Consider the following 133328-nt stretch of genomic DNA (forward strand, 5'->3'; position numbering starts at 1 on the left):
GTAAGTTGGTCATAAAGAGCATGATTGCAAGAACAAGAACAAGAATGCTAATGTATCCTCAATTAAGCTTGATTCTTTTTATGTGCTTACCAAGGGTACTAACGGTGTGAAGGCTAAATTCATTGGTGCACCATGGATGGGCTCAAAGAAGAAAGCCATTTGGGTGCCAAAGAGCTTAGTAACTAATCTTCAAGGACCCAAGCAAGTTTGGGTACCTAAAATGAATTGATCTTCTTTTATAGGTCAATTATAAAGCCGGAGGAATGCATTGGGTTCTTGATAGTGGGTGCACTCAACACATGACTGGTGATGTAAGAATGTTCAACTCAATCAATACCAATGGCAATGATAGTTATGATAGTATCACATTTGGTGACAATGGCAAAGGCAAAGTCAAAGGGTTTGATAAGATTGCAATATCCAATGACATGAGCATTTCCAGTGTGTTGCTAGTTGAGAGCTTGAACTTTAATTTGCTATCCGTGGCTCAATTATGTGATCTTGGATTCAAATACATATTTAGAGTAGATGATGTAGAGATCATAAGTGTAGATTGCTCTAATTTGATCTTCAAAGGTTTTAGATATGAGAATCTATACTTGGTTGATTTCAATGCTAGTGAAGCTCAATTGTCAACATGCTTGTTCACTAAGTCTAGTATGAGTTGGTTATGGTATAGAAGGCTTGGTCATGTTGGAATAAAGCAATTGAATAGATTGGTTAAGCATGACTTGGTTAGAGGCTTGAAAGATGTTGTATTTGAAAAGGATAAGCTTTGTAGCTCTTGTCAAGCTGGCAAACAAGTTAGAAACACCCATCCTAAGAAAAGCATAATGAGCACTGGTAAAGCATTTGAGTTGTGGCACATGGATTTGTTTGGGCCAACACAATACACTAGCATTGGTGGAAACAAATATGGCTTTGTGATAGTGGATGACTATACCAGATACACTTGGGCATTATTTCTAGTGGACAAGAGTGATGTGTTTGCAACATTCAAATCATTTGTCAAGGGAATACACAATGAGTTAGAAGTGACAATGGTAGTGAGTTCAAGAACACAAGAATTAATGAGTTGTGTGATGACTTTAGAATTAGACATCAATTCTCGACCAAGTACACTCTACAATCAAATGGCCTTATTGAGAGGAAGAATAGAACCTTGATTGACATGGCAAGAACAATGTTGAGTGAGTTCAATATGAGTCAATCCTTTTGGGCCAAAGTTATCAACACGGTTTGCTATTGTAGCAACCGCTTATATTGTCACCCATTGAAAGAGAAGACACCTTATGAGCTCTTGAATGGTAGAAAGCTCAATATTGCATACTTTTGGGTCTTTGGATGCAAATGCTATATCTTGAAGAAAAACACTAGATTGAGCAAGTTTGAGAAGAAGTGTGATGAATGATTCTTACTTGGATACTCAACCACAAGCAAAGCATATAGAGTTTAGAATTTGGTAAGTAGTACTCTTGAGTAAGTACATGATGTGGAATTTGATGAAACCAAGGGTTCCCAAGATGAGATTGAGAATTTGGAAGATGTCAGAGGCATTCAACTTTCAAATGCCATAAAGAACATGGATGTTGGTGAATTAAGGCCTAGGCAAGTGAATGATGATGAAGATGATCAAGTGCAAGTGCTCTCTAACTCAAATGTGCAAGTTGACACTAATCAAGCAAGTTCAAGTGGCTCTCATGACAATGTGCAAGATCAACAAGTGGCTAGTACATCATCTCAATCTAATGAGCAAGCAAGTGCAAGCAATGTTCCAATACTCCAACCAACTCATATTGCAAGATATCATCCATTGGACACCATAATTGGAGATATTTCTAGAGGTGTGCAAACTAGATCAAGATTAGCTTCATTTTATGATCATTTCTTATTTGTGTCATCCATTGAACCAAAGAAGATAGATGAAGCATTGAAGAATATTGATTGGGCAAATGCTATGCATGAAGAATTGAATAACTTCACAAGAAATCAAGTATGGGAATTAGTGGAGAGACTAAAGGGACATAATGTGATTGGAACCAAATGTGTCTTTAGAAAAAAAAGCAAGATCAAGATGGAATAGTAGTGAGGAACAAAGCAAGATTGGTAGCACAAGGTTACACTCAAGTCGAAGGTCTTGACTTTAGAGAAACATATGCCCTAGTTGCTAGATTGGAAGCAATTAGAATCTTACTAGCCTATGCTTGTGCCCACAACATCAAGCTCTATCAAATGGATGTCAAGAGTGCATTTCTCAATGGCTACATCAATGAAGAAGTTTATATTGAGCAACCTCCCGGTTTTGAAGATGACAAGAAGCCCGGCCATGTGTACAAGTTGAAGAAGGCATTGTATGGCTTGAAGTAAGCACCTAGAGCATGGTATGAGAGGTTGAGGGACTTCCTACTCTCAAAGGGATTCATGATGGGCAAGGTCGACACGACTCTTTCCACCAAGAAGATTGGCAAAGACTTGTTTGTGTTACAAATCTATGTTGATGACATCATATTTGAATCAACCAATTAAGACTTTTGTGAAGAGTTTGAAAAGATGATGGCTAATGAGTTTGACATGTTCATGATTGGTGAACTTAGTTACTTCATTAGTCTTCAAATCAAGCAATTGAAGAATGGTATATTTGTGAGTCAAGGCAAGTGCATCAAAGACATGCTCAAGAAGTTTGGCATAAATGAGAGCAAAGCTATTAGCACACCAATGGGAACAAATGGCAATTTGGATAGTGATACAAGTGGTAACATGGTGGATCAAAAATTGTATCTATCTATGATTGGAAGCCTACTCTATGTGACCGCATCAAGGCCATATATCATGTTTAGTGTGTGTATGTGTGCAAGATTTTAAGCCTCAACAAGAGAAAGTCATTTGAAGGCAACAAAGAGAATATTGAGGTACTTAAAGCATACACAAAATATTGGTTTGTGGTATCCCAAAGGAGCAAAGTTTAAGCTAGTTGGTTATTCTAACTCGGATTATGCAGGATGCAAGGTTGAAAGGAAGAGCACCTCAGGCACATATCAATTGTGGGGAAGATCACTTGTTTCATGGTCATCAAAGAAACAAAATAGTGTCGCATTATCAACCGTTGAAGCCAAATACATATTCGTCGGTAGTTGTTGTGCATAAATTCTTTGGATGAAGGCCACCTTGAATGACTTTGGAATCAGGTTCAAGAAATTGCCATTGCTATGTGACAATGAGAGTACAATCAAGCTAACCAATAATCCGGTTCAACATGCAAGAACAAAGCACGTTGATGTCTGTCACCATTTCATAAGAGATCATCAACAAAAAGGGGACATTTCAATTAAGAGTGTGGGCACCAAAGATCAACTTGCCGACATATTCACTAAGCCACTTGATGAGAAGAAGTTTTGCAAGCTAAGGAGTGAGTTGAACATATTAGATTTCTCAAATATGTGTTGATGCACCCCCACTTATATGACATGCCTCTCCTTCGAGCAATCCAAGGTAAAAGTTGGTTGGCATGGCATACATACTTTACTAAGGACTTGTTTAGTGCATCTAGTCATTCCTCATGTCCTATAGGCTCAATCATGAAAATCAAATAAATTTGATGCTTGTACGGTACCACTATTGCTTATATGCTTGACTTGATCTAATGGTAGCATATGACATGTTTGTGGGCTTGTGAACCTAGTGTTTGATCTAGAAAATGAGTTATAAGTGTTTAACTCAACATGGTATAAGATAACCCTTGAAATAAGGTGTGAAGAACCTTGTCCTTGGATCAAACCGAGTTAAATATCTTTGGCAAGTGTTCTAGACTGAACCAAATTTAGGAAAAATGATCCTCTCCCCATTGATTGACATTGATAATTTTAACCTATCTAAAATTGAACCTTTGTGGTCATTGATGACAAAGGGGAAGAAGTAATACACAAAGATAGTGAAAAGATGACAAAGGGAGAGAACTTTGACATAAGAGGAGAAATATGACAAAGGAAATGGATCGATTAAAATTTTGAGCACACTAGTAGGGGGAGCAAGTGAAAGGTCCTAATGGCAAGAGGGGGGTGAATAGCCTATTAAAAAAATTTCTACAACAACACTTAACAAACCGGTTAGACAATTATGAGGTGAAGCAAGTGTTGCGCTAGCCTACTAAAAATGCAAGCCACCTACCACAATTCTAGTTTCTATAGTTTCTTTTCACACAATGGCTGTCACTACACTAAGTTAGTGTGCTCTCAAAGACTAACTAAAGAGCCACACTAACCAAACTAACAAGCTCTCACAATTAGCTAAACTAAAGAGCTTGATAACTAGTTTACGGTAATGTAAAGAGAGAGAGTAAGATGGTTATACCGCCGTATCGAGGAATGAACCAATCAATCATAAGAATCAATATCAATGAAGACCAATCACCTCGGAATCAAATGATGACACAATGATTTTTTACCGAGGTTCACTTGCTTGCCGGCAAGCTAGTCCTCGTTGTGGCGATTCACTAACTTGGAAATTCACGTGCTAATTGACATAACACGCCAAACCCTCAATAGGGTGCCGCACAACCAACACAAGATGAGGATCACACAAGCCACGAGCAATTTACTAGAGTACCTTTTGGCTCACCACCGGGGAAAGGTCAAGAACCCCTTACAATCACCACGATCGGAGCCGGAGACAATCACCAACCTCCGCTGGACGATCCTCGCTGCTCCAAGCCATCTAGGTGGCGGCAACCACCAAGAGTAACAAGTGAATTCCGCAGTGAAACACGAACACCAAGTGCCTCTAGATGCAAACACTCAAGCAATGCACTTGGATTCACTCCCAATCTCATAAAGATGATGAATCAATGATGAAGATGAGTGTGAGGGCTTTGGCTAAGCTCACAAGGTTGCTATGTCAATGCAAATGGCCAAGAGAGTGAGCTTGAGCCGGTCATGGGGCTTAAATAGAAGCCCCCACAAAATAGAGCCATTGTACCCCTTCACTGGGCACTGGTCGGGGTGACCGGACGCTCCGGTCAGATCGACCAAACGCAGGACCCCAGCGTCTAGTCGCCCGATGCTTGCCATGTGTCATCGGCTTCAAATGCTGATCGCCCGATCTCAAAGGTCATCAGTACATTTGAGTAGTGACCGGACGCGCTACTCAAAGTGACCGGACGCAGGACCGGACTCACCCAGCATCCGGTCACTCACTGTCTCCTCTGTGCGCTTCCACGTTAGCAGGACCGGACGTACCTAGCCAGCATCCGATCATGAAGTGACCTAGCATCCGGTCGAAGACTGGTGCCAGCATCTTCACTGCTTCCACTGACCGGACACACCGGTCCAGTTGAGGCCAGCGTCCGGTGCAATCTGTGAAACCCTGTCTTTTCTGTACAGTGCGCCGGTGGCACCATCAGACTATCCACACTCTATGGGCGGACACTCCGCCGGTGAAGTTTCTTACCCTTGCTCAAATGTATCACCTTGTGCACATGTGTGTTAGCATATTTTCATAAACATTTTCAAGGGTGTTAGCACTAGATCCTAAATGCATATGCAATGAGTTAGAGCATCTAGTGGCACTTTGATAACCGTATTTCGATACGAGTTTCACCCCTCTTAATAGTACGGCTATCGAACCTAAATGTGATCACACTCGCTAAGTGTCTTGATCATCGAAACAAAATGGCTCCTACCAGTTATACCTTTACCTTGAGCCTTTTGTTTTTCTCTTTCTTCTTTTCAAGTCCAAGCACTTGATCATCACCATGGCATCACCATCATCATGTCATGATCTTCATTTGCTTCACCACTTGAAATGTGCTACCTATCTCATAATCACTTTGATAAACTAGGTTAGCACTTAGGGTTTCATCAATTCACCAAAACCAAACTTGAGCTTTCAGCAAGCTCATAAACTTGTTTGATGCATTTGAATATGCATTTCATATGTTTGCTTGCATGGCATAAGTTTTAAATTGAAATTCCATGCTTGTTTGGTGTATGCTAGTTGTAGGTTTGAATGATGAAATAAAAAACTAGCATGCATAGGTTGAGTAACTAGACTTGTGTTTATTTTGTGAAAACTAGACCCTTGCTTCTAATATTGATCTCATCGGACACAGAGATGTGCGTCCGATCACATCTTATCATTGCGTCCGGTCACCCCGAGGACAGTAAGGTGTAGGGGGCCAACGACTCTATTTCGTGGGAGCCTCTATTTAAGCCCTTTGGCTGGCTCAAGCTCACACTCTTGACCATTTGTATTGATATAGCAACCTTGTGAGCTTAGCCAAAGCCCTCCCACTCATCTCCATCATGGATTCATCATCTTTGTGAGATTGAGAGTGAATCCAAGTGCATTGCTTGAGTGATTGCATCTAGAGGCACTTGGTGTTTGTGTTTTGCTGCGGGATTCACTTGTTACTCTTAGTGGTTGCCGCCACCTAGATGGCTTGGTGCAGCGAGGATCGTCGAGCGGAGGTTGGTGATTGTCTCCGGCTCCGATCATGGTGATTGTGAGAGGTTCTTGACCTTTCCTCGGCGGAGAGCAAAAAGGTATTCAGTAGATTGCTCATGGCTTGTGTGATCCTTATCTTGTGTTGGTTGTATGGCACCCAATCGCGGTTTAGGCGTGTGATGCCTATTAGCGCGTGAACCTCCAAGTGGGTGAATCGCCACAACGAGGACAAGCTTACCGGCAAGCAAGTGAACCTCGAAAAAAAATCTTGTGTCATCTTGTCCGAGGATTTCATTGGTTATCTTGTGATTGATTGATTGGCTCCATCTTGTGATTGGCTCAATTCCTTGACACGGCGGTATAATTATCACATCTCCTTTCTTGTATTTACATTTCTAGTGTTGCTACGCTCTTTAGTGTAATTAGTTTTGAGAGCTAGCTTGTGTCAGATCTAGTGGTTAGTGAGGCTCTTTAGTTAGCCTTTGAGAGCTCACTAACTTAGTGTAGTCACATAGCCTTTATGTGGATAGAGACTATAGTTACTAGAATTGTGGTAGGTGGCTTACACTTTTAGTAGGCTAGCGCAACACTCGCTTCGCCGTTTAATTGTCTAACATCTTTGCTAAGTGTTGTTGTAGATTTTTTTAATAGGCTATTCTCCCCCCTCTATCCATTAGGACCTTTCACATGACCGGCTAGGCCATCCCGGTTCAGTAATGATGCGAAAAATTATTAATAGTTCATGCGGGCATAAACTGAAGAACGAAAAGATTCTCCAATCGAATGACTTCCCATGCATCGCATGCTCTCAAGGGAAACTAATTGTGCGCTCATCACCGGCTAAAATTGGACATCAGTCCCTCACTTTTCTGGAGTGAATACAAGGAGATATATGTGGACCAATTCATCCACCAAGTGGACCATTATATATTTTATGGTTTTAATTGATGCATCAACTAGATGGTCACACGTCTCCTTACTATCAGCCCGCAATGTAGCGTTAGCGCAGCTGTTGGCTCAAATTATCAAGTTAAGAGCTCAGTTTTCAGATAATCCGATCAAAACTATACGCTTGGATAATGCCAGTGAATTTACATCAAATAGTTTCAATGAATATTGCATGTCGATTGAAATAAATGTTGAACATCCGGTTGCACATGTTCATACACAGAATGGTCTTGCAGAGTTATTTATTAAACGTCTCTAATTAATAGTGAGACTATTACTTATGAAGTCAAAACTCCCAATGTCTGCATGGGGACATGCTATTTTGCATGCAACATCATTAATTCGCATCAGGCCAACAAGTTACCATAGTTCTTCCCCTCTACAGTTGGTTTTTGGCAAAGAGCCAGATATTTTCCATCTAAGAATTTTTGGGTGTGCGGTGTATGTCCCAATTGCTCCATCAAAGCGCACAAAGATGGGACCTCAAAGAAGGTTGGGAATATATGTTGGGTATGGATCCCATCTATAATAAAGTATCTTGTACCATCAACGAGAGACATGTTTACAGCAAGATTTGTTGATTATCATTTTGATGAATCAAATTTCCCAACAATAGGGGGAGAAAATAAACAGCTGAATAGAGAAATAAGCTGGAATAAATTATCATTATCTCATTTTGATCCTCGTACAAAACAATGTGAGCAAGAAGTTTAAAGGATAATTCATTTACAAAGTTTAGCAAATAATATGCCAGATGCTTTTGCAGACTTAAAAAGAGTGACTAAGTCGTATATTCCAGCTGCTAATGCTTCTTAAAAAAATTAATGTCCAAGAGGAACAACCATCTACTGCTAATGAGTCAAAGGCTACTATAAAACATGGTAATCCATTGGGTTCCAAAGATAAAAATCCTCAAAAATGAAAGGGAGCAAAGAATCAAGATGGTCAAATCGAGGAAATAATAAGTCAGGAAAAATCTTCTGAAGAAAATGAAGACATGACTCAAGAGGAGAAAAATGTACCTAACTCTTCAGAAGATGAGATCTCATTAAACTATGTCATGTCGGGAAAATTTTGGAACCGTGACAAAGTCATCATCGATGATGCATTCGCATATAATCTAGCGCTAGAAGTTATGGATAAAAATGAGGATTAAGAACCTCACTCAGTTGAGGAATGTAAAGAAAGAAAAGATTGGCTAAAATGGAATGATGCAATTCAAGCAGAATTGAATTCTCTAGCAAAACGAGAAGTTTTTGGGACTGTAACCCATATACCAAATGGTGTCAAACCCGTTGGTTATAAATGGGTATTTGTTAGAAAGTGAAATGAGAAAGAAAAAAATCACAAGATATAAGGCATGATTGGTTGCCCAAGGATTCTTCCAAAGACCGGGAATTAATTATGAAGAAACATACTCTCCCGTGATGGATGCAACAATTTTTAGATACCTTATAAGTCTGGCAATGAAAGAAAATCTTGATTTGCGTCTAATAGATGTTGTTACAACATATTTATATGGGTCACTTGATAGTGACATATATGTGAAACTACCAGGAGCAGGTTCTCGAGAACAGTACTCAATTAATTTGAACAAATCTCTATATGGATTAAAACAATCTGGGAGAATGTGGTACAATTGTCTTAGGAGTATTTGATAAAATAAGGGTATAAGAATGACTCTATTTATCCATGTATATTCATAAAAAGATATGGATCTGAATTTGTGATCATAGCTGTATATGTTGATGATCTAAACTTAATTGGTACTCCTCAAGGAATCACTAAGGCAAAAGATTGTTTGAAGAAAGAATTTGAAATGAAGGATATGGGGAAAACAAAGTTTTGTCTTGGTTTGCAAATATAACATCTTAAAAATGAGTTCTTTTGCATCAAGCGACTTACACAGAGAAAATACTAAAGCAATTTTACATGGATAAAGCTCATCCATTGAGTACCCCAATGGTTGTTAGATCCCTTGATGTAACCAAAGATCCTTTTCGACCTCCGGAATGTGATAGTAAAATTCTTGGTCCTGAGGTGCCGTATCTAAGTGCTATAGGAGCACTAATGTATCAATCTACTTATACACGACCTGATATTGCATTTGCTATTAATTTATTAGCAAGATATAGCTCCTGTCCTACTAGAAGACATTGAAATGGGATAAAACATATACTTCGTTATTTGCGAGGTACGAAGGACATGTGTCTATATTTTTCTAACAAATGCATGGAGGGGTTAGTTGGTTTTGCAGATGCAGGATATCTATCTGATCCACACAATGGTCGTTCACAAATGGGATATGTATTTATGTGTGGTGGTGCATCTATTTCATGGCGTTCAATGAAGCAAACTATAGCAGCAACTTCATCTAACCATGCAGACATTTTGGCTATCCATGAAGCTAGCAGAGAATGTGTCTGGTTGAGAAATATGACACATCATATTCATAAGGTATGCAATTTATTTTCAGAAAAGGAAGCACCAACGGTTATACATGAAGACAATGCGGCTTGCATAACTCAATTGAAAGATGGGTACATAAAAGGAGATAGAGTGAAACACATCTCGCCAAAGTTTTTCTTCACTCATGATCCTCAAAAGGATGGTATTATAACAGTCCAGCAAATTCGTTCAAGTGAGAATCTAGTAGACTTGTTCACAAAGGCACTCCCTACTTCAGTATTCAAGAAATTGGCACATGGTATTGGATTGCGACGGCTGAAAGACATCAAGTGATGTTGCATAAGGGGGAGTGAATATGTGTGTATTCTTTTTTCCTTGGCATGGTTTTTTTCCACTGGATTTTTCCTTGGCAAGGTTTTTAACGAGGCTTAATGGACATCCAAGGAGGAGTGTTATGAAATATTAATGTGGATGTCCATAACCCCTATACCATCAAAGCTATAACCTTCTACTTCATCAATGGTGTAACTCTCTTAGCATCAATTCTTGTAACTCCATCTCGCATGTATGACTATATATAGGAGGGCTTATGTATTGAAAATAAGACAAGAGAAAAGAGAACAGCTCATTTTCTTCCTCTCTAAATTTGTTCACATTCTTCCATACATATTCTTGATAGTCAAACTAGTTATTATATAACATTAAGAACAATAATACATTGTTGTTGATGGTTCATGATCAATGAATGAAGCTCGGTTGTTTCTTGAAAAGAAAAACAATAGACAGTCTTGAATAGCTAAATGTTTTTAAACTAAGGCCTCGTTCGTTTTGGCCTGGAATGGCCTAGAACGCGGCCTGTTCCGCCCGGATCAATTTTGCCCGATTCAAAGTCAGGTCGGACTAGGAATAGGTGTTCGGTTAGATACGGTCCAAAATGAAAAATGGTCGATCCATGTCTTTCTGTCCCCTTCTAGGCCCGGAATGGAAATGAACCGTCGTATGTCCAGAATGAAGACAGACCAAGTTTGAGTGAAACACCAGGATCCACTTGATCTGGGCCAGGAAGAGAAACATGCCTGTTTTCAACATGAAACAACCGAACGAGGACTAAACGATTTAGTCATTGTGTTACATTGAGGAAATTATGTATATTTTTAAATCAAAGGAGTACATATTACTCTCTCATAAATATTGTTTCTTTCCTAACAAAAATAATTCCAATCATTATCTTACAAGTTCAGGCACGACGGTCTATTTGCCTTGTGCCGTGACAAATTTGCTTGGCATAGGTAGCAATCCTTGTGTGGTGGTGGTGCACCGGTAAGGATGTGTTATTGCTGAGTGAAAATTTTTCCATTTTGATTTCGATTGTAAGTTCCATGCAACTCTATGCTTGTTTTTTTCATATTCCTGTTCTTTGAGAATATTGCATAGTGATAGAAATTTACGGTAGATCCAGTAGTCAAATCTAGAAAAATAAATGCTAGAAAGAATTCTTCTTCATTTTCCACATGTCATGGTCAAATTCATCTTTCTTGTTCCTTGAATTCTTTCTAGCATTTGTGTTGTGCTAGAAAGATTGATTATAAGAGATGTGTTTTTGAATAATCTGTTGTAGCACAACAGTTCTATATATTGAAATTGCATTTTGAGAGATCTCCTATACCCGATTATAGGCGAAAAGGGATATGAAATCTGCCGAAGTTGCTCTAATGCAATTTCAGTAAACTGCAATTTAGTATAGAGGAAATCTCTCGAAAAGAATTTTTTTTAGTGGAAGTTTTTTTTTTAGCAGATTTTTTTTAGTGGAAGTAAAGTGCTTTATTACAGAGGATTATTTTTCTCCAAGTCAATTCTTCGGCCCATGGGCCAAGCTCGCCAGACATAAAAAAGGCTGAGCCTCCTCGAGCCCAACTAGACTCGCAGTCGCCAGTCGCGTCCATGGCGATCTTGGCAGGCCTCGTCGCCGTCCTCTCCGCCCTCCTCGCCGCCGCGCTCCGGCGCCTCCTAATCCCGCGCCGCCGCCCCGCGGACGCCGCCGGGTTCTTCCACCCGTACACCAACGACGGCGGCGGCGGCGAGCGCGTGCTCTGGTGCGCGGTGCGCGCCGTGCAGGAGCTCCTCCCGGACCTCCCCTGCGCCGTCTACACCGGCGATGCCGACGCCGCGCCCGACGCCCTCGCCGCGCGCGCGCTGGAACGGTTTGGTGTCTGTCTCCTCCGCCCGCCGCAGGTACGGCGCCGCCTGATCGGTCGGGGTTTCCACCTTTGTAAAAAAGAGAGAGAGAGAAAAAAAAATGGATCTCGGTGGTTCGAGCTGCTTGACGTCATGCAGAGTTGCTTCGGTTCAGTTGAAATGACTGATGTTAGTGCAGCTGATTAGTCGTGCCCTGTTGATTTTAGTTGAGCATTGTGCCGCTTTGGAAATCCTGTTCATATTATGGCCTGCTTACTTATACTGACTCTCAATTCTGAATAATACTATTCAACTGCCTTGTCTGAATTTTTCTTGCATTATATTACTACATACATAGAATCTGTTGTCCAGCGATGGTCGAACATGCAAACTTTTTTGTGGGGTAGCTCCCTGTCTTCCTTGGCAGCTGCTGTTAGCTCAGCTGTGTTAGGAGTTACGTTCAAGTAGTGAAAATATGCTGTACACTATTCTTACTTCCTACTTGAACCTTTGGGGCTGTATATCATTGCTTGGCTGATTCATAACTGGTTCCCTTGTTGTTATTGCTGGTCTAAATACATTCTATGGTACAAAAATAGACATTGGTAGCTGGCAGTTTCTGAGATGTGCGTGGAACATTTGTGATTACCTCCCTAGTATGAATCCATTGCAGATAAAGTTGGAATCATAGTGAAGAAAATGACAATAATGCCAAATATACTCTGAAAAAGGCTAAATTGAGTGCAGTGCCTGTACTTTATGTAGGGATTTAAATCAATGTCATTATACAACAACAACAAAGCCTTTCAGTACCAAACAAGTTGGGGTAGGCTAGAGTTGAAACCTAGCAGAAGCAATCAAGGTTCAGGCACGTGAATAACTGTCTTCCAAGCACTTCTATCTAAGGCTAAGTCTTTGGGTATATTCCATCCTTTCAAGTCTCCTTTTATGGCCTCTACCCAAGTCAACTTCGGTCTTCCTCTGTCTCTCTTCACGTTACTATCCTGGCTTAGGATTCCACTACGCACCGGTGCCTCTGGAGGTCTCCGTTGGACATGTCCAAACCATCTCAACCGGTGTTGGACAAGCTTTTCTTCAATTGGTGCTACCCCTAATCTATCACATATATCATCGTTCCGAACTCGATCCCTTCTTGTATGACCGCAAATCCAACGCAACATACGTATTTCCGCGACACTTATCTGTTGAACATGTCGTCTTTTCGTAGACCAACATTCTGCACCATACAACATAGCAGGTCTAATCGCCGTCCTATAAAACTTGCCTTTTAGCTTTTGTGGTACCCTTTTGTCACATAGGACACCAGATGCTTGCCGCCACTTCATCCACCCTGCTTTGATTCTATGGCTAACATCTTCATCAATATCCCCGTCTCTCTGTAGCATTGATCCTAAATATCGAAAGGTGTCCTTCCTAGGCACTACTTGACCTTCCAAACTAATATCTTCCTCCTCCCGAGTAGTAGTGCCGAAGTCACATCTCATATACTCAGTTTTAGTTCTACTGAGTCTAAAATCTTTGGACTCCAAAGTCTCCCGTCATAACTCCAGTTTCTGATTCACTCCTGTCCGGCTTTCATCAACTAGCACTACATCGTCCGCGAAAAGCATACCATATTTATAAATCAATGTCATTATAGTATAAACAAAATGTGGCTTTAGTAACTCACTGAGTGAGGCAAATGTTTCTTACCTTTTGTACTACTGCATTTCCCTATCGTGTTTACAAAATTATTTAAAGAATTTCTTTTAGCAGATGTGATATACCAGTACTTATTAATGATTTGTTTGGGCTGCATTTTCAGGTTGTTCACTTGAATAAGAGAAAGTGGATCGAAGCAAGGACCTATGCCCACTTCACAATGATTGGGCAAAGCCTTGGCTCTGTTTATCTTGCATGGGAGGCCCTTACTAATTTTACCCCCCAGTTTTACTTTGATACAAGCGGCTATGCTTTTACATATCCACTGGCTCGGCTATTTGGTTGCAAAGTCATCTGCTATACTCATTACCCTACAATCAGTTCTGATATGGTTGAACGTGTTAAGCACCGCAGTTCTATGTACAATAACAGCTCTCATATCGCAGGAAGGTATGTACAGCACAGAGTGATTAGCTTCAACTCTTTTTTTTGGTACGCCAGTATATGTAATACAGGAAAAAAACATGATGCATTGCTGTATCTGAGAAACCAAAATTGTAAAACATGATAAAATCACCAATAATGTACTAGCTAACCATGCATGTTTATCTTGAGTGCTGTCTTAATCTATCCTACGCTCTTTATTAACACATGTTTCTTCCTTCTTAAGATGTCGCATATAGATTAATAGGATCAAGTAATACTCAGCTAGCAATTATTTTCCCCACTTGTTGGCTTAACATTTAAGGAACATGAGTTACTTGGTTTGGTTTTGGCAATCCAGATGTGTTTTGCTGTTTCCATAGCTATGAATGAGGTCCTGATTTTCTTTGTTTTTGACTTTTTGTATATGTGATCAATTATGATATCTTTCTGTTCTTATGTAAGAATAATGACCATGAAAACTAATTGGGCACCCATCCTACTGTAGCATTTGGCTGTCCCGATGCAAAATCCTCTACTATACCATATTCAGTTGGTTATATGGTCTGGTGGGTTCATGTGCACATCTTGTAATGGTTAATTCCTCATGGACAAGATCCCATATTATAAATATTTGGAAGATCCCAGAGCGTACTAAGAGGGTGTACCCTCCATGCAACACTTCTGCTCTTCAGGCATGTCTAGACTGCAACCGTCTGTGTTGCTAAACTTTTCTTATGAATCCTAATCAATCAATTATGTGCTCATTATCTGAACACATTTTGGAAGCAAATTAACTATATTCTTCCTGATAACTTATTATGTCATTAAATTAAATAAATATGATTTTGTTGGTTTTCATCTGAAACCTTGAGTTTATAACACAGATGCTTCCCCTGGAAAGACCAACAACACCTCCTTTTTTTATTTCAGTTGCACAGTTCCGCCCAGAAAAGGTATATCATGTCAAGATTCAAATATAATAGCTTAACTTACAGTCACCCACTTCAGAGTAACATTTATCTATTTCGCTCTTCCACCAGGCCCATGGTCTTCAGCTGGAGGCATTTGCACTTGCGCTTCAAAGGCTAGATCCTGACTTTCCTAAGCCAAAGCTTCAGTTTGTTGGTAGTTGCCGGAATAAAGAGGATCTGGACAGACTACAAAAGCTTAAGGACAGATCCACTGAACTACACATAGATGAGCTTGTGGAGTTCCACAAGGATATTTCTTACAGGTACTGTATTCCATGTAGTACTTTAAAAAAATCTCACCATGCATGTTCTATTGGTTAACTGGTAGGATCATTTGTTTAACAGAGACCTGGGACAACTTCTTGGGGGTGCCATTGCTGGGCTCCATTCGATGACAGATGAACATTTCGGAATAAGTGTTGTTGAGTATATGGCAGCTGGAGCTATTCCAATTGGTAAGTTAATTGCCTGAGTTTCATATTCCTTCATTATTTGGATTAAATACTAAGGTAATGTGTAAATTTAAAGCTATGTGCGAAATGCCACTGAAGGTGAGATTGGGCATACATATTTTGGATTTTCTGATGGCACCAATTAAAAAGACTGGTGCATAAGTCATTTCTTTGATACACACTTTAATCTTGGAAACATAACACTTGTGTTACACTTTTTGCAGCGCATAAATCGGCAGGACCAATGATGGACATTGTGCTAGATGAGGATGGCCATCAAACGGGATTTCTAGCCTCCGAGAAGGAAGATTACACTGAAGCAATTATCAAGGTCTTGAGGATGCCGGAGTCAGAGAGGCAAGAAATGGCAGCTGTGGCTAGGAAACGTGCACAAAGATTTTCAGATCAGAGATTCCATGAAGATTTCACTGAGGCTGTTGGCCATATTTTGTCAGCAAGGGAAGCCTGATAAACTGCAGTTCCCACCTAACAATCTGAATTATCTAACAAGTTTCACATGATACACTGAAAGACTTGAAAGGCGCATTGAATTGGCAGAGTTTTGTTTTGAGCTGCTCCCTTTTCCCAGACTGCCTGTGTATGTGCATCGTGTAACACTACTGTACAGAAATAGATCACAGATAATAATATGTCAACAGCGCTTGGTGCTATACCACTAACTTTGATCAGCCATATAGAATTCAAAATGGTGATCATGGTGCACGGTTTTGAATCTTTCTTGCGGTATTTTAGTAGCTGTTGAGTTTGTTCTTTCAACTTTCAAGTTCATCTTCGTGTTGTACTGAGCTCTACCTGAACTCTACTGAGCAAAAGCTTCTGTTTGAATTGTGTTGTGCCACTGACTGAGTGGACCCAAGTACACCCAAGGATTTTTATTTTTTTATATTAATAACTCAATTTGTCTTCCACTCTTTACTTTCCAAGATGGAGATGCAAACATTGATGAATTAAAATTTACTAATTCGTTCGATAAAACAAATGGGTAAGCACGTTATCACCAGGCCTTTTTATCTTAGTGATCTGCCATGCATGTAACAAAGTACAAACGAATACCACACACAATCTCTAAGCTGATCAACCGTGTCATTCAGCAGATGGGAGCCAAGTCCAGGGAGCTCCACAGCAGCACATCGCCGTCTCCGTCGCCGTCACCGTCACCGTCGCTCGCCTCAGACGACGAGCTTGTCGCCTCCGGGGCGCCGCCGCCGGGTGAACACTCCTCACGAGACGGCTTGACATCCTCTGCTGTTTCCGTTGACGGTTCTTGCTCGTGCTGCTGCTGCTGTTGAACTGTCTCTCGCTGCTTCTTCCGGCACGCCTCCCTCAGCCCGGAGAGCTGATCACGCACGGCGTGGCCACCACCGGCAGCGGCGGCACCGAGGCGCATCTTGAGGCACTCCGAGACGCCGCTGAGCGCGTAGAGCGACGCCGAGATCTTCCTCTCGTAGTCCATCCTGCTCATCATCAGCTCGTGAACGGCCGTGGCCGGCTCGCCGCCGGCGGCCTCCACCACGCCGCCGAGCTCTGCCGCCACCACCTCGAACGGCGAGCAGAGCCCGCCCTCGCACCCCGCGGCCGGCGAAGCGGTCTGTTGGTCCATGAACTGGAAGTCCAGCTCCTCCTTTTCTTCTTCCTCCTCCTCTTCATCTATTTCTTGCGAGCTGTTCTCGTCGCTGCCGCAGTCGTAGCTCAAGAAGTCGTCGACTTGGAAGGCGCACTCCTCGCCGCCGCCGTTGCCATACGGTTCGGCGCACAACGGCCCCTGTAGCAGCGCGGCCTCCTGCTGCCTCGCCGGGGCAGCGTTGAGGGGCTGGTTGTTGCGAGCCCTGAGCCGCAGGAGCAGGAGGTTGGTGACCTTGGACGGAAGAGCCGGCGCCTGCGTTGGAGACCCCGACGCCGCCGCCGGCGTCGGCGGAGGCGGCGCGGGATGCACGGCCGCGGGGGCTACTGCGACGGAGGAAGCCGGCGAGGGGCGCGGCCAGAAGTTGGTGCGCGTGTTGGCGCCGCGGAGGAGGCACGCGGCCTCGTCGTAGGCGCGGGCGGCCTCCTCGGCCGTGTCGAAGGTGCCGAGCCACACGCGGATCTTCTGGATGGTGTCCTTGATCTCCGCCACCCACCGCCCCGACGGCCGCTGCCGCACGCCCACGAACCGCTTCCTTCCCCGCTGCTGCTGCTGCGCCGCCGCAGCAGCAGTAGCAGCCACCGCGGCCATGCTACCACCGCCCGATGATGCCCATACACACGCGTCTGTTGAAGCCAGCAGTGGTGGCGAGTACTGGAGCACGTCGTAGCCGTCGCCGTCGCCGTCGCCGTCAATGTCCACGGCGGAGTCGGAGGCCTTGCGTTTCCTCGCCATGGATGTAGTGTGATCGAGCTCAGCTTGGTGGAGGGAGGAGATGACGAAGCGCACTGCAATATATAAAGGAGGAGAGGAGGGAGTGGAGACAAGTGAAGAGGAGGCATTTTTTTGAAGGATCAAGTCCACCTTTGGTCCCTCGACTATTCGGTTCGTTTAATTTTGACTTTTAACCACAAAACCGTCTAATACGGGTACCCAAACTGTCAAAATCGTTCATTTTTAACACCTGAGCGCGCGCGAGACTGTTTTGATCGACGTGGAGCGGGTTTGACCACACCACGCTGGCATTAACCGCCACGTAGGACATCCGGCTTCATCTTCGTGATATGTGGGGCCCACATGTCAATCACTCATCCTCCCCCTCTCCTTTTCCTCTTCAGCCACCGCTGCTAATGGCCTCCACCCCGCCGGTGCCCGCCGTGACGCCGTCGCTGGTGGACACCCTCTTCCAACGCTCCCTAAACGACCTCGTCAAGTCCCTCCGCGCCGACCCGTCGGCCGCCGGCGAGGCCACTGCCGTCGCTCGCGTGCTCTCCGAGATCCACTGCGAGATCCGTGCCCCCGACGCCGCCACCAAGTCCGTCGCGCTGCAGAAGCTCGCCTACCTCTCCTCGCTCCACTTCGCCCCCGTCGGCTCCCACTCGCTCGCCTTCGCCGCCATCGAGCTCCTCGCCTCGCCGCACATGCCCCACAAGCGCTTGGCCTACCTCGCCACGTCCCTCTCGCTCCACCCGGCCTCGCTCTCGCTGCTCCAGCTCGCCACGCACCAGCTCCACAAGGACCTCTCCCCCTCCACCTCCCCCTCCGCTGGCGCCGCCCACCAACAGCACGTCTCCGCGCTCGCGCTCCAGCTCCTCGCCTCGCATGCCGCGGCCGCAGCGGCCGACCTCCCCGTCCAACTCGCGCACGACCTCGTGCCGCACCTCGCCAGCGGCAGCCCCCGCGCCATCGCCGCCGCCGCGCGCGTCATAGCCGCCTCGCCGTCTACAGCCGTGCCGGTCCTCTTCAAGCCGCTGGCGGCGTGTCTCGCCTCTCCCGATCCTCGCGCGTCCACGGCAGCTGCTCACTGCACTGCCAGCACATGACGCCGTGGTCTGCCTTGCCATTGGGAAAGCCAAGGCATGCGCCCCCTACGCGGCTTCATGCCGGATGCCTACGCAGGGGACGATGTCGGCGTCACTCGGGCCAGAGGCAGCGTGGGGACGCTGCCGTGAGGATGGAGAGGGAGGGGATGAGAGGGTGATGCGTGGGCCCCACATGTCATTGAGATGGACGTTGACGTCCTACGTGGCGGTCAACGCTAACGTGGCGTGGTCAACCCGCTCCATGTTGGACAAAATAGCCCCGCCCGCGTCCAGGTGCTAAAAGTGAACGGTTTTGACAGTTAGGGTACCGGCATTAGACGGTTTTGTAGTTGAGGGTCAAAATTAGACGAACCCAATAGTTGAGGGGCCAAAAGTGGACTTAATCCTTTTTTGAATTTTGTAGCTTGTGTTAGTGTTCATGGCAGCTCATTTGTGCATTAATTGTTTTTGTTTTGTATATGTGTGTAATCTATGTTGTTTTGTTGCTCTTGTCTTTGTTGTTGAAGATGGATTAACATTGTGCAGCTTTGGTCCCCAACATTTGGATTATGGAGGGAGCGACAAGAAGATCTAGTGAGAGGGATTAGATATTTTAGTTTGTTATAATTTGTTGATGCTCTTATTAATGATATCTCTTTACTATATAGAAGTTTTATTGCTAAGCTAAAGAGGAGGGTTTGGTTGTGTTGGCCTCGTCATTGATAGATGTATATGACATGCATTAGTATTGTAGTAAAAAAAATCAGGCTAATTATATTGTTACCGCATAACATGACCTATGTGATCACATATTCGAGGTTGGAAATTGTGATATTCACATTGATGATATGGAATTAAGGATAATCTATATTCATGCCATTTGGATCACTATTTTGTGATATTTTACTAGCTAATAGATACCATGTAACTAGAAAATTTAGAGTAGAATGACCTATACACGCTGAAGATTAAGAGTTTGGTCGAGATTATAATGTCATGTAACTTAGTGAGGCAGGGAAATTAGTGGTGTTTTCAGCCTTCCTGTTCCCTATAGGCCATGTTCATTGTATATTGAACATTCATCAATATATATGTGTAAAATACTTGAAATTCTAGACCCACATAATTTAAAGAGTACCATAATATAAACTAGAATAAATTCCAATAAACTTTACAAGCAAGGTACCCTACCGGTAAAAAGAACTTCTCACATAGTGTTTGACGAGTATCTTTGACCACTAATTTCTTTTAGAGAATATTCTTAAAATCCCTCAAATTTATAAGATCTTGAAAACATTAAGAGTATTTTTGAAAAGATTTTGCATGGATACATGTGTCATTTAAGTATTCCCTTAAGTTGACTTAAATCTTTTGAAATGGTGGATTTTCTATTGTCTTAGGTTAAACCAGCTTAAGTTTAATCAAGATTGTTGAAAAGAACAAGAATACTTACGATATCAGAGAGACAAATAATGAAGGGAAAATGCATTCAGTAATGTATCTGGAGCTCATTTGATATTGTAAATATTCACATTCTTTTAATAAACTTGATCAGACTTAAGTTGGCTTGACGTATTAGGACAATTACAAATCTACTATATTAAGGACAGCGGGAGTATGTGATTTTAATACCCGTGTTGGTGATGAGCTTTGAAGTTCACAAAGCAACGTAAATGCTGTGGGTAGGGCGTCCGTTCATCCGGACCCTTGCGTTAGTGGGCCTCGATGCCCACCCGAACGGCCTGACACTATCATTGGCATGGTCGCACCCATCTCGCGTTTTGCTAAAAAAACAAAAATCTCCGCTCTCGCTTTCCTCTCGACCACTGCATCGCGACCGCGTTGCCGCGCCCGCACTGCCACGGCGCTCTCCACCACGCCCGGCCAGCCGTCATCCTTCCTCTCCACCGCGCCCGAGCGCCGCCGCCCGCCTTCCTCCCTCTCCAGCGTGCTCACCGTCTTTCACGCGGCTTCCATTTTGCATCATGCCCGCCTGGTCGCTTGTATCCCTCGACGACGGCATCCAGCAATGCGAACGAGATCGGGCAGGGATGTTTGCACTGAAAGAGCATGTTGCAAACGTATGTTTCAAGTGTTTTAGGTGTTCTAGAGATATGTTGCAATTGTTTTATATCGATGTTGTAAAAGTAGATCGAGATGTTGTAAATCTTGCAATGGTTGTACACTATGTTGTAAACGTCTATTCCCAATGTTTCATCTGTATTTTCAAACATATATTGCAAATGTGTTTATCTGAATGCTGCATATGTTTCACACATATATTACAAGTGTTTTATCTAGATGTTGCGTATGTTTGTAATGGTTTTCAAGTGTTTTTAGGTATTTTTGCAAGTGTTTCAGACGCATGTTTTAAGTGTTTCATCTATCTTCAGACGTATATTGCAAGTGTTCTATCTAGATGTTTCAAAAGTAGAAGTGTTGCACATATTGCAATGTGATCCGCCTACTGCAGGTGCTGGAGGGGGTGCGACGGGTCGGCCGAGGCACATACGCCACTTATTGGGGTCGGGCGGGGACGCAGAGGCCACAAGGGGTCGGACGGTATGTGAAGTGCAGGTGCGGGAGCGGGATGCAAGTGCAAGCTGCATCCGGATGCGGGCGTCAATCAGGACGATCCGAGCACTAGCACTACCCCAGTTGTATACTAGAAGATGACCGAGAAGTCCACAAGTAACCATCCAGCCTGTTACGGTCTTAAGCAGATCTGAGGTAGTATTTTTCAACGTACGAATGTGACGTTATCATTTTTAATTTAAGTACCAAGACGTCGGACAAAGAACCAGAAAAGGTACTGAAAGGTACCCCTGCGGCTTATATATGCTTTTGCCTTTGACTTGGTCCTTGACAATCCATATATCACCTTTTGGTGATTAGCTCATGTCTTACGTGCTAATGAGACATTTTAGGTAGATGTAAATTATGGTCTATATTATAATTCCTGAATTGCGTGCTTGAAATGATCAAACACTACACCAAGTAGCTAGTATATTAGTTTAATTTGTTTGTACTAATGTGATCTATCTCGCGCGATTAACTATTGTGTGAACCCGAATGTATGATGGTAACTAGTGCTCGTGGACATGAATTGCGACGAAATTAACAACGTCTAGGGTTGAAAACCATGAGCTCTGTTGCTTTCTTAATCCCCGGATTAAACCGACGCTAAGCCGCTAACTGTAGTTAGCTGTAACTGGTTTCATTCTCCTCCGTTTGTGTTTGTCATGCATGACGATGACGGCGTACCCAATGCTCCTTTACACGTCCTGCTTTCAACTAAAAAATGCTACTTAGTCTTTCTATTCTCTGTGGAAAGATATTGCAAACTGAAGTATCTGTTTGTGGCATATACCTCAATGTCTCTGTCACACGTACGCCTTGGGTTTATGTATCTCAGCCATTTTGTGCATCTTATTGTTGGCCTCACCTTATTTGAGTTATATACTAACTGCATATGAGCTGATTGAGTTGTTATCTATTAGCACACAGTAATACTGAACTATACATGTATTACACTACTAAAAAAAGTGGTACACCAAGAGACCTATGGCCACATACTGCTGCCTCTATAAAAAAAAAGCCAACCGCCTCTAGAAAATTATATTAGCACAGTAGAAAAACTGATTACACAAGGATCTACTAATTATTTGGAAAGAGAAGGAATAGTTACAAATTTTTATTCATATTAAATTAAGGTGTTGTTTGAATTCCACGGGATTTTTTAAGAATCCGGATAAAAAATCACAACAATTTTATTGTATTTTGGGATTCTAAGAATCTATGAGTTAAAATCCCTCTAGAATCTTAGACTGTTTAGGTGGCATACTAGAATTCTAGGATTTTTTTTTATCCGGATTCTTAGAATCCCATGCGGGATTCAAACGGTCCCTAAATCCCAAGCTATATATCCTAAGGATCCAAATTTTGTCTGAGGATATATAATCCCATCTTTTCCAAATCACTCGGCCTAGCTAGCTTGCAACTGACCACATGGTTTCACAAACCACTTTGCCTAGCTTGCTCAGTTAAAACGGACCTAAACAATGAAAAGCTTCTCAATTTAAAAGGTTTACCACACTTTCTAACTGCTCCATCTTTTTCGGTCCTGGTCAAGTCTTCCCCGTGATTATAAGGTGTGAAAAGGTCAAGCTTGTATAACTGCAGATTGTGAGACCCCTGGATCTTGGCCAAGAATATATAGAACTGAGAAACATTCCCTTTAGGTATGCAAGAATATATAGAACTGAGAAACATCACATTAGCTTTTCATGCTTTGTGACCAGGACCAAGAATGCGTCAGCAAATGTCTACAACTTTTAACGAGTAAATGACAGCGACTTAGACTAGAGCAAGTAGTGATGAATTAACCGAGTATTAAAATGACATGATGGTCCATAATTTACGCAATTTGGCAGAAAAACATCATCACAGTATCAAGATGCATTAGGATTTCTGGTTTCTACACTCTTCCCCTGGGCGAAAAAAAACGGCTTAAGACGTTAGGATCACTTATCCTATAGACAAGGAAGACAAATGGCACAAGTGTTGATATGGGACACATCTTACGTGAAAAAGGGTTTCCAATCGCCACTTGCAAGTAACATGAAAGCCAAATGGCGCATGAATGTAGACAAAGATGAATAACACCACCATACCAACTTACCAAGTAATATGTCTCATTAAGATAGATTACCAGAACAATACCTTTGTATTAGCTCCAATTGGCAACCGCTTATACATGGATCCCTGATGGAGCGTACCTTTGAAAAATGCTTTTGGCTGTAGCGGTCTTTACATACTTTTCTACAGTTGATAGATCTCTAGTTTCCTTCTTGATGAATAACGTAATTTTAATATATTATCACCTGTTATCATTCTCAGAGGATCGAGCTATGCAAGCAAATCTTTGTGGATCACATTTAAAACCAGGTAAACAATACCAGTGGGAGACACTTTCAGAGTCAGTGTAACTAGCGCGTCAAATGGTTTCAGCATATATAAAACCAGGTAACAACACAACACAGGCTTCCACACGCCATTTGAGATTTCAGAAAACAAAACTCTTCGACATGACAGCTGTACGATAGTGACCCCCCCCCCCCCCCCCCCAAAAAAAAAAATGGCAAGTAGAACACAAAGAAGACAAATAAATAGAGTAAACCAATCGCTCGTCATCACAGATGCTCCAAATGCCAAACAAGCTCATAGGGTGGATAATGTGAAACCAAAGCAATGTTCACATGCATATCAGTTTAACTCAAATTAAAAATGGAGGTGTTGAAAAATTTGAAGGTACCAACCCATGAACCCCAACACACATGAAGTCTACATTGCCAACACATCATAAAATGAGCAATGCATTATTCAAATCTGAGAAGTGCACAAAATATCATGTACACATATGTACAACAAACTCCCCCACCAGAAGGGTAAAAATTGCACAACAGACAACAATAAAAACTATGTCTGTCAAAAGTTCTACTTTTACAATGTATCATTCAACTACACATGTACGACTTGCGTATCTCATCACCAAAACCAAACCAAAATTTACACAATGGAGTCAGCTGCCATCTACTCCCTCTGTTCCAAATTATAAGTCGCTTTGACTTTTTTTGGTACATCCATTTTGCATAGCAAATTCTACGTAGCAAAAAAGTCAAAGCGACTTATAATTTGGAACGGAGGGAGTACAACTTATCTGGAGCTAGACAGAGGCCAAGAGCGGTGCAGTACGTTCATCAGAGTTAGAAGCACGTTGAATAGGTTTCAGAGCTGGGTCGCGGTAAGCTGTTACAAGATTACTGAAGAACTCTAACATATCTGGTTTACTCTGTTCTTCTCTATCTTTCTTTATCAAAGACTGCATGTACAAAAAAGCAAAAAATGAGGACATTGCTAAGTTACAACCACAGAATAGGAACACAAGGGCATTGTGAGAGAATAGGCATCAGTGTTAGTAAACTTCTATAAACGAACAGGAAATGGTACCTCAGTAGAGTATGCTTCAAAGATAGGCAAAAATCTGTTCCGGCAGAATTCATTGAACAGAAGGGTCAGCAGTGGAAGAGGAAGCAGCAAACTGGATGCAAGAGGAAGTTTCTTTAACCCAAATACTCCAATAGCAATTATATGCAGAACAACCAGAGAGAATATTGTTGTGCTGTGCACAACGGGCCAAAATTTTCCTCCAGTATCATACTTTGGCACATATATATTAAAAAGCTGCATTTGTACCATTTGAAGTAACAGTCAAATATGTGCAGAATACAAAAATCTGTTCAAAATAGCTGGAAAAACAAAGCTAAACCGTTTCTAAAACAAATATACATTTCTTCTGCTAGCACTGATTGATCAACTACGGAGTTAAAAGGAGCATTTCAAATTTTGAAGAATACTGTATTTATCTGGTAAGAGAATATTCCACTCCTAGAGACCTAGAAAGCATGTGTTGCCTTTAGGAGTTTTTAATAGGGGTCTGAACTGCTGACCCTAAGGGTCTCTAACTCTATCACCCCTCTTTAGTTCAACAAATGTAGTAGTTTTCCAATGTGAGCATCATTAATGGAGAAGCTAGTAATTCTATGTATTACACCCATATTATCAGGATTTTGCGAGTAAGTAGTTTTATAATTAGTTCACTAAGAAGAATTAAATTCAGTAAATTCGTAGGCAAACTCAAGCAATTTCCAGTTCTTTTTCAAAAGTATGAAGACATCTTTTACTTTGAGATCTGTCTGCCTTCCAAAACATGAACGCAATTAGATATCATATCACTGACCTTTGAAACTCCATGCAGGTTGCGTGACATTCTGTTAGGATTTATGAAAAGTTTTTAAGAAACTGAGAAAATAAACCGCAATGTTCTCACCTGATTAAGGAATATGAAGTAGCCAAGGCAGAAGTAGACCAATACGAACGGTAGGATAAGGGGGGCCACAATAAAATATGCGAGTCCAAGAAGCCCAAACAAGAGAATCCGTGGAATTTCACTATGATAAGGCATTGATGGAGCTTTGGAGCCATCCCGCTTGCAACACTTTGCACACTTTCCCCACAGATGACAGAAAAGAGCAGTAATTTGAGTGAGTTCAGATGTTATGCTTGTCCACGATGTAACCACATATGCAATGAAGAAAGAGGCCTACACAGCAAACACAAAGCCTGTTAGAGTGGGAAGATCAGATTGGGGGCAAAGGCCACACTGGGCAACAGCCAGGGGCGCCATTATATATAAGCCAATGGGCTGAATTACAGGAGGTGATAGACACCAATAATAGGTAACTATACAAGCCTACCATACATGTGTAACAATATTCCAACAGCCCCCCGCAGTATCAACCGGGAGAGGATCGGACGTTGAGGCTGGATCGGAAGGACTGGAAGACAGCAGTAGGCAGTCCTTTTGTGAAGATGTCCGCATATTGAAGTGTTGTTGGAACATGTAGAACATGAACTTCCCCGAGAGCAACACGATCACGCACAAAGTGCAAATCAATTTCCACGTGCTTGGTGCGCTGATGTTGAACCGGGTTGGTGGAGAGGTATACAGCACTAATGTTGTCGCAGTAAACCACCGTAGCCTTAGACAACGGGCGATGAAGTTCAGCAAGAAGTTGGCGGAGCCAACATGCTTCGGCCACAGCATTAGCAACGCCGCGATATTCAGCTTCAGCGCTCGAACGAGAGACTGTCTGTTGCCGTTTGGAAGACCAGGACACCAGATTATCGCCAATAAAGGCACAGAAGCCGGAGGTAGAGCGCCTAGTATCGGGGCAGCCCGCCCAGTCCGCGTCGGAGTAAATGAGCAGATCATGAGAGGAGCTGCGAGTGATCTGAAGACCATACTTGATAGTGCCTTTGACGTAGCGAAGAATGCGCTTCAGAAGAGAGAAGTGTTCCTCCCTCGGATCATGCATATGCAGGCAGATCTGTTGGACGGCGTGAGCGATGTCAGGCCGTGTAAGAGTAAGGTACTGAAGACCACCAGCTAGACTGCGATAGAGGGAGGCGTCGGCGACTGGAGGACCCGCCTCTGCAGGTAGCTTGGGGCTCACTTCAATGGGAGTGGCACAGGGGTTGCAGTGCTGCATCTTGGCACGAGTAAGAAGCTCCAGGGCATACTTATCTTGAGTCAACAGCAAACCAGAGGTATTCCGGGATGCAGTGACGCCAAGGAAATATTGAAGTTCACCAAGATCGGACATAGCAAATTCCTGTTGAAGGGAGGCAATGATCTGCTGAAGCAGGGCCGAGGAGGAGGCCGTCAGAATGATGTCGTCCACATACAGTAGCAAGTACGCAATGTTATTGCCAGTCTTGCGGATGAACAAGGAGGTGTCACATCTGGAACTGCAAAATCCAGTAGAGAGGATGAAAGACTGGAAGCGAGTATACCAAGCGCGTGGGGCTTGTTTAAGTCCATACAGTGACTTGTTCAACTTGCAAACATGTTGTGGAAAGGTTGGATCAATGAACCCGGATGGCTGCTGAGAGTAAACTGTCTCTTCAAGAGTACCATTTAAGAAGGCATTCTTCACATCCAGTTGATGAATAGACCAGTTGCTGCTGATTGCCAGAGAAAGAACAGTGCGAATCGTAGCAGGTTTTACCACCGGACTAAAAGTCTCCTCAAAATCAACACCTGGTTGCTGAGAGAAACCACGAAGCACCCAACGGGCTTTATAACGATCCAGTGACCCATCAGACTTAAGCTTTTGGCGATAAATCCACTTCCCAGTAACAATGTTGGCATTGGGTGGGGTAGGCACTAGATCCCAAGTCCTGTTAGCCGTGAGAGCATTGAACTCTTCAACCATTGCATTCTTCCAATTAGGATCAGCAAGAGCTTGCTTGTAGGATGTTGGAATGGGCGATGGTCCGGCAACCTGAAAAGTGGCTGGAGTGCGGAACCCACTCTTGGCCCGGGTAACCATTGGATGGTCATTGGAGATAGGTGGAATGGGTACTTTCTGAGCTTCTGAAGACCGCTGAGAGACTGGAATCGGCGCAGGAGCAGATGCACGAGAGTTCTGCTGAGGAGCAGGTGGTGCCGGCGCGGGATCGCGCTGTTCGATGGACAGTTCCACAGGACGTGGACGGCGAGTATAGACAGCTGTTATAGGCGGCCTGGTGCTGTAGTCTGTGGGCACCGATGAAGAGGTGCCCGCACCAGCAGCGCCGTGCGTGGAGGGGCCGCACGTGGCGTGCGACGTTGACGTTGAACCGGGCGCGCCGTGCATCGGGGCTGGCCCGGTCAGCGACGCCGGCACTCTTGCAGAAGCTTGAGACGAGGATGGCGCCGGTTCGGTCGCGTCAGGCGACGGGGCAGGCCCGTGCGCCGTGGATCCAGGTGTGCTAGGCGGTCCTCCTGCCGGCAGTGAGGCGAGCACGCCGGGCAGAGGTGCAGGAGCACTAGGGAGCACCGTATCATCATCTGCAAAGTCATCCAAAAACGAATACGAAGAGGCAAGGGTGCTAGTACGAGCGGCATAAGGAAATGTGAGCTCGTCGAACACGACATGCCGGGATGTGATAATTTTGTTAGACTTGAGATCAAGACAACGGTAGCCCTTGTGATCGGAGGGGTAGCCGAGAAAGATGCACTCGGTGGATCGTGGCGCAAGTTTGTGAGGAGTGGTAGCCGATAGGTTGGGATAGCAGCGACATCCAAAAGCCCGGAGGTGGGAATAGGACGGCTTGGAGTCGAACAAAGCCTGGTGTGGAGTGAGATTTTTTAGGACCTTTGTGGGGTGGAGGTTAAAGAGGTGGGTGGCTGTATGTAAGGCATCAGCCCAGAAGGCGGGAGGAAGACCGGCTTGAATCAACAATGTTCGAAGAATATTGTTGATTGAGCGGATGACACGCTCAGCTTTTCCATTTTGTGGTGAAGTGTGCGGGCAAGAGAGTCGGAACCGAATTCCCTGGGAAAGAAAAAATGAGCGAGCAGCGTGGTTATCAAATTCACGACCATTACCACATTGGACAAAACTGATACGACACTGAAAATGTGTTAACACGTAGGTGTGAAAGTCGCGAATAGTGGAAAAAGTGTCAGATTTCAGTTTCAAGGGAAATGTCCAGAGATAATGAGTGAAATCATCTAAACACGCCAAATAATATTTATTGCCAGACACACTGGGAACCGGAGAAGTCCACAAATCACAATGAATAATCTCAAAAGGGCGCTGAGTGCGCGTTAAAGATGTAGAAAACGGCAAACGAAAATGTTTTCCTAACTGACACTCATGACAAGGAGTGGCAGGTGTTTTATTTGGGGTGACAGAGATGGCGTTGGCTGACTTCAATTGAGAGAGAACTTTGGCGCTGGGATGGCCGAGGCGACGATGCCAAATGTCTTCAGCAAGAGCCAGCAACACTGCGCGAGTGGAGGTGGGTGGCGTGAAGAAAGGGTACAAATCGCCGGAGCTATTGCACCGATAGAGAAGCGCCTTAGTTTTGAGATCCTTCACAGACAAACCAAACGGGTCAAATTCCACAGACACAAGGTTGTCAATGGTAAACTTGCGCACGGAAATAAGATTTGTGACTAATTGAGGAGAAACTAAAACGTTGGATAAAGAAAATTGCCGGGTAGGAGAGGGAAAAGCAACACTGCCACGAGCGGTGATGGGAATGGAAGAGCCGTTGCCGACAAGAATATTTGTGGGTGTGTGGGAAGGAGAAGTGGAGGAGAGAATACCCTGATCGTTGGAGAGATGGGAGGACGCGCCGGAATCCATGAACCAGTCGGGTTGCTGCAGGGTCATGGAGTTCAGCGTGTTGATCAAGGCAGTGGGATCCCAGGTGTTCGTGGCGGACGTCGTTGCAGCTGCTGCAGGCGCGCCGGCAGTTGGGAATCCGGGAGGGGCGCCAGCGAACATGGCCTGATGCGGAATGCCGGGACGTGGACCAAGCACGCCCTGGGTAGGCTGCATTGGCCACATCTGGAAGGTGCCGGTGTAGGGGTTCAGGAACGGACGGAAACCGCCGAAACCGCCGGACGCGCCAGACCGGCCGGAGGATGGCGCACTGGTGCGATTTTTGTTCTTGTACCTGTTCTTGTTGTTGTTCCGCGGCGCAGAGGAGAACTGCTGGGGCGCCGAAGGGGAAGCGGGCGGCTGGGGCGCCGGCGGTTGAGGCGCCATCACCAGCGCCGTTTGTTCGCCAGGCTGCGGGGTCTTGAGATCCGCCTCCTCAAGTTCCAGCATGGAGCACGCAGTGCTGAACGTCGGCAGGGGATCCCGGGATTTGATGAGGGTCCCCATGTGACGAAGAGTCGGACTTAGGCCTCGAATGAGCGTGAGGACCAGAGTCGGCTCGTTGACGGGAAATCCGAGATCGGCGAGCCCGTCGGCGTACGACTTGAGGCGCTCGCTGTAGTCGGAGAAGGAGAGGTTGCCTTGCGCGAGATTGCGGAAGTCCGCTTCCAACGCAAGGGCCCGCGACGACTTGTTGTTCTGGAACTGCGCCTCGATCGCCAGCCAGATGGTGCGGGCGTTTGCGCCGGGCGTCATCACCTTGTTCATCAGCTTCGGAGAGATGGACGAGTAGAGGAGGGATCGGACAGAGAAATCCGTCGTCGTCCACACCGGCGTGACCGGGTCAGGCACCGGCGTACCATCGATGTGGTGACCAGCGCCGAACTTGCCGAGGAGGGTGGTGAAAAGCTCACGCCAGGCACGATAATTGGGCGGGTGAAGTTCCAGGGTGATGGGGAGGTGAGTTTTGATATTGATGGTGGCGAGAGAGGCAGCAGGATTCGAAGGGGCGGCGGCAGGAAGGACTGCGGCGAGGGCTGCAGCGAGAGCCGCGGTGGGATCGGGCACGATCTCGTCGGCCATGGCAAAAGAGAGGAGGGCGGGCCGCCGGGTGGGTGGACGCGGCGTGAGGGGAACACGCGCGGAGAGGGGTGGCGGCGCGAGGAAGAAGAGTCGCGGCCTGGGCGCGCGATCAGCGGAAGCAGAGGATCGGGTATGCGGCTGATACCATGTTAGAGTGGGAAGATCAGATTGGGGGCAAAGGCCACACTGGGCAACAGCCAGGGGCGCCATTATATATAAGCCAATGGGCTGAATTACAGGAGGTGATAGACACCAATAATAGGTAACTATACAAGCCTACCATACATGTGTAACAATATTCCAACAAAGCCAACAACAGTTAAGCAATGCACAGTTCATATGGCGACCAATACCATACTCACGAACAAATAATCATTTTAATGAAGTATATTTCGCATCTAAGGACTCACAATACAAACATGTCTAGAGAGATATCATTTACATAGGCTATGTTTAAGCTTACATGCTGACTACTAAAGGTTCTTATCTTAGGAAACAAAGATCTATATCAATGGAAGTGTATCATATCCAGATGAAAGGAAATGCCAATGCCATGTGAGACATAAAAGGAAGAACATATGTTCCAGAAGTAATTTGTGATAACTTTCTTAAAGAACACTGCAAAAAATGGACCAATGTGTGCTATATTATGGTTCATTAAATAAAACAAGAAAAGCATAAGCTACCTGTGCTGGTACAAGAACTGCAAGTTTTGTAGGTAATTCCTTTGGATCAAGGAAAATCTCGTATTGACTAAAGACTGAACCAGTGAGAACATTGGCAAAGAACACAGTCCATATTGTAAACCAAAGCATCTTATTGCAAGCACTTCGCTCAATCCCACTAACAGAAACAAATCCTTGCATAGTTGAAAATAACTTCATTATTGAGGGCACATAAGATGAAAGAAAATGAAGAATAACACTGGGAAGATATCCTGTAACCAGTTGACTCACAACAGCACTGCAAGGACAAAACACAATAATATTCATAGTGAGGCTACCTGTAGTGTACTAAAGCATTATAAATAACAAGAGACCAAATCTATGAAGGAACTAACATTTCCAGTATGTTCCTCAGAAAAGGCAACCACTGCTCTAGTTGTTCCAAATAGGTGAGTCCTTGAACAAATGCCACAACTAGGAGAAAGACAAGTATCAGGAGAACTGAAGCTACAAATACTACAAACTTGGCGATCCATCTTTCCTTGAAGGATGTAGAAAAGAAAGGCCAATAAACGTCATGAGGATCAGGAGCTAGCTCAGTTTGCCACTCAGTTGGGTTGTCTGACTGCCTAATGTAAACTGCATTTGCAGCGCCATATCGAGATCTGAATGAAACAAAGGCAGCAGCAATTTCCTGAAGAGAGGTGAAATAATAACTATTGATCAGAGAATAGAAGAATTTGTGTGCATGAGTACCAGAGCCTCAAAAACAAAGATCAATTCAGGATAACAATAAGCACATCTAGTCAATTCTCGCAATGCCAAATGAATGCTGAATCTGCACCTGTCTCCTAGTAGCATCTGACTGTTCCATTCTAACATTCTCTTCAAGGTCTTCCAGCCTTTTCTGGTATTTTCCAACAAGATCATTTCTGCTAAATAATCCAAGAAATTTTCTTGGAGGATCTCCAGTTGACCGTCGGACATATTTTAAGTTGGTAAGCTTTGTACAAATACTCTCTGCATCGTTCTGGACAGAAATACAACATGAAGTAAGTGAAACCAGATAGTAAATTCACAAAATCACAATGAAGAAATTATGAGGCTGATTTCATCTTAATGTATGAATGGAATGATTTAGAGTCTACCAGGTAGAACAGCAAACAAGCAGCAATTACAGAAGAATCCAGAATGAAAATGTATTCCATAAAATGAATCCTTAAAGTGTGAAGGAAAAATGATACACAAAACAAAGATAACAACTATAAACAAAATATTTTTTTATGGAATAAACTATCTTCCTTGCACCAACTTAGACCAAAGTGTATTTACATTACATATTTTTGAAAGCATGGATCTAGAGAACACTTCTACCTAACACAATATTCGATAATATCATTTTTTGGGGAAAACACCAATATCCTATTGTGAAACAAAATCAGTACATGGAAACTATGGGATGGGCGCTGCGTATCCGGTGGCTTTGGCAGCAAAAAACTGACCCCTCTAAGCCTTGGGTGGGATTGCCAATTCAAATTCCACGGATCACTCAGGCTCTGTTTGATGTTGCTATTGAGTCTCTGGTTGGCAATGGTGAAGGCACCAAATTTTGGGCTGACCGGTGGCTTCAAGGAAAATCTATCCAGGATTTGGCTCCTAACTTGATTAAGTTCTAAGAGAATTTCCAAGAAGATAACAGTAAAGGTCACGTTGAACAATAGAAGATGGGTATTTTATATCAAAGGTGCCTTAACTGTCCAGGTGATTCTTGAATATTTGACCATTTGGGGTCTGGTGGATGATATGGTCTTTGGATCCTGCTATTTCTGATCAGCACTCTTGGCGCCTCTCTAAGAGTGGCAGCTACAGCAGCAAATCAGCCTATGAGGCCTTCTTCATTGGTACTATCAGGTTTGCTCCTTGGAAGCGAATCTCGAAGAGTTGGGCTCCCCTGAAATGCAAATTCTTCATTTGGCTTGTTCTCAACAACAGATGCTGGATGACCGACCGTCTTGCAAAGCGTGGCCTGCCTCATCCCGCTGCGTGCCCTCTTTGTGATCAGGTCGGGGAGACTGTCCAACATGTTCTGATGTCCTGTGTCTTCTCTAGGCAAGTTTGGGCAGTCATTCTTCAGAAGCTGGGGCTGGTCTCCTTGTCTCCTCAACCGTCTGATACTCATTTCTCTAGCTGGTGGTGTAAGTCCATAAATGGCTTGCCTAAAGATCCTAAGAAGAGCTTAAATAGCCTGATAATTCTGGTGGCCTGGGAGCTTTGGAAGCACAGAAATTTCTGTGTTTTTGAGGGCGGCTCCCCAAGTATCCAGCTGGTTCTCCAAAACGTGAGAGAGTAATGTGGACTATGGTGTTCGGCTGGTGCTCGAAGCCTCCCCAAGTTGGTCTCCTCAGGTTTTCTATTAAGTTGCATGCACTGACCAATTCAACCCAAAAGCTTAAGCTGATGGGGAGAGGTGGGCAATTCACTTATATTCCAACACTCCCCCTCACGTGGAGGCTCCCTCAGACCTCAGACGTGGAATAGGAGCGAGCAGCAATTATTTCATTTAATTGCGCTAACCAGGATTTGAACTCGAGACCTCTGGCTCTGATACCATATTAAGTTGCATGCACCGACCAATTCAACCCAAAAGCTTAAGCTGATGGGGAGAGGTGGGCAATTCACTTATATTCCAACATTTTCCATGCTGAGTCAAGGGGAGTTATTTTTGCTTGACAGTACCTTGTTCTTGTTTAGGTGTGTGTGTGTGTGCGCGCGCGCCCTGTGGGCTGGGATTTATGGCTGGGTCTCTTGACGTTTCCAGTGCAGCCTATTAGCTGTCGTTGGGGTTTATGGTTTTGCTCTCCTGACCTTCCCGTGTAGCTCGCTGTTTCTTCTTCTTAATGAAATGACACGCAGCTCTCATGCATCGTTCGGAAAAAAAAATCAGTACATGTATACATCATCCAACATGCTGGTCATAACGGTACTATGTACAGTAATATTGTTCTAAAATCCTGTGACAACTTTTCTCTTGTTTATTTGAACAATACTCTGTTTTTTTTGTCTGTATGATGTTCCAACCAAAAAATTCCGCCTTCTTCCAATACAACCCTCTGGTCAAAAACTGTCAGGTATTCACGAACAGAGAATAGATTTAGCTTGAACATGAAAAAATATAACAATGCAAACAGGGCGTTGCCCCCCCCCCCCCCCCGGTATCTCTGATGAAGGTAGTAGCTGTGACAGACTGCAGGGCTAGGAAAAGGAGAAACAAGCATGGGAAGCAGTGCCTGCCTGCCAAGGAGAAAAGATGGATCATAGAAATCTGTGCTTTGGATGTTTATATTCTTATCTGTTTTCAGGCCATACAAAAGACGTTTTAATGGCTACAATAATCTCTTAGGAAATTAGCCTGCTTAATTTTCATTCACCCTCCGCCGCTGAATGCAAACAATAGCATTTTGAAGTATACTCTATTGCAATTGTTATATCAAACAAAAGAAAATAAATAGTGAATGAAGTCAGAAGTTAGAGACTAATTACAACTGAAACATGTGAAAGTCTAGTACACATGCACCTGATATTAGTTTTTTCCCCTCATACAATAAATAAGAACAATCAGTAAAAAATGGACAAGGTGTCAATCAACAGACACTCCATATAAGTATTGAGAACCGTGAGTGAAGTAAAGGATAGCAGAGCTATATTCAATAACCCATAACGAAGCAACACAAAGTAGTAAAACAAATTATAAACCTTACCAGAAGACGGCGAAGTTTGCCAGTTTGATGAACAACCGTGTGTGACAAGTACGTGGATGCATGATACTCTTTGAAAAACTTATCAACAGCATCACCCACTGAAACACCATCAGATAATGGAATAGCTCGAACAAGAACTGTGAAATGCTGAGGTAATGGCTTTGAGATCATAAAATACTCTAGCCTCTTCCCAAAGATATATTTGTACTCCTGCAAAGCGACAACAAGGAAAATGTTTACAAAGACATAAGAAACCAGTAAAACATTAAAAAGAATTTGACAGAAATAGCAGTAGATCAAATTCAAATGCGAGGCCTGATGAGTTTGCATTAATTAAAAGAGGGCAATGAGATGAGATGAACTCTAACGATACTCCAACATATACTCTACTGGCAAAAGGGATGCCAAAAACGTCTAGCAAATATAGAAAGTAGGCGATCAAAGAAGCAAAAAAAAAAAAGTTGAATTACTCACATGATACAGTAGGTAGCATGTAATTCCAGTTATGATATACACAGCTGAAAAGTGAAGCCACAATCTGCCAACCACATTACCACAGGTAATCAGTTTATCTCCTGGCTTAAGGATAAATATAATTTGGAATACATATGTACATTTTATACTCAGTCAAACAAATTTGTCAAGATGGAGCATTAAACACTAAGCAGACGCTATGGACTGAATGGAACAATAGCATGTCGCTAGATATCTCAAACAACTTCTTTTTGGACTTAAATGTACATTCTTTGCCTATGAAAACCAACAGATGGCCACATTGTCTCCATATATCTCATTAAACTAGCCACGTAACATAATTTATCATCACATGAGACAATTCGATTATCAACACTATACAAGCAGTGGGGGGTAAACTTGTTATCAAATTGATAACATTGTTTTTTTTCTTTGAGGGAGTTAAAACCTGACCTCAATTTGAACCAGTATTTTTTTTTTTTTGAAAATATTTGAACCAGCAATTAGTCTTTGCTAACCGCAAGCCTTGCACCTTTAATTATACATTCATACTAGCCATTTAGCATGATGCAATTCATCAGATAGGGTAAATCAGATCATTCTTGTTAGCACCAAGAACCAGCACTCGTGCAAAAGTGAACGAAGTTGAGCAACATAATCCATCCTCTAATTGAGCGCTTAAAAAACAAGCACAATTGGAGCACAAAAAACAAGCTCAGTTACAGGTGTCAGCTTAATAGCACAAGCTGGAGTTGCTAACCAACTCTGGTTATATCGGGTTGAAACAGTAACTAACCGGACAAAACCCCCTCTAAAACCCCCCAAATCGGCATCGAATTAAGCAAGAGGAAGTCGGAAGTCCTCACTTGCTGGAGCCGTCCTGGACGTTGGAGACGCTGAATAGATCGATGGACTTGTTGGGCAGGTCGGTGAAGTCGATCTCCTGCAGCTGGTGATCGAGGAAGTTCACCGGCAGGAGCACCCCGACCCCGAGCACCGCGGCGGCCGCGAACACCCTGATGCTGCACCACCCGAAGTAGCACACGCGCACTCCAATGAGCAAGGGAACGGGCCCAATTGGGGGAGACGACAGAAGAGCAGCGAAAGGGGGGAGGACGGAGGGAGGTGTAGTGGGGGTTCGGGAAGCGGGGAGGAGCCAACCTGAACACGAAGATGCGGACGAAGACGACGCCGTCGAGCCCCGCGGCGGCGTGGACGTCATCCTCGGAGCGGCGCCACGCCGCGGCGAGCCAGGGCTCGAGCGGCGCGTAGGGGCGGCGCGGGGCGTACACCTCGACGTACGGCGGCCTGCGGCGGAGCAGCGAGTAGGCCACGGCGAGGAGCACGGTGAGGGCCAGGTTGAGCCCCACCGACGTCGCGAGCGCCGACAGGATCATCGCGGGCGCGGCGAGGCGACGGCAGACGAAAGAAGCTCCTCGAAGCACTATCCCCCGGCGAGGTGGGGCCCGCTGGTCAGCGGTGGAAGAGGCAAAGCGGGTAAAGGCTCGCTCCCGCGGCGCACGGTTCGTGTGACTTTGGTGAGTGAGAAGAAAGACAAGAACCAGATCGCGATTGCGGATGGGAGAAGGTTGGGGTTGGTAGGTGCGTGGGCCCCAGATGTCAGTGATGCACGTGGCAGGCGGGCCGTGAGCCTGTGACGTGGTGGTCGGCACGGGTTTATCGCGAAGCGAGACGTGTGCGGGTGTGGAACCCGTTTTATGTGACATGTATAACGGATATATATACTCCTATATACGTGCGCATTTCTACATGGTCAGACTTTTTTTTAGATAATGGTCAGACTTAGGTATGGCAATGTTTAGACCCTGTTTGGCAAGTCTTCTCTACCAGCTTCAGAAGCTGTTTGAGCCGTTTTCTGTTAAATTGGATAAAGTAAAATGTCTTCACCAGTGAAACCCCTAAAAACATGCTCTCACAATGATTTTGGGATGGGATGGAGAAAAAAAGTGGCTTCTCCTGGCTCCTCCAAGACCTAAAAACATGCTCTCACAGGAATACCGTTTTTACCAAACGGTTTACTAAAATGGCTTCAGCTCCATTGGTGGAGCTGTTCCTGGAGCTGAAGCCAAAAAAAATATAGCTTCACTAGTGAAGTGAAACCCTGCCAAATGAGGCCTTAATGTAGCTACGGAGCCGACAATCAACCACCCGGGCAGGCTTATCGGCGAACTTTTTAAAAAAATCCTTTATATTAAAAAACACTATAGTTTGCAAGATAAATATTTTTATATTATACATAATAAAAAATACTTAGAATCTAAAAATCTTTTGACTTCACTACTATTTCACCTGTTTTCTTCTAAAATTTATGTCAATTTGAGAGAGAGAGAAACAACGCTGATGATTAGATACAAACTTATATGACTGAGGGTGCATATATGGTGCAAAATCTAGATATAAAACCACTGTTTTAAAAAAAGGGGGCATTTGCACCCCTACCTAGCTTTGCCCTAGACTCTAAGGTAGCATTTGGTGGCCCAGCTAGCAAGCGGAGCCCGCGCTCTCTCTCTATCTCCCTCTCTGTTTGGCTGACAAGCTGGTCTAGCATCTCATTCGCCGAGGAGGTGACTCCATTGATCAGCCGCATCCCCTACCTTGCGTCGTTCCTGAGTAGGACTCTGTTCCGGCTCGATCTCCGTCGATCCGCCCGATTTCCTGGGATTTGGCATGGCTTCCACGCCTAGAGCCCTAGTAGGATTCTCTAAGTAAAGGTGCTGCCATGATACTTGCGATGTAGAGGAAGTAGTGGTACGTATCACGAAAGTTGTTGCAGCCGATTGGCAGGACTCTCCTCCATCCCAGGCATCCTTGGATCCATCCGAGCTCGAATCGTCGCTACGAAAATAAAATATCGAGAATGGCTACCAATAAAAAGCAATAAAACCACAACAAAACCTAACTCAACTAAACCAAAGAACCATTGTTTTTTAAAAAGAGAGGAGGCATTTGCACCCCCGACCAACTACCTTCGCCCAGACTATATATAAGAGTACTAAACTACTACTCTCTATCCTAAAATAAGTATGTTAAAGGTTTTGTTGAGAAGATCAATATTACTGATGGTTTCTTTTTAACACTACTGGTTATCAAATCCTTATATGAAGTCTGGAGAAGAGGATATCATAAGTTCATACGACTGTTATAATAACTCCATGAAGTCAATTTGTATTATGGTAGGAGGTGGCAGCTGTTATAGGTGATGGGTGCTTTGGAGCATGAAAACGGAGAGATATATAGAACCAGTTTGGCACCGCTACTGCGTGCTCCGGCTCCGGCACTGTTCACGCACTGTAGCCGGAGCCGCAGGAGCTGCAAAAACGAGCTCCGCCGGCTTCATGAACAGTGACGAGTGAACAGTGAGACGAAAAAGTAGGAGAGAGAAAAACAGCTCCAATGAACAGTGTTGCTACAGTAGAGGAGAGAGAAAAATGGCTTCATGAACAGTACCAGTGTCGATGGAAGCCGGAGCCGTCGGAGCCGAAACAAACGAGTCCATAGTGTGGTGGAATGACTAGGTAGGTACATACTCCATTCTAAATTATTGTTAATTTTAGTTTTATTCTAGGTTAAATTTCTTTAATTTTGACTAATGTTACAGAGCAATATATCGACAACTATAATACTAAATTAGTCTCTTTGAGCGATGATACAGCTCATGCGAAATTTGGTAACTTCATTTGGACCCGAAACATGAATCAAAACTCAAAAGACATTTCTTTTTTTTTCAAAAAAAAAAAGAGTTAAGGACACCATCGTTGTCGTGCTGTTGCGCTTCCAATCAATTAGAGATTAGAGATAATATACTCAGGTTTTTTTTTTTTGAGCAACAGATGTATACTCATGATTAAACTGTACTCTTATATTATTATTAATTATTGTGTAGAGGGGTGGAGCTGGGCCTAGTAGGCCCAGGGCCGTGGCCCTAGTCGTGGAAATTTTGGGCCAACAAAAATAGGTCCAGCAACTAAACAAGGGCCGTGGCTGGCCATCGGCCGCTGGACAGCCAGAGTGGCGGCCGGCCTCCTTGCCGTTCACGAAGTGCTCAAGTCGCCATCCGCTGGCTGCCGGTCCGTCGTCCATGCGTGGGCGGCGTGACCCGAAACATGTTTGCAAGGTGCTTGGCTTGGCTGCTCTACCTGCTCCGCTGCTCGCTGGCGGCACCGCAGCATAGCTGTACAGGCACCACGGCGGCCGCGTTACGGCAGGGCGCAGGCTACAGCTGCCTGTCACAATCCCTCAGGTTCTCTAATCCAATTTTCAGATCCAAAGTCCAAACATTTATAGTTCAAATTTGAAAACTTGTACACTTTTGAATGTAAAAATTATATGGTTCACAATGAAGGGAACCGAAACTTTATTTACTACCTTATTTTCCTTGTGTTGATATCATACAACTAGATACTTTTTTTCTTTATCTTAGCTATTTTTCAATGTGTGGTATTAGTGAGGTGTAAGCAAAAGTGTTCTGGAGAAAGGGAAAAAGATGGAGAAGGAAGGAGAAAGAAAGAGGGGAATATTCAAGGGGCTGCTTTTTTTATTCATATCCTACTTTTGGAAAAGCTGCATTTGTTCCGATCGCATGCACGCAAAAATAATTAAGCATACAATTATAGTTTATAAATAGGAAGTTGATTACCACCAGGTGGCTGGCAAAAAATCTAATTAACCACAATTCTTAACACAACCAGCGTGTCATATCAAGCCGACTATAACAAATAAAGGGAAGCTTTATTATATAGAACTTTTGGAAGACCGAGCTAAGCAGAATTATCTGCAATGTAATGCCATTTCCCCAACCATTATTCTTCAAACATATCATTAACAGTTTCCAACAAAATAGACCGGTCGAATAGCAGACCAACAGAATGGCGGCACTAAATTGAAAACATTCAGGTAGCCCCATTCACGTGACATTTCAGAGGCCCCAATGCTACTGTAATAGGAGAAAGGGTTTGCACCAAATTCTACCAATGTTACTGTAACAGGAGCAAGGGTTTGCACCCAAAGTCAGCAATCTAATCTGTGTACTTCATGTCAGACACCCTGAAGCCAGGCATCTCAAATGAAGTGGCGAACTTCTCAACCTCCGTCCTCAGGTTTTCTATGTCCTTGTTTCCCACCAAGCCCTTTTTGAAGTCCCTGAGAATCTTGCCATGCTCCTCCTGGATGATCAAGCAGATGGTCACAGCTTGGTGAAGGTACTCGGCAATCTGCACGAAGTCCTTCTCAACCAAACCCCTTGAGGTCATAGCAGGTGTACCTGGGAATGAATAGTTTTCAGAAAAGATGTAAACTTGTTGGTTTGCTGTTGGAACATCAATAGATCAGTGCAAAGTCCAGGGATTAGCAGGAAAAACTGCCCTATACTAAATTGTCATGATCCTGACTTGGAAAATATATTCTCTAACAGTAGTAACCCCAAAATCTACTTTACAAAAAAAAAAAAAAAAAAAAAAAAAAAACCCATTCATGATTACTTCAGCATGTTGAATTTCTATCTTCCTGGACAGCAAGTAAAGAACTGCCTAATCTTCCGGTTGTAAACTTTCTCTGGGTGAAAAGAGAATGTGGGCCTTCCAAAAGCATGATTAGTTTTGACCGCTATTATTATTGCCCTTAATGATTAAATAGACCAAAACCACTGATGGTTTTACTTCAAGCCATGACAAGTTCTAGAGGTTTTATGAAGATTTAAAGTGTTGTGTGCTTAACCTGGAAGATTAATCAGTCCAATAGAAAAATGTAAGGAATTAAAATTATTGTATGTAGACCAAAAGAATCTAAAATCACTCATTTTAGACTTAAAAGAGGTCCATAATAACAGGAATCATCACTGAAGGGAAGCAGATGCAGATACCCTACAAGATTTTATATAACATATACAACACTATTTTATTTGTTGGCTCATCTCACACCGTGCTGTACTCCAGGATACCACAGTATATGACAAGTAAAACAATATTAAATTAATTGACCCATAACCTCTTTCCTTCTCAGTGACCCCTAACAGTAACAGAGTAAAAAAAACATGAGATAAAAAAGAGCAACAGAATCCTATTCACGCATTATACATCACACGATAAATCTGTTGGTAAGAAAGAGATACTGACCAATGCGAACACCGCCAGGTGTCATTGCACTGCTGTCACCAAAGACAGCATTTTTGTTCAGTGTAATGTTGCATAGGTCACATAGCAATTCAACTTTATTACCTGCAATTTGGATAAACCAATTTTATAGCAAGTTTGCACAGCCTGCTAAGGGAAAGCCAAAACATGCCATTGAATCCTGCTATGCTCTTCGCCAAAAAAAGAAGAAGAATCCTGCTATGCATACCAGTCAAGCCAAGAGGACGGAGATCCCAGAGAACAAGGTGGTTCTCTGTTCCATCAGTAACCAACTTGTAGCCCTTACTCATCAAATGGTTACCAAGGGCAACTGCGTTTGCCTTGACCTGCTGGATATAGGCCTTGAATCCAGGTGACATGGCCTGTTTCAAGGCTACAGCTAGAGCACCAATCTGGTGATTGTGAGGCCCCCCCTGGAGTGACGGGAACACAGCAAAGTTGATCTTGTCCTCATAGTCATAAAGAGCACCCTCAGGCTGGCCCTTTTTCAGAGGCTTTGGGCCCTTCCTGTAGAAAATCATACCAGACCTTGGTCCTCGAAGACTCTTGTGGGTCGTAGTGGTAACCACATCGGAGTACTCAAAAGGATTCAAAGCCTCCTACAGAAGAGTGAAGGAATTAACATGGATAGTAAAGTAAAAGAAGATACAGAATATGGGAGTTCTGCAGGAACTGTGGAAACTACAAAGTTTAATTCGAAAAATTCAAATTTCTGCATCCATAACTACCCTGGTCGAATAATAGCATCATGTCATCACTTTGTTTGGATTACAGGCATTTGGTGCTCCATTTGTATTTTCATAAGTTAATGGTTAACTATTGATGCAATACACTCTATAAAATACTTGCCTTCCTTTCATGGAGGTATGTTTGCTCCATAGGGAAAACTGTTAGTTTTTCTTCCCTTCTGCTCCAACAAAACTTTTTTGTGTGTGTGCGTGCGAACTCTATCTGGCTAAATGAGTGACACCAGCTGATGGTGCGCAATTAGGATGATCCCTCCCCCACTTACCATGAGACTTGCCTTACACAGAAAAGATACAGCTTCTGTATCAACTACCCAGGTAATCGCAATTCACAATAGAAAGTAAACGTTTATATTCATAAACAATCGGCAAATGAAACCCATATATGATTTAAATGCACAGGAACAAGGGCGATTTGTTACCTGCGCAGCAACGAGACCACTGATATGAGCCATGTCGCAGAGCAACATGGCCCCGCACTTGTCTGCGATGGCCCTGAGCCTTGCATAATCCCACTCCCGAGGGTACGCACTACCGCCGCAGATGATAAGCTTGGGGCGGAAATCCATGGCCTTCTCCTCCAGCCTGTCGTAGTCGACGTACCCGGTGTCGAAGCTCACCTTATACGGCAGGCTCTGGAAGTAGATGGAGGTTGCAGAAATCTTCTTGCCGCCCGCCGTGTAGTACCCGTGGGTGAGGTGGCCCCCGGACGGCAGGTCGAGCCCCATGAGCGTGTCGTGCGGCTGGAGCAGCCCCGTGTAGGCCGCGAAGTTGGCGGGGGACCCCGAGTAGGGCTGCACGTTGACGCCCCATCGGTCCGGGTCGAGGCGGAACGCGGCGAGCGCGCGGGCCCGGCAGAGCTCCTCGACCTCGTCGATGACCTCGTTGCCGCCGTAGTAGCGCGCCCCCGGCATGCCCTCCGAGTACTTGTTGGTGAGCGGGGAGCCCAGCGCCTCCATGACCGCGAGCGAGGTGAAGTTCTCCGACGCGATGAGCTCGATGCCGGACCGCTGCCGCCGCTTCTCGCGCTCGATTAGGTCGTACACCTCCGGGTCGACCTCGGCCAGCGGCCTCAGCCCCCACTCCTCCACGGCGTCCATGGCTGCCGCGGCCGTCGTGGCCGTGGGGGACGCCGTAGTGGAGACCGCGGCTGCGGCGGTGGAGAGGTGCGCGGGCCGGGTGGTGGCGGCGGCGGCGCGGAGGAGCGGGGCGTGGAGAAGGGAGCAAGAGGGTTTAGCGTAGGCATGCTTGAAGAGAGCCCTGGAGACGGTGGTGGCGGAGGCTGCGGCGGCGGCGGCGGCCGGGCTGGCGAGATGGTGCGAGGCCATTGCGGCAGCACGCACGCGAGGTGTTCGGTGGAATGCCCGCCACAGATGGCGGCGCTACGGAGCAGAGCAGAGGAGGTGACGGTGACGGTGACGGCTGTGGGGTACTGGGCTGGGCCGCGGCCCGGAGGGGGCGAGCCGCATTTTGAGGGCTGGTGTCGTGGTCACTCGCGCGCCGCTAGCTTTTCGGCCCCGTTGATTCCGCGGGCGAATAATAACTGTTATTTATTTATTTATACCCGTATATCGCAACAGAGATTATCATGACGATTTTGCGGCTTAAAAAATTTATTCAACAACCAAATCATCTATTTCCATACATGCATTTGAAAATCAATGTCACTATTGCAATAAACGTGCTAGTAATACCTAATTGTGTAAGACAGAAAAAAAACCGTGTGTTTATCTACAGTTAAAAAACCGTGTGTTTCTCGCTGGTAGCGACGTAGAGGAGGGGTGGCGTGTTTCTTATCTCGAACCTATTCCTCTCCTTTTTCTTTTGGGAGAATTATGTATTTGGTACTGAAACAAAACAGTCTTTCATATTTGGTGCTAAAAAATTTAAATTTTTTTATTTGGTATTAAGTTAAAATTTTCTTACCTACATAGCACTGCCCGTCCATTTGAGCCAACAACGACGTCAACTAGCTGATGAAATGATATGAATGCCCTTCCCGCACATACGCATGTGTCGCTGAGCGCCTGAGCCGCCGCGTGCTCAGTGCCCTGCCCAGGTGTTAGATTGATGACGTCATCATGGCGTCGTGCCTATGTTAGATACTTTCCTTTTCCTCTTGAAAATAAAACCAAAAATACATAAATACCTTTACCTATCCTCGTCACCACGGCCAAGAAGGCGAAAGCAAGGAAGCGGAGCACTTGCTAACGCCGGCGAGGAGTACGTGCTGCCCCCGGTCTACTGCGTGGGGCCGCTGGTCATCGGCGGCGACACGAGTGCCTCGCGTGGCTCGACGCGCAGTCGGAGAAGAGCGTCGTGTTCCTCTGCTTCGGAAGCAGATGCGCGCACTCGGCTGAGCAGCTACGAGACATCGCCGCTGCCCTTGATAGGTCTGGGCAGCGGTTCCTGTGGGCTGTGCGGACGCCGCCAGCCGGCACCGACGACGGCGATTCGGAGAGTCTCGACACGCTGTTTCCAGAGGGGTTCTTGGAGTGGAGTGTGGACCAAGGATCGGGGCCTCGTCGTGCGGTCATGGGCGCCGCAGGTTGAAGTGCTGCGCCACCCATCGACGCCTCGACGGGCGCGTTCGTGACGCACTGCGGACGGAACTCGACGCTGGAAGCCATCACGGGGGGGGTCGATGCTGTGCTGGCCATTCTACGTGGAGCAGCTGATGAATAAGGTGTTCGTGACCGAGGGCATGGGCGTTGGGGTGGAGATGGAGGGGTACACAACGAGCTTCGTCAAATCCGAGGAGGTGGAGGCCAAGGTGAGGCTGGCGATGGAATCTGAGGAGGGCAAGAGCATCAGGGTCCGAGCGGCAGCACTCAAGAATGAAGCAAGGGCAAGAGCATCAGGGTCCGAGCGGCAGCACTCAAGAATGAAGCAATAGCAGCGATGCAGGACGACGGCTCATCGCAAACCTCGTTTGCCAGGTTCTTGTTTGATGCAAAGAATCTTCATGAACAGCTTGGCTAGTGAATAGTGATCGGCTCCTCTTGGCATCCTCTTGGCATGAACTCCTTGTCGGCGTCACGGCACTCTGTCGTCTGCTTCTTCTCCATTAGGAAGTGCTCTGCTTCCTTGCTTTCGTCTTCTTGGCTGTGGTGACCAGGACGAGTAAAGGTATTTATGTATTTTTGGTTTTATTTTCAAGAGGAAAAGAGAAGTATATGACATAGACACGACGTCATGATGACGGCATCAAGCTAACAGCTGGCCAGGGCACTAAGCACGCGGCGGCTCAGGCGCTCAGCGACACGTGCGTGCGTGCGGGAAGGGCATTTATGTCATTTCATCAGCTAGTTGACGTCGTTGTTGGCTCACATGGACGGCAGTGCTATCTAGGTAAGAAAATTTCAACTTGGTGTCAAATAAGAAAGTTCAAAATTTTTAGTGCCAAATACATAGTGCCAAATACATAATTCTCTCTTTTCTTTTTTGCGGGCTTCCTGGTCGGTGAGCATTCTGCGACTTGACGGAAGGTGCGGTCCTACCATCCAAAGAATCACCACCCGGCCACTGGATTTGAGCGTCTATATAGTATATACTTTGCCTAGCCTGCCTTTACTAACCAGGACTCTATTTAGATTTATATAGGACTAATAGTTAGTTGACTAATTTTTTTTATCCCTATATAATATAAGTATAAATAGATAGATTAATTGCTACTGATAAGTTTATTAGCCTACTGATGCTACTGATGGACCTGTTTGGATTCTGTCACTACCCCAGCTGTGTTTTCTCCCGTCGGCCCCGCGTCCTCCGTTAGCGGCACTGAAGCATCCTTGCGTGGCAGCGAAACTGTCTGGAGAGGTGTCTCCCGTCGGTGGGGCACCGTCACGGAGATGCTCTGGTGCTTTTCGCAGGCAGCAAATGGACGTGCGCGTGCTTCCCGGTGCCTCAGCTTCGCTCCCGCGACAGTGCGACCTTATCTTCTATTCTTCCCCCAAATCCTCTCTCCTCACGCAACCACAGGCGCCGCCGCCCAGCCACCCGCGCCATGTGCCGCCTAAGCCTCCAGCGACCGCCGCCGCCCTAGCGACCGCCGCCGCACGACATCGTTGCCCGGTGGCTAGCAACCCCGCCGCACCGAGCAACCAGCAGTGCCGCCGCCGCTCCCATCCACCACGCCGTCCGCCTCAGCCAGTAGCGCGACCACACGTCGTGGGCCTCAGGCAGCAGCTCCCTCCGACGCCACAAGGTGCTGTGCCGATTTCGATTTCAATTTCTTCCTCCTTCGATTTTTCCCTATTTAGATCGAAAATTAATTTTACATCTTGTAATTAAGTTGCTTTCGCCCTTGTTGATTGAGCTCTCATCTGACTTGATTTGGCCTCCCATTTCGTCTGCTCGCTTCAGGGCTTCTTTGTTCTTGCAGCAGCGGACGTCTAGCGGGAGCAACCTAGACTACCAACTCATATATGGCACCTCCATCTGGAAGAACTCTCCTGTCACTGTCGAACAGCAAGGTCAGACCACGCCTTGTCTCTCCTTCCTAGTTTCCTTTCTCCCTACACGAATTATTATCTAGCATATATGTTCTTCGTTTATGATAGCCTTGCTGTGGTGAATTAGCTGCTATTTGGTTGCTAGCTGTTGTGATCTGCTATATTTTGCTCAAATTTAGATATAACACAAAATTCAGTGACTAATTTTGCTTTTGCTGCTCTATTTTTGCATTGTGATTTACTAGTTATGGTGTACTAGCCGGATAGAAATTTGTTATTATGTCTTTTAGTGTTCTATTACTAGCTGTATATGAATTTTTATTTTGTTTGACTAAAGTAATTTGTGTTATGTCTGAATTGGTAACAGGTTCCCCACTGTGATCTGGTTGCCTGTTGCTGCTTTATTTGGTTGTGTGACATGTTTTCAGATCGTATTATCGATGCTAGTCGTATGACCACCGATCGGACGACTAATCGCGATTAGTCGTCGATAAGGGTTGATTAGTCGGTCCTAATCAGTCAAATCGCCTAGTCGGACATTTAGTCGTCATTATGTCTAGATGGCCTGATCGACCATGTATATACTATATATATGATGTAAATATATGTAAACATGGCCATAATAAATAGGTAAATGTTAGAGGCAAGCAACCAAGCACAGTTTGGCATGTAATCATGTTTGCAATGAATCATTATCACGGTGATTTGGCCACTTACCTGTAACTACTGCTTGCTGATGCCTGATGGTGAGTGCTGACTGCTGACTTGTGGCTAGAGCTGGCCTCGAAGTCTTGGACAACTACTGTGACTCTGCTAGCTACTGGTTAGCTCCTATTTTCTGTCTCAAGTTGGCAGATAAGATATGACAGATCGTGGGTAGATGTATAGTGGTTGGAAGCGTGGTAGGCTATCAAATGAATGGGTTGACAAAACAAAAGAGTTTTTTTGGATCATGCCTTCTCAATCCCTGAATTAGTTGTGTCGGGTTCATAAACCCGGGGTCCCTCGGGGACCGGCTTCCGCGCCAAGGCTCGGCCCAAGAGTCTAAATACAACAGGCCGGAAGGACGTCCCAGTTGCCGACCAGAAGGTCGGGACCGAAAGGAGCGGCGCCCGCTCGTCGACCCCTTCGGCCCACCACTCCGATCAGAGCACTCGCTTCGGCCTCCAGCCGCCTCCGGACGCCCTCTCCGATCAGAAGGCCTGGCCCAAAGCGCTACTTCCGACTCCGACCCCGCGTCCCTCCGACCGGGTCTCGTAGGAACCCTGCTCACCGCTCTTCTCTGACCGGCGCACTCAGAGCCGACTGGAGCCATCCGACCAGGGACGCCCGCTCGGTAGGAACCAGGAGACGTGCGGAGGAAAGCAAGGCAAGGCTCACAAGTCAAAACCACTATACCAGGGACCATACCCTGCACGGAACAGTACTCTGCAGCCACCCTGACACAAACAGTATTGTAGGCGCCGACATCTATTGTAGGCGCCGCTAAAAACTCCTATACAGTAAGATCCCCCACGTGCCTCTAGGCACCGATAGCGTTATGGGCACCAGGATTTACCGTACCGGGTGAACGTGGTGAGACTCCTCACATGCCTCTAGGCATCGAACAGTATTTGTACCGACGTCTACCATCCCTGAAGAAGGCAGCACGACCTCCCACATGCATCTGACATTCTATAGTAACATCAATAGTGTTGTAGGCACATACCATTATCTTGTAGCTGCCGGTGTGGGCAACAAGGCTCGATAGGCATGGGCAACAAGGCTCGGTAACATACGCACCCTTTCCCTCTCACTTGTAAAGTCGTCCCCTTTATCTATAAAAGGGGGTGCGCTTCCTCCAACAAAGGAGACCGATTCCAGTTGATCAGAATTCCTAAGTTCACTAGCTCACAACCACAGAACCGCCAGTTCGGACCTCAAGCACCCACTTGAACACTTAGTTCATAGCGAAGTTTCTGTCACTCTCGGCCCTTTCGACCGGAGCCGACCAAACCTCTTGTACACCCCATCTTTCTCCTTCCCGTTTGTAACCCCACTGCAAACTTTGAGCACCTAGGCTCAGGAATAAAGTCACCAACCGACCCTGACTAGACGTAGGGCACATTGCCTGAACCAGTATAAATCCTGTGTCATTGAGTGCTAGACCACCTCCGATCACAACGTACAGCAAAACTATAAATATTCACTAGTTGGTCACTTTCTGCACCGATAAGTTGAGTCTGATACAATTAGATGCCCTTGTTCCATATGCTGGAATTTTTTCAGGCATAAAAGGCCTAGGATAGAGTTGCATTTGTGCCACAATGGGTTCAAGGAAAATTACCAAACTTGGACAACACATGGTGAGAGGCGGGGAAATCAGAACCTTGAGATTGGTTCTGAAGTAGAACATGAGGGATTTGGTGAGACATATCAGATGGATGCTATGTTAGTTGACTTAGCTGGTGAGCATCCACCATTAGATGATGAAACACCAACTGGTTTTGCCGAAGCCTTCTATAGAATGGTTGTTAGTGCAGATGAGCAAGTACATGAGCAAACCTTGCATTCTAGTCTCTCTGTCGTTGCTCGTCTATTGGCCATTAAATCACAGTACAATCTTTCAGTAGCATGTTATGATGATTATATGGAACTGATGCATGAACTTCTTCCTCCTAATTCTAGGATTCCTAACAACTTCTATCGGTCTAGAAAACTGCTAGAGGGCCTTGGTATGCCATACCATAAAATTGATGTCTGTGATAAAAACTGCATGTTGTACCACAAAGATAACAAGGATAAGGATAAGTGTGACATATGCGGTACCTCCCACTATAAGGATGGATCAAACAAGGTTCCTCGTAAAGTGTTGCGCTACCTGCCCATTACAGATAGGTTACAAAGATTATATGCACATGAGGGCACAGCAAAACTCATGCGTTCACACAAAGAAAATCTAGCAAACTCTACTAAAATGTTGCATCCATGTCATGGAGAGGCATGGAAGCAATTTGATGATGATTTCCCAAACTTCGCAGAAGATGCTAGGAATGTAAGACTTGGTATTGCAACTAATAGGTTCACACCATATAAATTGAATGCAGCCTCTTACTCTTGTTGGGCAGTATTTTGGGTTCCCTATAATCTTCCACCCGGTGTTTGTATGAAGCCTAAGTATATATTCCTTGCTATGGTCATCCCTGGACCAGAACACCCTAGAAAAAACCTAAGTATCTTGCTCCAACCTTTGGTAGATAAATTGATAGAGCTATGGGATGGGGTATGGACATGGGATGCTTCAGTGAAGTGAAGGTTTAAAATGAAAGCATCATACTTATGGTCTATACATGATTTTCATGCATATGGCATGTTTGCTGGATGGAGCACCCATGGGTTTTTTGCATGTCCACAATGCATGTGTGATTCTAATGCATATCGATTACGTAAAGGTTGTAAGGCTACCTGGTTTGACTGCCATAGGCGGTTTCTTCCTGTAGACCATCCTTTTTGGATTCAAGAAAATGCTTTTCGCAAGGGCAAGGTAGTGCGAGAAGGCCCCCCTAGGTACTTAACTAGAGGGGAGGTCAGCTGTACAGACTAGTTGATGACATAGACAAATATGACAAAGAACACAACTGGACATATATAAGTGGCCTTTGGTAGCTTCCTTACTTCACTAAATTACTGCTTCGTCACAACATAGATGTGATGCATAATGAAAAAAATGTGGCTGAAGCTATTTGGAACACATGTTTTGATATTTTAGATAAGACTAAAGGTAATGTGAAAGCTAGACAAGACATGGAACTACTTTGCAACCACCCTTCTCTTCATTTGTACCAAAGGAATGGCAAGTGGCAGAGACCAAGGGCTCTATACTGCATAGATAAGGATGACAAACCCAAAATTTTAAATTGGTTCCAAGAACTTAAGTTTCCAGATGGGTATGCGACTAATATTAGGCGTGGGGTTAATCTACTACAAAAGAAGATTTTTGGTTTGAAAAGTCATGACTTTCATATCTTTATTGAGCGCATACTTCCTGTTGCATTCCGGGGGTTTGTACCTGATGATATTTGGACCTGCTTGGTTGAGTTGAGTTATTTTTATAGATAGTTGTGTGCTAAACAAATCAGTAGAGAATCAATATTAGTATTGCAGGAGAACATAGCAGTCCTTATCTACAAACTAGAAAAGATATTCCCCCCAGGCTTCTTCAATCCAATGCAACATCTAATAATTCATCTTTGTAATGAGGCACTGTTAGGAGGCCCTGTCCAATATCGATGGATGTATCCATTTGAGAGGTGAACCCAAAACTCAATTATTCATCTATTTAATATGGTACTTACTGGAGTTACTAAATAAAATTTAACATGTAGGTATATTCAGGGCATTAAAAAGAAAGTCCGAAATAAGGCTTGAGTTGAGGGATCCATTGTTGAGGCTTACCTTGTTGAAGAGGCTGCAAACTTTCTTTCGATGTATTTTAGATCTAAAGTACATTCTATATGAAATAAAACCTAGAGATACGATGATGGTGGCTCAACTTCTGCTAGAGGTTGTGGCATAGAATTATTTGAGCACACTGGTAGATGCTTCATCTCACAAGGCTTTCATGACCTCACAACACAACAATGGAAGGCAGCAGCCCTATACATATTAACTAACATCCCAGAGATGGATGATTTCTTCAAGTATGTCTTCTTTTAAAATGCTCCTTCAAAGTTATTTTATGATTTATAATTGCACTATAACACCGTCAAATATGCCCTTGTAGAGAATTTGACAACGAACAATGGAAGGGTCGCTCATAGCCAACTGAGAAACAAATCAATAACTTAAGACTAGATGGTTGGAAAGGAATACGTGGCAGCAATAGAGGGCCCAACTTCTTTGATTGGTTCAAAAATATAGTAATGCCTCAACTCAATTAGAGCAAGTTTTTTTCTTCATTTTAAATCACAAGCACTAATAAATGTAATGCAACTCTTTGCAGTGTACAATCAGATCAAGTGTTCACAATGTGTTGCGTCAAATGTCATATGGGTTTCGCAAAAGAGTGTCCTCCTATGGTTGCTATGATGTGAATGGATATAGATTTCGGTCCGAGAAGTATGAGAGTAAGAGGACAGGATTAGCTACAACCAATAGTGGTGTTTGTGTGACGTGTAGTGATGGCGATGGTAGTGTTCTTGAGTACTTTGGTGTTATTGAAGACATTCTGAAAATTTCTTAGGAAGGCATGGAACAACTTGAGCTTGTTCTATTTTATTGTCGCTGGTTTGATCCAACCTCTAGGGGTGTTAGGCGAACTAAAAATCTTAGTTTGGTGGAAGTAAAGTATAGCTCAAGGCTTCAAAATTTTGAACCATTTGTGTTGGCGAGTCAAGTTACACAAGTTTATTATCTGTCATATGTTTGTGATAAACCTAATTTGAGAGATTGGTGGGTAGTGTACCATGTCGCACCACGAGACCGTTTGCCTGCAATTGACATCAATAATGATGGCATTGAAACTGAAGAACCATCACATGACATCTCTTTTTTTCAAGAGGATGGACTAGAGGGCACATTTGTAATCGATCTAGGTGACATTGAAATTGTTGCTTTAGCAGTAGATGAAATAACTGATCCAAAAGAACTGGAAGATCTAGAGAAGCAAACTGATGCTCCACAATAGGAAGAGATATTAGAAACTGATGAAGAAGGCGACAAAGATGCTGATGAATCTTATGACGAAGACTGCTATGAAGAGGAGGATTTCTAAAATGCTTCTTGTATTTCTGAAATTATTGTACTGATGTTTAAGTCTTAGTTCTATCCTCATCTGGACTCACTGCTATGTATCTGCTTAAGTCTTAGTTCTATCCTAATCTGGACTCACTGCTATATGTATCTTATGTGTGCTGCTATGTATCTTATGTGTGCTGTTATGCATCTTATGTATGCAGTCTCTTTTTCTGCTGCTTGTACTGTTGCATTTAAAAGTTTGCTGATTATACTATTGCATTTAAAAGTCTGCTACTAACATTTTGTTTTAACATGTTATGTGGCAGGAGATGCAGTCCTTCAATCATCGGACGGATAGGCTACCAGCAGATGGCCTCCTGAAGGGTCAGGGCATGTCATCTTGAAGTAATAGGTGCCAGATTGCGTATTGAAGGCATGTGTGTTTGTGCAGCAGCAAGTTGTGTTGGGAGCTAGATATTACCTTCATAGGCGCCTGTTAGGAAACTACCATTTGAACCTATGGCTGTTAGGTACCTAACTAGGAACCGTACTTCAAATTGTGCTAGCTGTTAGGTACCTAACTAGAAGGCTAACTAGCTGACAGTAACTATAATTTAGCTTTGAATTGAGTTGTATTTGTTATGAACAACTTGAATGATGTTTTAAGACCATCTGCAATATTTATATTACTTGAGTATGGATGAATGGTTGAATGACTTGCTATATAATATTGTTGCAATGAGTGGTTAAATCAGTTGCTGTTACCAGTAACTTTAATGGCTCAAATTTTTGAATGCGCAAATTGGCAGGCAGATCATTTACTGTTAGAGATACTTGACGGTAGGTAACTGATGGGGAAGACAAATTTTTCCCTGACGGGTCACTGTCCGACAGAGAAAGTTTGAATATATCCTGACGGTAAAGTAACCGACATGGAAAGTTGGAAGCATCATATCCATGACGGTTTCGTACCCAACAAGAAATAGTTCCTGACGGGTGTCCATAAACTATCAGGCTAGGTCTTTCCTGACGGTTTAAACCGTCAGGGAATAGTTACTAACGGTTTTCCGTCAGGGAAGGTCCACTTTCCCTGTCAAAAGTTTAATGACTAAAGTTGATGACTAAAACTTTAGACCACTTTAACTCACTTGTGTGGTCTAAAGTTTTTGTGAGGTAGTCTAAACATTAGACAACACTTTAGACCTTATGTTTGGAGCCTCAAAGAGTTACAATGATGTAAAGTTTACTATAGACCATGTGATCCAAACATGGCTTATTTGTTAGTTTTAGATTATATGTTTGATCATAGTTCTAGTGTAATTAAACAGACTCTGGATTGAGGCGGCGTGCATAGATCAGGGTTTTTTAAAAAGGAAATCAGAGATTGTGTTTATGGTGGTGATCAATAAGTTGCTGCCCATGCTAACATAGTTGTTATATCTCTCCTTCTGATCCAGCACCTACTACATTCATGGCTAATAGTGTCGTGCCATACCATGTTAGTATCGAGCTGCCCGATTGACCATCTATATTCCCATCCGCTTGCTCGGTCGCCTCTAACACACTCCCATCTCTGGTCTCTCCGCTCGACCACCCCTCCGATTCTTAGTCCACTCGCTCGGCCTTCCCTTTGACCTACGCATCTCCCTTCACTTTTCGTCTTCACTATCCACCTAGTTTGGCTACTCTGCGAGGCGATGCCACCTCCCTGTGGCCCCTCCCACCCCCACCCTACCTTACAAGCGTGACCATGGCAAGCATGGAGCAAGTAGCCCAGCAAACGACGAGTAGGCGGCAAGGCAACAAGTTCTACGTAGACTTCTTTTGATTTTGTGATTGAATTTTTGGCAATTTGATGTATCTGTGGTGTTTGATTGATTTGTGCAGATGGAAGATGGAGACTCGTGATTTTTGTCAATTTTTTCTTTATCTTTGCCAAGAGGTGATATCGGGCTGACATGGCCCATTAGGGTCATCAGGCTTACCCATCCGGCATGGCACGGTTAATTGCACTTAGTGTCGTGCCTAGGCTTTAGATTGACCCCATGAGCATCACGACATGGCATTTATGCCATTCAGACCGATGCCCAAATGAGTCATGCTAAAATGGGCCTATGTTGTGCTCGCCCGTGCTGTCCATTTGACCATCTATACAACAAACGCATTTTCATATGGTAATGCTCAGGGGTGGGCATTCGTCCACGCTGCCTTCCTGGGCCTGTGCACTACCGGCCCAATAAGCCTGCCTATTTCTCTCTACCTTCCCCCATTTCGCTCTCTCAGAACGAAAATATCTCCCCACTCGCTCCCCATCGCGCACTTCATAGCGCTGTGTGGCCATCCATGGGCCCGCCCCACTCCGCATTTACTGCCTTGGCCATCTCCCCGCACACACCCCATATATCCTGTGTTGCTCGCTCCTCGCTCCTGCCCATCGCGCGCCTCTCGCTCCTTGCTCCCGCAGTTCCACCCACGTCGTCGGGCGCGTCGCCCACCTCCGCTAGTGCTTGTGGTGCTCGCTCGCCACCGGCTCCATCCCCGAGGCCGGAATCAACCAGCCCTGGCCTCCCCTCTCCTATGTTGTAAATGTATGTTTCAAGTGTTTCAGATATTTTGGAGATATGTTGCAAATGTTTTATATGGATATTGCAAAAGTAGATCGGGATGTTTGCATATGTTGCAAGTGTTTTAGAGGCATGTTGCACATGTTTGTTCAAAATTTTCATCTGTTTCAGACGTATGTTGCAAGCAGTTTTGATCTGGATGTTGTATATGTTTCACAAATATGTTGCAAGAGTATATTCCAAATGCTTCAGTTGTTTTATTCTTATTACGTTGTAGTAAGTGTTTTCATGTTACAAGTTGCAAGTGTTTTATCTAGATATGTTGCATATGTTTCACACATATGTTGCAAGTATATGTTTTAAATGTTATCTGCTTTAGACGTATGTTACTTTCAAGTGTTTTTCATGTTGCAAGTGTTTTGTGTTTCAAAGGTATGTTCAGAGAGTCATAGGGGCACGACCCGGGCGCCGAGGAAGGGCACGGCAAGCCAGGGCCATCGGATAGGGCCCAGGCATGCTTGCGGTCCTACGGACGGGGCGTGCTCGTCCTCATCCCGGCTCTCGGGTCCTGCCCGGGCGGAGAGAGATCGAGGACGGGGTTAGGGGAAGGAGCGGCGAGCACGAGGCGGGGCGAGGCGAAAGGGGATGGACGTGCGCAAGCAGCAGTGGCAGCGCGCGGGCGGGCGGGCAGGCTGGCGATCGAAGCCGAGGTCGCGTGATGGCGTTTCTGCTGGGTTGTTCGACGGATTCCCATCGGACGTTCGGGCGCCAGCAATTCCCATTTTCATAAGAAAGCAACAACTTGTCTTTCAATCCAACCTGGGGAAGATATCAATAACCAGTGGCGTTACATGAAACAGTTTTGTGGCGTTACAATGAAACACAGAAACAGCCTTATTGTGGTCCAGTACACGGTACAACCGGCAAACTGGTGGCATGTCATGAATATACACGATAGCTTCTGGAAGTTCACACGGCGTCGTACAAGAGCTTCTCGAAGCCCGGCAGGTACTCGGGCTCCAGAGTGTGACGAGCACGGTGACTCGGCTCTCCTTGTCATTACCACGCGGCAGCAGGAAGACCATGCCGCCGAAGATCCTCACCACCGGCGTCACGAGCCGGGGCACGCCCCAGCCGGCTCACCAATTGATCATAGCCACGTCTGATTCCGCCGGCGCCGTTTTCCCCACGACGAACTTCACCGTTGATACGGTTTTAATTTACACCAGCAAACATATATACATGTGCGTTAAATGGGATGTTCTACTTGTTGCATCGTTACCTGGACGTTGCAATTTGGGGATTTATTTAGCGATCACGAAATCAGATCTATACTGTGTTTAGACGTATGCTCCCTCTTAACTTGTTCAGGTACGGGAGGTATAGAAATTTATCAATGATCGTGCCATGTCTTGCAATTTATTTTAGGCACTATATCTGAATACTTACTAACACGTGCATATATACAGAAACACTTCGTGTTCCAAAATGGCCGTTTTAGAATCGTACTTCACACTCACTATAGCAAAAGACAATTTTAGAAGATAGCCCCTCTCATCAATAGAGGCTGTCATACATATATCTAGGGACCACCTCCGTAAATGTTCAGGTCCAGAAAAATGACTGTCTCTGAAAATAATTTAACGAAGCAGCCATTCTAAGTGTCCATCTTGAAAAATCGAATAATAGAGGCGGACATCTAAATAGACCCGTCTTTTTGTAAATAGTTGCATCAAAAAATAATTTCATAGCTTTCATAAACTTTATATAAAAAATTGTAGCCCTCGACACGGTTCACAACTTGGTAGTTGGAAAAAAATTTATTCGAAACTATTTAAATTCCCAAAATATTGTTTTAGTTTCATGGACTTTTTGAAAAAATAAATGTTTTCAACAACCTCGAATGTTGAAATGGTATATAACAAAGTTATGGTTCTCAATACAATCTAGAACTTTGTAGTTGATTTTTTTTCTATTCGAAGTCATCTAGAGTCCTAAATACGTGTTTTAAGTTCATAGATTTAGAAATTCAAGATTTAGAATTTCTAAACGACCTTAAATGTTCAGGTAGTTAATATCAAAGCTGTACTGGCCAACCTGATTTATATGTTTGCTGATGATAAGTTGATTTGAAGTTATTTAGTGTCTCAAATATTTGTTTCAAATTCACATATTTTGACAATCATTTATTTTAAATTTTCAAACAACCTTGGATGGAGACACATCCTACATCAAAGTCGCAGTGCCGGGCAAGATTTAGGGCATGTTTGGTTCGCCTAGTAGCTACTAAATTTAGTAGCTTTTAGTCACTTTAGTAACTTTTTAATCAAACACTATGACTAAAAGCTACTAAAAGAGCTTTAGTCATCTCTAGTAACTCTGGAGTTACTAAAAGTGACTAAACCGTTTAGTAGCTACTAAAGTTTAGTAGCTCGAACCAAACACCCTCTTAAAACATTTTAGTTGAAACTTTTTGATACACAAAGACAACATCCTATATATATATTTATAAATGAGAGTGGTGGAATGGTAAGGAGTTATTATTGCTTTGGAGTAGGTAGTTGGTTCAAGTCATAAGAAGCACCTAATTTTTTGATATTTTGAGTTTTCTGAAAATCATTAACAGAGGATGTCGTGTATAAATAACATTAATAGAGGCAGTGCTCGCCTCTGTTACTTTTATAGAGGCAGGCATATCGACTTTCTTAGGCTATCTCCAACAACAACATCCAAAATACAAGACCCATTCGTCATTTGGGTAGTGCTACAGACAAAAGGTTTAATACCTATTCAGCATCTTCTCCAACAACAAGATTCAAAAGAGAATCCTTTCTATAAATGAGTTTCCAGGAGAGATGATGCCCATATTTAGGTTGTGCCTCTCAGACAACCCAAAATAGGTCTTCCATATATGTACTCTGTTGGAGGCTGATTTTAAGTCTCTTGCTACCCATTTTGGATTTATGTGTCCATATAGGTTCCTTGTTGAAGACAACCTTATATATCCTCCGAAAATCCGTTCCGTGGTAGTGACTGTACCTGCATGCATGCTCTAACTCTTTGGTTACGGTGGGTTTAGAGATTTATTATTAACAACTGTGTACATGTTCCAACTCTTTTCAGATTGGACTCGCAATGTCCAAACACTCTGCTATAACCTCTACAATTCAAGCGCAGGAGAGAGCAATGAGCCATGAAGACACTTCGTATTCGTATTCCAATTTGTTTTGGCATCAAACTTTATACTGCTTTAAAATGTGCTTTGAAGTTGTCTTGATGAGTTATACAAACATTGTACATCTTGATGAGTTATACAACTTTGTAGTTGAAAACTTTTTTATTTAAATTAATTTACTGCTTCAAAATGTGCTTTGAAAGTTTCTTTGCCGAGTGTAAAAAAATAACACTCGGCAAAGAGAGTGTCAAAAAAATAACACTCGGCAAAGAAGCTCTTTGCCGAGTGTCAAAAAACAAAAAAAAAACACTCGGCAAAGAGACTCTTTGCCGATTGTAAAAAAAAAACACTCGGCAAATAGCCTCTTTGCCGAGTGTAAAAAAAAAACACTTCGAGTGTCTAAAAAACAACGCTCGGCAAACCACCTGTCACTCAGCAAACAGCCGGTCTCCGGTAGTGTATGCTTAGACACGCTAGGCTAATTCGTATGGGCATGGGAAAGAATTGGGTCCAATGGGCATGCTAATATGCTATGCTCGATCGATTTCATCACTTGTCTATCTAAAATTTAGAATGAACTTGCATGTGCTTGTGTCGTTAATTTGAAAAAAGTCTACTTATCTTTTAAACGATGCTTGCGTTGCTGGCTCGCTGCTGGCCTCATGGGCTCTCAAAGGAGAGGGCTGCATGCAGGGCTACAGCCCTAGAGAAGAGGCATACGTTGGCATACATTGGTGAAGATATTCATAAGTCCGCTTAATTATTCAACTTATGGTCTGTTTAAATACACATATATATTAGCTATTTACTAGTTGGAGCAAAAAAAAAAAACTAGCATAAATTAACCATGGTTTGCTAGCTAGTTGGCTAACAACTAGTTGAAGACTTGACTAATTAAAAAATTAGTCCACCTATTAGCTCTCATGTTTAGATGCTAATGTAACGATAAAGCTAACCTCACTTGAGTGATTTGGAGGAATCCATCACTTGAATTTTCTTTTCTCCAAATCTGGCCTCTCCCCCTCTTTATTCTCCAAGTCAGGCATGCATATAAGGGGTTTGGGGGGGGGGGGGGGGGGGGAGGTAGATAGGCCAGGCGGTGGAGACGGCGACCGGGTGGATCGAGGCCCTGGTGGCGGTGGAGGCTACCGGGCCAGGTCGGGAGGGGGGGGGGGGGGGCGGAGTCGAGGCCATTCGACGGAGTTGGAGAAGAAAGTGCCGGCAGGAGGGCCCAGGGGGGGGATGAAGAGGTAGGCCGCTGCGGGTGTGATAGGGTCTCGTCGGAGCTCCGCAACCACAACGGTGAGACCCTACCATGCCACGGCTGGGCGCCGGGCGCTAGGTGGTAGCGGGCGTCGAGAGGAGGAAGATGAACAGTGACCACCGGGAGAAGAAAAATTTGAGTGATGCCTCGCTCGGTTGACATATAGACATATCCTAATTTAATCTAAAAATTAGCTAGTTAATAATTAGCTACGGCATCAAACATGCCCTTATTAGAGAGACGCGCGCACCTGAAACAAGGCGACCATACAAGGGAGCTCCTCGGGTGGTAAGGCTGGCACGAACATCTCCATTACCTCCGGCGACGGCTGGTAGTCCTCGAAGAGCTCCGCGCCAGTCGCGTCCGCACGGGCAACAACAAACTGCACGCCCTCGCTGTTGAAGTCGACATGCCGGCGGCGGCCATCCTCCCCCAGGCTGAGCCGCCCGGCCAGAGGGTAGAACAGCACCAGCGCCTTGGCCAGCGCCACCCTGAGCCGCTCCGGGTCGAAGAAACCCTCGCACGCAGCGGCGAAGCCAGTGCATATGTGTCGGGGTCATGCGACCCCGATAACTTTGTACGAATCAGTGGAACCCCGCGTATTCCGGCCAGCTACGACCCCATCAAATTGAGTTCATGAATCTGTGCGACCCCGGCAGCAGTTTAGTCTAGATTCGCCGCTGGTCGCACGCGCCGCCGCCGCCCTGCTGCCGCTCTGGGCCTGCGGCTACAGCTCCAGCAGGGTAGTAGTTGATGACCCTCGTGTAGATGTGGGGAAATTTCAGGTCTAGGTTGGACAGCCACAGCTCCTGCCGGCGCATCTCCTCGCTCGGCGCCACCAGCGTCGTCTCCACCACCTTCTTCTTCATTGTTTTCCGATCTCCCTGCTGCCTTCTGGGACAGCTTACGCGCATGCAAGTGCTCAATGGACAAATAGAATTGCTACATGTCGACGCCACGAAATTGCCGCGGCGCTGATCGATCGGTGGGGAAGAAGATAGAGGACGGCCCGCCGGACAGGCTATCGGCTAAGTGCTTGTTTAGGGTTTTGGTTTACAAGTTTGTTGATTGTTGCCCGAATCCTTCTACACTCTTCTCTTAACTACTCCTCACTCGCGGGCCTTGAGAGCATAGATGTTACAGACCCACTCCGGGCCGCTCAGCTTAACGCTCCTGGGCTTCACTCTGGTACTCCTCCTGGGCTTAGATGAACTTGGGCCATCACCTGGATGTGGCACGGTGACACCCCCCTCTCCTTGTGAACTGGCTTGTCCCCGAGTCGGAGCGAACGGGAAGCGTTGCTGAATGGCTTCCGCGTCTTCCCAGGTAGCAAGATCCGCACCCATGCCGGACCACTTGATCAAGAGTTGATCCACTGACCCTGATTGGCGAGGATGAAGGCGACGCTGTAGTATTGCTTCCGGGACCTGGAGCCCATGTTCAGTCTCTGGTGGAGAGGCAGACAGTGGGTACTTTGTTGATGGCGCAGCCTTGAGGAGGGAGACGTGGAACACCGGATGGATGGAAGACGACGAAGGAAGGTCGAGCTTGTAGGCAACGGCGCCGATCTTCTCCAGGATGGTGTACGGCCTGAAGTAGCGGTAGCAGCGTTTCTGATGAGCTCTCGGCGCTAGGGATGCTTGGACATACGGTTAAAGCTTCAGGTACACTTGATCGCCGATGTTGAAGGAACGTTCAGAGCGGCGCTTGTCGGCGTAGAGCTTCATACGTTGTTGAGCTCGGAGCAGGTGTTGATGCACCAGAGCAATCATTGTGGCACGTTCAATTCGGTCAGCATAGATTCAACATCAGGTACCGAAGAAGCTTCAGGCGGAGCAAGGCCGAAATGGCAAGGGGAATGGCCATACAGTACCTCAAACGGCGACCGGTTGAGAGAGGAGTGGAGGCTGGTGTTGTACCAATACTCGGTGAGGCTGATCCAACGAAGCCACTGGCGCGGGCAAGAGTGGATGAAGCACCGGAGGAACGCCTCGAGGCACTGGTTCACCTACTCCGTCTGCCCATCCGACTGTGGGTGGTAGGCGGAGCTCATACAGAGAGTAGTGTTCACCAGGCAGAACAGCTCCCTCCAGAAATTGCTGGTGAAGATCTTGTCGCGGTCCGAGATGATATGCATGGGCATTCCATGGAGGCGGTAGATGTTGTCGAGGAAGACTTGAGCCACTTGGGATGCCTTGCTGAACTTTGTCGACGACGACCATAATGCAATTCAACGAACCAGAGTGTGGAAGCCCCTCGATGAAATCCATTGAGATGACTTGCCAAGACTCCACAGGCACTGGCAGGTGGCCAGGATACTTGGCATGATCGGGTTTAGCCTACAAACAAACAGTGCACGAGGCAACAAACGTCTTGACATCAGTTTTCATACCGGTCCAGGCGAATAGCATGGCGAATAGCTTCTTGATGCATGAGTAGGTCACAGGGAAGCCAGAGTGACCTCCCACCGCACTCGAGTGGAGAGCCTGTATGATGCGAAGCTGGAGTTGCTTGTTATCGCCCACCTAGACTCGATCTTGTATGTGAATAACTCCGTTGATCATGAAGTAGGGCGGGTGTGAAGCAGGGTCCACAGACAACTCTTGGACCAGCTTACGCGATGTAGGATCGGCAGCATACCTGGCAACAACCTCCGCCAACCACATAGGAGATGAAGAAGAGATGGCGTGAATGTATTCTGGGGGCGAAGGATGCCGGGACAGAGCGTCGGCTGCCAGATTTGATGTACCAGGCTTGTAAATGCGAACACAAGGTTGACAAGTACCCTTGTGTGTTCGTTTTGTGATGAGTGATTGTCAATGTGATCCACGAAGTAGGTTGAGTGGTGACTAACCCTACCATGGCGAAAGCTATGTGTGCGACATGTCTTTTGGCTTGTGTTGTGCAGGTGTGGAGCTCGGATGCGGTGGTCGACGGCGAGGTGAAGGTCAAGGAGGACGTGCCGTGCCGACAGACCGGGAGCGGTGAAGGACGGACGTGAGGCTTGGACCGAGGGACCCAGAGGCCGGGTGACTAGCCGCGGTGGCTGACACTTGGGACACCGACAAGTGCAAGAAGACATGGAGTGACGGTGTTGACCGGGTCAAGACGGCGGACGCGTGAGTCGAGCGAGGCTCAGGAGGACTTGGCGGGCCGGCCGGTCGAGGACGGCGGTGACACGCGTCGGATGGCGGGGGACGCGTATGGAGTACGCTACTCGCGGACGGTTTGATGGTTTGGACCTCAAAACCATCGGATGGACGGTTTACGGGTTTGGGCCTCAAAACCCGGGCGGAGGTTCCGAGGAGGGACGGACGGCACGTGGCGGCATCGGGGAGTTCGCGTCGAGGCGAAGCTACCGGTGAGAAGGCGCGGTGGCCGTCGGATCAAGATTACACCGGGTTGGACAACAACGCCCTTGGGCTTAGCGGTTCAACTCGTTTGTATCCAGGGGCAAAACTGGGAATGTGTAATAGCCCTGTTAAATAGGATGAGGGAGCCCCCATCTTCCTCACCTCCTCCAGTTTTCATTTTCTCCTTTAGGGTTTCTTCCTCTAGTTTGCTTCCATGTATGAGAGAGGTCTACAACTCAAATTGTGACTTGGTTTTGAAGGAATCGGTGGCCGTAACCACCGTATGTCATCTGGGATTCATGATTTAGTTGTGTTCTTGATGTGATTTTGGTGTTCTTCACGAGCTCCTTTTGTCCCTTCTTGTTTCCCCTCTCGTTTCTTCGATTTGGGATGGTTTCGGTTCGTTCTTGTTGCCTTGGATCGATCAGTGACATGAGTAGAAGCTTTCCACCGAAGGAAATCCACTAATTCCTCACGAGATCGCAGATCCGGGCAATTTTAGTTCTTGACCTATTTTTTGGGGTTTTCTTTAATTCCTTCGATTCACAGAGTTAGAGTTTGTCTCGGGCTATGATCTTTTAGAGGTTGCCTTTCTACCCGCTTGTGAACTCTTGTGCAAAGTTTCAAGTCATTTGGAGTTGATTTGATCAAGTTATGGCTTGATTTAATTTTTCCCGAGAAACTGCTCGTTCATACCGGACGTGTCCGATATTTCTCACTTTGGAGTTTTGAGCTGAAATTTTGTGGAGATCTTCCCTTGGTGTCTAAAGAGCTATGGTTAAAATTTCATGATTTTTGGACACCGTTTGATGGGGTTTCGGATTTTTCTCTTTTGGTCAGCTTGCTGCTGAAAATACCGGACGTGTCCGATATCATACCGGACGTGTCCGATATTTCTCACTTTGGAGTTTTGAGCTGAAATTTTGTGGAGATCTTCCCTTGGTGTCTAAAGAGCTATGGTTAAAATTTCATGATTTTTGGACACCGTTTGATGGGGTTTCGGATTTTTCTCTTTTGGTCAGCTTGCTGCTGAAAATACCGGACGTGTCCGATATAATACCGGACGTGTCCGATATTTGCAGGAGTTTGCTCGTTTGGGCTTCGATCCTTGTTTCATTTGCTCTGTGGTGACCCGTTGTGTTCTGAGGGAGTATCCACCCTTCTCTAGGGTCATGGTCATCAAGTCTTTCGTGAATGCTTTTTGGGGATTGATGTTGGGACAGTGGTTGAAGATTTCGGAAGAAATTTGAGGCTCCCATTCACCCCCCCCTCTGGTCGCCGTTTCCGGTCCTTCAATTGGTATTAGAGCCGGTTAAGGATCATTCCACCTTAATCGGTCAGTGATCCACGAAGGCGACATGGAGCGTGGTTCTGGCAAACCATCGCACTTCGATGGGTCAAACTATCCTTATTGGAAGATCCGCATGTCTGCGCATCTCTAGGGGATTGATTGGCTCGTCTGGGAAATTTGCGAGGATGCTACTTACGTTGTGCTCCCTACCGCGGCCCGTACCACCCAGGATCACAAGGATCGGCACAACGCAAATAGCAAAGCTCGCAGTGTGCTTTTCTCGAGTCTTTCGCTTTCTGAGTTCGAGCGTGTCTCCGATTGTACTACAGCTCGAGAGATCTGGGTGAGGCTTCAGAGCTATCACGAGGGGACCGCACAGGTCAAGACCAGACTCTACGAGACGTACAAGCGTGAGTACGAGAACTTCTCTCAGCTTGATGGCGAGTCCATCGATGCCATGTTTTCCCGCTTTCAGACTATCGTCAACAAAATAAAAGCGAACAAGGCCAACCTACCTTATAGTGATCATGAGAGGGCGCTCAAGCTTCTCTATGCCCTTGATCGAAAGGTATGGGATGTGAAGGTGTTGGCGATCATCGAGTCCGCCAACTATGACACCCTCACCGTTGACGAGCTTTTCAGCAAGCTCAAGTCCACAGAGATCGACTACCAAACCCAAGCCAAGCTCAAGAATCCCTCTGCACCAACCATGGCTTTGGTCTCAGGTAGTGGTTCAAGTTCATTGACTAACCCTTCACAAGCTTCTTTCTCTTTGTCATGCTTGATGTTAGTCACAGAGGAGCAGCTGGAGTCTCTTGGGGATGATGAGTTGGCACTCGTCATCAGTCGGTTCTCTCGGTTTCACAACAACCGTTTGAATCGCCGACGCAGTGGTGGCCCGAAGGAGGGATGCTATGGATGTGGAGATCCAGACCACTTCGTCGCACACTGCCCCAAGAAGAAGCCCTTCATCAACAAGTATGACTCTGGCAAGCACAAGGATAAGCGCGACTACACCTCTGGCAAGCACAAGGCCAAGGGCGGTTTCGACAAGGAGGCGATCAAGAAGGCGTACCGCAGGAAGGCCAAAGCTCAAGAACACGCCTTCCTCGCCTCCCTCAGTGACCTCGACGATGACTCCGATGATGATCACTCTTCTTGTCCCTCGACCGACGATGAGTCCGAGAAGAAGCGCGAGGACAAGCTCAACGGTCTCTGCTTTGTCGCCGGTGCAAACCGTGGTGGGTTTTGCACTATGGCGGTTGACGGTGGAGCAAAGCTCAAAAAGGACGTCGACGTCGACGACGACGAAAACGAGGTACCGCCCACACTTGACTCACTTATGCTTGAGCTTGATACTATGAATGATACATTGATGAGTCAAGATAAGTTGCTTAAGCGTGCTGCCCGCGAGAGAAAAGAGTTTAAGGACCAGCTAGAGGTTGCTTTGAAGGAGTTGGAGCTTGCCAAGAGTGGTGTAGTGGTGTCAGAGGAGGAGGAGTGCGATGAGTGCGCTATACACATGTCTAACCTCTCTGACTTGCAATCCAAGTATGCTGTTTTGCTTGATGAATGTTATGAGTTGAAGTCTCGTTCTGGGTTGCTCGGTGCGTGCAAGTCCTGCTCAGGCTTGCAATCTGAGTTGGCAGAGAAGGTTGCCAAACTTGCTGAGTTTGATAAGGCCAACTTAGATAGCATCACCACTACATGTGTTCGATGTGAAGCTTTGGTGTTGGAGCTTGAGTCCTGCAGGCACGACAAGATGGGAACCGAGGAAGAAAACACACAACTTCGGTCCATCTTGAGCTGGGTGTCGTGCAGTGAGCCCCAGTTGGGCATGATGGTGAGCCAGTTCAGGCGGGGAACTGACTCATCGGGAGTAGGCTTTGCTATAGGTGGGAAGGGTGAGCATGTCTATGGCAAGGTTGGTGAACATAGTGGTTTGAACCCAAGTGAGAAACCCACCAACACTCCCAAATTGATCAAGATCCCTCCACCAGAGTCTACCAAGCCTATGATCAAAGATGGTGTGTTTGAAGAACCACCAAAAGCTCCACCATCCAAGCAAGTTTGGGTTCCCAAACCGAACCACTTTCGGAACTCACTCGATACTCTACCCAACATCTCTAGTGCACCCCTTCCTAAAACCAAAAAGCCTCAGAGAGTGAACCACATCCACAAGAGAGTGAGTCAACCACCATCCAAGAGAGAGGTGAGGTACCACTGTGACTATTGCCATAGAGATGGTCATTTGGCTGAGTTTTGCTTTAGGAGGAAGAGAGATGAGCGGCGCGAGTACGAGTTGAACAACCGGAATATGTACCGTCCTCCCCATGGCGTACATGTACCGCCTGTTCAGAGGCACAATGTTAGGCCTAGAGGTGCAATGCCTCAAGGTGCTAGGCCTCAGGTGGCGAGACCACGTGGTGGTCGTGCCCGCGCGTGGCCCAAGTCATGACCTATATGACTCTGGACCTCGCGACGGTGGCTTTCAGTCCCACACTCCTAGCGGACCACGTTTTCCCCCACGTGGTGATCGCTTCTCTCCAATGGGACATGGCATGTATGGTGTTTTTCCTAACACTTTTCCAGGGCAAATGACTCAACACTGGTATTCTCCTCATTTCACTAACCCCAGTGTTGTGCCATTTGCTCACCCCTGTCTTTCTATTGATGCAGAGCGGAGGCCTGGAGAACACGTGGCTTGTTGATTCCGGCTGTTCGCGCCACATGACCGGAAGTTCCAAATGGTTCTCCAGCCTCGACCCCATGCAATACAAGGAGTACATCACATTTGGGGACAATAGCAAAGGTAAGGTGTTGTCTCATGGGACCATTCGGGTCAATGAGTCTTTTATCTTGAAGGACGTTGCTTTGGTTTCAAGCCTGCATTTCAATTTGCTCTCTGTTTCACAACTCCTTCAAGATGGGTTTGAGGTGCGCTTTAAGACTGGACTTTCTCATGTGCTCGATTCTCAGGGACATCTAGTTTGTCAGATCGTTCCTTTCGGTCGAGTTTTCAGAGCTGATTTCTCTCAGTCTTTCGGTTCTTCTCGCTGTTTGGTTGCCGGATCTTCTTCTGATTTGTGGAAGTGGCATAGGAGACTTGGTCACTTGAGCTTCGATCTCCTAGTGAGGTTGAGTTCTCTTGACATGATCCGAGGATTGCCCAAACTTAAGTTTGAGAAGGATCTGGTATGCCATCCCTGTCGCCATGGAAAGATGGTGGCTGCTTCTCATCCTCCAGTGACTCAGGTCATGACCACAAGACCCGGTGAGCTACTGCATATGGACACTGTTGGTCCGGCTCGGGTTCGGTCAGAGGGAGGGAAGTGGTACGTTCTTGTGATTGTGGATGATTTTTCTCGTTATTCTTGGGTGTTTTTCATGGAGGGCAAGGACGAAGCGTTTTCTCATGCTCGTGACTTGATCTTGAGGTTGCAAACTGAGTTACCAAAGAATGCCATACGAGCTATCCGCAGTGACAATGGCATTGAGTTCAAAAACTCTCAGTTTGACACCTTTTGTGCTTCCTTGGGTCTTGAACATCAGTTTTCTTCGCCCTATGTCCCTCAGCAGAATGGTGTTGTTGAGCGCAAAAATCGGACTTTGGTTGAAATGGCCAGGACGATGCTCGATGAGCATAGGACTCCTAGGCGTTACTGGGCCAAAGCCATCAACACCGCCTGCCATGTTTCAAACCGCATTTTTCTTCGTGCTTTCTTAAAGAAGACATCCTACGAGTTGCGGTTTAGGTGTCCACCCAAGGTGAGTCATTTTCGAGTCTTCGGTTGCAGGTGCTTCATTCTTAAGCAAGGTAATCTTGACAAGTTTGAATCTAGATCTTCGGACGGTATATTTCTTGGTTACGCTTCTCATTCACATGCGTACCGTGTGCTTAATCTTGAGACTAACCGTGTCGTGGAGACTTGTGAAGTCACCTTCGATGAAACCATGCCTTCTTCTATTTCTGTCTTTGAACATGCAGGTGATGAAGAGATGGGTGACAGCATTTTCATTGAGGATGACGATGACGTCGATTGGGATGATCCCAAGCCATCTCAATCAGCTGCCCCGATTGAGCCAGCTTCGACCACTTCGGCTCACGGCCCCGAGCCCTCCACCTCTACTTCATGGGGTCCTTGCGAGCCGCTTCCTCAATCGACTGAGGAGGCCCCAGCTGTGGATGAGGGGGAGGCGACTTCGTCTTTGGGTGCACCTCGACATATCCAGCGACGCCATCCTCCTCAGACCATGATTGGCGACATCGACGAAAGGGTAACGCGTTCCAAGTCTTATCATATTTCCCATTTCGCTCATTCTGCTTTCGTAGCTTCTTTTGAGCCTCGAGATATTGGACACGCACTATCTAATGCTGATTGGGTTAATGCTATGCACGAGGAGTTAGAGAACTTTGAGCGGAACCAAGTGTGGGTTTTAGTTCCACCTCCACCAGAGTGCCACCCCATAGGTACAAAGTGGGTTTACAAGAACAAGCAGAGTGAGGATGGGGTGGTGGTGAGAAACAAGGCAAGGTTAGTTGCTCAGGGTTTTTGCCAAAAAGAGGGAATAGACTATGAAGAAACCTTTGCTCCTGTTGCCCGTCTAGAAGCCATTAGGATTCTTTTAGCATTTGCAGCTTCGAAAGGGTTCAAGCTGTATCAGATGGATGTAAAGAGTGCCTTCTTGAATGGGTACATAGAGGAAGAGGTTTATGTGAGGCAACCCCCTGGCTTTGAAAATCCAAAGTACCCTAACCATGTTTTTAAACTCCACAAAGCCTTGTATGGTTTGAAACAAGCCCCGAGAGCCTGGTATGAGCGTTTGAAAGCTTTCTTGCTTGATAAGGGTTTTAGGATGGGTTCCATAGATAAGACTTTGTTCCTCCTCAAGCAAGGCACAGACATCCTTTTGGTTCAGATATACGTGGATGATATAATCTTTGGTGGCTCTTCTCATGCTCTTGTTGCCAAGTTTTCAGATACTATGAGCAGGGAATTTGAGATGAGCATGATGGGCGAATTGACTTTCTTCCTCGGGCTGCAAATCAAGCAAACTCGTGAGGGGACGTTCGTGCACCAAGGCAAGTACACCAAGGACGTGCTCAAGAAATTTGATATGGGTGAGGCCAAGCCTCTTTCGACGCCTATGTCAACCACGATGGCCCTAGATGAGGACAAGGAGGGAGAAGGCGTGGACCAGAAGGAATACCGAAGCATGATCGGGTCCCTGCTGTACCTAACGGCGACGAGACCGGACATCCAGTTCGCAGTCTGCTTGTGCGCGCGCTTTCAGTCTTCTCCACGCACGTCTCATCGTCAAGCCATCAAGCGGATCCTCAGGTACCTTCGTTTCACACCTGAGTTTGGTCTTTGGTTTTCAGCCTCCTCCTCTCTTTCTCTTTGTGGGTATTCTGATGCGGATTATGCTGGTTGTCGTGTTGAGAGAAAGTCCACTTCGGGGACTTGTTAGTTTCTTGGATCTTCTCTTGTGTCTTGGTCTTCTCGCAAGCAGTCTAGCGTCGCCCAATCCACCACAGAAGCTGAGTATGTTGCTGCTGCTGCTTGTTGTTCCCAGTTGCTTTGGATGATAGCTACTCTGAGAGACTTTGGGTTAGAGTTTAAGCGAGTGCCTTTGTTTTGTGACAGCACCAGTGCCATAAGTGTAGCCAAAAACCCAGTCCTTCACTCAAAGACAAAGCACATAGAAGTTCGCTTTCACTTCTTGCGTGACCACTATGAGAAAGGTGATATCGATCTGCACCACATTGATACCCAAAACCAGCTCGCAGATATCTTCACCAAACCACTTGACCAAGCCTAGTTTGCTCGCTTGCGAGGGGAGCTTGGAGTTTGTTTCCCTTTTAGAGGAGGGAAACTTTGGTTGTTGTATTCTAGTTTTGCTTTTCTTTGTAGTTTAGCCTTTGTTTTTGTTTTTATATCATACTTGCATATCATATCATCATGTATCATATTGCATTCTGAGCTTCATCCTTATAGTAGCTAGATTGACACTATGCTCTTGTTGGGGATGTTATGGATATACATGATGTGCTTTTGGCTTAGGCTCCTCTTGATCATTTGATGCATGTTATGAGCTAAGCTTGTTTTCCAAACTATGAACTTGATTAAAACTTGTTGAAACATGAAATGTGTTCACCACTACTTGTGGCACTAGCATGTGTAGAATGTGTCGAGATCTTTTTCTTGCTTCATGTATATGCTTAGTTGCTACGGCTCATACTTTGAGTTACACACTTGCTTGAGAAACTTGAATTTGTGCTAAAACTTGAAAATCAAACTCAGTGATTTGAAAAGATCGGGATGGGTCTGTACTATCCTATGTCAGAGTATCGAGACAGCTCCAAATTGCACTTATTGGTGAACTTGAGCTCTGTAATGGATACCGAGATCATTGTCTTAAGCTTCTGATTGCTTTTGGCATAGGCTTGACATGGTCGCTAAATCAGGTTTTGGTGGCACAGATAACCTCCCGCACACACTTGTCTGACAAACTTTGGTAATAAGCTGCATAACTCTGATAAATTTCAATTGGTGTCTAAAATTTGATCAAACCACAAGTTTGTCTCATGACATGATGTGTGAACTTTGTTTGGGGTAGTTCACTTTGCATACATGTGTAGCACAAGGTCGATCTCCTGTCTATTTTTGCTATGTGCTCCTTTGGTGGTGAACCCTCTTTTAAAATTGCTCAAACTTGATCAAAATTGCTTAAATGCCATATTTCGTCTCATTTGGTCACTTTGAGCATTTGCTAGCACTTGTATGTGTTGCTATATATACATGACAGCATCAACTAGAGCCTCTTTTCAATCTACTTACTATAATCTTGAAGCTTCTGCATTCGTGCATTTCTCCATTCATAGCATGATTTGAGGGGGAGATGCAGTCTTTGGGCTCTAGCTTGATAAGTGCATGTGTCAACAAGGGGGAGAAGTTTCCACACTCACAATGTCACCTAAAGTTGAGCGATATACATTCATTTGAGAGAGATTGCACTTGTTCAGGGGGAGTTGCATTTGAGGTGTTTTGCTAGATGTGTTGAGCCTTTGCCTCTTCTGGAGGGTCTAGCAGTTTTTTGGTTTTTCGAGCTTTGCTAGTGGTGAGGGTCTAGCAGTTTTTCAGTTTTTCGAGCTTTGCTAGTGGTGTTGAGCCCGTTGCCTCTTCTTGAGGGCTAGCTTTGTTTTACTTGGTTGCGTCGAGCCGTTGCCCATGTCTTTGGGGACCAAGTTTTTGCTCATTTTCAAATGACCCGGTTCTTGGCTTTTCTTTGGCTTTTGGTCATTTGGGTGAGTTCTTTCTTTTCTCTTCTTCTTCTTTTTCTTTTGCTCAAGCTGTTCGTGTATTGGTGTTGACAATGCACTCATCAAGGGGGAGATTGCGAACACAAGGTTGACAAGTACCCTTGTGTGTTCGTTTTGTGATGAGTGATTGTCAATGTGATCCACGAAGTAGGTTGAGTGGTGACTAACCCTACCATGGCGAAAGCTATGTGTGCGACATGTCTTTTGGCTTGTGTTGTGCAGGTGTGGAGCTCGGATGCGGTGGTCGACGGCGAGGTGAAGGTCAAGGAGGACGTGCCGTGCCGACAGACCGGGAGCGGTGAAGGACGGACGTGAGGCTTGGACCGAGGGACCCAGAGGCCGGGTGACTAGCCGCGGTGGCTGACACTTGGGACACCGACAAGTGCAAGAAGACATGGAGTGACGGTGTTGACCGGGTCAAGACGGCGGACGCGTGAGTCGAGCGAGGCTCAGGAGGACTTGGCGGGCCGGCCGGTCGAGGACGGCGGTGACACGCGTCGGATGGCGGGGGACGCGTATGGAGTACGCTACTCGCGGACGGTTTGATGGTTTGGACCTCAAAACCATCGGATGGACGGTTTACGGGTTTGGGCCTCAAAACCCGGGCGGAGGTTCCGAGGAGGGACGGACGGCACGTGGCGGCATCGGGGAGTTCGCGTCGAGGCGAAGCTACCGGTGAGAAGGCGCGGTGTCCGTCGGATCAAGATTACACCGGGTTGGACAACAACGCCCTTGGGCTTAGCGGTTCAACTCGTTTGTATCCAGGGGCAAAACTGGGAATGTATAATAGCCCTGTTAAATAGGATGAGGGAGCCCCCATCTTCCTCACCTCCTCCAGTTTTTATTTTCTCCTTTAGGGTTTCTTCCTCTAGTTTGCTTCCATGTATGAGAGAGGTCCACAACTCAAATTGTGACTTGGTTTTGAAGGAATCGGTGGCCGTAACCACCGTATGTCCTCCGGGATTCATGATTTAGTTGTGTTCTTGATGTGATTTTGGTGTTCTTCACGAGCTCCTTTTGTCCCTTCTTGTTTCCCCTCTCGTTTCTTCGATTTGGGATGGTTTCGGTTCGTTCTTGTTGCCTTAGATCGATCAGTGACATGAGTAGAAACTTTCCACCGAAGGAAATCCACTAATTCCTCACGAGATCGCAGATCCGGGCAATTTTAGTTCTTGACCTATTTTTTGGGGTTTTCTTTAATTCCTTCGATTCACGGAGTTAGAGTTTGTCTCGGGCTATGATCTTTTAGAGGTTGCCTTTCTACCCGCTTGTGAACTCTTGTGCAAAGTTTCAAGTCATTTGGAGTTGATTTAATCAAGTTATGGCTTGATTTAATTTTTCCCGAGAAACTGCTCGTTCATACCGGACGTGTCCGATATCATACCGGACGTGTCCGATATTTCTCACTTTGGAGTTTTGAGCTGAAATTTTGTGGAGATCTTCCCTTGGTGTCTAAAGAGCTATGGTTAAAATTTCATGATTTTTGGACACCGTTTGATGGGGTTTCGGATTTTTCTCTTTTGGTCAGCTTGCTGCTGAAAATACCGGACGTGTCCGATATCATACTGGACGTGTCCGATATTTCTCACTTTGGATTTTTGAGCTGAAATTTTGTGGAGATCTTCCCTTGGTGTCTAAAGAGCTATGGTTAAAATTTCATGATTTTTGGACACCGTTTGATGGGGTTTCAGATTTTTCTCTTTTGGTCAGCTTGCTGCTGAAAATACCGGACGTGTCCGATATAATACCGGACGTGTCCGATATTTGCAGGAGCAGTGCTGTTTTATTTTGGGAGTTTGCTCGTTTGGGCTTCGATCCTTGTTCCGTTTGCTCTGTGATGACCCGTTGTGTTCTGAGGGAGTATCCACCCTTCTCTAGGGTCGTGGTCATCAAGTCTTTCGTGAATGCTTTTTGGGATTGATGTTGGGACAGTGGTTGAAGATTTCGGAAGAAATTTGAGGCTCCCATTCACCCCCCTCTGATCGCCGTTTCCGGTCCTTCAGTAAACAACTTTGAACTGCAGGCCAACCAATTTGGTGTAGAGTTTCATTTGCCAGGGCGTTTGCAGCCGTTGATCAGTGATGTGGATGAGGCTGCGCTGATCTGTGTATATGATGAACTCACCATGCTACAAATACGAACGCCAGTGGTCGACGGCAATAAGGATTGCCAAATATTCCTTTTCGTAGGTTGACATTCCACGAGAGCGGGGACCCAAAGCTTTGCTCACGAACGCCAGAGGGTGGCCATCTTGAAGAAGTACTGCACCCACGCCGCTGTCACTGTCGTCGGTTTGGAGCTGAAACTGCCGGCTGAAGTCCAGGAGAGCCAACACGGGTGCCTCAGTAAGTGTTTTTTTCAGAGTATCGAAGGCAACCGAATGAGTGGAAGTCCAAATGAACAGTACCCCCTTCTTGAGCAACTCAGTCAAGGGCTTAGCAATGATAGCATGGTGTTGGACAAATTTGCGATAGTAGCCTGACAGACCGAGAAAGCTACGGAGCTGTTTGACATCTTGTGGTTGGGGCCAAGCCTGAATAGCCTCAATTTTAGACGGATCTGTTGAAACCCCATCAGCACCGACAACGTGTCCCAAATAGGCAATCGACTGCTGAGCGAACCTGCACTTGGACAGCTTGATCAACCAATTGTCTTTTGACTACAGTTCAAATACTTGTCTCAAGTGTCTGATGTGATCCTCATAGGTGGCACTGTATACCAAGACGTCATCAAAGAATACAATCACACACTTTCGCAGCAAAGGGTGCAAGGTTGTATTCATGGCGCCTTGAAATGAATTGGGTGCTCCAGTTAACCCAAAAGCCATGACTGTAAATTCAAAGTGTCCCCAATTCGTTTGAAATGCGGTTTTATGTTCTTCCCCCGGAGCCAGTCGGATCTGATTAAATCCAGCCCTGAGATCCAAGCAGGAAAACCACTTAGCTCCAGATATCTCGTCCATAAGCTCATCTATCACTGGAATAGGAAATTTGCTCTTCACAGTGAGGGCATTCAGCTGACGATATCGACGCAGAGGCGCCAACCATTATCCTTTTTACGCACCAAGAGAACTAGGGAGGAGAAAGCACTGCTGCTCGGCCGAATGAGTCCAGACTGTAGCATCTCAGTCACCTGGGCTTCAATTTCAGATTTGAGGGCCGGAGAGTAACGGTATGGCCTGACTGACACTGGCTGAGCCCTAGGAAGCAAAGGGATGGAGTGATCACAGGCACGGCGAGGAGGCAGCTCGGTTGGGACCCTGAAAAGATGTTGGTACTGATCTAAGTGTTGGGCTGCACCATCAACAGAAATGTGGTGGAGTTGCACTAAGGAACACTGAACGTCATCTGGTAATGCACCCTGTAACACAACATTCTCAGGCCCATAAGGAATTTGAATCCAGCGTTGCAACCAATTGACCTTCATTGGAGAGAATGCCTGGAGCCAATCCATACCAAATATCATGTCATATGTACCAATTGGTAGGATCTTTAGAGTGGAATGAAATTTGAATCCCTCAATATACCACTCTGCACACTGAATCTGAGAAGTACAGGCCACAGAAGCTCCACTGGCTACCTTGACTGAAACTGGTGACTGCAGGGGTTGGACACCTGAGAGAGATTCAGCAACAGAAGTATCCAGAAACGAATTTGTACTGCCCGAATCAAGAAGAATAGTGATTGCACGATTCTGAATGGAGCTGTGGAACTGCAGCTTTCTCGGATGGAACGGCGTAGCAGCTGCTGCAGCAGACAGGAGCATGAACACCTGCTCATTTTGGACTGGTGTTGTGTCTTCTGAACATTCAGCATCATCAAAGATATATTGACAAAGGTCCCAAACCTCCTGCAGAGCATGTAGTTGAATCGCTGGAGCACACTTGTGGCCTTGATGCCACTTCTCACCGCAGCTCATGCAAAGCCCCCGAGCTTGACGGTAGGATCGAAGAGACTGCAGCTTGTCATCCACTGAAAGGCGTCGAGGGTCGTTGCGGCGTTCTTCAACTGCAGGCTTATCACCCGCAGGAGGGGCATGGAGAGCTAGGCGTGGAGGTGGAGGTGGTAGGGGCAGAGCTCCATGACCAGCAGCATGCTTGATAAACGCCGGGCCTTCGGTGCGCTTGATCTCCTTCCGCCGGGTTGGCTTGACGGCCTCTTCCTGCAAAAGGGCAAGCGAGCAAGCAGCGTCGAGATCGGCGGGACGTTGAATCAAAATGACAGCGCGTATGTCATCACGAAGGCCATCGATGAATCGTGTAGTATAGGAAAGGTTATCTGGGTTGGTAGTGTAGGCTGAAAGCTGCTCGATAAGATCAACGAATTGGTCCACATACTCTTGAACCGAGCCGGTTTGCTTGATGTGGAAGAGTTGGTGCAAGAGGAGCTCATGTTGGTCGCGGCAGAAACGCTCACGAACCATGGCACAGAAATCAGTCCACTGAATGGTTTCAAGGCGGTGGGCAATGGACTGAATCCAACGTTTAGCTGGGCCAACGAATTGCATTGCAGCGACACGCACCCACATTGTCGGATCAACAAAATACATTTCAAAATACGAATGAGCCTGAGTAATCCACAATTGTGGTGTAGTGCCATCAAATTGGGGAAAATGCATTTAGGTAATTGGCCAAAGTGGGAGGATCGGAGGTGGGTTTGGGGAATCATGGGGTCAGGAGGAGGCGGCGGCGGCGGCGGCGGTGGTGGACGAGCAGCTGAGGCAGGATGGATGTGGAAGGTGGGGTTCTGAGGGGGAGAAGGGTGAGGATTCGGAGCAGGAGGAGGAGGGTTTGGGGAATTGGTTCGTACCATTGGCCAGGGTCGGGGCTATGGTTGTGACCAACACATAGCCCTTCTCCCGTGTAGACGTTTCTTCACGGTGCCCGATGGGCTAGTCGGTCGGAGTCTCGGCAGATGAGCGCGCGGCGACCAGCTCCGCCTGTCGCTGGTGTCTCGTGGGTGGGAACTCCATCACGGTGCCGCCTTCACGCGCCCGAAGACACTTTACTTCCAGGCGGAGGTCATCGATGTAGCCGTCCACCTCAGGGCGCCAGTTGATGATCTCCTCCACGGCGGTCTCCACTGCAACCACTTTGTCATCGCGCTCGTCGTTGATCTCGTGGATGCGGATTAGCTCGAGATCCACCATCCGCTGCTCTAGATCGGAGACGCGCTCGTCGAAATGGGTGCCCCAGTTGTCGGAGACGACGACGGCGGTGTACTGAGCCAAGGCGAACTCCTCCAATGAAGCAATGCGCTGATCTACCGCCACATTACGCTCCTAGAGCTCCGCGGACGCCTCCTCGAAGCAGTGCTCCCAGCGGTCACCGGAATCGGCGCGAAGGTCATCGATGCGCCCGAGGACTTTGTCGAAGAGAGAGCGCATGTTGGGCTCCGTGACTCCCCAGGCATGCTAGAGACGGGTGAAATGGGGATGTAACTCCGGCGGATCTAGAACACGGAGGTGCCGGGATCGTTGGCTCCGGTACCACTTGTCGACGCCGCGGAATTGCGGCGGCGCCGATCGACCGGTGGGGAAGAAGATAGAGGACGGCCTGCCGGCCAAGTGCTTGTTTAGGGTTTTGGTTTACAAGTTTGTTGATCGTTGCCCGAATCCTTCTACACTCTTCTCTTAACTACTCCTCACTCGTGGGCCTTGAGAGCACAGATATTACATACCCACTCCGGGCTGCTCAGCTTAAGGCTCCTGGGCTTCACTCTGGTAGTCCTCCTGGGCTTAGATGAACTTGGGCCATCACCTGGATGTGGCACAGTGACACTACGTACCCTTGTTTGCTCATGTTGTTCTTGATCAATGCATTCAGATGGGTTCATCAGAAAGACGAGAAGAATGTCTGCAGCTGCAAGCCTGCTGTGTGGGTACGTATATATCTGTGACCTCCAGTGCAGTGCATGGATATTGGCACGTGCGCGCATATATTATCAATATAAAAATGATTGGTAGGAAGTGGTGCACGTCTGGTCTGGGTCTACATGTTATTTTACTATATATATTTTGCTGTCCCGGGTGTTTACGATGGACAGAGATATTGGCACGACCTAATTAAGGAGATAGGCTTTTCTCAAAAAAAAAAAAAAAAAGGAGATAGGGACGACGTAATTGAAGGCACGCGGTTGGTGTGCTCCTGGCCTGGTGGCCACGTAATTTAAGAGCAAATATAATAGCAGGTTGTAGGTGGGCTAAATATTGATGTGAAAGAAAGAGAATGGGAAGAGAGAAGGAAAGTGAGCTGTAAGCTTTAAGTCAACTTATGCACAAGAACTAAGAACTTTGTAAGAGATAAAAATGGGTCATACATCTAATAGTGAAGAGTTAACTACTATATATGAATGGCTGAGAAATAAGCTAATGACTTGAGTTCCACCTTCAGATCTTGCACACAGGCGTCAGCTGAAGTGAGCTCTTGCTGGACAAGTAAGGCGTCGGTGTCCAAGATTAATCTCCCAATGCCAAGGTCGAGAGCTGCTTGAACCCCATGCATGCATGAGATTATTTCGGTGTCAAACACACTCAAAATTAAGATGATCCACCTTTCCTCTTCCCGTTAGAACAACATCTCGCTGTCTCGTATGAGAAAACCCCAACTGCCCGAATGGGTTTCAGTTGTGAAAGATGCATCACAATTTAGTTTGAGCACCCTCTCCGGTGGTTTGTTCCAATGCTTCTTCAACTTTACCTTATTTTGTTTTTCGTTTTCAACAGCTTCGTAATTTCATCAGCATATATCCTAATGCTCCTTATTACCAGCACTTTCGCACTTCTTCTCCCCTCCTCCCTGATGATATTTCACTCTGACCATAGAAACCATACATGGGTAACCATCTTCTTCAGACAACTTTCCTCTCTTGATTTCATGATGAAGTCAGTCCCTTCCCAAGGAGACGACATAGTTGCTAGGATCGCCAGATCCTTTTCCATCAGCATGAGCTGCCAAACATGTTTTGCTGTCTTGCACTTAAATAACAGATGGCCTCCATCCTCCTCTTCTCTCCAACACACCAGAGAGACTGTGTCGATCTTCATGCCCCACTTCACCAAATTCTGTATGAGCGGATGACTGTTATGCACGGGTGAGTTGCCAAATGAAGTGTTTAATTTTATTTGGACAACTTAGGTTCCAAATTTGATCCCACATTGGATCTATAGCCATCGTGCTCCCCCCTGCGCGCCTCCCCGGGTCATGCTAGCTCCGAAGGATATCATCATGTGGCACACCTTATATGCACCTCTGACACTAAGCATTCCACGTTTGTCATAGTGCCAAGCAAGGGTATTCTCACGTCCTTTAAATACTGGTAGAGCCAGTATCACCGCTGCATCATTCTCCCAGAAAGTGTCCTTGATCAACTCTTCATCCCAATTACCTATTATAGGGTTTATGAGGTCGTCAACGTATGTAAGCAAAACTAGAACCTTTGGGCGTGATAGGTCTCCTCGAGAAACCCCTTGGGAGCCACGGGTCCAACCAGATCTTTAAATTTCTTCCATCTCCTACCCACCAAATCACCCCCATCTTCATCACTTTGATGCCTCTTAGAATACTTCGCCAAGTATAGGACATATTCGCTTTCGGTCTTGCATCCAGCACTAACGTCCCTGCATAATATTTGGCTCTTAGAACTTGGGCATAGAGGGAATCTGGATTTTGCCACAGCCTCCACCCTCATTTTGCAAGCATCGCAAGATTGAAAGCGTGAATATCTTTGAAACCCAAACCTTGTTCCCCTTTTGGCCTCATCAAATTCTCTTTACTTAGCCAATGAATTTTATGTTTACCCCACTACTATAGAATAGCACTTCACTGCCGGCCTCATCACTGCCGGAGTTAGGAGAACCGACAGTGTTGACCCTTCACTGCCGGTTCTTTGCTCTGAAAACCAGAAATTGATTTGGGATGTGACCGAACTGGCAATGATGACAACTATCACTATCGGTTTGTGTCTCTAACCGGCAGTGGCTTGATGGCCATATATCACTACCGGTTCAAGCCAAGAGCCGACAGTGATTGGGCTCTATCACTGTCGGTTCTATCCATAAACCGACGGTGATAAGCCTACATCACAAAAAGACTGCAGCCGTCCTCTCCTTCCTCTTCTCTTTCATCCCGAGAACAGAGGCACGTGTTTGGGCTCTTCCCTCTATTGTTACGGCTGCTCTCCACTATGAAGCTAATGCTTGGATTTTGAAAAATGGCTTGATCTTTTTGCTTTAAGGTTAGTAACAAACATCCACTCCTTTGATTTTGTTGCTTAATTAGCTTCGTTTTGATGACTACATTGCTTGATTCTCATTCTAGTTCTTTCTCCATTCTAGAGAGCACTTTTCCAATTGGACATTTGTGCAAGGCTCAAATTATGGTGAATCCATCATCCAAAAGGTTGGTGTCTATGAACATATTTAAATTCCTAGCTAACTATTCCATGGTGGTCAAGATCATCATTGTTAGTATTTGATGCTATAATTAGTTCTTAGAAGTAGAGTAGATTCTTTTATAATTTGTTGAGAAAATTAATCTATGTGTCACATAACAATGCATTGTTTGGATCTACATTGTTGTTCATGATCATGTCTCCAATTTTAGACTTATTTTTAAAATTAGTGTCTCCATTTTTATGTGGCATGGAGTAGAATAATTGTTCTTCATTATTGTGCAACAATTTTTTTATGGGGCTACGTTTTTCAATTTATATGGGCATTGTTTGGAGCTACATTGTTGTTTATGATCATGTCTCCAATTTTAGTCTTTTTTAAAATAAGTGTCTCCATTTTTATGTGGCATGGAGTAGAATAGTTGTTCTTCATTATTGTGCAATAATTGTTTTTTACTATGATTTTCAATTTACAGGGCCGAGGCTACCAATTTCAATTTTCCAATAATTAGTGTACAATAATGTTTTTTCAAAAATGGTACTTTTGAGCTACAATTGTTGTTCATGAAGCTCGATTTCTTATTAATTCTTTGTAATTATTGTCTCAATATTTTTTGTGTAGAGATGGATCGAGTGTGGATGCATCTATCCCGAACGGATAAGCGGTACATGCATGGCGTCAGCCAGTTTATCACCGATGCCAAAGCCCATGCTGAGAATGGGAACCCAGTCTTCTGCCCATGCAAAGATTGCAAGAATCAAAGGAACTTTCATCAAATTGAGTCTATACGATCGCACTTGATTACCAGGGGGTTCATGCCAAACTATACGATATGGACTATGCATGGCGAGGTTGGTGTGAATGTTCCGTAGGAAAATGATGATGATTTGGACATGCCTAACGTAGCCATCCACGATGCTGACGAGGAACCGGTGTCAACACGGAACCTATGGCCACAGTTAATAATATGTTTAGGAACACGCTAGCTGATGACACTGAGGATAATAACGATGGCATTTCTCAGCTGCTACGTAATGTAGAGGCCGGATGTCTTAGTGAAAGACTGCTGAGAAAGCTAGAGAAAATAAGACAAGATGGCAAAACACCATTGTATAAGAATTGTCCAATGAGAAAATTGAAAGCCGACATCATAATGTTAGAGTTCAAATCGACAAACGGATTGAGCGATAAAGGCTTCGATCAGTTGTTAGGTATAATAAGGAAAATGCTCTCAGAAAAAACGAGTTGCCAGAAAAGACATACTTGGCCAAGCAAATGATCTGCCCCATCGGCCTCGAGGTTGAAAAAATCCACGCATGTTCCAATGATTGCATATTGTACCATGGAGAAAAATATAAAGACTTAGACAAGTGCCCCAAGTGTGAAGCTCCACGGTACAAGAAAGGACCGTCAGATGAGGGTACCAAGACCAGAGGAGGTCTCGTAAAGGTCGTTTGATATTTCCCTATAGCTCCCTGGGTGCATAGGCTGTTTGCATGTGCAAAGTCAGCCAAGCTATTGCGCAGGCATGGCGAAGAGCATAAGAAAGATACAATGATGAGGCACCCCGCCGTTGGGCATGACTGGAGGACTATCAATACTTTGTTCTATAAGGACATCGGTAGAGAGGTAAGGCACCTTTGGTTTGCTTTGAGCACAGATGGGATGAATCCTTTTGACTAGGTTAGAAGCAATCATAGCACCTAGCCAGTGACGCTCTGTATATACAACCTTCCACCTTGGGTCTATATGAAGCGGTCGTAAATCTAGATGCCACTACTGATCCAAGGGCCAAGATAACCTGGGGATGGCATCGATGTGTTTTTGGAACCAGTGATCGATGAACTAGTGGAGATGTTTGAAAACGGTGTGCCGGATGTTTGGGACGAGTATAAAAAGGAACATGTCATGATCAAGGGAGTACTTATCGCTACAATCACTGACCTGCCAGGTTGAGGTTCGTTGTTCGGAGAGAAGACAAAAGGCTATACTAGATGTGTCGAGTGCTTGGACGACACGCGGTAAATCTACCAAATAACTCAAAGATAGTTTATATGGGACACCGTAGGTTCCTACTTAAGGATCACCCTTACCGTAGGAATAGAAAAGATTTCAACGGCACTATTGAGAAACGCTTAGCTCTAAAATATCGAGATGGGCCTACGATACTTAGAGAACTCAACAAACTGGAGGTTGTCCTTGGGAAGGGGGACAATGTAGTAGCAGCGCCTGATGGGAGCATTTCGAAGAAAAAAATTGGTTTTCTAGAAACTACCTTACTAGCCATTTCTGAGTGTACGCCACTGTCTTGATCCCATGCACATCACTAAAAATGTGTGCGCTAACACGCTTAACACCTTGATGGACACCGGGGAGACATCGAAGGATTCACTAGCCACACGCATGGACATGCAACACTTGGTAATTAGGAAGGAGCTGCATCCCGTGGAGCTAGAGAATGGCCAGTTTGAACTTCCGGTTGCATCATGGACATTGAAGAAGGAAGAAAAGCGTGCGCTTATTTCTTTCTTCAATCAACTCAAAGTCCCGACGGGTTACTGTGTGAACCCAAAAAGGCTAGTGAACATGAGAGAACTCAAGTTCAACTATGGCCCTATGAAGGCCCATGACTGTCATGTCATTATGACTCAGCTGCTCCCTATTGCCCTGCGTGGTATCCTCCCCCAAAGGTCCGCACCCAATCATAAAGCTGTGCTCATTCTTCAACACGATCTCAAAAAAGGCCATTGATGTGTCCACGCTAGAGCAGCTGCAGCGGGACAGCTGAAACTCTCATTAGGCTTGAGATGCATTTCTCACCGACTTACTTTGTTATCTCATTGCATCTGCTCATTCATCTTGTTGACCAAATTAGAGCCCTTGGCCCAATGTACCTGCATCAGATGTTCCCTTTTGAAAGATTGATGATAGTTTTCAGGAGGTATGTTAGAAATAGATTCAGGCCAGAAGGGGGCATGGTTGAAGGATGGTCAATAGAGGAGGCCATTGAGTTCTGCACATATTATCTGGAGATCAAAAGGGTCAGAATTCTAGAATCTCGTCACGAGGGAAGACTACGTGGCAAATGAACGATTGGGGAGAAATCTGTTATAGTAGACGACCATATTTCTTTCAAATAGGCATAGTTTACGGTTCTCTAGCAAGCCGAGGGTGTGATGCCATACATTGATGAGCACAAGCAATCGCGACAAACTCTGTATCCGAGTAGGTCACATGCTTGGCTGGATAAAAAACATAAGGAGGAATTTATCAACTGGTTGCGACGCCGCTTGCTTGGAATAAAGTTGGGTAATCAACTGGATGCCTTATCCATGGGACCTTCAAGTACATATCTTAAGTACCAAGGGTATGAGATCAATGGATTCACATTTTACATATAAAAGCAAGATGGAAAGAGCACATACCAAAATTATGATGTTCGTTTTGATGCTCACGATGAAAACGACAACGTGTAGACGACATACTATGGTTTCATAGAGGACATATGGGAGCTAGCCTATGGTCTATTGAAGGCAGCTCTTTTTCGCTGCCAGTGGGTCCGGCTCGAGGAAATCAACACTGACAGCGAAGGGTTCACTACCGTTGATCTCACTAAAGACCGCATACAGAGATGACCCCTTCATCCTTGCAAGAGATGTTATGCAAGTCTTCTATGCAAGGGATAACAAGACAAAAGAAAGGCTAAAAGTAGTCCTAGAAGGGAAAAGAAAGATTATCGGTGTCGATGGAGTGACGGACGAAGAAGACTACAGGGGCTATCAGGAAATGCCTCCATTCGGGGTGAACGTACCCCTACCTATCCTTCAAGAGGGTGACGAACCTGCTTACGTACGGCTTGATCACAATGAGGCCCTCATTGTTGATGCACCTAAAGATAGTTAGATTATTGTTAACTATGTAATCATTATTCGAACATTATTCACCAACTATGTATCTAATTTATATTTTGTGCGTTTCTCTAAAATTAAATAATTGACTATGTAATCAAATATTGAGATGATTTTCAGAAACACTATTATTTGATAATTATAGACCATTAATTAATTATCATAGAATTAAATAATTGAGACACAAATATTTGTATTATTGTACAATAAATTATATGTATTTACATGCACTAAACGGATAAAAGAAAAAACATAACCTAAACTAACGTAATCCCTAATGCTATCGCAGCGGTTAAGGCCCCATAATCTGGACCTCGAATTAATTAACTCCCATTCAGAGGATAAAACAAAAAAGAAAACGTACCTTGACGTACTCCCTACATAGTGCAGTGATAAAAGCCAGCTAGTGTGAAGCCCACGCTCTTGGTTCGAATCCTAAGTACGGCAAACTTTTTTTATATTTTTATAGAATTAAATGAACCTCAACTTAAACTATAAAAATGATAACAAAATGTTTCCTAACATAAATCCTTCTTTAACGCAGCGGTTAAGCCACTAATCCCTCTTTCTCGCTCCCTCGGTTCGAAACCAGGCGGGACAATTTTTTTTATTTTTTTTATCCAGAGCCCGCGATAGTGGCTCAGATTTCAAAAAAATAAATGTTGAGTGCCTACGGCAGCGGTAGCTTTGCCAAGCCTATCACTATCGGTTTTTTTATAAAAACCGACAGTGATACATGGAATCACTGCCGATTCTAAAAACCTGCACTAATGACCCCTATCACTGCCAGTTTTTTATCAAAACCGATAATGATAAGAATATTCCCTCCACGGGCCAGCAGTGCTCCCGCTGATCACCATAGCAGGAGCACTGCTCCCACCCACCACGACAGCTAGCCTATAAAATGGCACCCTGCTAGGGAGTATCTCCATGGCTTGTTGGTTTTAGCCAGGGCTTATCAGCCATGATACAGTGTTTTCCTCTCACAACAAACCAGCACCAGCTGAGCTTATCAGCCTAGAAACCAACCAGCAAATATGCTGTCTATTTGTTTGTTGTTTATTTCTCTATATTGTTCTATGCTTGATAGTTTCCACATACATGGCCTCTTTGTGGGAGAAAGCCCTCCACGTACAGATATCGTTATGCGTCGTAGTCCACCAAAATGGTGCACACAAGAGGTACTAGAAGAATGATACTGAAGATAGAGTAACGCCGAAGATTGGAGAGCCATCCGCGCGGTGCGCTCTAGACTATATGTCCAGAGAGACATGGCATCCTCCATGCTCGACCTACCTAGTGTGCTCTGGGCAATTTTCTATCCCAGAGCGGCATTGGTTCATCGGTGCGGTGCTGAGCTAAATCCGGTGTGCTCTGCTCTAGACTGTACCAAGAAAAAGATCATGTACAGTAGAGGCATGGATTCATCGATGCCACCTTGTCATCTCCAACCGGTATAGCTCGTAGACCACCTCGGCGCTGTTGTTTGACCCTAGTTGATGCTAGAAGAATGATATTGTGGTGGTTAAATTATAATGTGTTGATACACGTTGATTGTAACATTGACCTATACGCAAATAGGTCTTTGTTATCGTATATGGAATTTTAGTGTAAGGTCTTTGTTATCGTATATGTAATTTATTTCTAATATTTTTTGTTATTTTTTGATGTATTTCTATACTTTATCTAAATAAATATATCGTTGTTGTCAAAACTTTCCCACGGTCCTTTACATATATGCACCTTCACTGTCGGTTCTATTTAAAAACCGGCAGTGATATTCACTTTCACTATCGGTTGTAACTGAAAACCGATAGTGATGTCCATGCCCCCTATATAAAACAAACCACCGGCCACATACATCGATCCCACCCACCCACCCACGAACTCTCACAGGCTCATTTCTCACGTTTTACTCCCACTTCTCAAGAAATCCATTCTCTCTACGTGATTTGGTCATGGCTCCTGCATTTTTCATTGGTATTGATATGATGTCTTCTCTAATATTCTATCTATATTCATTTGATCTATATTTATATTCATGTTTTTTTGCATTCTACATTTATTTATATTCTTATTCCTTGCATTCGATCTATATTTAATTATGTTGCCATATTTTACTTGGAAGATTTTTTTTGTGCATATATTTTATGTTCATATTTTTTTTGCATTTTATTGATCAGGTGGTATGAACAATGGACCTTCCCCACCACAAGAACCATATTTCCACCCTAGTGATGAGCCATTCACTCCTAATGTGGTCATTCTATGATTCCCTGTTCCAGCTATTGTATGAAATATTTTCCAACATCTTTTTGTTTTTTTATGCTAACAAATAAGTGTAATTAGTTTAATATCATTGTTGTATACATATATGTCACAGACTATATCCCCAGTAGATTGGCTGCGAACAGCACTTAGCTGGTTCTTTATCTCGGACATCGTCAAGAACACGACATCTAATGCAAGTGGTCGGCTATAGACATGTGAACTCAGTTTTTCATCCCCTTGAGGGGTGCAAATCATTTGAATCTTATCCACGAGACGGGAAGACAGAGCCCAAATGTGATAAGTGCCCAATTCAGTGCCGTGTGCTTCTATTTAGAGGCACTTCGACGTGTTTGCTTTGATGTGCCTAATTTCTCGCACTTCAAGGCACTTGCTTTGAATGCTGGTGATGTCCCCGTCCCGCAAGCAAGCGAATGGTTTGCGAGGTACAACCGTTGAGATGTGGTAAAATAGACACTTATCCCTGAGTCGTGGTTATTTGTTGTTTATTATTGTAATAACATTCTCTATTTTTTTCTTTTTCTCCACATGCAGATTGCACTCCAGGACCTTACCTATACTACATGTGGCTTGTGGGCCATTCTACACTAAGCTACGGAGCAACTCGGGTACGATTAGGACTTCTGCAATAGAAACCTCGGCTAGCTGACTATAGAAGGATGCCAGTACTGCATAATGATTACTAACAGGGGCAGTGGTCATTTAGTAGGTTACATCTATGGCCAACTATTCTTTCGGTATTGTGAGGCACGAGAGAGTGCACTCATACGGGCATTGACCTTCATCAATACAAGCGGATACATAATCTGTGATATCAATTACCATATATGGCTACAGAGGCATGTTAGTGTGCGTGGCCCGATCGATCCCGGTAGTGATTCTGATAGTAATTATTGTTTATTTAGCTAGGTTTGCAAGGTTATAGTTTAATTGGGTTCTAATTTTAATTTGTATGGCTTGTGTGTTTAATTATTGTCATGCATGTAATTCGTGTAATATTTTTTGGGCAACTAGAAATATACATTCTGATGTCGAATTGGTCTCAAAATTATTCTCAGACTTGCACGTGACATGGGTGAAGGAAACACCAAGTTTGGGATTTTTCGAAGATGGCTTGCTACTTTCTTATGTTTAATTGAATTTCCGTGTGACGTCACCTATTAATTATAGGTTGAACTGAGTCTACCCACGAAAAGATCCAGAATGGTGCCAAATTTTTACACAGGCTCTCATATGCCCTAGGGATAAGAATTTTGTGGAGGTCGATGAAAAAAATCTATTAGGTCCAAGATGTAATTCACCCTCTTTTGTCTCATTCAGCACAGAGAAAAATATATTAATAAAAAAATAATTAGAAAAACCTAAGATCTTGTGTGGGGCCTTAATTTAGGTATACATGCTTGCTAAAAAAATTTCAAGCCATTTCGACATAGGCAGAGTATACATGCTTCAGAGAGGTATATGAGCCCTTTCATCGAACCATGACTATACACATAGGTTATCAAGGTTTCTGTGGTTCATATGCATTCCGGTGTCATATTGGTCTCAAACTTTTTTAGGCTTACACATGGCACAGGTGAAGGAAACACCAAGTTTGAGATTTTCCAGAGATGGTTTGCTACTTTCTGAGGTTTAATTGAATTTTTGCGCGACGTCACCGATTAATTATAGGTTGAACGGAGTCTACCCACGAAAAGATCCGGAATGATGCCAAACTTTTACACAGGCTCTCATGTGCCCTAGGGATAAGAATTTTGTGGAGGTCGATGAAAAAATCTGTTGGGTCCAAGATGAAATTCACCCGCTTTTGTCTCATTCAGCACACAGAAAAATATAATAAATAAAAAAACTAATTAGAAAAAACTAAGATCCTATGTGGGGTCTTAATTTGGGTGTACATGCTTGCCAAAAATTTTTAAGCTATTTCGACATAGGAATACACATGCTTCTATTTATTCAGTATATAAAAGTAATATATATATATATATATATATATAAACATCGCTGTTGGTTTTAAAAAACTAGCTGTGATGAGACGAAACCGACAGTGATGCTGGTTATCACTGTCGGTTCATTTTAAAAACCGACAGTGATTTATAAAAAGTTTTAAAAAATTGTTCCAGCCCTTGGGTTCAAACTCGGGTCTCGAAGAATTCTGAGTCTTAACCGCTGTGCTAGTATAGGAGGTGTGCAAGGCTAATTTTATTTTTTCTTTTTGACCTTTTAGAGTGCTTAATAATTTATAAAATTAAACCAAAAAAATTAGGCCGCCTGTGACTCGAACACGGGTCTCGGGGGCTATATTGCACGGTCTTAACCGTTGAGCCGGTCAGACAATTTCGAAAGAATGGGAAAAGATATTCTACTTAACCCGTAACCGCTACACCCCCATCACTATCGGTTCCTGGAATGGCCCGACAGTGATGTTGCCTCATCACTGTCGGTTGAGACCTTACAACCGATAGTGATGAACCATTGGGATAAAAGCAAGGCGCGGGGTGAAATTTTCCAAAGTCATTTCAACCCCGCGCCGCCGGAGCACCACCCCACGCCAATGGGCACCACCGCCCCCCACGCACCGTCCACCGCCCCCTGCGTCGTCGTTTCCAGCCCCACGCTCCTCTTTTTCGATGCTGACGCCCATGCGTCCCCTCGATGCGTCCCCAATAGTTCCATGCCCGCGCCCGCGACGCCGTCCACCACCCCATGCCGAAGCACCACGCCGTCCATGCCATCGTTCCTCGTCCACAACGCCGGTCGTGCCCCTCCTCGTCCACGCCTGCACTCCCACCGTCGAGGCCTTCAGAAGCACGCGGACAGCTGCATCCCCACCCCCACGCTGAGTGCGTGGCGGCGGCAGCTAGGATTTGGTAGGTCCTCTCCTGCATTGACTCGTGATTCATGTGGCATTTGGCGTGTTGGGGCCAATGGGACTTTAGGGGTGGGCATTGGGAGGTTTTCAAGGCAAAATGATAGTATCATGGTTTACTAGTGTGGAACTGAGCATGCCGGTGTGATCTATTTATCTGTACCACTGACCTCAGTGTACATCATCCTAATTTTGGCAATGTCACTCTCATTGCTATTTTTTGTTAGCTCTGTTCAGTTTGTTAGTAATGAGCTACTGAACGAGCACTGCAACTGTAGCTAGTGGTGTAGCGACTGTAACCTATTTGTAGTTGAAGTAAATTTGGATGCATTAGAAAAGTTTGAGTTTAGAACGGCAGGGGCCAAAAAATGCTTAGAAAGTCCTATAAAGTATGGGAGTGTCAATCCTATATAAAATTATCTGGAAGCTTGATCAATACCTTTACGCCTACTTTGCTAGTATTAATTTTTTTGAGAGCCAACTTATGAGAAGAGCTGCAGTTACTTAGCGGGGAAAAACGTTAGGCCAATCCATTGCAGGAGTACTAGCAAAAGTACCTAATGTGGTTAAACTCTGTACATTCACTGTCATATGCTTATAATCATGTTGTATAATTTATCATTCAGATATGAGGGTTCAATAAGATGACACAATTACTCTACACATAAACGTCGTTCTTATTGTGGTATTGCAATATTTAAGAGTGCTAGTTTTTGCTTGGCAACTTAACTTGATAGCATGATCTAGCCTTTAGGTAGCAACTGTTTAAATTGGCCATGTTGAGTGGTATGTGCTTGGTATTTGGTAACTCCACTTTTAGTGTGATATTTGCTGGAACTGTGGTAGCATGGTCCACTCCATGGTTCGTATATAATTATGGTACTCCCTCCGTTCCTTAATATAAGCCATATAGTTTTTAGCACCAATATTAACGCATGGCTTGAGGAAGGATGTGAGACCGAAGAAAAAAAGGAAAATCAGGCCATCTTCTCTCTCCCAATCAGATTACTTCCTAAATCTAAGAGATTGGTTGGGGCATGTGCTATGTACGGTGGGAAGGTTTCCAAACTAATCGGCGTGGGAGCTGATACGTGCCTATATTTTGGAATTTTCTTTAGAAATCTATATGGCTTATATTAAGGAACGGAGGGAGTATTTGGTAACTCCAGATGTTGGTATCTGCATTTATGCTTGCATTTAGTAGCCTGCCATGATTGCATTGTTAGAAATCATACTTAATCATAATGGTGGGTGAATCATTATTGGTCATATACGATCTCTGATTTTTTCAGTGGTTGCTAACTTGCTACAACAGTTGCCCCTTATGTTCATGAATCATGCTCTGTGTTGAATGTTGGCATTTTAAACAATAGTTTTAACTTTTTAGATGAGAAAGTCTTTGTTACAACAACAACAAAGCCTTTAAGTCCCAAATAAGTTAGGGTAGGCTAGAGTTGAAACCCAGCAGAAGCAACCAAGGTCCAAACACGTGACTAGTTGTTTTCCAAGCACTCCTATCTAAGGCTAAGTCTTTGGGTATATTTCATCCTTTCAAGTCTCCTTTTATTGCCTCTACCCAAGTCAACTTCGGTCTTCCTCTGCCTCTCTTCATGTTACTATCCTGACTTAGGATTCCACTATGCACCAGTGCCTCTGGAGGTCTTCGTTGGACATGTCCAAACCATCTCAACTGGTGTTGGACAAGCTTTTTCATGCTAAAATCATGAAGAACAATTTAATTTGTTAGATGCTGCAAGTACCTCCTCTCACAATGTAGCTTGCTCCATGCCTCTTTATCTAGATAATATTTGTTCATTAGCTATATGTGAACTTAATATTCTGATACATCATGTTTGAATGACAACCTAATTTACTTAAATGTATAGGCAACCAAGGCATGACATGTAGTGCATGTTGGTCACGTGCCTGGGATTTATCGAACCTAGAAAGATTGCTATGCTCAAGTCAATCGCTACCCTGGTAATTTGCACAAAAAATACAACACAGAAGCTGAAGTTTTGAGGGCCTACTATAGTCATTCGGCCTACCTTGCAAACCATGGGCAACTGGCCTACTATGGTCCAATGAATACAAACCATGGCCATCCATCGGCACTAGAGATTGAAGAGAAGCCACCCGTTGGAGATGTGAATATTAGGAGAATTACTCCTTGGTCTTGGAAAGATGTCATGCTTTTATTTATGGCTATGGTCATTGCTTTTCTTATTTGGATGTTGACATAGGCTTAGTTTCGTAGAACAATAGGTGGACTTTGTTGTATGTGGTCAATCAAACAATGAATTTATTCTACGGGAACATATACTATTATTATACTTTGTTGTATGTGGACGTATTATTAGACTTTGCATTAAACATATCATATATATATAATATGAACATATGCTATTAGTAGCTGTCCGTAGCCAAAACTAACCACGATCGTGTCACAACCATGACTCGTCGTCGCCTGTTACCCTGTCGTCGAAGAACAGATCGGCAACAAGAAGCGGCTAATATCGCTGGGATGGGAGAGCTGCATGACCCGACAAACGGTGATGGTGTCAATTAGGACGGTGAGAACGAGCAGCCATGGGCTCCGTCTGGCCTGCTCGAGCTAGGTCAAAATGACCAAGATGGCTAGGTAACCTTGGTATCATGTGATTATGTAGCCACACACGCTAATCAATTGAGAGGGTCATAGCTTACTTGGAGTCTCTAGTAGGAGCATCCGCCGGCCGAGGAGCCAGAGGGTTCAGGTAGCAGGAAGGCCAGATCCAAGTGAGGCATGTCAAAGCTTCCTGTTGGTAGGAATGCACACTGGCACATCACTGAGTTCGATGAATTCGGGGATCCACTCTCACCGCTTATAGCTTTGACCAAATACAAGACTATTCTTGGGTTACTTGTAAGGGACTTCATCCCGATTAGGTACAGGAAGTGGATTGGAAAAGATAATGACCCGTGGAAGGTTCCCGAAAGTGACAAGGATTACATATGGGATATTAAGATCCTAGAGTATTTCACTTTCCCAATAGAGTATGACAAGGAGGTAGTCAAGAAAAAAGCAAAAAAATCATGGGGACATGCTTCAAGAATTTCAAGGGGACATTATACAAGCATTTTGTCCTCCAAAATCAAGAGCTAGATTTTGATGGTGGACAGTTTAGCAAGCAGGACTTCTAGCAGGATTTCAAGGAATGCAGGTTATCCGAGGAGTACTTAGAACTGAGCAGGAAGAATAAGAAGAACTCACAGAAAGGGACGAATCCTCATCATCTTGGCTCTCGTGGCTACGCCGAAAAGATGCTAGAATTTGAAGCAGAACTTGAAAAGATGGATCGCCTTGCTAAGGAAGGCGTTCAGGTTGAGACCACCCATTGGGAGTCAAGATCGGTAATATACTGTATGGGGAGGAATGTACGCCATGTCGAGGATGGGAGCTTTAGCTCCACAAATCCACCCATGAGCGAACTCATCTAGAGGATCTCCTAGGGAACTGAGGAGGTGAGGCAAGGGACTCGCACTTCTAATAGGGAGAAAGATGTGCTCACCCAAGCACTCAGAACTAAGGAGCACCCTGGTCGCACTAGAGGAACCGGTGTTGTTCCTTAGAAACTCTCACACTTACCAGAGCCGCTCGAGGGGTAGAGCAAAACAGGAGGCAAAGTGTTTGAGGCGACTAAAATAGATGGAAGATAGAATGGGTGTATGGATTGAGGCGACTGTTGAAGCATGAGTCTAGCAAATTTTGTTGTCCAATGGGTCAGGAGTACCACAAAACCCTACTCCTACTGCCTTTAGCCCATAGTTGAGGGGTCGCAGCAGCTGTGGATCGACCCCGCTCGACGAAGAAGATGCGAATGTGCCTCATCCGATGGACAGCATCACTAAACCCATCAATGTCAAGTTGTACTTCCATTAGGAATGGACAAAGGACAAGGTTGTGCTCGGCCAGGCCTGGCCTGCGGGAGACAGGACCATTAATGGCCTTCTAATTCCACAGGGGTATGCTCACGTCACCATTGACAGAATACTTGATAAGAAGTATAACAAGATACACATTGAGTACCCCACAGCGAAAGACAAGCCAAAACATGGTCATAACAAGGGCTCTCAAGTGGCCTGGCACAAGCGCTTCATTAAGCTTGACCACCCATTGTCCTCTGATGATGAGGACAACGACGAGTCTTCGCCCAGCCGTGATGATCACTCACCATTCCCAACAGAGATCACTCCCCTCCTCATCCCTTGCCATCACCCCCGAGAAGACAGAGGTCTCCTTCTATTCCTCCTCGTCTAACTCCATCTTCATTAGCCCTGAAAAAAGAGAAGACTCCTCCTCCTCCTCCTACTCCATCTTCATCAGCCCTGGGAAAATAGAATTCCCATCGTCATCCTCCTCCTCCTCCTCCACCTCAGCATAAAACAAGATCAAAGGCATCCTTGAAGTTGAAGAAAAGGTCCTTGGATTCGGTCGCTAATGCTCCCAAAGTGGACCAACAAAAAAATATAAGGCCATTCAGTGGCAGCATTACAAACTTGATGAAAGAAAAATTTACAGCACACATCTTAAAGGAAGGTTGCGTTAGTTTCTTCAATCTCTATGCCTCACCGCCTCAGTGTTTGTTGAAGTCCGAATTCGAAAGGCAAACATAGAATCAGTACACTACAATAAGAGCCGAAGAAATACACAATGAAGATTTAAGGAAGATACAGAAGTACATCGAAGACAACCTTGAATTAACCATGGAAGAGGCCGCGAACATCTATTATGATGTACAAGGGACGGAACACCAGCAATGAAGTATGAAAGGGACAATCTTTTGGTTCTCGATAACGAGTATAAAAATTTGACAACATATATGCGCCAATTGCATGAATATTACATGGCTCAAGCAACAGAGATGGAGGACTTTGGTTTTGAGGTTATTATCCATTTGCCACATGTTTTTCATTATCCTAAAGAAGAGAAGTTCGATGTCGAGTGGGCGTGCTTGTTCCAGCTATACTAGAAATGCTCTCTCGATTCACAAATGTTGATGCTGTGGACTATGTAAGTACCCTACACGCACGATATTACAATTAACTACTCTCTCAAGACACAAATTGTTAACTTTTGAGCACTTCCCATGATTTTATGTAGGTGTATAGCAAAATTTTGCATACTAAAAAGCAAATGGGATAACATATTCTTCTTGGACCCCTTGTGAGTCAATGAGAAGACATGTTTAGACCTCCATGGATGTGACATGGAAGACCTGAAAGAGAGATTAATTGCTGTTTTCGATGAATTCAAAATGGAGAACAAAACCTTGTGAGTCTGTTTTCGATGCTTGTAAACCGAAGAATCTTCGAAGAAGTTTCATGATTTTGCGAAGAGGCCGATGAGGTGGTAAGCATCATACGTGACAACTTGCGCGAAACCTTCTCAAATTTTTATCACAGCCTCCACATATGATATCATGACATCTTGACAAGTTTCATGATTTTCGGACTTCATTTGCTTTTTATAGAATTTAAAAACAACTCGACCGCAAGTTAATGGTCATGTTTCGTGAACAAGACGTTCGAAATTGGTGGTCTATTCCTAGATACGGCCTCACATTATACTAAATAACATGAATATCATTTTTCCATTCATTTTTCATTATTCGAATGACTAGCAGTTATAATTTGAATTATCCAAGAAAATTCAATTAAAAGAAATAAATTAAAGAAACATAGAAAAAGTTTGAGAAATGTGCCACATTGGAACATGGAGCACCAAGTATTGTATGAGGACTGCAGAAAAAGTTTGGAGGTCAAAAGTGAAAAAAATATGGTTTGCCGAGTGTCAAAAAATAACACTCGGCAAAGGAGCCTCTTTGCCGAGTGTCAGGACGTCTGGCACTCCGCAAAGATTTTTTTACGGCAAAGAATTTTAAAAAAAATTAAAAATACTTTGCCGAGTGTCTGGCCAGGTGGCACTCGACAAAGAATTAAAAAAAATAAAAAACCTTTGCCGAGTTCCAGATCGGGGGCACTCGGCAAAGAATTAAAAAAAATTAAAAAAACCTTTGTCGAGTGCCAGATCGGGGGCACTCGGCAAAGAATTAAAAAAAATTAAAAAAACATTTGCTGAGTGCCAGATCGGGGGCACTCGGCAAAGGGGGAATTTAACCCCGCCGGCTAGGCCAGCCCACACACACCGCACACACGCACACACAGACGCACCAGCGCCACCGCTGCGCGCCCGTGCCGCGGCGCCGGAGGACGAGGAGAAAGAGAGGAGGAGGAGAGGAGGAAGAGAAGGAGGCCGCCGAAGCAACGATGGCCTTCCTCGCCGCTGCGGGTCTGCCTCCACCACGTCGCCTCGTCACTGCACCGACCCGCCATGGCCCCGCTAGCCTGACTCCACCGCCACTCTAGGTATAACCCCTCTTTCCATATCATGGTCGTAGATCACGTAACCCAGTTAGGCATCTCCCGTTCGAAAGAGATACGGTTGGAAATATGCAAACATTTCCATATCTAAAACCGTATATGTTTCTAATTGTCCACATTTTTTGGGCAGCCCACGGATGCATAGGTGGGGTTAGTTTCCATGGTCTACTCTGATCCGAGACAGAGTTTCGGCATCATCTCCCTTTTGTTCTCCGGATACACACTCTCCCTAGCAGGACGTGTATTTGGAGAACAGCGGGGAGGTGCTGCCGAAATTCTGTCTCGGATAGGAGTAGAGCATGGAAACTAACCTCATCTATGGATCCTCGCATGGGATGAGGACCTATCCTCACCTATTAGATAGTAGGATCATCGTGTAGATGCAATTGATGTTTATATTACTCGTCGCTATATATGTTAGAGGATGGAGGACCGTGAGTGGATGTACACGGGCCGCGCAAGTCGGGGTCAGGTCACCAATGAATGGATCAACAAGACCGATGCTTTCTTTGAATGGGCATTTGGCGTGGCTACTAAAGGAGCGAGTAAAATTTGCTATCCCTGCAGCAAATGTGCAAACATGAAAAGACAAACAAAGAAGGTCATGGGGAACATCTTTGGAAGAATGGATTTATGGCAGACTATACCCCATGGGTCTACCATGGTGAAGCCGATCATATGAGAGAGGAGGTGGTGAGACCATGCGTCGAGGATTATGATGCTGATGCTGGGGTAGTAGACATGTTAAATGACTATCACGAGGCACAGTTCGCTGAAGGACATACAGAGGAGGAGCCAGAAGCAACCACAAAGGCGTTCTACGACATGTTTGCCGTGGCACAGAAACCCCTTCACAGCCAGACAAAGGTTTCTCAACTGGAAGCCATTGGACGCATAATGGCGTTAAAGTCCCAATATAGCCTGAGTCGAGACGTCTTCGATGGTATGTTGATAGTTATTGGCAGCCTACTTCCGGAGGGTCACCTTCTGCCAAAGAGCATGCACGAGTCATAGAAACTCCTTCGTGCACTTAAGATGCCATATGAGCAGATACATGCTTGCCCAAAGGGGTGCGTCCTATTTAGGAAAGAATACGTGGAAGCAAAGTACTGTCCAAAGTGTAAATCCTCTAGGTTCCTGGAGGTAGATTGTGGTGATGGCCAGAAGAGGCAGCTTGATATTCCCATGACAATCCTACGGCACCTTCTGTTCATACTGAGGATCCAATGGCTATACATGACTGAGGAATACACGAAACAGATGACATGGCACAAAATGGCAAACGATACAATCCTAATAGGATGGTACATGCATCCGATGATGAAGCATGGACCCACTTTGATGGCATTCATCCTGAGAAAGCTAAAGAGGCTCATAATGTACATGTTGCGTTGGCAACAGATGGGTTCAATCCTTATGGAATGATGGCTGCCCCATACACATGTTGGCCCGTGTTTATTATCCCCCTCAATCTCCCCCTCGGCGTATGCTTTCAACGACAGAACATATTCTTGTCATTGATAATTCTTGGACACCCGGGGAATAATATGGGTGTGTTCATGGAGTCTGTGATTGATGAATTGGTCTGTGCTTGGGAGGAAGGGGTATGGACATACGACCGAGCTACAAAGAAAAACTTCAAAATGCATGTTTGGTACCACTACTCCTTGCATGACTTCCTGGCGTATGGGATATTCTATGCATGGTGTGTTCATGGAAAGTTCCCATGCCCAGTATGCAAGGAAGGTCTGAGGTCCATTTGGTTGCAGAAGGGTGGCAAGTATTCATCGTTCGACAAACATCGGTAATTCCTCCCTCTTGACCATGCATTCAGACGAGACATCAAGAACTTTACGAAAGGTGTCGTAGTGACAGACCCTGCACCACCAATAATGACTGGTGCCACGGTTCGTGAATAGATAGATGGTCTCGTGGTCAATCTAGAAGGTGGTTTTGTGGGATATGGAGAGCAACATATGTGGACTCATAAGTCAGGCTTGACTCGGCTCCCCTATTTTGATGACCTTCCCCTTCCACACAACATTGATGTAATGCACACTGAAAAGAATGTCACCAAGGCACTTTGGGCAACAATCATGGACATTCCTAACAAGTCAAAGGACAATGTTAAGGCTAAAGTGGATCTGGCAGCGTTATGCGATAGACCAAACCAACATATGAAGCCTCCTAGTCGTGGCAAGACATGGAGAAGGCCTAAGGCCGATTTTGTCTTGAGCAAGCCCCAAAGGAGGGAAGTACTAGAATGGATCTAGACGTTAATGTTCTCTGATGGGTATGCAGCTAATCTGAGGAGGGGAGTGAACTTATCTACTATGCGAGTCTTAGGGATGAAGAGTCATGACTACCACATATGGATTGAGCGGCTTCTTCCGGCGATGGTTCGAGACTATGTCCCTGAGCATGTCTAGCTAGTGCTGGTAGAGTTGAGCTATTTCTTTCACCAGCTTTGTGCCAAGGAGTTATCTCGGACCGTGATTGCTGACTTGGAAAGAATGGCACCTATGTTGCTCTATAAGTTGGAGAAGATCTCTCCACCCGGCTTCTTCAATCCGATGCAGCACTTGATTTTGCACCTCCCATATGAGGCACGAATGGGGGGCCCCGTGCAGGGCTGTTGGTGCTATCCAATCGAGAGATGTCTAAATGTTCTTCAAAAGAAATGTAGAAATAAATGCAAAATTGAGGCTTCCATTGTAGAGGCATACATTCTGGAGGAGGTGGCGAACTTCACAACAACATACTATGGTGACAACCTCCCTAGCGTGCATAATCCAACCCCTCGTTACAATGCTAGCGAAAATGAATCAAACCTCAGCCTTTTCCGAGGGCAACTCGGAAGCGTAAGTGAATCGACCCCCAAGACCTTGAATCATGAAGAGTGGCTCCATATCATGCTATACGTGTTGACCAACCTTGACGAAGTGGCGCCGTACATGCAGTAAGTTCTCAACAAACTTGTTAAATACGCCATCACTATGCTGCATCCAACCCCTTGTTTCTCGTTGGTACAGGGAATTTCTTCATGAATTCTGGCGTCAATCAAGGGATCCTACCACGCAGCAGCTAGATACCCTTCTTAGATAGGGTGCGGGAAATGGAATGCCCGATTTCATTTCTTGGTTCAAACGGAAGGTACTGTCCAATTTAGCTCGTACTTAGTTTGACATTCGAAGTTACTCGTACGTGCGAATAATATAACGATGTATCCTACTTGAGCTTGCAGGGCCAGAGGGATGCGTCTATGCGTGCCGAGTTGAAACAGGTTGCCGATGGCTTTGCCTATAGGGTCAGGTCATTTTCCGGTTATGACATGAATGGATATCGCTTTCGCACAACAAGCTACGAGCAGAGTCAGCCCAATCGAAGAACCACAAGTTCTGGAGTTTTTACGCCTGACGTTGATGAGGTCGAGTATTATGGAAGAATTGAAGAAATATACGAACTCAAGTTTCATGGTTCCAAACCTTTTAATCCCGTCATATTCAAATGCCATTGGTTTGATCCTGAAGCAACGAGACAGACATATTCTAATCTTGGGCTAGACGAAATTCGATAGGATTCCATCTTACCAGGAGACAATGTCTATATTGTGGCCCAACAGGCCACGCAAGTTTATTATCTCCCATATGCATGTCAAACCAAAAGGCATCTTAAGGGTTGGGATATTGTGCACAGGGTATCGCCACACGGTAAAGTGCCTGTCCCAAACGATGAAGATTACAACTTAGACCCAAACACATATGACGGAGAGTTCTTTCAAGAAGAGGGACTAGAAGGGAGGTTTAAGATAGACTTAACCGAAGTGATTGGAATGGAAGTAGACAATGAAACGGTTATTGAAGAGGACGCTGGAGATGAGGTGCAAAATGTGAAGGACTTACAAATGCTTGAGCGATTACATTTAGACAATGACAATGACAACATTGCTCATTCAGATAGTGTTGATTATTTCGACATGATTGATAGTGATGATGAGACTTATGATCCAGCTTATCCCGATCATGAAGATTATTTCTAATACATGTAATACTATTTTATTTTGTAATTACGTTTTGTTTATTTTGCATCTATTTCTAAGTACTTCTTGTTTATTTGTGCTTATTGGTTTACTCTTTTTAATTGCAGGTGATTGAACAAAGATGGTGGGCGGTGGGATGAGGAAGCTAACATCCTTGTACCGAAGGACAAGCACCACTGCACTAGGGGAGAGTAGGAGGAGGACCAGCCGTAGGAGGGAGCCATCGCCTGCCGCCCCATCGTGTGAGGAGGAGGAGGAGGAGCAGGTGCCCCAGGAGGACGCCGAGGAGGCACAGGAGGACACATAGGAGGACGAGGAGGAGGAGGCGACAGTAGGGGGTTCCGCTTCCTCTAGTTCGTCGAGCGTCTACTTACGAGGTCCCGCGAGCCTCCCTCAGCGACCGATACCTCGTGAGAGACGCCCGCTGATTCAACCCAAGGGGAAAAGTAAGTAACTTTAGATGTTATCACTACTTTATATGATATGTTGAAAATCAAAATAGAAACTAATAATTTTTCTTAATCACTTGGGTAGGAACTGGACGATTGTGGCGAGTGGAGGTGCTCACACACGCCAAGTCAATGGCATCCTCGGTCTTCTATGCAAGGGGCACTTCCCTGGCCTGGTTGAGTACGCCGGAGTGACAGGGCCGGCCTACTCATTTGACCACTACGCCCCCCCGATACTACAGATCGGGCCCGCAGGGTATTCAACAACAAGGCGGAGCAGGTGAAGCAAGAGCTGTGGGTAAGTCCTCCTCACACTACATTGCTCAATACATCGCATTCATTGGACATTCTTAAAATAATGAATGGATACATCATGTTTGTATACAGGATTTCTTTAGATCCCAGGACAGACATGAGGCCAGGGCGGATGCAGTGGCTCCCAAATGCTACAAAAAAACTTGTCGTGGACATGCATTACGAGGTGCGCATCTAGGCCGTCGTAACTTACCACGGGACCATCCTTGGAACGAAGGTCACCAAAAGGGACGCAAGGAGCATGACGCTGACCCGGGACCAGTACCTGTAGGTAAATACAGAACATTAATACTGATTCCTTTTGAGATTAAGTAGGCTTAATTTCATCTTTTGATATGTCATATACTTGATGGCCTGTAGATGATTCCTTATTTGTGCGCCATGCATCCCTAGTGCTAGGAACATATGGTGGACAAGTGGTGCTCACGCGAGTGGGAGGAGATGCACAACTTGTGCCAGGAGCGACGTTTGATGATGCCAGGTGTAGCACACCATCAAGGCAGCCGCAGCCTTAGCGGATACGCAGAAACATGGGTACGCAAATTCATTTATTTGTTCTAATGCTCAATTTTGTATGATTTCTAATCATCTTGCTATTTTTCTCGCAGTCGGCGTCACATGGTGGCCATCCTTGCTCCATCTTCAAGGCATTTGCTATGGCCCATAATGGCAAGGCGACGTTCGATGTCGACTACAACCTAGAGGACGGGCCCAAGGCGTATAGCAATGCGACCGTCCACAACCGCCTCAGTTAGTACACATCGATGGCAAGGGAGGTCCATGGGCCACAGTACAATCCGAGCACCGAGGACCTTGATGGAGAAGTCGTCATGAGGGTGGGAGGAGGCAAGAAGCATGGGCGGTACTAGATTGGCGATGGCGCAATCGACTCGGCCGCTACTCCTAGTCTCTCCTAGATTCGAGCAAGCAGCACGAGTAGGAGCCTGGCCATACGACCTCGGCAAGACACTTCACACCACCGGGTGGAGGCACTCGAGGTTATTCCTGGTTTATTCGTCGTTCATTGGTTTTTTCATACCTTTCCTTTGCATTATTGTAACATTGGGGTGAATATATTGTAGGCCTAGTTGGAACAAGAGAGGAGGATATGGGAGCAGATGCAGGCGAAGATGGAGAGGGTGGAGGCCGAGCGGGAGGCCGAGCAGTGGAGGATGGCGGAGATTCTTTAGTACATGCAAAGTCTTGGCGCCGCTACGGGTGTAGTTCCTCCACCTTCGCTATTCACTCCACCTCCACCTCCAACTCCTCACTATTCTACTCCTGTGAGTATAAATGTTTTAGGTTGTATGTTCATGCTTACGGTCAAATCTAGTGCAGTACAAAAGTTTTATTCATGTATGCTATATATTTATCTTGTCTCACACATGCAATCTCTTCTTCTTTGTGCAGAATCAATCGGCGGCATCGAACGATCCTCATGCTTCAGTGAATCCTTCACCAAATCAGTGATGATACTTGTGGTTGTTAATGGTACTTCTATTTGCAATTGTGGTTGACGATGATGGAGCACTTGGATTGCTTGTGAACTTATTTGTGATATATTGTGAGACATGTGATGTTTGTGATATATATCTGACGTTTGTGATATATATGTGGTGTTGGTGATATATATGTGTTGTTGATGATATATATGTGATGTTGGTGATGTTTGTTATATATATCTTCTGTTTGTTTGGATGGGATGTAAAAAACAAATAAAAAGGCTGTTTTCAGTCACTTTGCCGAGTGCAATGGCCATGACACTCGGCAAAGTGACTACCTGGGAACTACCTGGAAACATGCTTTGTCGAGTGCAATGGCCATTGCACTCGGCAAACATCACAGATTTGTCGAGTGCCACGGGCCAGGCACTCGGCAAAGGTGGCATGTTTGCCGAGTGTCTAAGTCAACGGCGCTCGGCAAAGCGGGCACCTTTGCCAAGTGTTTGACCTTGACACTCGGCAAAGCCGCCGTCACGGTGGCCCTCGCCATCACGGCCACTTTTCTTTGCCGAGTGTCGGACCCGATAAAGTGCACTCGACAAAGAGGTCTTTGCCGATAAACTGTTTACCGAGCGCCCTTTGTCGAGTGTAACACTCGGCAAAGGCTTTGTCGAGTGTATATCGGCCTTTGTCGAGTGCCGAAGCCGCCTCCGGTAGTGTTGGATCCGCCCATGCTAGCTTGGCAGTGGGCTGCCTCGACCCTTGAGAACGCTGGCGGGCTTAAGGTTTTTATTTTATATTTTTAGAGGCCGATACTATGATGTTTTCTAGAAATACTGATTAATAGTGGCAATGATCTAGAGACAGTCATACTGCCTGCCTTCATAAATCTATTTTGTCTGCCTATGAAAACCATTATTGTCATCGAAGTGATCTCCACTAAGACTAACTTAATAACCATCTTGAGTCACACAACATGTAGTACATGACTAGGGTGAAGCGGCACATGCATGCTCTCTTACGGTTCACTAGTAGCGTGCCCGAGCTAACGCTACGGTAAAATACAGAACAAGTTAAAATTTGTAAAAATAAAACAAACAATTAGATTTATTAAGATTCGTGTCTTATATATTGTGTGACCAAATATTTCTGTCACATAACATCGATCAGTCTCTCTCACTTATGAATAGACCCTGCTCGTCAGCCATACATTTTCTATAACAACCGTAATAATACATAGAGAACTCACATTTTCCATTTTTACATATTTTTAACTATTTTAAACCTATTAAACAAGCATATCACAAGATAAAACTATAACTCAGAAAATATGCATCCAGTGTACACTACAATAGCTTCTACACATCAGTATTAACTTAGCATAAAAATTTCACTGCATTTGTATTACACAAACATTCTCTATAGAATAAACACATAAAAGCATATATTTACAATTACAGCAAACACTACGGGATACAGTCGCTTCGCCGAGTGCCAGGGGCACTCGGCAATGGCCCAAAAACACTCGGCAACTGCTTTGCCGAGTGTAACACTCGGCATACAACACACGGCATCTTTTTGTCGGCAAACAGCTATTGCCGAGTGCTTTTTATCGGGCACTCGGCAAAGCCTTTGCCGAGTGCCGGAAAAGCACTCGGCAAAGATTTACACTCGGCAAAATGAAAATGCGAAAAAACCCAAAAATAATAGCAATTTTTTTTTCGGCGGAGGCCGCCACCAGCCAGCGCCCACCCGTCTTCATCGAAGTCGGTGCATTTTTTGCGCTAAATTCGCGGCTAACGCGGTCGGCAGGATTCGAACTCACGACCTCTGCCTCGCGTGTCTGCTGCTCTACCACAGCACTACACTGTCACTTGTGTCTAGATTCCGTTATCTATCCTCATATATTATACTAAACCGAGAGTAAATTGCTTGTTTGAGGCCCTAAACGAATTCAAATAAAAAAAATGGTCAACTACAAAGTTTCGTAACTTTTCGAGATCTACAATTTTCATTTAGGAAGTTTGTCCATCCGAGGTCGTTTAAAAAATTCGAATTTCAAATTTGAGAGATTCAAACGTAGTTTTGCGTGATAAGATGATTTCAAATCGAAAAGTTGTCAACTACATAGTTTCATAACTTTTGGAGATCTACAATTTTCATTTAGGAAGTTTTCCATCCGAGGTCTTTTGAAAAATTCAAATTTTAAAATTTTCAAATTCAAACGTCGTTTTTGCATGACAAGATGATTTCAAATCAAAATGTTGCCAACTACAAAATTTCATAACTTCTCAAGATCTACAAAGTTTATTTTGGCCATTTGTTCATCTGACATAGTGATAGTAACATTGTTCACAAATCTTATATATCTCTTCTACTTTCATGAAACAAATATGAGAGATGTAGATTTTATGAACAACGTTATTGTCGCTTTGTCAAATAAAGAAATGACCAAAATAAACTTTGTAGATCTTGAGAAGTTATACAACTTTGTAGTTGAAAAGTTTTTCATTTGAATTCATTTAGGGCCTCAAAAATTGCTTTGAAAAACTGATTTGCCGAGGGCCAAAAAAAATGCAAACGGCAAAATGCCTATTTGCCGTGTGCCAAAACAAAGGCACTCGGCAAAATACATCTTTGCCGAGTGCCAGAAAAAAGGCACTCGGCAAAGACGCATTTTGCCGTGTACCGAAAAATAGCACTCGGCAAAATACATCTTTGCCGAGTGCCAGAAAAAGGCACTCGACAAAGACGTATTTTGTCGAGTGTATTTTATTTGGCACTCGGCAAAGACCGTCTTTGCCGAGTTTCCGATAAAATACACTCGGCAAAGCCTCCAACACTCGGCAAAGTACCGGTTTCTGGTTGTGAAAGAACTTCTACTAAAGCATAGTGTTTTATGTGTTCATTTCATAAATCTAGTCAAGAGGAGTGCAACAAAAGTGGATTGGTATTTTTCTGAGTTGTTTTGTGTTTTTTCTATGAATTTTATGAGATCACTGATTTCCTGAAAAGAAAAAAATGAAAAAGGGCTCACCCAATTGGGCTTTCCCAGCTTCGACCCAGGCGGAGAAGGCGGCCCAGGACACGGATGGACTTGGCCCAGCCGGACAGAGTATTTGTGATTTTTTTTATTAGGAACCCTGAATTTGTTTCTATACAGTTTAAGCCTTCCGACCATATCTCTCTCTCATGCGCTTTACTTAGAACCCTATCTTTCCTCCTTTTTCCTTTCCCACACCTTTCTTTTCAGGCTTGGAACCGAGCACGCGAGGACGAGAGCTAGCGGCCAATCCCGGCCGGAACGGTGTACAAACTTATTTCGATGGAGCATGACAAAACATCGATGCTTGTTCCCATGGAGTGTTGCAGTAGAACATCGACGAAGGAAGACGATGATGGAGAGAGAAACAAGTGGTGCTGCCTAGAAAACACGATTTTTATTCTTATTTTTTGGGCACCTACCAAGAAAAATAAGATAAAACCATCACCTAAACTTCTATAAAAAAATAGCAAATTTGTGTGCAAAAATGCATGGACCATAACCATGTAGTCCTAGGTCGTAGGCACTATTTGAAATAAAAGGGTCATTCATGGGATATTTTGTGCTAAATAATAATCTATTCAACAAGTGAGTTTTGTTTACTAATACATCCCATCCCATTCATCAAGTCAATGGAGATCTCAAATGCATAAATATCACGGTTCCGAAGCACCCATGCACCAGCAGAGAGCATACAACAGCCATGGAGATCTCACAGCAACCCTTGCTCTTAGCCTCTCTTCTTCTGCTCTTCGTGTGGCTGTTGCTCCAGGCTTCACCTCGCAAGCAGCGCACTAATGGCCAAGGCCGGCACATCCCAAGTCCGCCGGCGTTTCCCGTCTTGGGCCACCTCCACCTCCTCAAGAAGCCGCTGCACCGCTCCCTCGCCGCGCTGGCGACCCGCTACGACACCGAAGGCGCGGGCCTCCTCCACCTCCGGTTCGGCGCCAAGCGAGTGCTCCTCGTCACCTCCCCGTCCGTCGCCGAGGAGTGCTTCACCGTCCACGACGTGGCGCTCGCGGACCGCCCAGGGCTCGCGTCGCGCCGGGTCCTGACGCAGGACTGCCCCGCCATCGCCATGTGCAGCTACGGCCCGCTGTGGCGCCAGCTCCGGCGGCTCGCCACGGTGCATGCGCTCTGCGCGCACCGCCTGGCCGCCACGTCCGGCGCGCGCGACGCCGAGGCGCGCGCCATGGCGGCCAAGCTCTTGCGGCGCGCCGAGGCCGGGCCCGTCGCCGTGAAGGCGGCGGCGTATGAGTTCGCGGCCAACGTGATCATGGCCATGGTCGCCGGGACGCGCATGACGGGGGACCAGGTGCGACGGTTCAGGGAGATGACGGAGGCCGGGCTCGCGGCCGCTGGCGCGGCGAACCGGCACGACTCCCTGCCGGTTCTCCGGATGCTGGACTTCGGGAGGACGAGAAGGAGGCTCGCCGGCATCGCCGAGGCACGGCGACAGTTCGGCCAGAGCATCCTCGACGACTACAGGCGGCGGCGTCACCGTCACCCCGGCGGCGCAGACGACGATGCTGGGGAGAGGGAGACCGCGAGGACGGTGCTCGGGGACCTGCTCCGGCAGCAGCAGGAGGAGCAGTCGCCGGAGCATCTCGACGACGTGGTCATTCGCTCCGTGTGCCTGGTGAGTCAACTCGCTCTCGTCCGTTGCACGGTAAGGTAACGCGCGCGTACGCCAACAACTTTGAAGAGGCGGCAGACGTATGCATGGACGACGACACCGGCGCCAAATGCGGCCGATGTGCACCGCACTGGCCATTATTACTACTCTCACTTCCAAAGCTCCAATAGATTATTGAATCGTGCCAAATAATTCAGTGTTGCATTGCTGGCATGGGCTGCTAAGTTCTAAACACTGATCGACTTTCGTGGTGCTAGTGGTACTTTACAAACATAAACTTTTGACATTTCAGAGTTCATATATGTTTCCATTCCACTTGCCTTTTTGTTAATTAGAAAAACAAGTCCGTCAATCCATGGTCCTGCCTGCATAGGCTGCTAGTAATTTGATAGATGTATTAGAAATTAATGAACAAATTTAGGGTCTGCATCTAATACCATTCGGTCATTTTTACCCAATGCCATCTCCTTGTGACCATTTCAAAATGTTGTACCCAAATTAAACATAAATATATCAATGTTAGAGAAATTCGGGTGCTTGCGTTTTAGACGTCATACGTTTACAAATAGAGGTAGTATACGTTGCCCATATCCGTGTGCTACTAGTGAGATTGGTACTCCAAAGTCTCCAATACGTACTTGTTTTTTGTTGCGTAAACTCAGCACAACCACCAATCTGGCTCAGTTTATTCTGCTCTTGTCAAACATTGGAATTTGTGTGCAGTTGACTTTTTAGACGGGCGCTATATCTCTCATGAATACTTGATTAACATAATTCTTCTCGCGTAGTAGTTATACTATTTGATTGATTACCGTACGTCAACTAAATCTCTTGCAACGTGTAACTGCATGCGCAGAGTTTGCTACAAGGAGGGACAGACACAACAGCGAGCACAATCGAGTGGGCCATGGCGTTGCTGCTCACCAACCCGTCCGCCGCCAAGAAAGCGACGGCGGAGATCGACTCCGTCGTGGGCACGTCCCGTCTGCTGCAGGAATCCGACCTCGCCGGCCTCCCCTACCTCCGGTGCATCGTCTCCGAGACGCTCCGGCTATACCCTCTCGCGCCGAACCACGTCCCACACGAGGCGTCGCGCGACTGCGTGGTCGCCAGCGGCCACGCCGTCGCGCGCGGCACCATGGTGCTGGTCGACGTGTTCTCCATGCAGCGGGACCCTGCCGTGTGGGGGGAGCGGCCGGAGGAGTTCGTGCCGGAGCGGTTCATGGACGGCGGCAGCGGTGTAGGTGGCCGGAGAGATGGTGGGAGCAGCAGGTGGATGATGCCGTTCGGGATGGGCCGGCGGAAGTGCCCCGGCGAGGGCCTCGCTTTGAGGATGGTCGGAGTCACGCTGGGGGTTATGATGCAGTGCTTTGAGTGGGAACCGGATGGAGGGAAGGAGGTGGACATGAGTGAGGGCTCCGGTCTCACCATGCCCATGGCCACGCCTCTTGTGGCCGTGTGCCGTCCACGTGCAAACATGGAGTCACTGCTCAAGGCTCTCTAGGATGTAGTCCTGTCATTTTTCTTGACCATTTGATGTGTTAATAAGTCGTACTCGTCCATATAATCTACTGCTTCCTCTATTTTTTACATGTTGCATTAGCTTTGTTCTATGTCGAATATTTTTATCTTTGGTCATCAATTCTAAAAAAAATATATGCAGATTAGCAACATAAAACTTACATTTTAGACTCACTATGCGAAACTTCTCATACCATATATCTAATTCAAATATTGTGAAACTACAAGGACTTCTTGAAATTAATGGTCAAACTTAGGAATTCTTTATTTTGTACAAACCTAAAATCACATGTAGTAAAAAACAAAGGGAATTGGAAAATTGTTCTAGAAAGTGAGAAAAAAATGTTCTAGAAAGGTAAATAATTCTTATGTGAAGGAGAAATATTTTTAGGAATGAAATTTTTTGTGCGTAAGACAAAAAATGTTCCAGAAAGGAGAAAAGATGTTTTAAAGATTTTTTTCTAGAAAGTGAAACTTATTTCACTTCGTATAAATGGATTGTATCTCACTACCACAAAAATAATAACTTTTTTATTTACAGTGGCTAGCAGAAAATATTGTAGTTTCTAAAAATGAACAATGATTTTTAGAGATGGTTGTTCCATTTATGAAGACAACAAACTTATGGGTGCCTTTGAAAATCAATTAATAGAGACGGACCTAACAAGCCCCCCTTATTAAATAGCCATATGCCCACTAAAATGTATTCCTGAGTCCCTAACCTGCACTCTCTCACTCCCACCCAATGGGCGCTGCCATTCCGCTCTCTTCCACACTGAGATCTCCTCCTCAGCGCCTCACTTCCACTGACATACGCGACAAACATGTGGGAGCTGCCCACATCTCCACAGGCGTGTGGCCTCTCCACGCATGGCGATGGTGGATCCGAGACCTATGGCGCCTCCCTATCGGCATACACAATAGCACCATGCATGCTCCCTCCTTTGTACTGAGCTCCGGTGAGATCCCGTTCCATCACCCTCTATGGGCGTGATTGGTTGCCCGAACCAGGCAATCCTCGCATGCTTTGCCTCCTTCATTCCTTTGTCGTGTTTGGTTCCCCTCCTCACACGCTTTGCCTGCTTCGTCTCATTCCTCTGCCCTTCACCATTCTGCACGGCTCTGACTTCTCGATTCCCACTTCCCACAAGATGCACGCATGGTGCAGGGGCCCATATGTCAGACACCAAAAACTCTGATGCATGTATGCAACCAAACAAGATCTCTTCTCAAACTAGACCAACAACAAAGACAACCAAACATGACTGGGTGCACGGTTTGAGCATGCATCTCACCAGCCTGGACCAGCTCTCCATCCCAGCTCCCCATCACCAAAGCAACCAATCGTTGGTATTTATTAACTCGTCACTTGTTTTATTACACTACTACAGGAAGCAATTTGCGCAGCGTGGCCAAAACACGCTCCGTGGCGGGCACCTTTTTTGCCCGCCACGGTTAACCGGTGGCCGGCCAGCGAGGCCGGCCACCGGGGCGCCTGCTGCGGGAAACTGGTTTACCGCGGCGGGCAACCTTACCTGCCCGCCGCAGGAAATCGTTATTTACCGCGGCAGGCGGTATGAATAGCCCGCCGCGGTTAATACGGTTTACCATAGCGGGCTCTTTAAACTGCCCGCCGCGGTAAAGACTTGATTTACCGAGGCGGGCGCTTTATATTGCCCGCCGCGGTAAAGCCTGTATTAATACAGACCTCAGACCCTCCTTCTCCTCCACGGGTCTTCCTCTCTCAAAACTCATGGGGGGAGGCTTTGCCCTAAAATTTGAGGAAACTTTTGATTTGAGTTGAAGGGCTTGGATTTGAGGGAGGAGGACATCATAAGAGGTTCATAAAGGCTCTCCCTCTCTCCTTCCATCCTCTCTCTCTATTTCCATCACCTAGAGATCTCTTTAGATCTAGATCTAGATCTAGATCAAATTTAATGAAAAAATGATGTCATGTATTTGTTTAACTTTAGATTCATCATAGATGCATGCTTCATCTTTCACATCGTCATTTCCTCTCTTTTTCATGATTTTGGACGTAAAAATCATCAATTTCTCCTAATTCTTCTTTATTTAATGTTGATTGTGATGGATAATGTTCGCAGATACGATGGATAGATCGGAATGGATGTACCGGATCGATAGAGTGAATGATCCACGGTACCTCTTTGAATTAAGGAAGTTTATTGCGGCTGGTAAAGCTCACCGTGAGAGACTGAAGCGGATGACAACCATATGTCCATGTTCTCATTGCAAGAACCCGAAAGCCCACCGAGACAGCGAGGTGCAAACTCATTTGATCATGTATGGTTTCATCGAGGGCTACACAGTCTGGACATTTCACGGCGAAAGAGTTGGTGCGAGTGGCGCTGCATCTGGAGTTACCTCTTCGACGCCGACGACGACAGCACCACCGGTGAATAAAGATCCTTCCGCAGCAGCTGCGCCAGCCGGCAGTGACAATAGTTGTCGTGATTACATCACGGAGGATGATGTAATGCAAGACATGGCCGACGAAGCCGGCGACGGTGGTGATGGTCAGGATACTGTGAGCCAACCCGAGGATGTGCAGCTTGTTGAAGATCTAGTCAAACATTTCGATGAAGACGACGTTGTGTTGGGTTGCCCAAAGTGGTTGGAGAATTTCAGAGAGTTGAAACAGGCGGCAGTTGATCCTCTCTATAAGGACGGCGGCGATTGTCCAAAGGAGTGCACGGCGCTCCGTTTTAACCTCCATATGTTGATGTTGAAGGCTCGTCATGGTTGGTCTGACACTAGCTTCAATGAGTTGTTAAGCTACCCTGCCACCACGTACCCAACGGCTAACAAGGTGCCCGCCAATACTTATCGGGCCAAGAAGCTGATCCGGCCAGTGGCGATGAAGCTTAGAAAGTTTGATGCATGCCCTAACCACTGCATCCTGTATCGGGGCAATGAGTATGAGAATTTGACGAGTTGTCCGCACTACGGCTTTAGTCAGTACAAGAAAAATGCTGGTTGTCGCATGGATGCAGAAGACGAGGGAGGCTTGCGGGGTGGTCGGAAGAAGAACAAGAAGGGGGCAAAGAAGAGCAGTGTGGCCAAACAGATCTCGGCTCAGCAGGACGATGAAGAAGAGGGTTACACGCACAGGAAAAGTCCAGCACTGTCGGTGTGGTACCTGCCCGTGACCGATCGCCTGCGTGCAATATTTGGGAACCCGGACGATGCCAAGCTCATGTCCTGGCATGCTTCTGCTGACCGCCTGAACGATGATGGCAAGCTACGGCACCCATCCGATGGCAAGCAGTGGAAGGATTTCGACGAGGCCTACCCGGAGTTTGGCAAGGAGCCCAGGCATATTAGGTTCGCGCTAAGTACCGACGGGATGAACCCGTTTGGTGAGCTTAGCAGCTCGCACAGCACTTGGCCCGTCGTGCTCACCATGTACAACCTACCTCCCCATCTATGTCAGAAGCGTAGGTACCTTATGCTGACCATGCTTATCTCCGGACCGAAGCAGCCCGGCAACGATATAGATGTGTTCCTAGAGCCGTTCATGGAGGAAATGAAGATACTATTTGATGTTGGGGTCCAGATGGTGGATGCATCCCGCAAGGAGAAGTTTACACTAAAAGCAATCATCTTTGTCACCATCACCGATTACCCCGGTCTCTTCTCACTATCGGGGCAGATCAAAGGGAAGACCGGCTGCGTAATTTGCATCGACGGGACCTGCTACACTTACCTTAAGGGATCCAATAAGATGGTGTACACGAGGCATAGACGGTTCCTCGCAAAAAATCACAGGTATAGAAGAAGTATTATGAACAAATACTTTGACAATCAGGACGAGCCGCAGCGTGATCAACCGACACAGACTAGTTGGGGGACAAAGGTGTATGAGATGGTCAAGGACATGGATTAGGTGGAGTTTGGAAAGAAGAAGAAGCCGCCTGAAGAGGGGAGCAAGCAGACAAGGAAGCGAAAGCGTGACCAGACGGAGGAAGTCCCCTCCACCGTTCCTTTCAAGAAGAAGTCAATTTTCTTCAAGTACCTGTCGTATTGGAAAACACTGAATACACCCCATGCCATCGACTGCATGCACCTGGAGAAAAATGTCTTCGAAAGCACGATCGGTGTCCGGCTGGACATCAAGGGCAAGACAAAGGATGGTATTAAGTCACGGACGGATCTTGTCAATCTGGGCATCAGGCTGGACCTTCACCTGGGACCGCCTCAGAACGGTAAAGTCGATATCCCGGGTGCGGCCTGCAACCTAACGCAAGACGAGAGGACAGCTTTTCTTAAGTTGCTTAGGGGTATCAAGGTGCCGACTGGTTTCTCTTCCAACATCAAGAGCCTGGTCTCCATGAAAGACCTCATAATGACCGGCTACAACTCACACAACTGCCACGTCATGCTGACGGTGTTCCTACCAATTGCGATTAGGGCTATCCGTCCAGAGTACATGAAGATGGTCATCACACGGATGTCATACTTCTTTAATCGCATCACTCAGAAGGTCATTGATAAGGCTGAGCTACCTGCCCTGAAGGAGTTCATCGCGGAGACCCTTTGCCAGCTCGAGATGTGCTTTCCACCATCTTACTTTGATATTATGCCACACCTAATGATGCATATGGTCGATCAGATCCATCAACTAGGCCCCATGTACCTACACCAGATGTGGACGTACGAGCGGTTCATGTCCACCCTCAACAGATACGTCCATAACCGCGCTTACCCGGAGGGCTCTATGATCGAGGCATACACAACGAAGGAGGCCGTGAACTGGTGTATGAGGTACATAAGAGATGGGAGGGTGATTGGGTTGCCTGTCCATCACCATGAAGGCAAAACCTCAGGAATGGGGTGCACAGGCCGAAAAGTGCGCACCGATGTGGCAAACCGAATGGTGCAAGAAGCTCATTACAGCATCCTTCATCAGTTAGTGAGCATGGAGAAATATATTGAAAAGAACCTGGAAGAGATCCGTGCCGCTAATGATGGACAACGCACGGAGGCATGGGTCCAGAACCATCACAAGAGCAATTTCGTAGAGTGGCTCAAAGAGCAACACATACCCCTTGAAGGATGCCCTGATGAAGATACGGAGACCGTTAAGAGGCTTGTGTTAGGCCCATCCAGCCAAATCACCACGTGGCAAGGGTATGACGTCCAGGGCTACAGGTTCCACACGAAAGACAAGGACAAGAAGAGCTCGGCACAGAACTGCGGTGTTCGATACGAGGGCGAAGAAGAGTACACGGGCCAGAGGAGGCAATACTATGGGCAAGTTGAAGAAATATGGGAACTTGACTACGGCCAGAACCTACGCATAACCGTCTTCCATTGCCAGTGGGTCAAACCAAATGTGGTTGCAGTGGACAGTTATGGGCTAACCACCGTGGACCTCAAAAGTATCGGCTACAAAGATGACCCATGGGTACTAGCAACCAATGTCGCACAAGTGGCCTACTATATATATGCAGAGGACCCAAAAAGGCATGTGGTTGTGTCCGGAAAGTAGCGGATTGTGGGAGCTAATGGGGTGCAGAGTCCCGAACAATACAACAACTACGTAGAGCTCGAGCTTTTTACCGATCATCCAAAGAAGATCAAGGCCGTCGAGGACCGATTCAACAAGTCCAGGATGATGCCGTGGGCCCGCCCCGATGGTGAGAAGAGGACGGTGAAAGCACCTACACCAAAATGATTTATGTATCCCAGAGACATATATGTAATAATATAGCTCGATCTATTGAAGACAAGTTTTGTAACTTATTATTAATATCATGGAACCATACTACTCTACTAGTACTACTCAACCTACTACTACTATAGCATACTACTACTATCTATTGTACTAATACTACTCTCTACTACTACACAGCACTACTCTACTACTACTACACAGTACTACTCTACTACTACACAACACTACTCTCTACTTACACAACACTACTCTCTACTACACAGTACTACTACACAACACTACTCTCTACTTACACACTACTTACACAGTACTAAATATCAGTGCCCATAAATTTTAGATTAATAAGTTTTAGATTGGTAATAAATAGCAGGGAGGAAATGAAAAAATATTAACCGTGGCGGGCACGTAACAGCGCCCGCCGCGGTTAATAGATTAACCGTGGCGGGCAAGTAACAGCGCCCGCCGCGGTTAATAGATTAACCGTGGCGGGCAATTTAAGGTGCCCGCTACAGTAAACATTTACCGCGGCGGGCGGATTATATTGCCCGCCGCGGTTAATCCATGCGCTATATATGTGCCGCTGCTCGCACAAATTTTCTTACTGCCTCGCGCCCTCGATTTCGACCCGAAGGGCTGCCGAAATATTGCGCCGCCGCCGCCATCCCCGCCGCCGAGCTCCTCCGTGGTGACCCCCGCCCCCATCCTCCTCCCCCGTGCCCGTGCCCCGCCCCCGTCCTCCTCTCCCTTGCCTGAGCCCCGTCCCCGTGCTCCTCCGGCGCCCCGTCCCTGGAACCCTAGCTCCGGTGCGTCGCCGGCTCCGACCCGTCCGCCGCTGCCAAATTCCTCGACGGCCTTCTCCACCCTTCTCCAGTTCAGGCAGCACTACACAGCGCGCAAGGAAACAACGCCACCAGCGGTACGTGACCTAACCTCTGCATTTGGGATTTCATTTTTTTTATTTATGAACTGAAACTATGAAAACAATTATGAAACCATGTCTGTTCATGAAAATTAGTAACTGCATAGATAGTCAAGCCTAAAATGACAGAGCCCGTACTTGTCACAAATATGTTCATATTTTTCAATTATATCTTAGCTCATTTTACAAGTGTCAGGTTGCATTAGCCACCCATCAACAATTGAGACAACTTGTAATGATAGAACAGAATCATTTAAAAAATATGTTTGGAAGGGTGGATCCATGTCCATTGCTGGAAGGAAAACTTTGATTGACTCTAGTCTAAGTAATGCACCTCTCTACCAGATGTCTATCTATTTACTTCCCAAAACAATAGTGTATAAGATGGATAGAATTAGAAGATCTTTTTTTCTGGCAAGGGGGTGGAACAAAGAAGAAATATCATCTTGTTAGGTGGACCAAAATTTGTAAGAGTAAGAAGAAAGGGGGATTAGGGATTAAGGACATCAGAAAAATGAATGTTAGTTTGCTTTGTAAATGGTTTTGGATGTTTGAAACTGAGCCTGGGATTTGGCAAGAAATTATTAAATATAAATACCATAAGCACAAGTCTGTTTGTACTGTGAAGCATAGGCAATCAGATTCTTCTATTTGGTATGATTTGTTAAAAATTCGAGATGTTTATCTTCAAGGAAGGAAAATTATTGTTGGGAATGGTCGAAAAACTTTGTTTTGGAGAGATAAATGGTTGTATGAGAAATCCTTGCAAGTTCACTTTCCTGACTTGTTTGCTTTGTGTCTTCAACAAAACATAACGGTTGAACAAGTGAAAAATGACTCCACTGCTGTAACTTTTATTAGATGGTTGGTTGATAAATGGAGAGAGGATTGGGAAAGAATTCTGTTTGATACTTCTTTGATTAATTTGGGGCTGAACGATGATGTGGTGTCTTGGAAATTTGGGCTAAAAGGTCTCTTAATGAAACCTGCAGATATCATAAAAAAATCTAGAAAGGGAAAATCCTTGAGAAATTGAATTTTTTTTATGGATGGCATATTTTTTCCTTTCATGTGAATACTTATTCAATCTGCTATCAGTTATATATTTTCAGTAATCAAACCTCCAATTGGGGGCATAGATACTGTGAGGTTATTTTGTAGTTGTATGAACTACTGAATGAACTACTAGTATACTACTACTACTGCCTACCTCTAGTCCCTCCTGTACTACTACTAGTATACTACTACTACTGCCTACTACTTTCTAGTAGTATACTACTACTAGTATACTACTACTACTGCCTACTACTACTCCCTCCTCCTCTACTCCCTCCTATACTACTATTCTACTACTGCTGCTCCTGTTTTTGATTTGTGAAAGGTTTTTATTTAATGGGGCTGGTTCCTTTTTTGGCATATGCAATGATGAACTTTTTTGGCATTTGCCTCTCTTGCTTGTCATTGGCAGTTTGGCATTGCCAATTGCCATGATGCCCATTAATCCACTGCCTACACTCTACTACCTACACTCTACTGTCTACTGCCTACAGATATTGTATTACCTATTTCTCTCTACCACTGTTGTCTTACTACTGCTGCTGCTACTCTGAATTCAACTGAACTGCTATACTACACTTGGTGAATTTTGAACTGCTATACTACTGATCTATGATGCTTTTGGTGAACCGTAGCATTTGAATTGAATTCTTTTTGCTGCCTATGATGCCAAAGAAATTTATGACAAAATTCTGAGCATATGCCACTGCCTATGATGCACCTTGCCTTTAAACTAATTCTGAGCTAAATTTGAGAGAATTTTGAGATGAATTGGTCACTCTGCTGCAATTTTGTGAGAATTTGTGAGAATTTTGAGCATACTACTACTACTGCCTACTACTACTCCCTCCTCCTCTACTCCTCTACTCCCTCCTATACTACTATTCTACTACTGCTGCTCCTGTTTTTGATTTGTGAAAGGTTTTTATTTAATGGGGCTGGTTCCTTTTTTGGCATATGCAATGATGAACTTTTAAACTTATTGCTGCGGTAGTGGCATATGCAATGATGTGAACCCTTTTATGCTGAGGCAGCAGCGATGATGATCGAGTGCCCCCGCTAAACTAGGATGGCTTGTATACCAGATACAAGCAACCAGTTTAAAAGCGATGTGATGACAATGGGGCAAATCTGAGCCAACTACTACTACTTTACTACTCTAGTACTACTCTACTTTACTACTCTATAACTGTGTCTATACAACTGAAATATGTATTCATTGTAGCTTTCCAATGGCGGAGGAACCGATAAGCGAATGGCGCGACCCTACCCCTAGTGCATCATCATCAACTAGCCTCGAGAGCCAAGTGTCCATGACCCCGAGGCCAACAAAGAAACGTCGTACAGAGGACGATGATGATCCGACCTACCAACCGAGGGACGACGAAGTTCAAAGTGCGCGGTCTCCAAACCCTGAACAGATGCCGGTGGTGCCTCGAGAATTGAATTTCGAGGAGGAAGAAGTCAGTGACAAAGAACCCCCCACTCCATCTCCAACCACTTCAGGCAAGTCTAGTGGTCAGAGGACAAAGCTGAGAAGGGGGGAACACGGGAGGCACCGGAGGGAAATCCACGGCGAAGTCCATGTGATCCATGAGGTGGGACCAGAGGGAAACCCGTTGTTGCCACCCACGGTCCTTGCCAAGTTCAGCAACCAGGTGGCATGTATAGTCAAGGACAAGGTGGAGATCACTTGGGCGGAGTGGAACAATGTCCCGGTCGACTACAAGACACATATCTGGGGTGAGGTGACGAGGAGCTTCCATTATCCCGAGGACGCCGATCTGGACAAGTGCAGGGAGTGGGTCATGCATGTGGTAGGAAGAGCCTTTAGAAACTTCAAGTCCATGCTGACCAGGTACTACCTGAAGCTAGGCAAGTCACCCTGTGTCAAATACACTATGGTGAAGGAACATCACTGGGAAAAGTTCTGCAAACAAAGAACAACAGAAGAAGCAAAGGCAAAGAGCGCCAAGTTCAGCGCACTCGCGAAGAAGAACCTACACCCCCACCACTTGGGCATGACTGGGTTTGCTGGTAAGAGGCCCCAGTGGCGGGAGGAAGAAAGGGCTAGAGCTGCCGCCGGGCTTCCCGATCCGTACGACGGTGTAGACTTGAGGGCTAAGGACTTCATTTATGCCCGCAAGCCGAAGAAGCTCAAGGAGGGCGCGAGCAAGTTCAATGAGCCGAAGTTCGAGGAGGTGGAGAGGGCTCTCATCGAGGCCGCTAAATCCAAGGACAGCTTCGAGGTTCGCAGGGGCCAGGACTTGCTGACCCTGGCGCTGGGAACCTCCGAGCACCGTGGCCGCGTCTGTGGCATGTCATCGAAGATGAGCTGGAACTCAGTGGAGTCATGGCAATCCAACGCTGCCACATACCGGTCAAGGCAGAGGTACAAGGAGGGCATCTTTCAGAAGGGCTATGATCAAGGCGTGGCCGAAATGATCAGTCGGTCCATAAAAGAAGCCTTCACGAGCAATGACCCAGATATGTGTCGATGAGGTCACAGATGCTTCGCCAGGTTGGCGTGGCCGTGCCACAAGTTCCACAAGGGCAGACACAAGGGCAGCCACTGCCGATGATCGAGGATCGCCCAAGGCACCCCGTCGACGACATCCGGCAACCCATGCGCGTCAACCTCAACATCCCGTTCGACAGGGCGAAAAAGTTGACCGTGGGTGAGGGTTACATGCACCCCAAAGAAGATATCAAAGATTTCAACCAAGACCAGATCCCTGCCAACTATGCTGCCGTGATACTTACATGGTATGCGACCCAATACGAAGAATTTGAAATGGAATATCCAACTGCACAAGGGGTAACGATCCTTGGAGCTGCCATTGGTTCCGAAGTCCTATGGAACAAGGACGACATAGAGATCATTCTCTCGACGCCGACTTCTACGCCGATGGCGACACCAGCATCACAACCATCCGTTGCCGGATCTTGTCCCCCCGATGATCCGGATCACGGCGACGGCGATGACGAAGGCAATGGCGGGGATGACAAGGGAAGGAAGTCACCCCAAGGCACAAGCCCTCACCCTCGTTCTCCTCCTCCAACAACAAGTCCACCTCCACCTCCCGATAGTCCGTCTAAGGGCACAAGCAAAGGACCGGGAGGCACGGAGGAACCGGGGGCAAAGACACCGCCTGCTGCCATTGCGAGCACAAGCCACTGTCCTCCACCGCCAGCGAAGACTAAAGGCGACCAAGGGCATCTCACATACTCACTTGAGTTTGAAAGGTATGGTAGCGGCGAGCATAATTTGCTAATAACTTTTCTTTGCCATAATATGGTACTAACATTTCTATCCCAGGCCGAGATCACCTTTCCATCTATTTCCTGAATTGGATGACTGCCCCGGCCATTACGAGCATGGGAAGTTCATGATAACCAAGGCCCAGCTCGTCGACGAGGAAAGGTGGGAGACAAGGAGGTTTCATCTCTGGTACATGGAAGCGGCAAAAGCTGGCCTACATGGTTTTCTAGTCAAGGTTGTGGCGGAGTACTTCCACTTGCCCAGCAACGATGTAGAACTCCCTGTGGACTTCCACGACATGTACAGACTACTACGGGAACAAGACCTTGACATCGCCCAAGTCACCTTGTTCTCTATGTAAGTGATGAATTGCGAGTTTCACATATCACCTGCCTTTGAATCGGTCAAGACTACTTATATATGCCACGATGGCTTGTCCTTGCAGGTTGATGGCCTATATATCCAAGGAACTAAAACTTGATGTTATCTATCTATCTCCAATGCATATTGCTCAAAGAGTCATCATTGGTTACCACCTAGATGACAATCATCCAACCATGAAAGACTTGACCAAGCGACAGAGAGAGGCGCACAGGAAGAAACTGATGGACAATGAGAAGTTGAATATTTCAAGGTACATACTAGGAGCAATGAAGAAGATCAGGAGAAATGGGTGTATCGTAGCTGCCTACCACTTTGGGTAAGTCGAAGACATGCCTGTAGAGATAAGTGGGTAGCTAGCTAGTATTATTATTTCTCATTGTAACCTGTATTTTGTTTCAATGGCGCAACCAAGGCCTCGAGGGTCACTGGGTTGCATTTATCATCTACCCTTAGGATGGCAGGGCCTGCGTATTTGATTCGTTGAGAATGCCAAACTTAAAAGGGTACAAGGCCTTTGAAGATTGCCTCAGAGTGTAAGTGACTGAACTGTCTTCTCATATGCGTTCTAATGCCCTGCCTAATACTAGTACATTTCATATAGCGCTTATAAGGAGTACGTGAAGGATCCTGAATGCTATGATCGAAGAACAGAGAATTTTAAGGCTAAGCATAAGAACCGCATCAAAATCAGACGCAACTTTCCGGTAAGTATTTGAAAGGTTTAATTGTGCTTTCTGTTCATAAGCGTTCTAATGCCTATATTCTAATGCTTGTGTATCGATCATGCAGTGTGCCAAACAACCGGTAGGATCACAAACCTGTGGCTTCTACGTCTATGAGTACCTGAGGGAGTGCAAGCAGTACAGCAGCAGTTGGAGGGTGCTCAAGAATGGATTGAACTGGTGGAGAGACATGCAGAGCACCCAACACTCCTTCAAGCAGACAAAGGCGGACATATGTAAGTTTGTCTTAGACAAATGCGTGCTTGAAGTGAGCACATTCTTCAATGAGAACAGCCAGCTAGCGATTTTACCGGAGTACGAGAGGCTGAGAAAATGGCCCATGGTGATGCGTCCGCAAGATTACTCCTTAGGGCATGTATAACGACTTTAATATGTAAATGTAATGAATTAACAATGACAAGAACGACTAAGTGAATGTATATATATGTATATTATCTCATGTGTAATGCCTGCATACTTTTTAAGTTTAATCTGTGAAATCTGGATGTGATTTGAATTTGAATTTGAATTTGAATTTAATTATATGCCTGCTCTATTTTTTTTAATTTAGGAAATAATTTACCGATGCAGGCAAATAATAATGCCCGCCACGGCTAACGAACATAACCGCGGCGGGCTTTGTACCGTGTCCGCCGCGGTAAAATAATTTACCGCGGCGGGCGGTTCAACGTGACCGCCGTGGTAAAAGTATATTTACCGCGGCGGGCACGTTACACCGCCCGCCGTGGTAAATCGGTTAACTGCGGCGGGCAAAGCCGCCCGCCGCGGTTAAGCCACGATTTACCGTGGCCTCTAGGCCGCGGCGGACGGCTTTGCCCGCCGTGGAAAATCAAAAACGCCCGCCTCCATTAAAGTTTGTGTAGTAGTGTTAGCCACCTATTATAAACCTATATCTCTTAATATTACTTTACTAGGTTGTCATCCCTAGTGATGATGCTAAAGATGCTTGTTGGTACTATATAGCATTACTACAAAAATAATACTAAGCAATTCTTTATCATTTTATGTGACTAGAAAGAATATATAAATATATGAATAAAAAGAATCTGCAAGTGCACAGATAATATACCATTATAGCACTTCACCTAAGAGTATACCAGATATCGTTATTTATATTTTTACCACAGGGAAGGTCTAGCATGGACATGTATTGATAACTTGTACTATTGATGGAGAAGTAAATCATAATCAATATTCTACTCATAACAGGAGTAAGTCATAGGATAAGATATATATATATATATATATATATATATATATATATATATATATATATTGATCAATGATAATGATAAATCACTCAGAGTACTCTTTTCTATGCCATTAGCATGGTCAGGTAGAATATTAGAGGAATAATTCCTGAGTCATTCTTAATCACAAGTCAAAGTATACATTAATTAGTGCAATTATACCTAGTAATCATTGCTAAGACCATTGTCATATCTACACATAAGAGATATTACTAAGGAAGATTAAGAACAGAGCTTGTCTTCCTTCGTAACCGCATCCTATGTGCACCTATATTTGGGGAGTGGACTACAAAGGACTCAACGGGAGTGTCATGTCCGCGATCTACCACTTGACCCAGAATATAGAGTGTATCCACAGGTAAACAACATATAAGCACCACGCTTACACAATGTCGACCACCCACCCATAGATCCTTAGAGTGAGCGCTATACGAACTTATGCATGAACATGATGATAATCCAACTATACTAAGCATATAATCAAAGTAGACGATAAACATTATAATGAAGAACATAAATGAGATGAATATTAATATTGTCATAACAATTGTATGAAGCATATAAAAGTAATAGAGATACAAAAGAGAGGGGGTATAAAGATTATACCAAACCACGCTCTTGACACGATTAGGAATCCAAGCAAAGCCTGCTTGCCTCCCTCTTGACCTAGCCTAACTCGCTATGCCCTAGAAATGATGGAGCTCTTGGGTCAGACCGACTTAAAGGACGACGTAGATCCAACCTAGGAGGCAGTGTAGAACTGACATTGCGACATGAAGGCTGACAGGTGGGCCTAGGGGCTAGGCAGCCTGTAGGTGGGGCCGGCCACTTGGGCTCTGCTTCGGTCTGGAGTCCTCTCGAGTCTTCTAGAGTATTCTGGTGTTTGTTTCACTGTGGATAAGCACGATTAAATCTGACATGTAGGTCCCCCTTGATGGTTTTCTGAATAAACCCTACAAAAAATACAGATTCACCAAAACTCATGAAATTTGTTAGTTTAAACCCCTAGACCTTTGTTGGTGATTATATTTATGCTCTTATACATGTTATATTGACGGTTTATAATGGTTGTTAACTACCGTCAACAAGTTCCCCAAGCTTAACCTTTGCTAGTCCCTCAGCAAAGCTAAACTTAGCAAATGGATTAGGAGTTTAAGGATTTTGAAAACATTGATGCAACTCCTCAAAAGTACACATGCGTTCAAACAAGAATTCTCCTCCGAATTAGAATAAACCGATCTAACTTTCAAAATCACCCATATTGCCTTCAACCATGTGGCTTTTTAACCTTCACTTGGGTCTTGAGCAATTGAAAGACAGAATGGTCAAGACAAGCACTATGTCTCAAGTTCTACGATCAACCATTATTCCGGAGTTTTTATAGATTTTCAAAATAAAACTTAGAGCTTCCTTTGTATGACACTCTCAAGTCTCTCAATATACGTGGTATTTGTGGATCCTCACCAAGGCCATAGTGATGTTATGCCTTTCTCTTCCTACAACTAAAGCTTATGTGGAGCTCATAGGAATGGAGAAAGCATAGAAGAGTATTCCTGCAATACATATATTGTAAAGTCAAATCCCGGATCCAAAGAGAGTTGAGTCATACAATCAAATCAAAATGTGCATGTATGTGGTGGATATATATGGTGGCTAACCTATTTCTACTATGCTCCTTGAAAACTTTTATCTCATTTGAAACTTGGAAACATTTGTAAGAGAACATGTGCTATCTTATTCATCTCCTCCTTTTTTTTAGGCGGGCATCTAAGTACCCATTGTTTTGATAATTCGAACACATGTTTATTTTTTCTTAACTTTTTTTTTCTTTTTCTCTTTTTTTATGAATAACTTTTGCATAGCCCTATGTCTCTTTTCTGCAACAAAACTTTTGAGAGATAGCAATAAGAACTTGGAGCATTTATTTGGTGGATATCCTATCAAGAACATTTTTTGGTGGATCTAGATGGAATGGCATATTATTGCGCCTACCCCTAGTGTAGGAGTAGTGCATATTTGGATGGTGTGTACGTGATCTTGATTTTAAGAGCATGACAAACCTCTCATAAGGGTCAACAAAGCTTAACTAAACTCAATGCAAAACAAGCAGCGTATAAGTGAAAGTTTTCCTAGTCTAAATAACATATATGGCTTTGATAGAAATTCAAGCTTTGTCATACAAGAGCTCATCATATAGGATTTTTATATTTTTCAAAAGATAAATCTCCAGAACTTTAGTATCACTTAGAACAAGATAAACAACAGCTCAGATCTTCTCATATCATATCTGTCAATTACCTAGACTTAGATCAAGCATATGCTACACATAAGTTTCAAGGTCAGAGTAAATTCTTATATCAAAACAGTCGTATCCAAAACTTGGGAGAAATCAAGGTTGAAAACTATGTACTTGAAAGGAATTACGATAGAGCAACTATTCATCATTTCTAATGCAAGAGATTATCATCAGAGTCCATTTATTTAGCTCTTAAAAACAGAAAACTAGACACACACTTTTTATTTTGTTTTCATTTTTAAGATCACACCTTACTATTATATATAAAAAAGATAAAGATAATAATATTTTTTGCTTTTAGTTTGTTATGCATCTTTTTATGACTTAGAAATAATAGAACAAAAGGAAAATAAATACTTAGCTAGATACATGGGGATGCCTTTCCCCCAAGCTGGATGTTGGTGTGGTCGAATGTCGAAGTTGAGTGATCCTTTTCAGAGCAGATTTGCCAGCAGATGTCCCTCTCATCCCGGGCTGGAATAAGATGAAGACAATCAGATGAATTTGCTCTTGATCTTGGTGCATCATCCTGCAAAATATCAACACGAATACCAAAACTTGTGGAATGGATTAGGATAAAGGGTTAGCGGTCAGACGTCCAGAGATTAGTTGTTCTTGCGGTTTGGAAATATTTCTGTTTTGCCATATTTTTAACAAGATGTCTTTCTAATATCTTTTTGGATTTTTCATTTTTATATGCTTGCAAGAAATATGTCTGTATGGTATTTTTAAATTTTTATGCCACCACAGTGAATATTTCCACAGGTATTTATACCGTAGATTTGTTCACATGGGGCTTTAGGATTTATGATGCAATGTTGTAATGCACTCATGAAACTTTTTATCTTCCTTTTCTAAATGCAATGCTAATGCAGAAAAGTAAATATGCTAAAGTGAAAAGTAATTCATGCAATTCTAGGAAATAAATATGGATAACTACCGATGTTACCTCTCGGCGAGGGTTTGGAATTTTAAGTCCTCCAGACTGGACTTTACTGGAAAAAGCACTTTATTCTTCGGGTGCATCATCCGGTCTAAGTGATAGAGTCCCTGATGGCTGCACATCTTGTGATGGTGTCTCTCATGCTGATGTCATCTTCTCTTACCATACCTGCTTGGTCTGTGGACTTAACTTAGGCAGAGTGGGTACAACTTCTTCAGGTTTGCTCATCTTCCTCCCAACTTTTCTTCTAGGATTGATTCTTTTAGTTTTGGGATGATCAATGCCTCCTCCTAGAGCGGGACTTCTTCGGTTGCTCATAAGTGGTATAACTATTAAAATAATAGTGTACCTTTTCTCCAGGGAATTTGAAGTGGACTTGTTCAGATCTAACGTAGATGATCGCGTTGGTAGTGTCAAGGAACGGTCTTCCAAGTATGACGGGCATATAATCTTTTTCTTCACCCATGTCTAGAACCATGAAGTCAGCAGGGGCATAGTGATCATGTATTCTTACCATGACATCTGTTGCTATTCCCTCCAAAAATCGAATTGATTGGTCTGCCATCTGCAATTGCATATATGTAGGGAATAAAGGTTCGTTACCAAATAAATATTCATACGTTACCTTAGACATTATGTTAACACCCGATCTAATATCGCAGAAAGTCTTGTGGAAGATTCTTTGTCCAATGGTACACTCGATCATTGGTACGCCTGGATCATCCTTCTTAACAAGAAATGGTGAAGCAAGGAGGTGGTCGTACTCTGATAGGAGTGTGTTAATTATGTTAACTGATTCTTCTTATGGCCACCTGGCCTTGTTCTTCCTTCTTCTCTTGTTCTTCTTCTTGGTCACTGTTGTCTCTTTGGGCAGGTACGACGTCTGTGGATGTCCGAGAGATTGCAAGATACGATTCTTGAAAGAAAACTTCTCATTTCTATCCTTGATTGTGAAGCAAATCTTGGCACTATCCATGTAGATGATGGCTTTTACGGTGCTTAGGAAAGTTTAGCCCAAAATAATGGGTGCCCTTGCATCTCCACCTGTTTTCAAAATCACAAAGTATACGAAAACATATGATTGTCCCACTCGAACAATAGCATCTTCAAGAACTCCTTTGGGGTAGCAGAGTGACTGATCTGCAAGCTGCAAACACATATTTGTGTACAACAAAGTATCTCCATTAATTTGATCATAAATTACCTTAGGCATAATGTTGACACTTGCTCCGAAGTCATAGACAGCTTCTTGGAAAATGTGCGGTCCAATGGCAATGGGAATGATAGGTCTTCCTGGATCGCTCTTCTTTTCAGGCATGCTGTAATCTATCCACCTTCCTATCGATGGTTGTATACAGTAGTATGCTGCATTGTGAATATCGACAAGATTTGTAGTTTCTAGATCTTCCGATTGTCCCAGAATCTTACCTTTATCGGACGGAGGAACTATAGCTACCAGCTGAGCTATTTGTGATTCTATCATTTTATTAAAGTTATGTTGGTTCTTAATGGCAAAAGCAAAGCTATCCATTCTATTATTTATAATCTCTAGAATTTTATCATTGGTAGCTATCTTTCTAGATAATCCCTCCATCAGTTTGGAATGACCAGCAATTAATTCTCTCAAGGGTGGTTGATTAAAATTATTACCTTGATAGTTAGCTTGGTAGTTCGGTCTCTGTTGCTGATTCCATCCTTGATTCTGTTGAAGATGAGAGTAGTTGTTGTTGACAAAGTTCACATCCTCAGTAGTCTCAGGGCTATTGCTCCATGAATGCCCAGTGTTTCCACATTCTTCACACGTCATGCAGGAATCATAAATGTGCATGACTTCTTGCTTCTCATTGGCTCGATCTTTGAGCTTTTTCATCAGCAGATCCATCTTAGCAGACGTATGTCTACCTCCTTGAGTTGATGCATACCTCCACCTCTCTTGCGGGTCTAAAGACATTCTTCATTCTAAGCTTGGTTGGAGGCCATCTTCTCCACAAGAGCTATTGCAGCTAAAATCATGAGTGACAGGAATGCACCTCCAGTAGCTTCATCCATAGTCTCATGGGTATTATTGGTCAACCCATGGTAGAAAGTCTGCATGAGTAGCCAATTCTTCATCCCATGATGAGGACATTCTGATATGTAATCTTGAAAGTGTTCCCATGCCTTAGGGACAGATTCATCATGTTGTTGCTGAAAGCTTAAGATTCTCCCACACAGAGCATTGGTCTTGCCTATGGGAAAGAACTTTGCTAGAAAGGTAGTGGAGCAGTTATCCCATATAGTATTTCTATCTTTGTTGGTGTAGAACCATCGCTTTGCCTTTCCCAAGAGTGAGAATGGGAAGAGGCGAAGTAATATGGCATCTTGGGTTACTCCTTTGATGGTGAAAGTGCTACAGATTTGTAGAAAGTGTTGGAGATGTGCACTCGCATCTTCATGTGCCTTTCCACAAATTTGGCTTGCTTGCACTATGTTGATGAGGGCTGGCTTGAGCTCGAATCCATTGTCTCCAATATTGATTGTTGGTCCAGTACAGATGTTGGCTGTAGTTGGAGCAGAGAATTCACGGAGAGTCTTGTCAGCCATGGCTTCAAATTCTAGTGTTAAGCATCGCCTTATCTGGTTGTCTTCTGATTCTAAAGCTAGGACTTTCTTGAGTTTAGCTCTAGTCCTCCTGATTAATGCTTCTAGATTGCCAATATAGTTTGTCGGAAGGTCAAAACCAATCATACATTATCCTGCATAAGATATAAAAGTAGACAAAATAAGGGTAAGCATGTTTGAGCAGAGGTCACTGGTTATTTTGATCACATCAATAAGTATAAGTTTGTCAATACTTCCTCTGTATAGCTACCTTCCTTGGCAACAGTGCCAGAAATACTTGTTGGTATTTATTAACTCATCACTTGTTTTAGTAGCCACCTATTATAAACCTATATCTCCTAACATTACTTTACTAGGTTGTCATCTCTAGTGATGATGCTTGTTGGTACTACATAGCATTACTACTAGAACAATACTAAGCAATTCTTTATCATTTTATGTGACTAGAAAGAATATATAAATATATGAATGAAAAGATCTGCAAGTTCACAGATAATATACCATTATAGCACTTCATCCGAGAGTATTCTAGGTATCGTTATTTATATTTTTACCATAGGGAAGGTCTAGCATGGATATGCATTGATAACTTGTACAATTGATGGAGAAGTAAACTATAACTAATATTCTACTCATAACAGGGGTAAGTCATAGGATAAGATATATATATGATAAGTATTGATCAATGATAATGATAAATCACCCAGAGTACTCTTTTCTATGACATTAGCATGGTTAGGTAGAATATTAGAGGAATAATTCCTAAGTCATTCTTAATCATAAGTCAAAGCATACATTGATTAGTGCAATTATACCTAGTAATCATTGCTAAGACCATTGTCATATCTACACATAAGGAATATTACTAAGGAAGATCAAGAACAGAGCTTGTCTTCCTTCGTAACCGCATCCTACATGCACCTATATTCGGGGAGTGGACTACAAAGGACTCAACAGGAGTGTCATGTCCGCGATCTACCACTTGACCCAGAATATAGGGTGTATCCTTAGGTAAACAACATATAAGCACCATGCTTACACAATGTCGACCACCCACCCATGGATCCTTAGAGTGAGCGCTATATGAACTTATGCATGAACATGATGATAATCTAACTATACTAAGCATATAATCAAAGTAGACGATTAACATAATAATGAAGAACATAAATGAGATGAATATTAATATTGTCATAACAATTGTAGCAAGCATATAAAAGTAATGGAGATACAAAAGAGAGGGGGTACAAAGATTATACCAAACCAGGCTCTTGACATGATCAGGAATCCAAGCGAAGTCTGCTTGCCTCCCTCTAGACCTAGCCTAACTAGCTATGCCCTAGAATTGATGGAGCTCTGAGGATGATTAGGGTTTCTATCTTCTCAAATGACTTATCTCTATATGTCTCAGGGGGTGGCAGGGGCTGGTATATATAGGCCAGAGCGTCCATCATGAGCCCTTAGATCAAACCGACTTAAAGGATGGCGTAGATGCAACCTAGGAGGCGGTGGAGAACCGACATTGCGACACGGAGGCTGATAGGTGGGCCTAGGGGCCGAGCAGCCTGTAGGTGGGGCCGACCAGCCCCACCTGGCAGCCACTCGGGCTCTGCCTCAGTGTGGAGTGCTCTTCAGTCTTCTAGAGTCTTCTGATGTCCGTTTCGTTGTGGATAAGCGTGATTAAATTTAACATGTAGGTCCACCTTGACGATTTTTTGGATAAACCCTGTAGAAAATACAGATTCATAAAAACTCGTGGAATTTGTTAGTTTAAACCCCTAGACCTTCGTTTGTGATTATATTTATGCCCTTATACATGTTATATTGATGGTTTATAACAGTTGTTAACTACCGTCCACACCAATCACGCCCTATGTCCCTCCTCTCTATTAGCTATCTCGCTCAACCTCACTCTTTGATCTCGTATAATTCTTTTTGCAAATCCATGTAGGCCACGGTGAGGAGGGCGCCTCCCCTACCCTCCTACCTCTCGGAGCACATCCTCCTGTGACCACCCCCTCCCCCATCCATGAGGTAAGCAACGGTTCCCCATTTTCCTCTTCCTCTCATCTCTCCATTCCCTTAGTCTCCTTCCTCACAGATCAAATCTAGTGAGCCCCTATTAGGGGGGACACGCTAACAACAGGTCCACACGGAGGACGACATGGTGGTGCCTAGATCAATGATGCGGCACCCAAGGCCACACCAAAGCCTCGGAGATCTAGAACGAAGCCCATGCAATCCAGATCGAAGCCCTAGCATCCCAGATCGAAGCCATGGCCTGGCTGCTAGGGGATTTTTTTTATTTTTTTTTATTTGTTGAGGTGGGGATTATCACCGGTCTGTAAATACCTAAAGTGACCATAATGCAGATGTGGATGATTAGCCTACTTCGGTTAACCATTTTGTGCGCCCATGAAAAGTGTTAGTGTGCAGTAGTTTGTATATATGAAATTCACATCAGTGACCATCTGCATTGAACTGAATATATGTAGGATCGATTCAATCTAAGATAGGCAATCATAGAGGGGGTGAATGATTGCGGAAGCCAAAATTTAATTTTAAAACTTCCCCTAAACACAACACCAAATTAAGCCTTGTTTTCAATACTGGATAGAACAGTACACCTGTAATAAAAATAATCTCGACCAAATACCGTAGCTCCAATTGATCTCAAAATTTATCACAACAAACTAGATGAAATTTGTGAACTAACCCAACTAGAATCACATCAATCGGAGGTCTAGAACTCAAGATATAAAATAAACAAGCACGCTGTGTCTGATGGTGACGAGAATTGATTGAACCCTAACTTGGAGATTAAACAAAATCTAATAAAGTGTAATCAATCAAACTGCTCAGATCAACAGCACAAAGCCCTAGCACAGTTTTAGATAGGTCAACTCGAGTCTAAACTTGCAAGCACGAAATCAATCTAAAACCAAAAGCTAGCATGTAAATCAATGAGCAACAGAGGAACGAGTAGAGAAGTGTGCCAATTCTCTTCGGGGAGTTGCTCTAGTAGTTCATCGGTTAGTGAAGACAAGAATGATAATACAAAGCTCGATGAAGATTCATTGTTAGACATGCTAGGTTGAGAGATCAAAGCAATTGACTTATTATGATTTTTTCAAGCAAAGACATCTAGTTCATGAGTTTTTAGTTTAGAATAAAGCACATCTAAAGTAAGTATACTCATGACAGTAGATTCTCTAATAGATGTAACTTTCAACTCCCAAATAGACATATCTAAAGCCCCAAGTAATTGACGTGCATTTTCAACATCAGTATATGTAACATTAACAACACGTAGATTACTTAAAATTTTATTAAAGCGAGCAAAGAAATCATATAAGGTTTCACCGGGTTTCATCTCAAAACGCATGTAATCCTTATTATACATATCTTGACATACCTCTTTAATTGTAGATGAACCCTCATGATAATCACAAAGTGCTTTCCATACCTGATATGTGGATTTAAAATGCACAACACGATCAAAGTCACTCCTTCCAATTCCTTGAATAATCAAGTTCCTCGCCTTGCTGTTAGCCTCCACTTGTGACATATTCACCGCTGTCACAGCATCATTCTCGGGCACCTCAAAAGGCTTGTAGACCATCTCCCATGTTGCAAAGCCTTGCGCTTGAATATAAGACTCCATCTTTGCTATCCAGAACTGAAAATCAACACCAACGAAAACAAAAGGTTTTGTCGAATATCTATCCATCGACATGTTTTCTAATCACCGGTTAAGATCAATTAGAAAAAGGACCTAGCTCTGGTACCACTTGTAGGATCGATTCAATCTAAGATAGGCAATCAAAGGGGGGTGAATGATTGCAGAAGCCAAAAATTAATTTTAAAACTTCTCCCTAAACACAAAACCAAATTAAGCCTTGTTTTCAATTCTAGACAGAACACTGCACCTGTAATAAAAATAATCTTGAAATTTATCACAACAAACTAGATGAAATTTGTGAACTAACCCAACTGGAATCACATCAATCGAAGGTCTAGAACTCAAGATATAAAATAAACAAGCACGCTGTGTCTGATGGTGACGAGAATAGATTGAACCCTAACTTCGAGATTAAATAAAATCTAATAAAGTGTAATCAATCAAACTGCTCAGATCAACGGCACAAAGCCCTAGCACAGTTTTAGATAGGTCAACTCGAGTCTAAACTTGCAAGCACGAAATCAATCTAAAACCAAAAGCTAGCATGTAAATCAATGAGCAACAGAGGAACGAGATTACCAACACATCAATTGCCAATCCTTAATTTTTATCATTGCATAGATGTGTTTACAAGATGCATCTCACAAGCATCCTTACAAAGATCACCAGGAGATCCCAAACTCTAAAAACAGCCGTCTCTGCTGCCTTCTCTTTTTCACGTACACGCCTATCCTCCACCACGGCGCACTCATCTTTTCGCCTGGCCTCCCTCGGTCTCCTGATATAAACGGCCAGCACCACACGGCACCAGGAAATCACGCAGCACCAGGATCCAGGAGGCCAAGTCCGAACCAGCCATGGTCCTCCTTCAATCACGGCAGTAGCTGCCTGCTCGATCGGCCAACAGGAGCCAAGCACCAAAACGTGTCCAACATGGACATTAGTCCTAACGTACATGCACTGGCCTGCATGCCTCCTACCTGACCAAGTCACGGCACCAACGTACAGCACCTGGTCAAACCGTGCATGCAACACCACACGCATGCACGTCTAGCCCCAAGAGGCCAATTCGGCTCCATGCCTCCATACATGAGCCATACTTACCAAACCAAACATGCACACATAAACCCATGTATGCACCAAGCACAACATTGTCCTAGCGGCACCAGCCAGAACCAACACCACACCATAGCCCATACATCTCCCGTTTGCCTTCACGTACATTGTTCTCTTAGCCCGAACATCTCGCATGACATCCTTGACCGATAGGATCTTAGTTTCTCTCTGAACTTAGTCTCGAAACCTCAGTTTCTCCCTGAACATAGTTCCAGTCCGTCATCGACCACGTTCTGCCTCAAGCAACACCTGCACATGAACAAATATGCAACCGTGTCTAAGTCCAAGTCCACGACTTGACTTTAAGTCAATCCGCACAACACCTCACACGAGCATGTCATGCAACGATACCAAATCACCATGCTATCACAAGCATATATAAGCAGCACATGCATGCCAAACTATGCAATAATTTAAATCACTTTGCAATGCCAATTTCATATCAAACCAATTTTTCATCACATGGTCAATATATGCATGCCATGAATTCAAAGAACCTTACGTTTATGTAAAGACCACGAGAAACTGAATTCCATGCATGAACAAAGCCATGGAAATCTCACAAACCTTGCTCACAGCCCCTCTATACCCCTCCTGTGTTCACATGGCTGCTCCTCGGGTTCATCGTAGAAATAACACATCCTTACTTTGACACTAAATGTTTCAAAATATTTAGGATATGGCATTTGCATGTTGCTAAAATGGAATGCTTAAATTATATGTAACTCACACGTCGAATTTCATGTAGTTTGGAGTTGAAATACTAGTTTATTTAGGCGGGATGAAATACATATGGGAAGGGCTTCCTGTCGTGTGCCAAAGAGGATGTCACGATCAGGCTTTTTTTTTTGGGTCTAATTTGAAACTGAATATTTTTAATTTTATAACAATTGATGATGTAGTTATAGTTAAAATTGAACATCTATATATGATGCTACAACCCTTCCAAGAAAATATTTGATACTCCAAGGCCTAATTGAATGGAGTAAAAAGAAGGAGAGCTAAGTGAAATATTACTCCAAGGCTGATTGAAATATTTCAAATTATATAGCACCTGACATTATGCATGTTACTGAAATGGAACGTCTCTACATTATATATATAGCGCTGCCCATGTCGAGTTTTGTGGAATTTCCGAGTACACTTACTGCTCCCTCCGTTTTTATTTATATGTCTTATTAGCTTTGTCCTAAATAAACAGTTGTATCTTTGACCATCTATTTCAAAAAAAAATTATATAATTTCATGACATAAGACTTATGTTTTTTAGATTCATATAAGAAATACTTTCATAATCTGTAATCCATATGTTGTGAAATTATAAGAATTTTTAAA

General features: G+C 44.9%; 9 protein-coding genes, 1 long non-coding RNA gene, 1 other non-coding gene and 3 pseudogenes across 14 annotated transcripts; 7 read left to right on the plus strand and 7 right to left on the minus strand.

The window, feature by feature from the left end:
- Positions 1-11697: 11697 nt before the first annotated feature.
- LOC136504768 (GDP-Man:Man(3)GlcNAc(2)-PP-Dol alpha-1,2-mannosyltransferase-like) lies at positions 11698-16137 on the plus strand. Its single transcript, XM_066499757.1, has 7 exons — positions 11698-12027; positions 13796-14082; positions 14564-14750; positions 14943-15011; positions 15099-15292; positions 15375-15484; positions 15706-16137. The coding sequence occupies exons 1-7, from the start codon at positions 11737-11739 to the stop codon at positions 15948-15950; spliced, it is 1383 nt and encodes a 460-aa protein (XP_066355854.1). The 5' UTR covers positions 11698-11736; the 3' UTR covers positions 15951-16137.
- Positions 16138-16491: 354 nt separating this feature from the next.
- Positions 16492-17870, minus strand: LOC136502678 (ethylene-responsive transcription factor ERN1-like). The gene has a single exon (XM_066497918.1). The coding sequence runs from the start codon at positions 17856-17858 to the stop codon at positions 16590-16592; it is 1269 nt and encodes a 422-aa protein (XP_066354015.1). The 5' UTR covers positions 17859-17870; the 3' UTR covers positions 16492-16589.
- Positions 17871-24282: 6412 nt separating this feature from the next.
- On the minus strand, positions 24283-37217 carry LOC136502677 (CSC1-like protein HYP1). 2 transcript variants are annotated; one of them, XM_066497916.1, is made up of 10 exons: positions 36845-37217; positions 36550-36705; positions 35684-35747; positions 35210-35419; positions 32296-32481; positions 31847-32145; positions 31473-31749; positions 25815-26087; positions 24935-25168; positions 24283-24806 (listed from the first exon to the last, which is right to left on the minus strand). In XM_066497916.1, the coding sequence occupies exons 1-10, from the start codon at positions 37078-37080 to the stop codon at positions 24651-24653; spliced, it is 2091 nt and encodes a 696-aa protein (XP_066354013.1). In that variant the 5' UTR covers positions 37081-37217; the 3' UTR covers positions 24283-24650. The 2 variants fall into 2 exon arrangements, with proteins under 2 accessions (XP_066354013.1, XP_066354014.1); XM_066497917.1 differs by having other exon boundaries at positions 24668-24806; positions 24935-25025.
- A 3238-nt stretch (positions 37218-40455) lies between these two features.
- On the minus strand, positions 40456-44035 carry LOC136505893 (serine hydroxymethyltransferase 4-like). The gene is made up of 4 exons (XM_066501023.1): positions 43001-44035; positions 42041-42431; positions 41815-41916; positions 40456-40964 (listed from the first exon to the last, which is right to left on the minus strand). The coding sequence occupies exons 1-4, from the start codon at positions 43904-43906 to the stop codon at positions 40720-40722; spliced, it is 1644 nt and encodes a 547-aa protein (XP_066357120.1). The 5' UTR covers positions 43907-44035; the 3' UTR covers positions 40456-40719.
- A 758-nt stretch (positions 44036-44793) lies between these two features.
- Positions 44794-53485, plus strand: LOC136505895 (uncharacterized). Of its 3 annotated transcripts, XR_010771343.1 has the most exons (5): positions 44794-45707; positions 45798-45929; positions 46317-46785; positions 46944-47053; positions 53074-53485. It is a non-coding gene; the product is annotated as an uncharacterized lncRNA (long non-coding RNA). The 3 variants fall into 3 exon arrangements; XR_010771345.1 differs by lacking the exons at positions 44794-45707; positions 45798-45929 and adding an exon at positions 46026-46066 and having other exon boundaries at positions 53074-53484; XR_010771344.1 differs by lacking the exons at positions 44794-45707; positions 45798-45929 and adding an exon at positions 46110-46124 and having other exon boundaries at positions 53074-53484.
- On the plus strand, positions 48785-50334 carry LOC136505596 (uncharacterized). The gene is made up of 2 exons (XM_066500754.1): positions 48785-48801; positions 49268-50334. Exons 1-2 carry the CDS (start codon positions 48785-48787, stop codon positions 50322-50324), a joined length of 1074 nt encoding a protein of 357 aa, XP_066356851.1. The 3' UTR covers positions 50325-50334.
- Positions 51695-52784, plus strand: LOC136505894 (uncharacterized; annotated as a pseudogene).
- A 6497-nt stretch (positions 53486-59982) lies between the features above and the next one.
- Positions 59983-60619, minus strand: LOC136503663 (putrescine hydroxycinnamoyltransferase 2-like). Its single transcript, XM_066498664.1, has 2 exons — positions 60482-60619; positions 59983-60267 (listed from the first exon to the last, which is right to left on the minus strand). The coding sequence occupies exons 1-2, from the start codon at positions 60617-60619 to the stop codon at positions 59983-59985; spliced, it is 423 nt and encodes a 140-aa protein (XP_066354761.1).
- Positions 60620-60859: 240 nt separating this feature from the next.
- On the minus strand, positions 60860-61887 carry LOC136503664 (uncharacterized). Its single transcript, XM_066498665.1, has 2 exons — positions 61806-61887; positions 60860-61380 (listed from the first exon to the last, which is right to left on the minus strand). The coding sequence occupies exons 1-2, from the start codon at positions 61885-61887 to the stop codon at positions 60860-60862; spliced, it is 603 nt and encodes a 200-aa protein (XP_066354762.1).
- A 2574-nt stretch (positions 61888-64461) lies between these two features.
- On the plus strand, positions 64462-66789 carry LOC136504154 (uncharacterized; annotated as a pseudogene).
- Positions 66790-74730: 7941 nt separating this feature from the next.
- Positions 74731-76245, minus strand: LOC136503665 (uncharacterized). Its single transcript, XM_066498666.1, has one exon. It carries the CDS (start codon positions 76243-76245, stop codon positions 74731-74733), a length of 1515 nt encoding a protein of 504 aa, XP_066354763.1.
- A 29344-nt stretch (positions 76246-105589) lies between these two features.
- LOC136505957 (cytochrome P450 81Q32-like) lies at positions 105590-108077 on the plus strand. Its single transcript, XM_066501089.1, has 2 exons — positions 105590-106525; positions 107379-108077. Exons 1-2 carry the CDS (start codon positions 105590-105592, stop codon positions 108024-108026), a joined length of 1584 nt encoding a protein of 527 aa, XP_066357186.1. The 3' UTR covers positions 108027-108077.
- Positions 108078-126704: 18627 nt separating this feature from the next.
- On the plus strand, positions 126705-126813 carry LOC136506251 (small nucleolar RNA R71). The gene has a single exon (XR_010771475.1). It is a non-coding gene; the product is annotated as a small nucleolar RNA R71 (small nucleolar RNA).
- A 2232-nt stretch (positions 126814-129045) lies between these two features.
- Positions 129046-131219, minus strand: LOC136502579 (uncharacterized; annotated as a pseudogene).
- Positions 131220-133328: the final 2109 nt, after the last annotated feature.

Source organism: Miscanthus floridulus, chromosome 14, assembly GCF_019320115.1.
Source record: "Miscanthus floridulus cultivar M001 chromosome 14, ASM1932011v1, whole genome shotgun sequence".
Classification (NCBI taxonomy): domain Eukaryota; kingdom Viridiplantae; phylum Streptophyta; class Magnoliopsida; order Poales; family Poaceae; genus Miscanthus; species Miscanthus floridulus.

What these genes read in the sequence shown, in the direction of transcription:
- LOC136504768 (XM_066499757.1), top strand. Translation starts at nt 11,737, where the DNA reads ATGGCGATCTTGGCAGGCCTCGTCGCCGTCCTCTCCGCCCTCCTCGCC. An exon ending in GTCTCCTCCGCCCGCCGCAG is followed by an intron (nt 12,028 to 13,795) that starts GTACGGCGCCGC and finishes CTGCATTTTCAG; the next exon opens with GTTGTTCACTTGAATAAGAG. An exon ending in AGCTCTCATATCGCAGGAAG is followed by an intron (nt 14,083 to 14,563) that starts GTATGTACAGCA and finishes ATCCTACTGTAG; the next exon opens with CATTTGGCTGTCCCGATGCA.
- LOC136502678 (XM_066497918.1), bottom strand. Translation starts at nt 17,858, where the DNA reads ATGGCGAGGAAACGCAAGGCCTCCGACTCCGCCGTGGACATTGACGGC.
- LOC136502677 (XM_066497916.1), bottom strand. Translation starts at nt 37,080, where the DNA reads ATGATCCTGTCGGCGCTCGCGACGTCGGTGGGGCTCAACCTGGCCCTC. An exon ending in GCAAACTTCGCCGTCTTCTG is followed by an intron (nt 32,482 to 35,209) that starts GTAAGGTTTATA and finishes ATTTCTGTCCAG; the next exon opens with AACGATGCAGAGAGTATTTG. An exon ending in TTGAAGCATACTCTACTGAG is followed by an intron (nt 24,807 to 24,934) that starts GTACCATTTCCT and finishes TTGTACATGCAG; the next exon opens with TCTTTGATAAAGAAAGATAG.
- LOC136505893 (XM_066501023.1), bottom strand. Translation starts at nt 43,906, where the DNA reads ATGGCCTCGCACCATCTCGCCAGCCCGGCCGCCGCCGCCGCCGCAGCC. An exon ending in GTGGTCTCGTTGCTGCGCAG is followed by an intron (nt 42,432 to 43,000) that starts GTAACAAATCGC and finishes ACTCTTCTGTAG; the next exon opens with GAGGCTTTGAATCCTTTTGA. An exon ending in CCGTCCTCTTGGCTTGACTG is followed by an intron (nt 41,917 to 42,040) that starts GTATGCATAGCA and finishes TCCAAATTGCAG; the next exon opens with GTAATAAAGTTGAATTGCTA.
- LOC136503663 (XM_066498664.1), bottom strand. Translation starts at nt 60,619, where the DNA reads ATGAAGAAGAAGGTGGTGGAGACGACGCTGGTGGCGCCGAGCGAGGAG. An exon ending in ACTACTACCCTGCTGGAGCT is followed by an intron (nt 60,268 to 60,481) that starts GTAGCCGCAGGC and finishes GCTGCGTGCGAG; the next exon opens with GGTTTCTTCGACCCGGAGCG.
- LOC136503664 (XM_066498665.1), bottom strand. Translation starts at nt 61,887, where the DNA reads ATGCATATCATCTCGGACCGCGACAAGATCTTCACCAGCAATTTCTGG. An exon ending in CCTGGTGAACACTACTCTCT is followed by an intron (nt 61,381 to 61,805) that starts GTATGAGCTCCG and finishes AAGCATCCCTAG; the next exon opens with CGCCGAGAGCTCATCAGAAA.
- LOC136503665 (XM_066498666.1), bottom strand. Translation starts at nt 76,245, where the DNA reads ATGTGGGTGCGTGTCGCTGCAATGCAATTCGTTGGCCCAGCTAAACGT.
- LOC136505957 (XM_066501089.1), top strand. Translation starts at nt 105,590, where the DNA reads ATGGAGATCTCACAGCAACCCTTGCTCTTAGCCTCTCTTCTTCTGCTC. An exon ending in TCATTCGCTCCGTGTGCCTG is followed by an intron (nt 106,526 to 107,378) that starts GTGAGTCAACTC and finishes CTGCATGCGCAG; the next exon opens with AGTTTGCTACAAGGAGGGAC.